The 144179-nt window shown below is 38.8% G+C and overlaps 1 protein-coding gene and 1 long non-coding RNA gene across 9 annotated transcripts; one reads left to right on the top strand and one right to left on the bottom strand.

Moving 5' to 3' along the window:
• Positions 1-48687: 48687 nt before the first annotated feature.
• Positions 48688-62731, bottom strand: LOC127483550 (uncharacterized). Its single transcript, XR_007909940.2, has 3 exons — positions 62641-62731; positions 51272-51339; positions 48688-49130 (listed from the first exon to the last, which is right to left on the bottom strand). It is a non-coding gene; the product is annotated as an uncharacterized lncRNA (long non-coding RNA).
• Positions 53144-142640, top strand: MINDY3 (MINDY lysine 48 deubiquitinase 3). 8 transcript variants are annotated; one of them, XM_051821431.2, is made up of 16 exons: positions 53144-53283; positions 53371-53583; positions 65962-66041; positions 72590-72650; positions 74843-75016; positions 78215-78266; positions 79163-79277; positions 82781-82854; positions 83674-83753; positions 95888-95958; positions 102399-102479; positions 120798-120870; positions 131671-131743; positions 134240-134327; positions 138218-138289; positions 141696-142640. In XM_051821431.2, exons 2-16 carry the CDS (start codon positions 53490-53492, stop codon positions 141843-141845), a joined length of 1338 nt encoding a protein of 445 aa, XP_051677391.1. In that variant the 5' UTR covers positions 53144-53283; positions 53371-53489; the 3' UTR covers positions 141846-142640. The 8 variants fall into 8 exon arrangements, with proteins under 8 accessions (XP_051677391.1, XP_002717472.1, XP_069911549.1 ...); XM_002717426.5 differs by having other exon boundaries at positions 53242-53583; XM_070055450.1 differs by lacking the exon at positions 65962-66041 and having other exon boundaries at positions 53256-53283.
• The last annotated feature ends 1539 nt before the right edge of the window (positions 142641-144179 follow it).

The following is a 144179-nucleotide window of genomic DNA, read 5'->3' as shown; positions in this document are numbered from 1 at the left end:
TATGTAACTGTTATACTATGTTGTTTAGTATATAATGACAAGGAAAAAAGTCTATACATTCAATAGAGATGGAAATTTTATTTTCCAAATACTTTAAATCTCCAGTTGTTTGAGTCAACAAATGTGAAACATGCAGATAACACAGTGATAACAGTACACCACACACACACACACACACACACAGACACAGTATATCACTAAACTATAATTTTATAAAATATCAATATGTATTAAACATATTAGAAAGTCTACAAAAGTCTCAAACATAGAAAAGCTAAATGATGTAAAATTCTAACAGGGAAAACAGATGGAGCTACTTAGTATTTCTCCTATTTTGTTTTGTTGATGGGCTATCTTCCAAATATCCACACATTGCATCTATATGATACTGCAGTCAATTTTTAAATAATTTAGTTATAGTAAGTCCTGCTAGCTGAATAAACTTGGGCAAATGGTGCATAATTTTAATAAGTCTTTATTTCTTTAATCATTTTACATTGTTCCATTATTCATGAACAATAAGCAAAAAATAATTTGCCTGTTGCAAAAAGAAATTATACTTATTAAATAGGTTTTAGTTCCATTGAGATTTCACTATTTCAAAACCAGAAACTAAAGTACGAATTTTTTGTTTTTAAAGATTTTATTTATTTATTTGAGAGACAGAGACAGAGACAGAGACAGAGAGGGAGAGACAGAGAGAAAGGTCTTCCTTCTGCTGGTTTACTACACACATGGCAGCAATGGCCAGAGCTTTGCCAACCAGAAGTCAGGAGCCAGGAGCTTCTTCCAGGTCTCTGACGTGGGTACAAGGGCCCAGACACTTGGGCCGTCTTCTAATGCTTTCCCAGGCCATAGCAGAAAGCAGGCTTGGAAGACAGCAGCCGGAACTAAAGCCAGCGCCTATATGGGATGCCAGTGCCACAGGCAGAGGAATAACCTACTGTACCATAGGGCCAGCCCCTAAAGTACGATTTGTATGAAGCCAAACATTAATTGTGATACAGGTCCCAAATAAGTAATATACACAGTGATAGACACCCACCTTTCACTGTCACTTTTCTTTTTTAATTTTACATTTTGTGGTAAGAAGCTTAGAATGAGATAAGTCCTTTCAATAATTTTTTGTGTACCATACAGTATTATCAAAACAAATAAAATGATAATAAATATTAGCAAGGAAATAGAGAACTCCTGTACGCTGGTAGTGGGGATACAAAATGTGAACACAGTATGGAGGTCCCTGAATAAATTAAAAATAGAACTACCATATAATCCATTAACTTAGCTTCTGAATATTTATCCAAAATGATTGAAATCAGGATCTTTAAAGATATTTGCACTGATATGTCCATTAGAACACTGTTCTCAATAGCCAAGTTGTTAAGCTGGTGCTGTGGCTTAGCAGGTAAAGCCACCTCCTGCAGTGCTGGCATCCCATATGGGAGTCAGTTCAAGTCCTGGCTGTTCCAATTCCAATCCAGCTCTCTGCTGTGGCCTGAGAAAGCAGTAGAAGATAGACCAAGTCCTTGGGCTGCTGCAGCTGCATGGGAGACCTAGAGGAAGTTCCTGGCTCCTGGCTTCATATCGGCACAACTCCAGGCATTGCGGCCAATTGCAGAGTGAACCAGCAGATGGAAAACCTCTCTCTCTCCCTCTCTCTCTCTCTCTCTCTCTGCCTCTCCTCTCTGTAACGCTTTCAAATAAATAAATCTTTTAAAAAAATAGTCAAGATGTGAAAATAACCTAAATTTTCTATGCTGGATGACTGGCCACCGCTTTTGCCAAACAAGCTAACAAGAACCACAAGCCCCTAAACACAGAAGGATCACTGGAGAAAAAGCCAAGTTCTCCCATCCAGCCCTTTTTAAAAAGGCACAGCTCCTCCTTATACTGAATTCTAGTGAAATTGGTAATTTCAGTGGATACACTACACACAGAAAAAGTAAAATGGGTTGGTTAAAGACTCATCTGGAAGTATCTTCTCTGACCAAAATTGTGAGCATTTGAGTATTGTAAAGAATAAAATAATAATTTGATTACTGAGTGTTCAATTAACATTAAATCAATAAAAATTGAGGAATGCATAATGACACTCAAAAAAGAAAAACTGGGAAAAGCTCATTGTTGCCTTTTAAATTGGCTATTAAATTCATTTTTCTTTGAGAATTTAAAATTGAAATAAAAAATAAAACATATGTATCCATCTTTTTTAAAAGTTTTAATTTATTTATTTGAAAGACAGAGTTACAGAGAGAGGTAGAGACAAGACAGAGAGAGAGAGGTCTTCCATCCGCTGGTTCACTCCTCAAATGACCAAAATGACCAGAGCTGTGCTGATCTGAAGCCAGGAGCCAGGGGCTTCTTCCGGGTCTCCCACACTGGTGCAGGGGCCCAAGGACTTGGGCCATCTTCTACTGCTTTCCCAGGCCACAGCAGAGAGCTGGATCAGAAGCAGAGCAACTGGGACTCAAATCCGTGCCCATATGGAATACCAGTGCTGAAGACTGGGCTCTACCCTGCTGCACTACATCGCCAGCCCCTCTATCTTTTTTTTTTTTGACAGGCAGAGTAGACAGTGAGAGAGAGAGACAGAGAGAAAGGTCTTCCTTTGCCGTTGGTTCATCCTCCAATGGCCGCCGTGGCCGGCGCGCTGCGGCCGGCGCACCGCGCTGATCCGATGGCAGGAGCCAGGAGCCAGGTGCTTTTCCTGGTCTCCCATGGGGTGCAGGGCCCAAGCACCTGGGCCATCCTCCACTGCACTCCCTGGCCACAGCAGAGAGCTGGCCTGGAAGAGGGGCAACTGGGACAGAATCTGGCGCCCCAACCAGGACTAGAACCCGGTGTGCCGGCGCCGCTAGGCGGAGGATTAGCCTAGTGAGCCACGGCGCCGGCCCCCTCTATCTTTTTAACAGAAGCTATACTTCAGAAAAGCAGTGATGCTGGTTCATGAGGGAAAACTCTAACTAGAAGAAAAAAAATCTTCAGCTGATTATCACAGAAGAAAGAATAAATTAGAAAAAAAATCACCATTTTGTGACATCTAAGGAAAATATGCATTCAGAAAAGGATTGCACATTGACTTTGAAACCATTACTGAATGGTTGGTTGGGAATTCCATGCGACAGTGATATCAAAGTGAACTCATAGATTTTCTTCCAGTTGTAAAGGGAAATTTTAATGTGCAAAAGATAACAAGACTCATTTGTGGAATGAACCAGCAGATGTACAATTGACCTCTCTCTCTCGCTCTCACTCTTGCTCTCTGTCAAGTTATCTCCTAGCCCTGTCTGACTCTCTACTACCCATTATACTGTTTTCTCCATGATAGTTACAATTAACTGGAAAGACTTGGCTGTTTGATTGAGTGGTTTCTTGGTGACCTTAGCCATCTTCCAGAATGTAATCACTTTAAGAAGTTACATGTTGGGGCCTGTGCTGCTGGCAGTGCTGGTATTCCATATGGGTACCGGTTTGAGCTCCGGCTGCTCCACTTCTTATCCAGCTCTCTGCTATGGCCTGGGAAAGCAGTAGAGGATGGCCCAAGTCCTTGGGCCCCTGCACCCATGTAGGAGATTCAGAAGAAGCTCCTGGCTCCTGGCTTTGGATCGGTGCAGCTCCAGCCATTGTGGCCAACTGGGGAGTGAACCAGCAGATGGAAGACCTCTCCCCTCTCTCTGGCTCTCCTTCTCTCTCTGTGTAACTCTAACTTATAATAAATAAATCTTTAAAAAAAGTTAGATATTACCTGTCATATTCACAACTATATGACCAATTTTCAGTTTCATTATGGTAGGATAACTAATATCATATCTTTCCAGATATAATGTAGCATCAACTATACACCACTTTTAATGCATTCTGCCTAAAAATGTTTAACTAGAATCTAATAAAGGAACTGGAACTAAATGCCAGGTTACAGAAAATGCAAGAATGACACCATGAAGGGGAAAAGGCCAGATCCAAAAGGTAGAATACTCAGTAAGACAATTCGGTTGTCCCTTTGTCATAAAAAAGTGCTTGATCAAAATAGAGACCTAAGGGACATAACAATCAGGACCCTCAATAATGTTTGTGGGTCTGGTGCCGTGGCTCACTTGGTTAATCCTCCGCCTGCAGCGCCAGCATCCGATATGGGTGCCAGGTTCTAGTCCCAGCTGCTCCTCTTCCAATCCAGCTCTCTGCTATGGCCTAGGACAGCAGTGGCGTACGGCCCAGGTGCTTGGGCCCCTGTACCCACATGGAAGACCAGGGGGAAGCACCTGGCTCCTGGCTTCAGATCAGCACAGCGCCAGCCATAGCAGCCATTTGGGGAGTGAACCAACAGAAGGAAGACCTTTCTCTCTGTCTCTCTCTCTCTGTGTCTATAACTCTACCTGTCAAATAAAAAAATAATGTTTGTAATTTAAGCCATCTGCAAAGGACTTTTGATGAGCAATTGGAGAAAATTTAAATTTGAATCAGCTATTGGATGGCAGTAAGAAATTATTAAATTTTATTAACATTATATGATAATGGTATTTTGTCTAAGCAGTAAAATGATCTTTTTAGGAATGTTTATTGACTTTTTGTTGGTGGTATGTTGTCACATAAGTAATTTCTTTAAAATGCTTTGAAATAATAAGTGTAGGTGCCAGCTTTGTGGCACAGGGGACTAAGCTGTCACCTGCTAGGCTGGCCTCCCATATGAGCACTGTTTCAAGTCCGAGCTGCTCCACTTACAATTGAACTCCCTGCTAATGCACCTGAGAAAGCAGCTCAACATGGCCAAGTGCTTAGGGCCATGCCACCCACTTGGGAGACCCAGATGGAGTTCCAGTCTCCCAGCTTCAGGCTGGTCATTTGGGCAGCAAACCAGCAGATGGAAGACTCTCTCTCTCTCTCTCTCTCTCTCTCTTTCTCCTCTCTTTAAACCTGCCGTTCAAACAAGTAATCAAATCTTTTTTAAAAAACAGGACTCATTATGGCACAGCAGGCAAAGCTGTTGCTTATGATGCTGGCATTCCATTCCAAAGTGCTTATACAAGTCTCCAGCTGCTGTGCTTCCAATCCAGCTTCCTGCTAATTAGGCTGGAAGGCAACAGAAGATGATCCAAGAGTTTGTACCTCTGACACCCATGTGAAAGACCAGGATGGAGTTTCTGGCTCCTGGCTTTAGCCTGACACAGACCTGGCTCTTGTGGCCGTTTGGAGAAGGAATCAGCAGTTGGAAGGTTGATCCCTCTCTCCCCTCTTCCGCTTTCTCTCTCTCTTTCTTATTTTATTACTTTCTTTCTCTTTAAAATAAATCCTCACTCCAAATACCCTATACTTCCTGCTGTGTCCAACCCTCTAGTAACCACTGTACTGTGTTCTCCATGATAGTTACAATTAACTGGTTGGTTGGTTGGTTGGCCATAGTCATCTTCCAGAATGTAATCTCTATAAGAAGTTCCATCTTGCTATCTTGCCTGTCATATTCACAATTATATTCATTGACCTTGAAGAAATGCATGGCACAGGGCTGGCGCAGTGGCTCACTAGGCTAATCCTCCGCCTTGCGGCGCCAGCACACCGGGTTCTAGTCCCGGTCGGGGCGCTGGATTCTGTCCCGGTTACCCCTCTTCCAGGCCAGCTCTGTGCTGTGGCCAGGGAGTGCAGTGGAAGATGGCCCAGGTACTTGGGCCCTGCACCCCATGGGAGACCAGGATAAGTACCTGGCTCCTGCCTTCGGATCAGCATGGTGCGCCGGCCACAGCGTGCTGGCCGCGGCAGCCATTGGAGGGTGAACCAACGGCAAAAAGGAAGATCTGTCTCTCTCTCTCTCACTGTCCACTCTGCCTGTCAAAAAGAAAAAAAAAGTGAAGAAGAAGAAGAAAAGAAATGCATGGCACAAAGCATATGCTCAGTAAACACCATTTTTAAAGTACAATTGTGCTCAAACATTGCACTGATGAAAAAAAATTTTGAAGACTTCCTTGGATTTTACATGCAGTTTCCTGTAAAAATGTGTTAAAAAAATTGGTAAGGAGATGTTTTTTATTTTACATGTGAATGGCGCTTATGCTGTGACTGCCAATTAACAGAAGAGAACAAAGATGTAAAGATATGGGATTATAACTCAGAGCTATTTGAAACCACACATGAACAGTTGCCAGTGCACAGCTGGAAGACATCAATATGAAGTTCAAAGAGCTGAGTCTTCCAGCACCTGTTTCTGAGCTATAACTTGTTTATATTTTTCATAATAAGATGAAATGCAATGTTTTTGGAAAGCCAGTACATGAGACTTCTAAACATATCCTATAGGAATGAATTCTTTAGACCTAAAAATAAAGCTTGCAATGCTCAGATGAAAGAAAATTAAAACATTTTATTTTTAAAAATGTAACAGTGAAAATCATAATCCAAAGTAACTGTATCAGTGTGAATTGGAACATCTTTGCTATCTACAGGAGGCATATAAAGTATTAAGATGAGATTTAAAATTAAAAACAACAGAAACTCTTTGGATCAAAAAAATACTAGTAACAGATTTTTGTCATATGCAGAGAGTGGATTCCATAGAAAATTTTTTTAAACATTTATTTGTTTGAAAGTCAGAGTTACACAGAGAGAGAAAGAGAGACAGAGAGAGAGAGAGGTCTTCCATTCAGTGGTTCAGTCCCCAACTGGCTGCAACAGCTGGAGCTGAGCTGATCCAAAGCCAGGAGCCAGGAGCTTCTTCTGGGTCTCCCACATGGGTGCAGGGGCCCAAGGACTTTGGCCATCTTCTGCTGCTTTCCCAGGCCATAGCAGAGAGCTGGATTGAAAGCAGAGCAGCTGGGACTCATAGCAGCCCCCATATGGGATGCTGGCACTGCAGGCGGTAACTTCACCCAGTGTCAGCCCCTAGAATAATAATAAGATAATGCTTATAATTTTATGACTTGACATTGAAAAATATACTTACATAATAAAAGCCACTCATAGAAGCCCACTAGGTGAGGTAGCTGATGGCAGCATGTTTAATGGGATTATTCTGTGCTCTTTATTCTAATTTGTACACAGAGAACAGAGAACTAAGAATAAAATCATGTAAAATCATGAATTGACATTTCAACAGGAAAGCAGTGGCTCCATAGCCATGTTTTCATCAGGCTACAGGGTTTTTTTTTTAAGACTGGAATCCTTGGGTCCAGTGCTGTGGCATTGTAAGCTAAGCCTCCACCTGTGGCAGCCATACCCATATGGGCACCAGTTATAGTCCCAGCAGCTCCTCTTCCTATCCAGCACTCTGCTTATGGCCTGGTGCCAGGGTCCAGCTCCAGGAAGTCCAGTGGTTCCCAAAGGTGTGAGAGGTGTCAGCGCAGGAAGAAATGAGAGACACACTCACAGCAAGGCTGAGGCATGGCTCTAGCTCTTGAGTACCAGACTTTATTTTTATATCATAAGCCACATTATGATTCTTTCTTACAATAACAAGTCTGTTATCCATTTTCTTAGAACCATTGATCTTGTATTTCATGTTGCCTCTAGATTCTATGTCAGAATCTAGTTACAATTTCTTTGATTTTCAAGTGACTATTCAGAGCATGGGTTACAATCACAGACAGGTGCGAGACAATGGGCTTCCCACACAAGCCAAGGCCTTGGCTTCTGCCGAGCTCTTCAGAAATTGGTTATGCGAGCTAGAATATTACCTTCCTAATCTAATCTTTACTAGACGCCTCAATGTTCAAAGTAGGCCCTTTTTTAAATGTATCACCTCTTTTGCAGTTCTTTCTGTAACTCTTTAATTTCTTTAGGTTCACTTAGATCTATTCCACAGTTTTGACATCCTAACCATTGTTGCATTTGTTGCATATATTGAATTAAACTTTAATAATACTTATCTTTGTTTTAGTGGGAAGTATACACCAGGGAGCCTGTTGCCTTTTAATTCTTTCCCATAAACAGCTCAACCTTGGGTAAAGCGTCAATCCCTTCTTCTACACTAACATTCGGCTTGATTAAAATTCTACAAAGCAATGGGCATTTGGGGGATTTTAAAACTAAGTGCTCTTCCCTAAAATTAGTAATACAGCAGTCATTAGCGGGACCACCAGGAAATTCCAGCTTTCTTATGCAGAGTGTAGTTCCCAACCTAAAACCACCAAGAGGACCGCAGCTGAGACAGACCTTCTGCTGTGACCTTGTCAGCTAGCTGAAGTTGCCTTGGCCTCACCAGCCTGGGAAAGCACCTGGGCCTCTGCACCCATGTGGGAGAAGTGGAAGAAGCTCCTGGCTCCTGGCTTCGGATTGGCCCATCTCCAGCCACTGCAACCATCTGGGGAGTGAACCAGCAGATGGAATATCTTTCTCTCTGTCTTTCCTTCTGTCTGTAATTCTACATCTCAAATAAGTAAATGAAATCTTTAAATTAAAAAAAAATCAGAATTTTTTCTCCATTCTAGTTGTCATTAAAAAAAGATATGAAAATATTCTTAAGGTGGAGCCAACATTGAGGCACAGAGGTTAAGCAGCTGCTTACACTGGCAACTTCCCATATCACAGTGCCAGTTTGAGTCCTGGCTTCTCCTATTCCAATCCACCTCCCTGCTAGTACATCCAGGAAGTAGCAGATGACAGTCCAAGTACTTGAGTTCCTGCCACCATATGGAAGATGCAGATGGAATTCTTGGCACAAGGCTTCAGGCTGGCCCCATCTCAACTATTGCAGCCATTTGAACTAGTGAAGATTAAATAAGTTAATACATGTAAGGCACTTTCAATAACACTTGATACATGACAAGTCATCTTTTTCAGCCTTTACATTTAAAAGCCTGTAACTCATTCTTAGTTCGTAGGTCAGACCAGAACAGGTCATTGATCAGATTTAGCCCATGGGCTACAATTTTCCAGCTTCAAATCTAGAACTTTACAAGCAGCCAGAAAGGTCCATCAAAGTTAGGTAGAGTATTCTAGGAAGATGGGAGTGGAGGAAGCGCCAGAAGTTTGTCTCCTCACCTGTTCGATAATTGCATGGGCAGAATCTGTTTGATGAAACAACTTTGGAACTCTGGAGTCTACTGAAGGCTTGAAACTTCCAGAGGAAGCTTGCACAGTACATTACAGTTCACTTTTATCAGTTTCAGCTCTTAACTGGCAACAACCAACCATCCTCCACTTCCACCTCTAAAATCTCAAAGCCAAAGAGAGAATCCCAAAACTGGCAACAAGAATCAACTTGTCACAACAGATCCTCAATAAGATTATCTTCAAATTTCTCATCGGAAACCACAGACACCAGAAAGCAATGAGACCAATATATTCAGAGCACTAAAAGAAAAAAAAAAAAAACTATCAAGAATCCTATACCTAGCAAGACTGTCCTTCTAAAGTGAGGAATAAATCAAGACATTTTCAGATGAGGAAGATGTGAGAGAACATGTTACCATTAGACCTATTCTGCAAAAAAGAAAAAAAAATAGAGAAATCTCAATTTACTAAATCAGGGACAAAAGGGGACATTACAACCTATTTTAAGACATCAAACATGCTATAAGAGAGTACTCTGAACAAATAAATACAAAGAAATTGGAAAACCTAGCTGAAATGGGAAAATTCAAGACACAAAACCTGCCACACATACATCAGGAAGAAACAGAAAATTTGACTATACCTATAACTACTAAGATTGATTTTTGTAGTCAAAAAATCTCCTGGCAAAGATAGGCACTGTACCTAATAGCTTTAATGATGAATTTCTCCAAACAGTTAAAGAACTAACACCAATCCTTCTGAAAGTTTTTTAAAAAATTGTAGAGTACAGAACACTTTTTAACTCATTCTGCAAGTCAGAATTACCCTAATATCAAATTCAAACAAAAACACTAAAGTAAAACTATAGGCCAATATCTTTTGTAACCACTGATGCAAAAATCCTCAACAAGATACTACCAAGCTGAATTGTGTATACTATGATGAAGTTGGATTTATTACTAGAATACAAGGGTCAGACAACATAAGAAAACCAGTCCATGTAATGCACTACACTAATAGAAACAAGGGGAAAAATACAATGTGATCATGTCAATTGATGCAAAAAAAAAAAAAAAAAACTTATGCTATATTTAACATCCCTCTTGATAAAAACAACCAATATACTAGGAAGAGAAGGAAACTGTCTCAACATGACAAAAGCTATAGATGAAAAACCCATAGCCAACATCATACTTAGTGCTGAAACTACTGAAATCTTTTCCTCTGAGATCTGGATCAAAGTAAGATGACCACTGTTCCACTTCTATTCAGCTTAGTACTAGAAGTTCAGCCAGAGCAACTAAACAAGAAAAAGAAATTTTAAAAATCCAAATTGGAAAGGAATATGTAAAATTATCTCTGTTTGCAAGTGCTAGGGCTTTTATATATAAAACCAGAAAGTTAAAGATTAGCATGATTTAAAAGTTAAAAAAATTAAAAACTGTCAATTAAAAATAGTCATCAAATAAAACAGACATCAGTAAATATTTTAGGCTGTGTAGGCCCCAAGTCAAAATCAAGCAAAGATTCTCACTAAAGGCTAAGATAAAAGAAGAGCAAAGTAAGCCAAGAAAGAAAGCATAAATGTAATAATCATAATTAATAAAACAAGAAATGGGCTAATAATAAAGAATATCAGCCAAGGGAAAAGAAAGCACGAAATTATCAACATCAGGGACAGAAATTTTGCCACAGGCTATATAAAAATTTTAAGTAATTTACACATAAGGGAATAATGGAACATAACAAGTCATGTTTTGTCAATAACCTGAAAAGAGATATGAAATCAAAATATTTCTTCTAAAATACAATTTATTAAAAGTGACACACAGCCAACCGATCTTTGACAAAGTATTAGCACATGTTTATGGAGAATACTATGGAAATTCCTCAAAAAATAAGGGGGCTGTGTTCTGGTACAATGGCTTAAGCTGCCACTGGCCACACCAGCATCCCATATCAGAGTGCCAGTTTGAGTCTTGGCTGCTCCACTTCTAATCCAACTCTCTGCTAATGCACCTGGGAAAGCAGCAGAAGAGGGTCCATGTACTTAAGCCCCTGACACCTGGGTGGGAGATCCAGGCGGAGTTCTGGGATCTTGGCTTTTACTTAGCCCAGCCCTGGCTATTAAGGACATTTGGGGAGTGAACCATTGGATAGAAGATAATTTTCTCTCTTTGTCTCTCTGTTGCTCTCTGTCACTCTGTGTTTCAAATAAATAGGTAAGTCTTTAAAAACAAAAGAAAGACAAAACTAAAAATAGATCTACCATTTGAAGCATTATCCCATTTCTGAGTGTATATGCAAAGGAATTGAAACAGCATAAGAAAAAGATACCTGGACTCCCATGTTCATTGCAGCACTATTCACAATAGATTAAATAGAGAACCAACCTGATTCTGAATGTGTAAAGAAAATGTGTATGTATACACAACAGAATATTATTAAAACATAAAAAAATGAGATTCTGCCTGTTAAGCTAAATGGATGGACCTGGGAATCATTATGTTAAACAAAACAAAACAACCCAACACAGAAAGACAAAGACTATAGTTCCCCGTCCATTTGTGAAGTTAAAATAAAGTTGACCCGAACTTAGAATAGTAATTACTAACTAAATTACTAAGTACTAGCTAATAGTAATTATCAATTTAGAATAGTAATTGCTAACTAAATTACTAAGTGCTAGCTAATAGTGATTATTAATTTATAATAATAATTACTAATAATTACTAACTAATGGTGGAGAGCTTGGATAATATGTACTAAACCAAAGTAAGATAAACATAAGTTCTGCTCCTTTATAGCCCACTGGGGTGACTATAGCTCACAATAATATATTATTTTGTATGACTTCTTTTGTATAAAAACTGGGAAGGGAAGCTGGTTTGATCTGAGCACAAGTTAAAGAAAAGGAGATAGAAAGTCCAGTTGTCTGGCTTCATTGGTTTATGCTGTGCACATGTGTAGAAGTATTGCACAAGCATGTATAAGTATTACATGTTAATAAAAATAAAATTAGAAATTGATGCAAGAAGAGTTATAAAAGTTAAATAGCATATGTCTATGAAAGAATGGTTATGTCATCATTAACTTTGCCATATACAAAAAGAAATGTGGAATTCATCCTTGCGGCGCCGGCACCCCAGGTTCTAGTCTCTGTCAGGGTGCTGGATTCTATCCCGGTTGCCCCTCTTCCAGGCCAGCTCTCTGCTGTGGCCTGGGAGTGCAGTGAAGGATGGCCCAAGTCCTTGGGCCCTGCACCCTCATGGGAGACCAGGAGAAGCACCTGGCTCCTGGCTTCAGATCAGCGCAGTGCGTCAGCTACAGTGCACCAGCCGTAGCAGCCATTGGAGAGTGAACCAACGGCAAAAGGAAGACCTTTCTCTCTCTCTCTCTCTCTCTCTCTCTCTTACTGTCCACTCTGCCTGTCAAAAAAAAAAAAAAAAAAAGAAATGTGGAATTCAGAAATCATTCATGTGTTCAAGGGAAAAATAATAAATATCATACAAAAATTCTTTTAAGTTATAGAAAAGGTAAAATCTTTCTAATTCATTTCACAAAGCCAGCATAATCATAAATATACACCTAATTATATGTTCCAAAAAATGTAATTACAGAAAAAAATTCCACATGATTATGGATACAAATAAAAAAAAGCTATTCGAGAATCAAAGCCAGCAATATATGAAAAGAATAATACAAAATCACTAAGTGGAGTTTTCGTCACCTGCCCCACCCACAACCTGGGTGAAAACTTAATATCACCTTGAAAATGAATGTAATTAAACACATTAATAAAATGAATGAGAACAATCATGTGATTGCATCAACAGATGTTGTAAAGTATTTGAGCAAAGTAAACTGCCCTTGTTAATTTGTTAAAAATAAATCGCTATACTCATACTAGTATTGAAATATTAAACCTTTTACTTTATGATCAGAAAAAGAAATAGTGAGAATATCTACTTCTATCACTTTACACTACAATGTAGTAAAATTTCTAGCCAGAACAATGAGGAAAGAAATTAGCTTTAAAATTCATAATTATTACAAAATAAGAACTAACTGAAACTGTTAACATTAGCAAACAACATGATTATGTACATCAGAGACATTAGCAAGTTTTCAGGATGAAAGATCAAAAATGAAATCAATTATAATTATATCTATATAAGAGCAACAAACTATAGGAAAATGAAATTAGAATACCACTTATAATAGCATTTTTTAAAAATCGAATACCTAGGAATTAATCTAACAAGATATCCCGAATCACCAAATTGAAAAATAAAGGCATTGTTGATAGAAATGAAGAGCCAAGTAACAGAAACAGAGAGAGTTTATCATATTTATGTGTTGCTATCCATTTATTCTCTGTAAGGTGATTTTTAGATTCAACACAATTCTAATTGGGAGTTCAGCAGGATTTACTGAAGAAATTAACAAGCTGATTCTACTCTTTATTTTGAAATGCAAATCCTCCTCCTCCTCCCCCCTCCCCCTCCTCCCCCTTCTCTCCTCCTCCTCCTCCTCCCCCTTCCCTCCTCCCCCCCCATTAAAAAAAATGAATAGGATAATTGTAACTCTATATACAAAAGTTGGTTTGAGTGGAATCATAGGCATAAAACCTAAAAATATAAGCTTCTACTAGAAAAAAACATAAGAGAATATCTTCAAAATCTTGAACAGGCAGACTTTTAAAAAAATGAAGATTATTAACCTTAAAAATGTACACTTCATTAAACCAAAAATTCTTATTCATCAAAGACACCATTAAGAAATAGTATAGGGATGTCTTTGAAGAACATATTCTCAGTCCATATGTACACAGAAAGGAATACATAACTAGAATATCTAAATAACAATAAAAATGTGAGCAACCTAAATTTTTACAGGGATGAAAGATTTTTTGAAAAAGATTTATTTATTTATTTGAAAAGCAGAGTTACAGACAGAGAGAGACAGAGAGAGAATCTTCCTTCTGCTGGTTCACTCCCCAAATGGCCACAATGGCCAGAATTGGGCTGATCCAAAGCCAGGATCCAGGAGCTTCTTCTGGGTCTCCCACAAAGTTGCAGGGGCCAAAGTACTTGGGCCATCTTCCACTGCCTTCCCAGGCCATAAGCAGAGAGCTGGATCAGAAGAGGGGCAGCTGGGACACGAACTGGTGCCCATATGGGATGCTGGCTCTGCAGGCAGAGGCTTAACCTACTATACCACAGCACCAGCCCAGGATGAAAGATTTGAACAAGCACTCCATCCAAAATAATAATAACAACAACAATAATAACAATACACCAATAGCCAATAAAGAAATGTCAAGTTTTCAAAATCATGAGTAGTCAGGAAAATGTAAATTAAAAGGGAAATTTAAAAAGGAAACTAAAAGGTACAACTACAAACTCAGTAAAAATGGCTACTATTTAAAATATTGGCAATATCTTATGTTTCTGAGGGACAATTCAAATGTCCTTGCAGTGGCTGGTGCTGTGGCATAGTGGGTTAAGCCCCTGCCTGTGGCACCAGCATCCCATGAATGCTGGTTCTAGTCCCAGCTGCTTCTCTTCTGATCCAACATCCCTACTGATTGCCTGGGAAAGCTGTAGAAGATGGCCCAAGTCCTTGGACCCCTGCACCCGCATGGGAGACCCGGAAGAAGCTCCTGGCTCCTGGCTTCGGATCGGCTCAGCTCAGGCCATTGCAGGCATTTGGAGAGTGAATCAATGGATGGAATACCTTTCTGTCTCTTCCTCTCTCTGTCTGTAACTCTGCCTCTCAAATACATAAAATGAAATAAAAAAGTCCTTACAGGGCTAGCATTGTGGCACAGAGAGTTAAGCTGCTACTTGTAAACCTGTCATCCCATATGAGCACTGGTTTGTGTCTCAGCTGCTCCACTGCCTATATAAGCAACAGAAGATGGCCCAGGTGCTTGGGCCCCTGCACCCTTGTGAGAGACCTTGAAGGAATTTCCTGGCTCCTGGCTTTGGCTTGGCCAAGCCTAGACTGTTGAGGCCATTTGGGGAGTGAAGTAGTAGATAAAAGGTATCTCTCTCCTTCTCTTTCTCTTTCTGTGCCTTTCAGGTAAATAAATAAGTATAGTCAATCAATAAAATGTCCTTGCATTGTTACTGGGAGGATAAAATAAAATAATGACTGATAATTTTATTAAATTATTTAGCTACCCTAATATTTTATCTTAGTCCTAGATATTTACCTGCAAAAATAATAAAAATCAGAGACTTACTCTAAGAGCTCAAATCCAGAAGCAACCTGTGAAGGGAGAATGAGGAAACATTGTGGTATAGTAGCAACATGGAATACTAAGAAATGAACAACTGAAATATGCAATAACATGGACGAGTCTCAAAAACTTTTAGACAAAAATTCAGACACAGAAGAACAGTCCTGTTCAATCCATTATAGTTTATAACATAAATGAGTAAGCAAATCCTAACTAAAATGACTAAAGAACTTTCTGATTCCTGTCTCTGCCCTTTACGTGGGCAGTGTTACTGAGTATAAACCTCTCCTTCATTAAACAACTCTCTTTCATTCTTTGATGAGCATCTGTGACTACCAGGCATTCTGCTAATCACTGGAAATGGAATGATTGATGAGAAATAGTCCCTGCCTCCAAGGATGGATAAGTCAATAATGATAATGCCACATGACAAGTCTGATGATGAATCCCAAAACGGACATTATATAGCTCAGCTTCAGACACACAGGAAAGTTTCTTGCAGGAAGAGGGATTTTTTTTTTGTAATATGAAAGAAACTGAGCTTTTATGGTTTGGAGGAAAGGACCAAATTTCTGGAAAAAATACCAGAGTATAAAGAGTAAAAACCAAACCAGGAAGATATAACCCAATTATATGTTTTCCTGAAAGTGAAAAACTTTTTACCTTTTGTTTACTTGGATGATGCAAAGTATTTAAAATTATTAAAATCACTTCAGGTGCTGCAATCCAAAAGTACTCTCTCAGTCTAGGGAGTTATTATCACTCAGCCATCTGTGACCAATGATCCCTACAGAATTGTTCCAAATTTATTCTCCAGAGTTAGATCTATGGCAGGAAGAAAACCTGGCACCCTTTCAGTCGGTGAACATCTGGATTCGTTCTGAACAGGTAAGAAGAGATACCCGATATTTTAAATTTTTAATGACTATCAGGAATAATGTGGAAATATATTATTCTATTTTAATAAAGTAAAAAGAATTAAATTGGAATATTGCAGAAAATGGTCAAAATAGCAAAAGGTCTACAAAGTTGCAGCAGTTTTAAAGATTTAGTTTCTTCAAGCAGTACACCATGAAGGAAAAAATATTTTATTTAGAATCTACAGTCCCAAAATTTGATTATATTGAAAAATTAGTCACTTTATAAAAATGATTTACTTATTTGAAAGGCAGTTACATAAAGAGAGAGGGAGAGACAGAGAGAGAGAGATGTTCCACCTGCTGGTTCACTCCCCAAATGGCTGCTACAGCCAGGGCTGAGCCAGGCTGAAGCCAGGAGCCAGGAGCTTCATCCTCATCTCCCATGTGGGTGCAGGGGCCCAAGAATTTGGACCATTCTCACTGATTTCCCAGGTGCATTAGCAGGAAGCTGCATCAGAAGTAAAGCAGCCAAATTCCAGCTGGCACCAATATGGGTTGCTGGCATTGCAGGCAGCAGCTTTACCTGCTACACAACAATACTGTCCCCAATTAGTCATTTGCAAAATGTTTCTATTGCAAATACTTTGGAATGTGTCCAAGTCACATGTGATATCTTTGGTGAAAAGGGTGGAGTAGAAACCTCATTCTCAGCACAATATAATTACAGAAAAATCTTCATTTATGGCTTCTCTCAGACCAAAGAACAAGGAGAGGAAGAATAATCAGAAACACAGAAAAACAGTTGAATGTATTGTTAGCAGCACTGACTGCTGGGGAAAATCTACTCAAATGTCCAGATTTTGTACAGATTTTACTTCCTTTGGAGCCACTGCAGGGATCAGGGTAGATGGACATGAAGTTCCTAATCTTGAAACCTCCGGTCTGTCTCAATGACTACTTGGGAAAGGGGTGGAGGAAAGAAGTCTGTCTTCCCAGGCCACAAGGACAGAAACAGATCAGCCCTCGGATGCTCCTCCCCCACAATGGGGCCCCATGAAAGCATCTGCACAAGAAGGCTGGGGATAAAGACAAAAAGAGGGAGACCACAAGGAGATGCAGTAGCAGGGGCCAGAGAGAAATGGTCCGTGTGAAAAAGCAAACCTTTAGTGCCTGACTGATCAGAAGCAAACCAGCAAGGGAAGCTCAGAGAGTCAATTCTCTTGGCCTTGCCTCCAAGAATTATGAACTTACCTTCTGTCTTCAAAATGTAGTGGGATTGACTGAACCTGTGCTTTTGTAGGAGATTCTGTACACATTTGTGGGAATTTATAAAAGGGCTCTTACTAACACCATGAACTTTTAAAATTAGGTCTGTAATGCATTAGATTATACACACAGCCATGGACTATACACATGTATGCATATACATAACCATGACCAAGATACTTTCTGGAAAAATTACCAGTGTTAACCTACCAATAGTCTAGGCAGTGCTGCCAATATTGAGTAGTATCACTTTTTAAAATTTTAGCTAATAGGTAAAGTATTGTGTTGTACTCTTACAATAACTTGTATTTCTTTGTTCCTGATGAGGTTCAAATTGTTTTAAGTTTTCAGTCATTTGTGATTTTTAGAGTGTGTGTGTATGTGCTCCTGCTTCAGACTGCTAATATGCTACCTTGGCTGTATCAGTATAATTTCATCTCTACATACTAATGTAACGTCTTGCTGTGTATTATGGAACTTGATCATAAGACTGTCCAATATATGACTTCCAACTGTCAGATTTTAGAGACTTTAGAATATTTACATGTTGATAGGTTATAAACCTGCTCAATTTTTTTCTTCATCAGTATATCAAAAGCCTAAGAAATTTGTAGAGAAATATCCTTAGATTGGGTTAAGGTAACCAGACTTTTTAGATTCTGTATACAAAATATATTTATTCAAACATAGTAATATCTGCATAACACTTTTTCCTCCCTCTAGAAACCAAGGAATGAGAATAAACTCATTACTGGTAAACAATGCACAGTACTGGAACTGTATTTTTATAACTTACATCTGGATACAACACATATGCATTTTTTAAAATTACACTTTCCTTTTCATTTAAGAGATCCATAATCACTTTGCAAAAAAATTTTCTTAACTGCATAATTTTGTTAACAACTCAAAGAGATATTTTAAGGCTCTTAAATATCTTCCATTGTTCCCGCCAATTTTTATTTTTAAGTCTTTAAATTTCTACTTAGCACAAAATTCTTTCTTATAACTATGTTCTTTTTTAGAAAGAATAAGAATTTACTGTCAACACAGTAATGCAAAACCAATTCAGATAATTTAAAAGCAGTTATTGGGGGCCAGTGTTGTGGCATAGTGGTAAAGCCACTGCTTGCAACAATGGCATCATATATGGACACCTGTTCCTATTCTGGCTGCTCCACTTTGGATCCAGCTCCCTGTTAATGGCCTGGGAAAAGCAGCGGAAGATGATCCAAGTCTTTGGTCCCCTGCCACCCATCTGGACACCCAGATGAAGCTCCAAGCTCCTAACTTCAGCCTGGCCTAGGGCTGGCCTTTGTGGCCATCTGGGGAGTGAACCAGCAGATGGAAGATCTCTCTCTGTCTCTCCCTCTCTCTGTAACTCCTTCAAAATAAGTAAAATAAATCTTTAAAAATAAAAGCAGGTATTGCCTTCAAAAGTACTAATCTTTCATCCTATAATCACCAAGTCACAAGGTCGCTTTTTACTCATTCATTTATTGAGCATTCACAACAAGTTGATACCTTGCTCTGCAGTTATTGCCAGATACAGTAAATAAAAATAAAACATATCCAGTTAACTATGAATTTCAAATAAACAATAATATCATTCTACTAAAAAGCATTCACTTGAAATTCTAATTTAGTGGAACATCCTGTATTGCATTGGACAAGTTATGATAATCTAACAGTAAATAATAAGAGCCATTATTTTTTCCAATAAGTATAAAATAAACATTTTCTTAAGTACCAGGCAACAGGACCTTCACTATGCTATACAAACTGAGAGGAGGGGGAACAAGGGATTCATTTGAGTTGCTTCTGAACTGGGTTGAGTATTGAGCAAACAAGTCATATACAGACAAATGACAACCACAGGTGCTCCAGGAAACAGGGTCACATGAGTAAAGGAGGAGACAAGAAAAAAGCCACACATGTCTTGGATCATGGAACTTTTGGCTGGCAAAGATGTTCCTATTGGGAGATAAGAAAAAGATATACTCCTGCTATCACAAGGCATATCCTAAACATTGTACTGGGGAATCTTAACAAGTTCATGGAAAATAGAATTAAAGGTTTTGTGGGCAAAAGATATTTGGAATCCTAGAACAGAGAGGTATTCGAAAACCAGCTGTCTGGCAGGTGCCGCGGCTCACTAGGCTAATCCTCTGCCCGCGGCGCTGGCACATCGGGTTCTAGTCCCGGTCAGGGCGCCAGATTCTGTCCCTGTTGCCCCTCTTCCAGGCCAGCTCTCTGCTGTGGCCCGGGAGTACAGTGGAGGATGGCCCAAGTGCTTGGGCCCTTCACCCCCGTGGGAGACCAGGAGAAGCACCTGGCTCCTGGTTTCGGTTCAGCGCGATGCACCAGCCACAGTCAGCCGCAGCCGCGGCGGCCATTGAAAGGTGAACCAATGGCAAAAAAGGAAGACCTTTCTCTCTGTCTCTCTCTCTCACTATCCACTCTGCCTGTCAAAAAAAAAAAAAGAAAAGAAAAGAAAAAAAGAAAACCAGCTGTCTAACAAAAGCAGCTAGCTCCCTATTGCCTATTAGAAAGTTCATTGAGACACAAAGAATGGAAAACTGCATGGATTTCAAAAATTTTTCTATCAAAATATAAATTTGCTTTTTGATTTTCTGTAAAATTTTTTAAGTTCCCTCATATTTGACCACCAAGTTACAAATTATGAAACCGATGGACACCATGTTACATTTCCAAGATGTTCATTGTAAACTCAAAGGTGCAGTAGTTCAACAAGAAAAAGTTAAGTTGGCAGTGTTAATTCTGCCTGGAGAAAATACTTTATATCACAAGAGTTGTACCTCCCTCTACTGGTTGGAAGAGGAAAATTCCTCCCTGGATATCAGCTAAATGCAATGATTAGACCAAAAATGCACATTTCAATATAAACCATTTGGTAATATTAGCTGTTTCCTGAAACACCTTATATTAGCTGCGCAAATGTCTTCTTTTCTATAGATGCCATGATAATGAAACTAATTAGTGATATAAAAGGCTCAAAATATTAGGGGATTTATTTAAAGCCATTAAATGGAAAACAGCCTGCTGCCTAAATGAAGCTTACCAAAATTGTTGCATTTCTCACCAGAATTGTGGTGCTTTTTTTCCTGCATCATCTAACTGAAGTTCTCTGTAGGACAAACACTAACTCTGTTATTAAACATGAGGGGACTTCAAAGTTCATGGGAAAAGAAATTAAAAGTTTTGGGGGGAACGGGCATTGTGGCACAGCCAGTTAAGCTGCCACCGGTGACTCTTGCATCCAATATGGGTGCTGGCTCAAGTCCCGGTTGCTGTGCTTTCAATCCAGCTCCCTGCTAATGTACCTGAGAAGGCAACCAAGAATGGCCCAAGTGCTTGGTCCTCAACTAACTACGTGGAAGACCAGGATGGAGTTCCTAGCTCCTGGTATAGGCCTAGCCCAGCCTCAGCCATTGCAGCCACTTGGCAAATGAGTCTGCAACTCTGCCTTTCAAATAAATAAATAAATAGTTTTTTTAAAGTTTATTTTGGTAAATAAAACTAATTTGAAAGCCATGCTTTTTTAAAATATGCATTTTGCATGAGCTTTTTGAAGACCGCTAGTATTCATAGATTTTAAAAATTTTTATACCAAAATTCATTTTTTCATTTTCTTTTCCACCAACTTTTAAAATACTCTCATACATTTTCTAATTACCTTACAAGAGAGCTATGCATGAACAGTATTCATTCTGGGAGCTTGTAAAAATACTGTTTCTATCCCATAGTCACTGAAACTAAGGTGCCGCGAGAGAGGCTCTGTGATTTATACTTTTAACAATTGCTCCCATGTGATTCCTATCGGACCAGTTTGGGAAGCATTTTGCTGATACAAACATTTCTTAATAAACTAAAATGCTTCTGCCACTAACTTGCTGCACAACTGACTGACTCTGGAGTATCCTCAATTAATTAGCACCAGCTGTTTAACAAAAGCAGCCAGCTCCCTATTGCCTATTAGATCAACTCAAAATCTCTCATACTCTGCCAGGAATTCTGTTTCTCCGACAGCTGGCCTTGTGGCACCTGTTCACAACCCTACCCAAAGCCCAATTCCTTCTAGGCTTCTCTCTCATTGGCCCCCACTCTACCATGTACCTCGTGTCTGCAGTAAAACAACTTCACCACTTCCGAGGCCCATCTCAGGTCTTCATATCCACTGTGCTGATTGCTACAGCCAACAATAGTCCTAATTCCAAATCCTACATGATCTTCACCTTTTAGACTTCTCTGTGCTGTGTACTATATACAGGTTTCTTGTCAATTTATGGCCAATACAGGTGTGGGCATCCTAGCAGGCTAGTAATTTGACACACTCTAATTCGTACTTGATAAATATTACTTGAAACAAGTAAAGGAGAAGTCCATGTGGTGTGGGTAAGAGCACAGAAAGAGGGCCATGAAGCCCAGTCCCTGTCCCACTACTCCCAATACTTTCTTATCCCTCTCCTGAAAATGCAAGCCCACATTAAGGTGATCCTCTCAAGACCTTACCATCCTCTTCCTCATCTTCAAGAAGCTACTGAAAAATAGTCATTCTTTGTTGCTGGTATTTGACCTAGCAGTTAAAGTATCTGTTTCCCATACTGGAGTGCCTGGGTTAGAGTCCCAGCTCTTGAATCCAGCCTCCTGCTCATGCAGACCTGGAGAGGCAGCAGTGATTGCTCAGTTAGCTGGGTTCCTGTCATCCACGTGGGAGATGTGAATGGACTTGCTGGTTCCCAGCTTCATTCCCAACCCAGCCCCAGTCATTCCAGGAATTTGGAAAGTAAACCAGCAGAGAAGAGTTTATTTTCTCTATTTATCTCCACTCCCCCCTTATCCATTTTTCTTTTCTGACTCTCAAATAAATAAGTTAAAAAAAATTCATCCTAACTACATACAGTACAAGAAGAAAAGTTTGGTAATCTGGTCTTCTGTACTCATAATACAGTTGCCGTGGTTAGTTTTATACACATACACACACACAAACACACACATACACACAAACACACATATTAGAAATGGGTCTTGGTTCCTCAGTTAAAATGTCTAAATGTTTTATTTTAACTTTCTGCATGTATCATGAGATTTACTATGATTTAGTGTACACTAATGCTCTTAATAAATACTTGATGAATTTACTATAATCACAGTCATCATGATCCTGCAGCCTAATATATCTAGTTCAAAGGTATTAAAGAGATTATATATTCAGTATTTTGACAATATGTTTATGTTTTCAGATTGTCAGAGTACAGTTCTTGAAAAAAATTGCTTCAATTTAAAAGCATGTCTTTTTTAAAATATATTTCTTTCTTTATTTGAAAGAGTTACAGAGGAGAGGCAGAGGCAGAGATAGAGATCTGCCATCCACTGGTTCATTCTCCAAAGGGCTGCAAAGGCCAGGGCTTATTTTGATGCAAAATATTTTTATATCTCTCTATGTTATGAAGGGTCTTAAAGAAATTCATGAAAAATGTTCACCAAGAAAAAACAATGTTTGGAGGCTGGCACTGTGGCATAGCAGGTAAAGCCACCACCTGCAGTGGCAGCATCCCATATGGATGCTAGTTCTAGTCCCAGCTGCTACACTTCCAACCCAGCTCTCTGCTACTGGCAGAGCAGTAGAAGATGACCCAAGTCCTTGGGCCTTTGCACCTTTGTGGGGGACCTGGAAGAAGCTCCTGGCTCCTGGCTTCAGATCAGCCCACCTTTGGATTGACTCTGCCTTTCAAATAAATAAATAAACCTTTTTAAAAAAAATGCAGAGTTACAGAGAGGCAAAGAGAGAGATCCTCCATCCACTGGTTCACTCCCCACATGGCTGCAACAGCCAGAGTTGGGCTGCTCCAAAGCCAGGGGCCAGAAGCTTCGGGGTTTGCCATGCGGGTGCAAAGGCCCAAGAACTTGGGCCATTTTTCACTGCTTTCCCAGGCCATAGCAGAGAGCTGGATTGGAAGAGGGGCACCTGGGACTCCAACTGGCACCCATATGGGATGCTGGAGCAGAAGGCACAGCTTTACCCGCTATGCCACAGCACCGCCCCTTCAAAAAATTTTCGCACCAAAATCTTTTAATTCAGTTTTTCCACAAACATTTTTGAGAATGCTCCTAATCATGCGAGTGACATTTCATCCTGGGCAGAGGTCCACCACCCTCAAGGGAATGGGATTACACTTTGAGGTCTTGCATAGAATTCAACTTGCAGTAATGCTTTATAAAAATTGACTATATATCTATTAAACTAACAAACATTTATGACATCCCAACCATGCACCAGGAGCTTCTCATACACAGATTAATAAACCATGGTTTATGCCCATGAAAAGATTTATGAATCAATCTTACTGTGATAAATCCAACAATAGAGGCCTCTAAAAGGTACAGTGGTGGCATAAAAGTGGGAGAGATGTGTCTGAATCTTAGTTTAGAATCTAGGTGTGGGGGATGGTGCTGTGGCTCAATGGGTTAAAGCCCTGGCCTGAGGCACTGGCATCCAGTATGGGCGGCAGTTCTAGTCCCAGCTGCTCCTCTTCCGATCCAGCTCTCTGCTATGGCCTGGGATAGCAGTGGAGGATGACCCAAGTCATTGGGCCCCTGCACCCATGTGGGAGACGCAGAAGAAGCTCCTGGATCCTGGCTTCGGATCGGCATGGCTCCAGCCATTGCAGCCATCTGGGGAGTGAACCAGCAGATGGAAGACCTCTCTGTCTCTACCTCTTTCTGTAACTCTGTCTTTCAAATAAATAAAAAGTAAATCTTTAAAAAAAAAAAAAAAGAATCTAGGTGTGTTAGTAGCATGAGAGGATGAGCTCTAAGCAGCACATCAGAGGACAGAGGGCCTTGCACATCCCATGGTAAGGAGTTTTGACTTCATTCTGTAGTTGATAAGAGATTACTACCGATATCAATCACCCAGACTTTGAAATGGTCACTAGCAATATATAGCATAATATCAGTTACAAAATATGCAGACTTACTTACTATTATCATTATTACTGCATTTGGGAGAAGCGAATTCTATCGACCTAGTAGCCAAAAATGTTGATTCAATCTCCAAGGGAGTCTGATTTATAACTAGACCGTTGCCTAGGCACTGGGGAAATCTGACTCAGCCTGGCATCTCCTCCATCAATATTCTGGGACAAATTTCTAGTTTACCATAATCTACTATGTCACACTTCCAAACTCCCATCACTTTCTCACCCACCCCTACCAGGCTTTTCAACTACCCACAAAAAAAGAGATTTCTTTTATAGACTAGAATTACAGCTTTGCACACATCACGAAAAACTTCACATTTCATACCTGCTGCTGTTTCCTTAGAAAAGGTTACAGGAACTGCAAATAAATTTTAATGAGTTTGCTTCTTAGGTCTCAGAACAGATTTATGTGGGTAAGCATTTAAGATTTTCTCCTAAGTGCATAGCTGACATTAGTTATCAAATAAGTGTATTCTATTTCACATATGTAGCCCTCTTGGTTTAAAAAGTAGCCAAGTCACAGAAACAGAGAAATTGTTAAATGTCACTGCTGGGTTTTTGCTGAAGACTAAAGAGCCAAGTATTTAGAAAATTAAACCCATATTTCCTATAAAATGACTCATCAAGTTAGTCTTGCTGGGGAATATATTGTTTAAAACAAATAAATTCAGGTGATGAAGGACTATTTCCTAGCTGAGATAAAAAAAAAAATAGAGGAACTCTTTTCCCATTGCTTTCCTTACTGATCATCCGTTCTGTTCTTCCTCCTGTTCCCAGACACACATGTGACTCATGAGATTCTATTTGAAGTTTCAACCCAACGAATCTCCTCCCAGAATGGAGTATTCCATAAGAATCCACAAAGTAGAGAAACAGAGGAGCCTAACTTTTCAAGGTTCCAAACCGCCAAGAAGACAGGTCAGCCTTTTTAAATAGGCAAGATCAAAAATCAAAATACTAACAATAATTTAGAGGAGTATAAATGTCAGCTTCTCTGTAGATATTATTTTAAGAAATCCATATTACTATAAGGTAATGGAAAGTTTTGGAGCTTTTATAATTTAACTCTTGAAATACATAAATTTCTCAAAAAAGGATTCTGCTTTATTCAACCAGCAAAAATATTTCTGAGCAAGTATGTGCAGGCAGTGTAAAGGGGCGCTTTAAAAAGTTTGTGTAAAGTGCATATTATGAAAAACTATGCATGAATTTCAAAAAAACTTTGCACCTGAATAAACTTATCATTTAATTCCAATTTTTCCATGAAGGGTCTGAAATACCCTCATACTCTTGTGGGAAATACAATGGTGAACAAGGCACCTCACCAGACGCTATCTGAACCTTAGGAGAAGTCCATATCCAGTTTAAAATTCAAATAACACTCCCAGTGGGAAACTTGAGCAATTTTTCTAATCAAATGTTATTACTTCCTCCCATAAGGAATCAATTTTATATTTGCTTAGAGCCTTTAGCCCATTATTACCCATATTCAAACTACGAAATCATCCCTTTAATCAGCATTATCATTTCAATACAATTTTTGATATCCTAATCCACCCCAACAACACACCCTTCATAAACTGCAAATTCCTGAAGACAGAGACTGTTTTTGCTTCTTCTGCAGCCCTTGGCACACAAATGTTAAGAAAGTACTTCCTGGGGGCCGGTGCTGTAACAGCAGGTTAAACCACCGCCTGCAGTGCCGGCATCCCATGTAGGCCCTGGTTCTAGTCCTGACTCAGCTTCTGATCCAGCTCCCTGCTAACAGCCTGGGAAAAGCAGCGGACAATGGCCCTGTATCCATGTGAGTGACCCAGATGAAGCTCCTGGCTCCTGGCCTCAGCCTGGCCCAGCACCAGCCATTGTAATCATTTGGGGAGTGAACCAGTGGATGGAATATTTCTCTCTCTCTCTCTCTCTCTCTCTGTTTCTCCTGTGTAACTCTGCCTTTGAAATAAATAAATATATTTTTTAAAAAAAACTTCCCAAAGAAACGTATCAGTTAATTTTGATTAATTGTCGATAAGCCCTATGACTCAATGCAGCCTCCAGATGCATAATGTGGGAAAACAGCAGGGCTGCTAGAGGCTCAGAGCACCTATTCCTGTAGGCCTGTAGAGATACAGAGCCATCTATTATTTTACCTTTCCTAGGGCTAGCAAAATTGGCTAAAAACTCAAAGCCTATGGTATAGTACTAAAGAGTGATACATTGTTTTTTGAGACTGTATTTAAAAGTTGACAATTTCCCATAATTTCTTTATCCAGTCTACTGTTGATGGGCATTTGGGTTGATTCCAGGTCTTAGCTATTGTGAATTGAGCCGCAATAAACATTAAGGTGCAGACAGCTTTTGTGTTTGCCAATTTAATTTCCTTTGGGTAAATTCCTAGGAGTGGGATGGCTGGGTTGAATGGTAGGGTTATATTCAGATTTCTGAGGAATCTCCAGACTGACTTCCATAGTGGCTTGACCAGTTTGCATTCACACCAACAGTGGGTTAGTCTCCCTTTTTCCCCACATCCTCACCAGCATCTATTGTTGGTAGATTTCTGCATGTGAGCCATTCTCACCAGGATGAGGTGAAACCTCATTGTGGTTTTGATTTGCATTTCCCTGATTGCTAGTGATCCTGAAAATTTTTCCATGTGTCTGTTGGCCATTTGGATTTCCTCTTTTGAATAATGTCTATTGAGGTCCTTGGCCCAACTCTTAAGTGGGTTATTTGTTTTGATGTTGTGGAGTTTCTTGATCTCTTTGTAGATTCTGGTTATTAACCCTTTATCTGTTGCATAGTTTGCAAATATTTTTTCCCATTCTGTCGGTTGTCTCTTCACTTTCCTGATTGTATCTTTTGCAGTACAGAAACTTCTCAATTTGATGCAATCCCAAATGTTAATTTTGGCTCTGACTGCCTGTGCTTCCAGGGTCTTTTCAAAGAAGTCTTTGCTTGTGCCTATATCTTGCAGGGTTTCTCTAATAATTTGATACTGTCAGGTCATAGATTTAGGTCTTTAATCTATGTTGAGTGGATTTTTGTGTAAGGTGAAAGGTAGGAGTCTTGCTTCATGCTTCTGCACGTGGAAATCAAATTATACTATACAGCAGTAAAAAACAATGAAATCCAGTCATTTGCAAAAAAATGGAGGAACCTGGAAAACATCATGCTAAGTGAAATAAGCCAGTCCCAGAGGGACAAATATCATATGTTCTCCCTGATTGGTGACAACTAACCAAGCATCAAAAAGGAAACCTGGTGAAGTGAAATGGACACTATGAGAAACAATGACTTGATCAGCCCTTATCATCACTGTTGATGTACAATTTAATACTATATCCCTTTTAGTATTTTTGTTTGTTCTACTTGATACCATTGGTTGAGCTATGTAAGTAACACAAAATTATTCTTAGGTGTTTAAAGTTAACGGAAAAGTGATCTCTGTTAAATATAAGAGTGGGAATAAGAGAAGGAGGAGATGTACAATTTGGGACATGCTCAAGCTGACTTTCCCCAAGTGGTGGAGTTAGAAATGTGCCAGGGGATTCCAATACAATCCCATTAAGGTTGCATGTACCAATGCCAAGTCACTAGTCAAAGTGATCAATTTCAGGTCACAATAGACCATAATGATAGGTCTAAGAGTCAAAGGGATCACATAAACAAGACTAGTGTCTGCTAATACTAATTGATAGAATAAAAAACGGAGAGAATGATCCAACATGGGAAGCGGGATACACAGCAGACTCATAGAATGGCAGATGTCCTAAACAGCACTCTGGCCTCAGAATCAGCCCTTAAGGCATTCAGATCTGGCTGAAGAGCCCATGAGAGTATTTTAGGCATGGAAAGCCAAGACACTCTGGTGTGGTGGAATGAGAAGGCCATGCCAAGGTGGCCACTGACAAGCGAGCGTCAGTTACTCAGGAATGGCTTTGAAACCCACCTGGCAACAGAGCCTGCCTGGTAACAGGCTGTGATTAAATGGATTTGAAACTGCCTGGCAACATGCTGTGATTGGATGGCTTTGGAAACTGCCTGGCAACAGGCTGTGATTGGTTGGGGCATAGACCGCCCCTTGAGCAGATTGGCTAGTCTTGGCTATATAAGATGTTGTACCAACTGAAATAAACGAGTCTGCGGGCTGCTCGCCTCAGGCCTGCTTTCACCCAACTCCCGGAGTCTGTGTGGTGACTCTGCGCCTCTTGCCCCCACCACACGCCTCCTCTCAGAAATGAATCCACTGCAACATTGTTGAGAAATCAACTGCAACACTCTGGCAAAAAAAAAAAAAAAAAAAAAAAAAAACCTACATGAAAGTTCTCCGCAAGTGAGATCCCAATGTCCCAATGAAAAGAACAGGTCATCAAAGAAGGAGGTACCTTTCTCTGAAGGGAGGAGAGAACTTCCACTTTGACTATGACCTTGTCTAAATATGATCAGAGTCGGTGAACTCAAAAGGCTTCCATAGCCTTGGCGACTCATGACAAGAGCCTAGGGTGATTACTGATGCCATAAACAAGAGTGTCAATTTGTTAAGTCAACAACAGGAGTCACTGTGCACTTACTCCTCATGAAGAATCTCTGTCCTTAATGTGCTGTACATTGTGATTTAATGCTATAACTAGTACTCAAACAGTATTTTTCACTTTGTGTTTCTATGTGGGTGCAAACTGTTGAAATCTTTACTTAATATATGCTAAACTGGCCAGCGCCGTGGCTCACTAGGCTAATCCTCCACCTTGCAGCGCCGGCACACCGGGTTCTAGTCCCAGTCGGGGTGCCGGATTCTGTCCCGGTTGCCCCTCTTCCAGGCCAGCTCTCTGCTGTGGCCAGGGAGTACAGTGGAGGATGGCCCAATCCTTGGGCCCTGCACCCCATGGGAGACCAGGATAAGTACCTGGCTCCTGCCATTGGATCAGCGCGGTGCGCCAGCCATAGCCTGCCGGCCGCGGCAGCCATTGGAGGGTGAACCAATGGCAAAAGGAAGACCTTTCTCTCTGTCTCTCTCTCTCTCACTGTCCACTCTGCCTGTCAAAATATATATATATATATATATATGCTAAATTGATCTTCTGTATATAAAGAGAAATGAAAATGAATCTTGATGTGAATGGAAGGGGGGAGGGAGAGGGAAAGGGGAGGGTTGCAGGTGGGAGGGAAGTTACGGAGGGGGGAAGCCATTGTAATCCATAAGCTGTACTTTGTAAATTTATATTCATTAAATAAAAGTTAAAGGCCGGCGCCGCGGCTCACTAGGCTAATCCTCCGCCTAGCGGCGCCAGCACACCGGGTTCTAGTCCCGGTCGGGGCGCCGGATTCTGTCCTGGTTGCCCCTCTTCCAGGCCAGCTCTCTGCTGTGGCCAGGGAGTGCAGTGGAGGATGGCCCAGGTGCTTGGGCCCTGCACCCCATGGGAGACCAGGAAAAGCACCTGGCTCCTGGCTCCTGCCATCGGATCAGCGTGGTGTGCCGCCGCAGCACGCCGGCTGCGGCGGCCATTAGAGGGTGAACCAACGGCAAAGGAAGACCTTTCTCTCTGTGTCTCTCTCTCACTGTCCACTCTGCCTGTCAAAAAAAAAAAAAAAGTTAAAAAAAAGGAATGGGCCATCAAAGAAGGAGGTGCCTTTCTCTGAAGGGAAGAGAGAACTTCCGCTTTGACTATGGCCTTCCTTGTCAAAATAAGATCAAAGTCGGCGAGCTCAGGGGGCTTCCATGGCCTTTGCAACTCATGACTAGAGCCTGGGGAGATTACTGACGCCTTAAACAAGAGTGTCAATTTGTTAAGTCAACAACAGGAGTCACTGTGCACTTACTCCCCATGTAGGATCTCTGTCCTTAATGTATAGTTCAATGTGAATTAATGATATGCCTAGTACTCAAACAGTATTTGGCACTTTGTGTTCTGTGTGGGGGCAAACTGATGAAATCTTAACTTAATATATGCTAAATTGATCTTCTGTATATAAAGATAATCGAAAATGAATCTTAATGTGTATGGAATGGGAGAGGGAGCGGGAGAGGGAGGGTTGCAGGTGGGAGGGAAGTTATGGGGGGGGAAGCCATTGTAATCCATAAGCTGTACTTTGGAAATTTATATCTACTAAATAAAAGTTTAAAAAAAAGTTAACAATTTAAGGGATGCTCTGTCCCATTTCAAGAGTAAGTGCCAGCCAGTTGGAACCCACAAAGCAAGTTAGGAAACTTTCTTTCTTTTTTTTTTTTTTTTTTTTTTTGGTTAAGATTTATTTATTTATTTATTTGAAAGGCAGAGTTGTAGAGAGGCAGAGACAGAAAGGTCTTTGATCCAGTTGTTCATTCCCCAGATGGCCACAACTGCTGGATCTGGGTTGATCTGAAGCCAGGAGCTTCTTTTAGGTCTCCCGCATGTGTGCAGGGGCCCAAGGATTTGGGCCATCCTTTGCTGCCCTCCCAGGCACATTAGCAGGGAGCTGGGTGGGAAGTGGAGCAGCCAGAACTCAAACCAGCACCCACATGGGATGCCAGCACTGCAGGCAGCGGCCTCACCTGCTACTCCACAATGCTGGCCCCAGGCAAATTCCTATGAGCTTGGACCACTGTGCAATTCCCCAAAAATCTGACTTCTCCTTGCATTATATAACAAAGTTGTAAGATAACTTTCCACAAAAATATAATACTTAAATCTTCATTTCATCACATTGGATATTTTAGAGAATTAATAAATACATGTTGCTAGAATTTGGGGAATGAAATAATGTTCAAGGATAATATTCATTTAGGCCGGCGCCGTGGCTCAATAGGCTAATCCTCCACCTGCGGCGCCAGCACCCCAGGTTCTAGTCCCGGTCAGGGTGCCAGATTCTGTCCCAGTTGCCCCTCTTCCAGGCCAGCTCTCTGCTGTGGCCAGGGAGTGCAGTGGAGGATGGCCCAAGTCCTTGGGCCCTGCACCTGCATGGGAGACCAGGAGAACCACCTGGCTCCGGGCTTCAGTCAGCGCGGTGCACCGGCCGCAGCGCGCCAGCTGCAGCGGCCATTGAGGGGTAAACAACGGAAAAAGGAAGACCTTTCTTTTTGTCTCTCTCTCTCTCTCACTGTCCACTCTGCCTGTCAAAAAAATAAATAAATAAAATAAATAAATAAATAAATAAAGGAAAATATTCATTTAGTATATCAACTAATGAATCCGAACTCACAAACATTCATACAAGCTAGAACATCTGAAGTTCTGCCGCCTGTCACGTGGCTTCTACTCTTGCTACCCAGAGCTTCGAGAGCAGGTTTGTGAATTATTTCCTTGATACTGAGTACCTAATCTTACATTTTGTGTAGGGTATAAACATACTGCAAAAAACAAAATAACTCCTACCATGAACCACAGTCTACTCTTATAACACCCAGCCCTTGAAATCAGAATTTTATCATTGAAATTTTTGATCGTGTCCTATTTAACTTTATTCCCTTAATAGTTATTATTATTCATATTTTGGGCAAAAATCTACCAGAGCTCTGGCAGCCCAATCCTTTACTCAGCAGTACCTGGCAGGAGAAGATTTTCCTGGGATGACCATGCTGGGAAAGGAGGGTGAGGTTTCTTCTGAGGTTGGAGCAGAAGGGCATCACTGAAATCAATCAGTGTCAGGAGCCAACAAATTATTCTTGCATTTTAGCAGCCATTGTTTGGGCAAGTTGGTTTTACCAAGGAGAGTAGAAAGGAATACTTACTGGATAAAGTCAAGCGTAATCAGCGGCAGGGAGCAGCTGCCAGGAACGAAGATATGCAAGGCTCAAGTCCTTCAGAGTCCCTCAAAGCCTAAAACAATGTAAGAGGCCCGGTGCTGTGGTGCAGTGGGTTAATCCTCTGCCTACAGTGCCAACACCCATATGGGCGCCGGTTCTAGTCCTGCTCCTCTTCCCATCCGGCTCTCTGCTGTGGCCTGGGAAAGCAGTAGAAGATGGCCCCACACACCTGCATGGGAGACCAGGAGGAGGCACCTGGCTCCTGGCTTTGGGCTGTTGCGGCCATTTGGGTAGTGAACCAACGGAAGGAAGACCTTTCTCTCTGTCTCTCCCTCTCACTGTCTGTGGCTCTACCTCTCAAATAAATAGAAAAAAAATATCTTAAAAAAAAATAAGAAAATTGGTTTTGAACAAGCAACAATAAAATTCCTCAGTAAACATATAGCTTCTAATCCAGTACATTATAATCATTATATGTGTGTGTGTGTGTATATACCATATACTACAGTATATATAGTACTTGTATGGTATTTATATATGTATATATAGTACCATGTACAGAATAGCACATTATATAACAAAACATTTATATAATTTTATTAAGCTCTTGTCCATCTCCTGCAGAGTAAAGGATTTTTTTTTGTGTGATTTGAAAAAAATTAGCATTGGTTACATCATTATATAGATTTTTCTGTTTTGGTTTCCATGTATACTATGGAATTAACTTTTATGTCTTTTTGTATTTGCTTGTTCATTTTTAAAATAAATATTTATTAAACCACTACATATGTATACATACTACATATGTATATAAAGTGGAGGCTTTGATCTGCTCGGTATAAAATGTCAATTAAATATAAATATGTTGTGAACAATAATGAGAATCATTGGAGCAAGATCTGTTTGTTTTATGTATCATATGTCTATTTCATAACTAATGCATCTTTATCATTTAAACAACTAAAGAAATAAGAAAAATAAAATACATTTGAAAAGCACACATAATCTCACTTTCTGGTGATAAACAGTATTAGTATTTCATGTTAGATCTTTTAACCATTCTCCCATACATGTGGCAGGGGAGAAAACATAACATCCTTAAGCCTGTGCTGCCACAGAAGGACATTATATCTGTTTGTAGAGTCCCCTGGGTGTTTTCTATGCAGAATGAGGTTGTAGGTGATGAGAGATACAAGAGAGCAAACATGGCTTGAATGACATGCACAGGGAAAGAGCATTGAAAGACAAGAAAATACTATGTAAAATGAAAAAAAAAGAGAAAAGATCAGTCTTGTGAATATTAGAGAGAATTTAGGTAATCTGGAGGGAGGACTAAGGTTTAAGGATTAAGCTTTAAGTAGAATGTGTGTGTGTTGTGTGTGTGTGCATCTGTTGAGAAACAGAAAGGGAGAGAGAAGGGAGAGAGAGAGATTGATTCAAAGATTGAGAAAAAGAAGAAAGTTTAAGAAATGTATACTGAATATGCCACAATAAAGATTTAAGTTGCTTTTCTTTTTTAATTACTATAAAGAGAACAGATTTTGTGCCTTCCATAGGTACAGTTCCAAGAAGACAGCAACACTTCCCTCACTCCCCTGCTCCCTCCAGATCCTCCTCTCTCCTTCCCTTCTCTTCATCAGTGTTTTGCAAAGCCATAATATTAATCCACTCTATATTCACAGGCTTAATTTGCCACTAATCATAATATTCAAAAAGTAAAAAGTAGGGAGACTGTGGGGAGCAAACCGGACTAGACTGAGTTACTGGAATTAAGACTTATTCTATGCATCTGCTCTCCCACAATATGGCGATGGGAGAGAAGTAAACAGCTTCCGCACAGCTGCCTCCAGTTCAACCAATAAACTGTAGGACTTGCTCCTGATTGGAGAGCAGCGTACTCGGCGTGTGGGCAGCCGAGTTGGGATTGGCGGAGGAGGACTATAAAGGAGGAGAGAGACGGCATGTACCGGGAACATCTAAGGGGAACATCTAAGGGGAACACCTGTGCAGCCCCCGAGAAGAGCCGGCCGGCGGTGTGCCGCTCCCCTGCGGAAGTGGGGAATGTGGCCAGGGGGAACTGCCCTTCCACGGAGGTGGAAGGGATAGTAGCCAACCCGGGAAGAACCAGCAGCAAACCCGGGGAGGGCCGAGCAGACGAAAGAACAGCGCAGGGTCCTGTGTCGTTCCTCCACGAAGAGGGGGAGCGACATAATGGTGCCGTGACTCGGATATGAAGCCTAGGCAGGGCTTAGTGTCGTTCCTCCACGAAGAGGGGGAGCGACAGGAGACCACAGTTCCACAGGAGTATGAACAAAGGCTAACAGCAATCATACCCCAAAATGATTGTTTCATTCCCATTTGGAGGATATCACACTTCTAATTGTTTTAATGAAGACAAACAGGTGATTCAGCTTTATATCTAAATATGTTCATTTATTTTTATAAACCTATGGGATTTCTGCTCAACCTTAGTCATTCTCCTTCTCCTAGTAGCAGCATCAAACTCCCCAACCCAGTGGATACCTGACAGCCACATGCATAATGGCACAATTCTATTCCTCTGATCATACATCACAAACAGCATTCATATATTCTCATCTCAAATCTCTAGGAATTTAAAGTGTAATTTACAGAATGCCAAGCAGTTTCTAGATATAGATGAGCTGTAAATCACAAAGCTAGGAGTTCTAGCTTAGAAATAATCTACCACATGTATCATGGAATTAAACAGTCAGGTAGACAGAGGTGAAAAATGAAGAATGCTGGCAACTTTTCATTGAATGGCTTAGCCTTCCCTTGAGATGCTTCTCCCAAGGAGTAGCCTTGGGATCCTTAAGTGATCTCGTCAATTTTATAATAATTCCATTTAAAAAAAATTGGCTAGTCAAGTTGGCTTCCTTCATTTGCAGGTAACCTGACTTTTCCTCCTTTGGAATATTTTATGTTAATTAATATAGCTTTACTTCTACAGTATTTCCATTATGAATGTCTCATTATTTATTTAACAAATTCCTATTTTTGTACACTTTTTAACTCTCATAAATGGTCTTGGCACATATATCTGCACTTATTTGATCATTTCCTTAGAATAAATTTATAGAGGCACATGAATCTAGATCAAAAAATAGGTACTTCTTTTAAAACTTGTAAGACATGTAGACAAATTTTCCAGAAAATATGTAACAATTCCTCAAAAATAGCTATAAATATTTAAAAATTCATTCGAGGGAAGAGAAGTATACTGTTTTCAGGTGCAGCCCTTTGATTACTAGCACAGTACCCATGTGGGTCATTTGATTTATTTGTTAGTTAATTACTCATTTATATTCTTTTTTTAAATATTGTTTTATTTTTATTTATTTATTTATTTGAAAGGCAGAGTTACAGGCAGGCAGAGAGAGACAGAGAGAGGTCTTCCATTTGCTGGTTCACTCCCCACATAGCTGCAACAGCCAGAGCTGGTTGGATCCGAAGCCAGGAGCCTATAACTTTCATGAGGTCTCTCATGTGGGTGCAGGGTCCCAAGGACTTGGGCCATCTTCCATTGCTTTCCCAGGCTGTAGCAGAGAGCTGAATTGGAAGTGGAGTAGCTGGGACTTGAACCGGCAACCATATGGGCTGCCAGCACCGCAGACAGTGGCTTAACCTGCTATGCCACAGTGCCAGCCCCCTCATTTACATTCTTAATTCATTTTTATAAGGGTATGTAGTTAAAGATAGGATTAAGTGGCAAAGGGATCACATAAATAAGACCAGTGTCTGCTAATAATAATTGATAGAATTAAAAAGGAGAGAATGACCCAACATGGGAAGCAGGATACACAGCAGACTCACAGAATGGCAGATGCCCTAAACAGCACTCTGGCCTCAGAATCAGCCCTTAAGGCATTTGGATCTGGCTAAAAAGCCCATGAGAGTCTCTCAGGCTTGGAAAGCCAAGACACTGTGGCAAAGAATGACCCAAATGAAAGATCTCTGTGAGTGATATCCCAGTGGAAAGAACGGGCCATCAAAGGAGGAGGTACCTTTCTCTGAAGGGAGGAGAGAACTTCCACTTTGATTATGGCCTTCTCTAAATAAGGTCAGAGTTTATGAACTCAAGAGGCTTCATAGCCTTGGCAACTCATGACAAGAACCTCGCGTGATTACTGACATCATAAATAAGAGTGTCAGTTGTTAAATCAACAACAGGAGTCACTGTGCACTTACTCCCCATGTAGGATCTCTGTCCTTAATGTGTTATACTATGCAAATTAATGGTAAAACTAGTATTCAAACAGTACTTTATACTTTGTGCGTCTGTGTGGTGCAATCTGTTGAAATCTTTACTTAGTATATACTAAGTTGATCTTCTGTATATAAAGATAATTAAAAATGAATCTTAGTGAAGAATGGGTTGGGAGAGGGAATGGGAGATGGGATGGTTTGCGGGTAGGAGGGTGGTTATGGGGGGGGGGGGGAACCACTGTAATCCAAAAGTGGTACTTTCAAAATTCATATTTATTAAATAAAAGGTTTCTAAAAAAACCACAAATGTAGAACTAAGACCAAAAAAAGGGTGGGTGTATATGTAGTTTTTCCTCTTTGAGTCATAAAATACCTTATAAATATTAAAACTTAGTCCAGGGGCACCGGATTCTGTCCCGGTTGCCCCTCTTCCAGGCCAGCCCTCTGCTGTGGCCAGGGAGTGTAGTGGAGGATGGCCCAGGTGCTTGGGCCCTGCACCCCATGGGAGACCAGGAAAAGCACCTGGCTCCTGGCTCCTGCCATCGGATCAGCGCGGTGCGCCGGCCGCAGCGCGCCGGCCGCGGCGGCCATTGGAGGGTGAACCAACGGCAAAAGGAAGACCTTTCTCTCTGTCTCTCTCTCTCACTGTCCACTCTGCCTGTCAAAAAAAAAAAAAAAAAAAAAAAAAAAAAAAAAAAAACTTAGTCCAAAAAAAAAAAAAACCTTAATCCTTTATTTCTCCCTGTTTTTTTATGTTTTATTTCCTGTATGGTGGTTTTATGAATGTTTTAACTTTTTTCTGAATTTGTCATTTAGCAATCTTGATTTCCTACATTTCTGCCTTGAAGTTATATTTAGGAATTCCTCATGGGGGCAGGTGTTTGGAATAGCAGTTAAGATGGCCTTGAAATGCCTGTATCCCACCCTGGAGTGCCTGGGTTCAGATCCCAACTATGTTCCTGAGTCTACCTTCCTGCTAATGCACACTGTAGGAGGCAACAGGTGATGGCTCAAGTAGTTGGGTCCCTGTCACCTACATGGGAGACCTTGATTGATTCCCCAGACCCTGGCTTTGGCCTGGCCCTATTCCAGCTGTTGGTGGGTATTTGGGGAGTGAACCAGCTAAATCAATGTACAGGAGCTCTCTGTCTCCCTTGCTGTCTCTCTGCCTCTCAAATAAATAAGTAAACATTTTTCAAATAACTTTTCTATTTATTGCTTTTAATTCATTGTTTTCTGATTTTCCCAAACATTTCAGTATTTCTTTTATTAAATCTTTTTGAATGGTAAATTTAGTTCATTTATGTTTATGACTTATGTTTAGCAATAGACACCAAGACCAAAACTCTAATATTTCATAAAGTTTGAATTTTTACTTTGGCCAGAAATTATAAAAATGTCATTTTGTATATTTTGTGATTCAAGAATGTGTCCTTTACAATTTACATTTACTGAGAAATCCAATCATAGCCTAATGTTCCATGTATTATTACAAATGTCCTAAGGCACTGTACAAGAGAATATATACTGTTATTTTAAAAAGCAGAGTTTATTGGGGCCCATGTTGTGGCAGAGTGGGTTAATCTGCCACTTGAGACACAGCATCCCATATCAGAATTCCGGTTAAAAACCCAGTTGTTCCTCTTCCCATACAGCTTCCTGCTAATGCACTTGAGAAGGTATGATGGCCCAAGTGCTTGGGACCCTGGCATCCATGTAGGAGACCCAGATCCTGACTGAGTTCCTAGCTCCTGGCTTCAGACTGGCCAAGCCCTGATTGTCACAATCATTTGGGGAATGAACAAGAAGCAGATGAAAGATTTCCACCCTCTCCCCCATCCCTTTCAAATTAAATAAATGAATAAATACAAATTTTGGAAACATAAACTAAATTGTCCAAATTAAGAGGGAGAATATTTGTTTAAAGGTTAAGGGGAGATGTTCTTTTTATTGCACTGGGTTTGAGCGTGGAAGCAGCAATGCTCCTAAAACTATGGTAAGAACAACCTGAGGCATGTGCTATGTGCACATACATAAGAGCAGAGGGATAGTTAGAATACATGTCAGCCATCTGGGTAGTGATCCAGCAGATGGAAGATCCATCTGTCTCTGCCCCTTTCTCTGAAACTCTGACTTTAAAATAAATAAATCTCAAAAAAACTGTCCTTGTTGACATTGTTGAGCCACCAAATCAGCCAATCCTGATCTTCACCCTACTCCTGGACTTCAAGTTACGTGACCATTTTCATTAATGGCCTAAATCATTTCAAGCTAACTTTTTTGTGAATCAGAGATGAAAGTGTCCTTATTGATGCAATCACCAATTATTCAATGGCTTTCAAAATTCAAGTAAGTTTTCAATAAGTATGAGTCCTACTATTACCCACATACTATCTTATATGCAGTGAGCCAATAAAAAATAATTTCCTGCCATATGTAGAGCTTATTCTCGCCCATTATCTTTATTTTGATTCTCCATTTTCTGTTTACCTTCCCTGCCACCATTTTGTGCACTGGTTGAATTTATATTCTGAAAGAATTATTCAAGTGGATACACTCCAGCACTGAAATGATATAATTTTCCTTTAATAAATGGCATTTATTGGTGCTGTGGCATAGTGGGTGAAGCCACTGCCTGCAGTGCCAGTATTCTGTATGGGCACCGGTTCAAGTTCCAGCTACTCCACTTCTGATGGAGCTCTCTGCTATGGCCTGGGAAAGCAGTAGAAGATGGCCCAAGTCCTTGGGCCCCTGCAGCTATGTGGGAAACCTGGAAAAAGCTCCTGGCTCCTGGCTTCGGATCAGCATAGCTCCAGCCATTGTGGCCAATTGGGGAGTGAACCAGTGGATGGAAAACCTCTCTCTCTCTCTCTCTCTCTCTCTCTCTCTCTCTCTCTCTCTGCCTCTCTGTAACTCTACCTTTCAAATAAATAAATAAATCTTTTAAAAAAATAAATGGCATTTATTCTTGCATTGTACTATGGAAATGGATGATGTCCTCAGATTTACTATTTCTTATTTTCCATTGGAAGTAAATTGTCATCCCTGCAACTCAGTTTTCTTCAACAACAACAACAAAAACTCTATGAGTTGCTAAATTACATACATTCCAATTAGTATATGTAATATATAACACACATAAGCACTTTGCATATTTTTGTGAAAAAATTAGCCACTTTTTACTCATTGGATAAATAAATATGCTTTTTTTTTTTTTTTTGATAGGCAGAGTTAGTGAGAGAGAGACAGAGAGAGAAGAGAGAAAAAGGCCTTCCTTTAGCCAGCACGCTGTGCCAATCCAAAGACAGGAGCCAGGTGCTTCCTTCTGGTCTCCCATGCGGGTGCAGGGCCCAAGCACTTTGGCCATCCTCCACTGCCTTCCTGGGCCACAGCAGAGAGCTGGCCTGGAAGAGGGGCAACCGGGACAGAATCCGGTGCCCCAACCGGGACTAGAACCCCGGGGTGCTGGCGCCGCAGGCGGAGGATTAGCCAAGTGAGCCACGGCACCGACCAACAAATATGCTTTCTATTATCAAGAAATATAAAGTGTTAAAGAACAAAAATTTTTTTAATTGGGACCCTGCCACCCAGGTTGTGGTGCAGCAGGTTAAGCCACTGCCTGTGATTCCAGCATCCTAAACGGACACCGGTTTAATCCTGACAGTTCTACTTCCAATCCAGCTCCCTGCTAATGTACCTGGGAAAACAGCAGAAGATGGACCAAGTACTTGAGCCCCTGTTATCCATATGGGAGACATGGATGAAATTCCAGGTTCCTGGTTTTATGGTTATTTAGGGAGTGAACCATTAAATGGAAGGTCTTTGTTTCTCCTCCTCTCTATAATTCTGCCCTGCAAATAAAATAAATAAATATTTTTAAAAAGAAAATAAAAATTCATCCTCATTAAGAAAATCACTTTCCTGAAATAAAGGCTAAAGGGTAGATGTATACAGTTTCTCACAGAATGGCTGAGGAATTGGAAACAAAGTTTCAAAGGGTATAAGGCAGATGGGAATTGAATATTAACAAAATAAGTTTTGGATTTTCCCTCATTCTTTTTTATGTCAGACAAAAGTATATTTCCCTCTCCTTACTTATCAATCTAATTAAGGGAAAATGCCAGATATGAAAGTTAAAGAGATTCTGTCTGCCCAATATTAACCCCAACAAAAATGGAAGGACATTCTTGCAAAGGCTAGTGTACATAAATCTAGTACCACAATTTAGTAAAAATAACACTGGTACTATTCTATATACCACCTTTGTCCTCTAAACTTATTTACTTGCTCTCCTACAGAGAAATATAATAGTATTAGTTAAAATTCAATCTGTTCAGTCCCCATTGGTGTAAAATAAAAAAAAAAAAAAAGAACACTTAAAGAGGTCTGGCTTGTAGTCTAAGCTCCCATTTTTAATTGCAGTGTAATTATTGAAATTTTATATTAACTGTGAAATGAGAATTGTTATAGAATTATATAGAAATAATGAATGAGAATAAAGCTGAGGAGAGATTTTTCAAAGTATCTGTGAACCATAGAAATATGCTATTAAATGAGAGCTACATATTCAGACTTACACTAAAAAGACTTTAACAATATCTCCATTTATTAGAAAATAGAATGTTTATTGTATTGACAATTGCATTGTTTAACATTAACTAACTTGGATTTCTGCTCCCAAACACATTATACTTTTCTTTGTCTACTTTGAAATTGAATTTTCCATCTGCTGACCTATTCATCTAGTTGATCCAAATGTTTCTAAATGTGTTTGCTTCATTTCTTGATTTTTCTATTATTTACACTTTTGTATTGCTAAATAACTGTATCATTTTCAATTGCCTTTTTTTTTTCCAGATCATCCATCTCAACCACGCAGGACTAATTAGCTTGAAGAGTTAGCTATTCCTGAAATCCCTGAGGAGAATCACAACAAGCTTCCAGCTAATCTGTCAGTGACTTGTGCCAACGTCTTATGAACACCTCCTGTGATCGTGCTGTGACTTTGACAACCACCCTGAGGAAGCAGCACTGTCAGTTTACACAGTGAATCACAGGCAGAATTAGGAATGCGATAAAGCCTGGTGTCGTTCTCTCTTGGTCCTGTTCAGAGCAGGGCATATAGTTACCCACTCCAAGCTGTCTCTGCATGACTGTTGTAACATCAAAGTGATCTCTCTTAGCACAACTGTGACCAACATTACATTTAATAGCATCTGTAAAGGAACAATCATGAACAGGCATTGGGTAGTGCCATGCTTTTGTTAGGATAAAATGCATGCTGAGGGGTGGGCATTGTGGCACAGCAGGTTAAGCTGCTACCTGGGATGCCCACATCCCTCCCTAGAGTGCCAACTGGGGTCCCAGCTACTCAGCTTCCATCCCAATACCCATTTATGCAACTAGGAAGCAGTGGATGATGGCTTGAGTACTTGAGTTCTTGTTATCCAGGTGGGAGACCCAGTTGAAATTCCTGGCTCCTGGCTTCAGCCTTGCCCATCCTTTGCTGTTCTGGCCATTTGTTCTGTCTCTCCTACCTGTTAAATAAATAAATCTTAAAAAAAAAAAATTAACTGTAAGTTTAATGGAGAAAAACAAAGCAGCTTTTTTTAAAAAGCAGAGATTTTTATTAACACATAGTATTTTAAATTTTCTAACATAAAAACAAAATGAGAATTGTCATGATCAAAAAGTTTAGCACACCTATCCTCTGGATATATGAATATACTCATAAAGCCACATATTATAAAATTTATCTTTGGTTAATTTCTTTGTAGACAAAATAGCACACTTATGCCCTGCAATTTCTAAAATTATATGTGAGAAGAATCCAACCCACTTTGTATTGTAACATAATCTTAACCATATCAATTTGTAATATTTATTTATTTATTTGACAGGCAGGATGTTAGACAGAGAGAGGTTGCTTATTGGCTGGTTCACTCCTGAAATGGCCATAACAGTCAGGAGTGGGCCAGGCTGAAGCCAGGAGCTGGAAACTCCATCTGGGTCTCCCACATGAGTGGAAGGGGCCTGTAACACAAGCAGCAACTTAATCTGCTGTACCATAATGCCAGACCCTCATATCAATTTTTTAATGCATCAAAACCAAATTTTCTCAGGGTACAAAAGTGGTGACAGAAGCCTATTTAAAAAATGATGTATATGTAGGTACAACTACAACAAAATATTTTGTTGTCTTTCACAAATTCAAACTATAATACAATGGCACCACCTGTTGATTGAGTGGCAGAACTGAAATCCTAAAATGATATTACAATATCAAATATTGTTTGGAATTATAAATCGAGGAATAGAACATGTCATTGACAATTGATGACAAATCAGTGAGAAGCCTCTATGATATTAGATTTGATCACATCAATTCCTTCCTTCATTCTGGCATTCTGTACAATGACTCAGCTTTTCTCTAAAACCTAATCATTGCATGAACCTAGAAAAATATGTAATTAAGATTAGTTTCTTAAATATAATTAAGTGTATATTTTAGAAGAAAATATTGTTAACATAGACTTTTTCATACAATATGCAGTCACATTGGACTGAACATTAGTGTTCTGTAGAATATATTTTGGGAGACTTAAGCTTTATTTTTTGGAAAAATACCAGACTGGATAAATAACAGTAGACACATTTAAAAACAACTTTTATAACATGGCAGATATACCCTCAAATGAATACTTCTACTTGTGAGGAAGCAAGGAACATTCCTCCAGGTAAAACCTTCAAAAGAAAAATTAATAATAATAACCCAATGAACTGGATATTCTTCAGCTGTCTGAAAAAAGTATATATGTGTTAGTAGTTCCCAAGTTCTCTGGTTTTTAAAGGCTCAAATCAAAAAAATAGTAACTTGAGGTCACTAATTGAAACTGAGCTATTTAAATGACTAGACCCTCAGTGAAAGTGTGGGATAGAAAAAATATGTGCGCATCAATTTAGGCAAATAACAAGGAAGCTCATCTGTCTTGATCTGGAATCTAGATGGATAAATGATGTCAGGCTAATGAATGTGTGATGATGAATTCTTTCTTACACAGGTTGAAGTTCTTCATTTCACTATCTCTGTGGTCCAGGAATGTTTCAGCTGAGAATCCAACACAAATTGGTCTATGGCAGCTTCACTGCATAACTCCATGAGAAATTCAAAACCTCTTTGAGGAGCTGATATTCATTTTATTTTATTTATTTTTTTTATTTTTTGACAGGCAGAATGGACAGTGAGAGAGAGAGACAGAGAGAAAGGTCTTCCTTTGCCGTTGGTTCATCCTCCAATGGCCGCTGTGCCCAGCGCGCTGCAGCCAGCGCACCGCGCTGATCCGATGGCAGGAGCCAGGTGCTTCTCCTGGTCTCCCATGGGGTGCAGGGCCCAAGCACTTGGGCCATCCTCCACTGCACTCCCTGGCCACAGCAGAGAGCTGGCCTGGAAGAGGGGCAACCAGGACAGAATCCGGTTCCCCCACTGGGACTAGAACCCGGTGTGCCGGGGCCGCAGGCAGAGGATTAGCCTAGTGAGCCATGGTGCTGGCCAATATTCATTTTAGACCATATAGTCATACTGGATTCTCACTAAAAAGCTCCACAAATATGAGTGCAGAGCTCAAAAATCATGAAACTAACAGTTTCAAAACACTATCACAGGGGCCGGCACTGTGGCGCAGTGGGTTAAAACCCTGGCCTGAAGCTCTGGCATCCCATGAGCGCCAGTTCTAGTCGCGGCTGCTCCTCTTCCCATGCAGCTCTCTGCTGTGGCCTGAGGAAGCAGTGGAAGATAGCCAAGTCCTTGGGCCCCTACACCCACATGGGAGACCCGGAAGAAGCTCCTGGCTCCTAGCTCCGGATAGGTGCAGCTCCGGCCGTTGTAGCCAATTGGGGTGTGAACCAGCGGATGGAAGACCTCTCTCTCTGTCTCCAACTCTCTCTGTAACTCTGTCCTTCAAATAAATAAAATAATTCTTAAAAAAAAAAAACTATCATAAATGAACTGGTAGTTTGGAAACAATTAAATGGAACTTGCATGAATACAAATACAATCTTTGAAATTTAGAAAAATATTGCCGGTGCCGCGGCTCAATAGGCTAATCCTCTGCCTTGCGGCTCCGGCACACCGGGTTCTAGTCCCAGTCGGGGCGCTGGATTCTGTCCGAGTTATCCCCCTTCCAGGCCAGCTCTCTGCTGTGGCCTGGGAGTGCAGTGGAGGATAGCCCAAGTCCTTGGGCCCTGCACCCCATGGGAGACCAGGAGAAGCACCTGGCTCCTGCCTTCGGATCAGCGTGGTGCACGCCGGCCGTGGCGGCCATTGGAGGGTGAACCAACGGCAAAGGAAGACCTTTCTCTCTGTCTCTCTCTCTCTCTCACTGTACACTCTGCCTGTCCAAAAAAAAAAGAAAAGAAATTTAGAAAAATAGGTTGGCTAAAAACAAATATGTTAGACCTACAGAGAACTGACTTTGTCTCTGACATGGTTTTGCAGATAGAGAGGGAAAAAAGGAAAATATAAAAGAGAAGTTGAGACATTCAAGACAAAATTGTCTAAGCCCAACATATGTCTATTTAGGTTTCCAAAAATGAACAAGTAGAATGCTTGATAGAAAATATTATAATTGAAATGGATGAAATTTTCCCAAATTAATGAAAGAGGAATAGTGAGGTAAAGTAGCAAGCTTAAAGTTACACAGCTAGTAAGAACTTAGTGTTTGGAATTTATCCCAGATATACTGTCAATTATGAATAATGACAAAATAAGTACATGTAAATTTATTTATTTTCATTTTGTTTGAAAGGCAGGGAGAGAGAGGGAGGGATTGATTTTCCATTTACTGGTTCACTCTCCAAATGCCCACAATAGCTGGGGTTGGGCCAGGCAGAAGCCAAGAGGCAAGAACTCTGGCTGGGTCTGCCACAAGGTGGAAAGGACCCAAGTACTCAAGCCTTCTCCTGTTGCTTCCCAGGGTTCAAATTAACAGGAAACTAGAATTGAGAACAGAGCAAGAATTCAAACCCAGGCACTCTGATATGGGAGGCAGGCATCCCAAGCAGTATCTTAACCCTGCACTGAATGCCTACCCACATTTTGAACAAATATCTAGTGGCCCTAAAAGAGTGCTTCATTAAGAGAATTAAAAAGTTATGCTTTAGGAAGTAGGAAATTACATCCAAAAAAGAGATAAACAAGGAAAGTGGTAACTATGAGTAAGTGTAAAACCCTTAACTTCAAAAACACAATAACCAAAATATAATAAATATGAAGATTAATTTAGGGATGGCACAAGAATACTATCACCATTTATTCTCATATTACCTTCCTAATAAAAAGAATAATTTGTCAGACAGATATAACAATTTTCAATACAGAAATACCTAATACATATCATAGCAACATTTAAAGCAATGCTTGACACAAGAGAAAATACTGAGAAACCTACCTTAACAGTGGGAGATTTAACATTCCCCTCTCTAAATTATTTAACTTTTGGCTTTTAAAGATGTTTCAGGCTGTGAGTGGATAAAACAATGAATTTACATATTAATTTGTTAATAATACACAGAGACTATACCAAGTTAATCAGAGAGCAGATATTTTCAATCATGTATCAAATTTACAAAATTTGGCCATGAACTAAGTCCAAAATCAAGTGTCATCAAGTATCAAAGAACCAGGATCATAAAACCTGTGTCTTGTAAATAATAATTAAAATAGAAATTAAAAATAGAGAAATCTAAGGCTATATGAAGAATTAAAACACTATTTGTAAATAATGCTTAAAGTTAAAGAAGAAAAGTATGAGAATATTTCGGTTTAATGATAATTGTCAAAAATTATATAACAAAATGTTTTTAATTTTGGATTGTAATTTTATAGCATTAAATTCTATATTAGAAAGCAGTGACAGTGTGAAGAATAATGAACTCACTATGCAATTGAAGATATTAGGAAAAACAACACCCATGGGGCCAGCACCGTGGCATAGCAGATAAAGCTGCCACCTGTAGTGCCGGCATCCCATATAGGCATTGGTTCAAGTCCAAGCTGCTCCACTTCCAATCCAGCTCTCTGCTATGGCTTGGGAAAGCAGTGGAAGATGGCCCAAGACCTTGGGCCCCTGCACCCACATGGGAGACCCAGAAAAAGTTCCTGGCTACTGGCTTCGGATTGGCTCAGCTCCGGCTGTTGTGGCCATTTAGAGAGTGAATGAGCAGATGGAAGACCTCTCTCTCTCTCTGCCTGTGCCTCTCTGTAACTCTTTCAAGTAAATAAAATCTTAAAAAAGATTTTAAAAAAGAATGAAAAACAACATGCAATAAATGAAATGTGATTACTTTGAAACTCTCAATAAAGTGACAACTCAGGCAAGATTTTCAATCAGTGCTAAACTGTGAGATAAAATTCTGATCAAGCTTCCTGTTAATATGCCTGGGAAAGCAGCGGAGGATGGCTCAACTCCTTGGGTCCTTGCACCCACATGGGAGACCCAGAGGAAGCTCCAGGGCCCACCTCTAGCCATTTCAGTCATTTGGGGAGTAAACTGGCAGATGAAAAACTTCTCTCTCTCCTCTCTCTCCCTTTGCTTCAAATAAATGAAAAAAAAAATTTAAATGTTGATAGAGAACTGAATTGACACTATGTTAAGGTGGAGCCTGCAGATTACTTGTTGGTGACACTTTACACCAGTGACCAATGCTGGCAACTCATAATTAGATGCCCAGATTATGAGTGATACAATAAGAAACACAGCATAGCTTTATTGCTAAGTGTTTAAGACTGAATAGAAATCGGCTCCCCAAAATTCATGCATGTAATTAAACTCTGAAGTCTTAATATGAAGAGTTGGTGAATTAAGGGTGGAGATTTGATCTAACTATGGTGTCTGAGAGGAGGGTCTAGTGGTAGGTCTTTGGGTCTTTTTGGGGGAGGGGTTTGCTTTCAGCAGGTGGTCCTTATGAGAGGGTTGATTCTTTGAGCTGAGTTCTGCTTGGCTTCTCTCTCTGCTTCCTGGTTCATCATTGATGGTCCTATATAACTTCTCTGCCACAGATCAGCCTCAGGGCCACTAGATCCTGAACTGTGAATCTCCAAATGTTAAGACAAAACAAACCTTTTCCTTCCCAAAAATGTCTTCTTGAATAGTTTCATTAAGGGAATGAGAATCTGACTAGTATATGAAGGTTTCTTGCAATGAAGTGCTTTGGCATCAAATCAATTTATTCAAAGTAAATCTAATCAAATCTTAACACCTAAACTTTCAATTCATAAGAAATACCAAGACCTACAGTAAGGAGCAAATCAAAGAATACCACAGAAAACAATCACCACACATTCAAAAAAATCAAATGTTCTAAAGTAAAATTGGTCCTGACTCTTACAAATTAATATTATTAAAAAGAGGGGAGAATCATCTACATATATATATATAATAAACAGCCTTGTGAGACCTAATTAAGACATGGATAATGATTGACATTAAACTATCTTAGGTGCTGTTTTGTTGATGATGTGGTTATATAGCAGAGTGTCTCACTTTTTGCAGATGTATGATATCTGCAATTTAAATTTTTAAACTTACCAAAAATAGATTAAGCAAAGGGTATAACTAATAAATCGAGGTGACAGGTGTTTTATCATTCTCTTCATTTCCTTATGTTTGAAATTTCTTATAACAAGTTTAAAAAATCAAATAAAAATAAATCCATAAGAGCAACTTTGGGGTCTCTACTTTCATTTGCTTTTACAAATGTGAGCCAGATTTTGACTTGTCTATGCTCCAGTCTCACCCAGGACTGACTGGTCAAAGCTGCTGAATGTATGACACAAAATAGGTCCAGAGGAATTGCAGCACCTACTTCACAGGGTTGTGGGAATTATGTATGGTAATACATGTAAAAAGCTTAATAGGTCCACTGGCACAAAAAGTGATCATAAAAGTGAAAAGGATCTGGAATGAACAAGATTTTAAGATTATTCAAATTTAGTCCTTTTTAGAGATGAAGAAAGCAAGGTGTAGCCAGTTAAGACTTACCCAGGTCACCGTGTCCAAACTGAGACTAACATTCAGATTTTCTAGTTCCATTATACCAGTAATTTCCTAACAGTATCCCACAGAACACAACCATGAAAGAAGCATAGTGAACAAAATGATTCAAATATGTCTTTTCACACTAAGTACAATCCTCCCTCTTGGAGAGCTACAGGAATAATACATTTAAATTTACTTAACCCAGCCCTGAATAACAGAACTCCTTTTCCACTATATGTTGTTAGTAAGAAATGCACTGGGAAATGATTCATTACGCCCTACTTGGCATGATCATCGTGGACTTGAAAGAAACTTGGTATGCTTACTCAGAAAATTATCCTGCCAAGACAAGGTTAGGAGGATGCAAAAGAAAGTGAGTTTATTTGTTTTGATACATTAATGTTGCTATTTGAAGACAGAGGGCATCCATATAAATGAAAAATTTTTACTAATAAATGAGTACAGGATTCTTTCAATGACCTGCCTAGAACTAAATAATTTTAATGCAGGGTGGGTTTTTTAAAGATCTGACTTCTTTTATATAGTGATAGAGTAAATATACCAGATTAGGAGTTGAGAGCTTCAAAATGGAGAATTGTTCTTTGCATGGGATTTGTTATAAATTGGGTGATGATGGTTGTCCCTTTATTTGGCAGGAAAATTTGGGGGGGAAAGGAAAATAAATACAATTAAGGTTTGATAATAAGTCATTAATTTTGTTGCTGCCAAGTTGGTTTCAGGAAATTCACATGGTAGAGATCTCAGTCCAGCTTTATGGAAGTGCTCTGACTTGAGCTGCAAATAAAAAGAAGTATTACTAAAAAAGCTGAAATACAGGTAAGATGCAGGCTATTCATGAAACCTAGGCACACCTTAATGATACAAAACAGAGTTTAATTAAGACTACAGAGAGTCCTAAGAGAAAAATAATATTCTAAAATATGAAGTAATAGAAGTACTCCAGAGAGCACTTTCATAATTTTCAAGTCATTAAAACAAAAGCATTGTCATCCAGTATCAGATGTAACAAGCTTGACTACTTTTTTTTTTTGACAGGCAGAGTTAGTGTGAGAGAGAGACAGAGAGAAAGGTCTTCCTTTTCCATTGGTTCACACCCCAAATGGCCACTACAGCCGGTGCGCTGAGCTGATCCAAAGCCAAGAGCCAGGTGCTTCCTCCTGGTCTCCCATGTGAGTGCAGGGCCCAAGCATAAATAAAATTTTATCTTCTACTGCTTTGCTAGGCTATCAGCAGGGAGCTGGATCAGAAGTGGAGCAGCCAACACTCAAACGGGCACCCATATGGGATGCCAGCACCACAGGCAAAGGTTTAACCTACTATACCACAGTGCTGGCCCCTGCAAGTTCACAATTTAAGTTCACATTATAAATAATAAATACTTCTTAAGCAAGTTAAATCAACATTAATCAAATATTGTTAAAAACTATGTCCTACTAGTTAAAAAATTTAAAACATTACAAATAAGGAATATAACTTTTTTTTTTTTTTTTTTTTTTTTTTTTGACAGGCAGAGTGGACAGTGAGAGAGAGAGACAGAGAGAAAGGTCTTCCTTTGCCGTTGGTTCACCCTCCAATGGCCGCCGCGGCCGGCGCGCTGCGGCCGGCGCACCGCGCTGATCCGATGGCAGGAGCCAGGAGCCAGGTGCTTTTCCTGGTCTCCCATGGGGTGCAGGGCCCAAGCACCTGGGCCATCCTCCACTGCACTCCCTGGCCACAGCAGAGAGCTGGCCTGGAAGAGGGGCAACCAGGACAGAATCTGGCGCCCTGACCAGGACTAGAACCCGGTGTGCCGGCGCCGCTAGGCGGAGGATTAGCCTAGTGAGCCGCGGCGCCGGCTCAGGAATATAACTTAAAGGAAAGGACATCCATATCAATGTCCACTCAAGATTTTGCCAGCTTCATTGCAGCTAGAAACTACAGGTAAAATAATAAATCAAGGCATTTTCCAAATTTAAAAGTAATTTTGAGGGGCCAGCGCTGTGGCATAGCAGGTAAAGCTACCACCTACAGTGCCAGCATCCCATATGGGTGCTGGTTCGAGTTCTGGCTGCTCCACTTCAGATCCAGTTTTCTGCTATGCCATGGGAAAGCAGTAGAAGATGGCCCAAGTCCTTGGGCCCCTGTACCTGCTTGGGAGACCCAGAAGAAACTCCTGGCTCCTGGCTTCAGATCAGCAAAGCTCTGGACATTGTGGCCATCTAGGGAATGAACCAGCATATGGAAGACCTCTCTCTCTCTCTCTCTCTCTCTCTCTCTCTCTTTCTCTCTCTCTCTCTGCCTCTGCCTCTCTGAAACTCTGCCTTTCGAATACATAAATAAATCTTTAAAAAAATTTGACAAAACTTAAAAAAAATTTTAAAACCAGTTTTTTCTTTGTATTTATACATAATAATCAAACCTGTAACTATACTAACAAAACAAATGTGACAGAATAATATATACTCTGTACCTTAATATTTGCATGCATTAATAGAAATAAAATGTGGCAAAGACATCTGAACTTAGAGATCTACTACTAATGGACTCTATGTACATAGACTTCTCTATGACTTTAATGAAATGAAAGAATTTTGTGATTTGTAATCATGCAAATATTAGCTATTTAACGGGACCAGTCGGTGCTATTTCCCCTGAGATCTCACTTGTGAAAGATAGGAATTCTTAAGTTCCAGTGAAGGTAGGTATCCATTCCTTCCAATAATACTTAATGAGGTACAGTAATGATCAAGGCTGTATGCTAGAAGTATAAAAAGACGCATCCTTGGCTTCCACAAATTTATATCCAAGAAGAGTAAATAATTCTTTGCAAATGCAAGGATGACAGTAATTATCAAAAGCAAGTTACAGATAAGTATCATGAAAATTCAGAAATTATAATTATTATTGTAGATGGTAATGATCAGAGAAAGTTTTACCATTAAGTAGTGTGCATATTCTTGAGGGGTAGGTAAAATTAAATTTGCAAAAATGGGATGAAGAAAATCTAAAGGGAAAAAAAAAAAACCCATGAGTATATTCCAAGCACTTTGAGTAATTCTCACAAATTAAGGAAAAAGATGCTTAAGTTGGAAATAAAGTATAAATTAGGAAAACCTTCTTATTTGCAACCTGGTAGGTTTTAAATTAGGGATTAATTTAGTTAGGCAATGTAAGGGCATCCTACTAGATTAAACTGCATGTTTTGACATTAGGGAACATAAAATGCTATATTAAAGCCGGCGCCGCGGCTCAATAGGCTAATCCTCCGCCTTGCAGCGCCGGCACAGCGGGTTCTAGTCCCGGTTGGGACACCGGATTCTGTCCCGGTCGCTCCTCTTCCAGTCTAGCTCTCTGCTGTGGCCTGGGAGTGCAGTGGAGGATGGCCCAAGTGCTTGGGCCCTGCACCCGCATGGGAGACCAGGAGAAGCGCCTGGCTACTGGCTTCGGATCAGTACAGTGCACTGGCCGCAGTGGCCATTGAGGGAGGGTGAACCAACAGAAAAGGAAGACCTTTTTCTCTGTCTCTCTCTCTCTCTCTGTCCACTCTGCCTGAAAAAAAAAAAAAAAAACTATATTAAAACACATGGCCAGCACCATGGCTCACTTGGCTAAATCCTCTGCCTGTGGCACTGGCACCCCAGGTTCTAGTCCCGGTTGGGGCACCAGTTCTGTCCCAGTTGCTCTTCTTCCAGTCCAGCTCTCTGCTATGGCCCAGGAAGGTAGTAGAGGATGGCCCAAGTGCTTGGGCCCTGCACCCGCATGGGAGACCAGACGGAAACACCTGTCTCCTGGCTTCGGATCGACACAGCGCACTGGCCGTGGCGGCCATTTGGGGAGTGAACCAACAGATGGAAGACCTTTCTCTCTGTCTCTCTCTCTAACTCTGCCTGTGGGGAAAACACACACACACACACACACACACACACACAATTAGCTAGATTTTGAGTAAAAAAGTCAGAAAATGTCATCGTTGTATTAGGCTCCCACATGATACTTCTTTAGGCAGAAACACCTCTTATTTTTAAATGCCTTCTATGTGCCAGAAAGTAGACTTAATACTTTGCATGCATTCACATTTATGGTAACTCCTTATAATAGATGAAATGTTATGACCATTTTAGAATGGAAAAAAATATAATGAAGGATTGCTATCTTCCAGGTAAATGAAAAAGCACTGCACCCAAAGGTAAAATGGTTTCCAAGGGACACAAATCTTTGAGAAATGAAGACAAATTTTAAAATATCAGATTCTCCTGTTTCAAATTCAAAAGGACAATTTATCTCCTTTTTAAGCAGCACAAATGTTTTCACACAAACTAAATTTAACTGAGCACTATTCAATGAATAAGACCTGACTTTAACTCCAGGTGCTGTCCACACACCCTACATTTCCCCAAATTGGAGCTAAAATGCTGTTTTCCCTACAAATAGATTTTAATTTTATCTTACACCTGTTACAGTCTTAGGATGTTTCTAAGTACCAGCCATTTCAAATTTACACGTTTTATCAAGGCACAGAGGCAGTCAGCCTCCAATATATCCTACACAGGCGAGGTTATTGCCTCACTCACTATGACTCAACCAATGTCTTAGAATTCTGTGCATAATTACTATCAGGAATTTTAAGGCAGGTGGCATAGGTTCTAGGCCCAAGGGCTTGGAACTGAGAACTTCCAGCAGCTGCGACCACAGAGTCCCTGGGGCGGGGATGGAAGGGGCGTGTTCCAAGAGCGAGAAAACCATGCTGACGCCCACGGGTGTGCTTTCGTCGGTGTGCAGAACCCACCAGCCCACCTAAAGGCCCCAAATGCCTCACAAGGGTTAAAGGCCGCCTCCACGGCCTTCCGCGGCTCTTCCCGCCCCCACTTCCGCTTCCGGGGAGGCCACTACCGGGCACCTCCCCTGCGTCGGGGTGAAAGAGGATCCGGAAGTGGCACGGGCACTTCCGGTAGGGAAACTCCTTGCCGCTGCTTCGTACCCAGCTTGACAGGCGCGGTCCCTGCCAGTAGTTCTCTCTCCTTTCGCTTTCTTCCAGCCTAGTCTTCGAATTCGTTTGCTGCACCGGTCCTGCCCCTTCTGTCTCCGAAGTCGCCCCATGCCCATGTTCCGGGGCAGGAGTCCTGAAAGCGAAGACCCGCCTGCCTGTACTCTGTCATGTCCGAACTGACCAAAGAGCTGATGGAGCTGGTGTGGGGCACCAAGAGCAGCCCCGGCCTCTCCGACACTATCTTCTGCCGCTGGACGCAAGGTACCTTGGCGGGACTGGCGCTTGCAGCCGCCGCTTCCTCAGCCGGCGAGCTTCTGGCTGTGACGCCTCTCGCTCGAGCCCCTCACGTGCCCCGCGCTCTGTCCCGGTTCCCGTGCTCAGCGCTGAATCTGGGTTTTCCAGAAACGTTCTGTCCGCTTCGGGGGAAGAGGGTCGCTGATTGCAGCCGTCTGTTAACTACCCGGAGCTTTTCTGCCGGCCTGCGGGAGGCGACCCTGGGTGGGGGTGGCCCCGCTGTGCGCCGCGGAGCGCGCCTCGCCTGGGCTCTGTCAGTTTCTGCTGGCGAGCTGCGGCGGCCTGGGGCTTGACACCCCCCACCCCCCAGCAGAGCTTTGTGTTCTTGGTGTCCGTCCTGTTTTTTGGAGAGCGTAGCGTCTGCCAGAAAGGCCAGGTGGAGAATTCAAGAAAGCAGTTTTGCAGGTTTGAGCGCAGCGTTGGCTTGTTAACGAAGTGTTCTCTTGGCCCAAAGCATCCCTGGTTTTGAGAGACCTTAGTGTCTGTTACTATGAATCGCATCACTTCCTGTGCAGGCCTGAGGTTACCCAGACCGTATTTCTACTTATATAAGAAGTCGTATTAATAATACAGGCATTAGCGAAACAGAATAGCTATTTATCGAATCCTTGCGCGGCTCTGGGCGCGTTAGCCCTGATTCTTGAATTCTGCTTGTATAACGTAACTGACCCATAGCTTCAGGGGACCAACGATTGTGGTTAAGAGCAAAGCCTTTGGAATAGAAAGGATCAGTAATGCGTGCTGGCGAAGCACTGTTATTAAAATATTTATTCAGAAAAGACCTATTCCCAAAGGATTATGGGGAGAATGGGGGCATAGTGAATATAAATCCCTACTTCAAAATGTGTTTTAGAAGGAAAATTCAGTACTTAAAACAGTGCCCTCGTCCCTCCCAGATACGGCTGTCTGAAGAGCTGATGAAACATCTTGGGTTGTTTAGCCCATCGCTTTTGCTTCACAGGTGAGGGAAATGCATCGTGATGGCGAACTGACTGGGCCAGAGTTGCAGGACTGATAGAACTGGGAATGAATTCCAAGTCCTCCAACTCCTAAAACACTGGTTTTCAGTATTTTGGTTTGCATTTCTAAACACTGCGTATAATTAGTTTGGCTCTTTTCACACATTAAGTCACTAAATTTTTTTTTTGAAACTTTGGAAACCTGCATTTGCAGATTTTAATATCCTCTTTGATTTACTTATGCTAATAGTGAACAGCTATAAAAGACACAAAACTGGAACATTTCACTTGTTTGGTAGTCAGTCAGTATTAAGCATTTTACAGTGTAGACCTCAGTGATAGCCAGTCTTGTTTATGTTTCTATTGGGGGCAAATCCAAGGAGAATTCAGGGAGACAGTTCTGGTAATGGTTATGAGCACAATCTTTGGAATGTGTTTTTGGGGTCCTAGGCTCATGGTATTTAACTTATTTGAGCTCAGTTTCCTTCTCTGTAACATGCAGATAATAGTAGCAGTCTAGGGTTTTTGTGAGGATTAAAGAACCCATTAAATACACGGAGGCGCTTAGCACAGTGTCTGGCATACAGTAAACACTCTGTAAATGGTGGCTATTATATTAATTTTTAAAGCCTTTAATTGTGAACTATGTCAAAGATTACTCTGTGGCTTTGCCCTGACAATTACAAGAAATTGTTTGTTTGGTGATAACATTCTAAAAAGAACTTTATGATGCATTAGAATGCTTTACTACATTTTTAGTCTTGCAGAAGTTCCCTAAAAAAATTTAGCTTAATCACTACCATTTCAAAATAAGGGATTTTTTGTTTTGTTTTGTCAAAGAATAGTTACATCGTGATATGTAATTCTACAAAGTCTTACATTTTAAAAAATTTTAAGGTAACCGGGGAGTTTTTAAGTTATCACCTCTGAATCAAGGTGGGGGTAGTTAATGATTTTGATATGTTAACTGATACTTGCATTCAGTCGTTCTCTGGGAACCTTGCTAAATACCACTGTGGCAGTCCTTTGGGTTGTGGGAATAGGTGCAAGAGACTGCTTTGCTTCATTATTAATGTAACATCAACTCTGGCTCTATTAAATACTCTGTAACTACCTTGAATTGAAAATTGTGATCTCATTAATCTTTTGGAAGCAAGATACAGGTGTAAGATGTTTGGAATAAATGCTTATAAAATTATAGGTAGATTTATGAAATCATACTGATTAGTCAATCTGAATTATTTTAATATGGTTAGTAAAACAGACTGGCACCTAGTTTTTGATTTGGCATTCTTAGATAATCCTTTTCTGCACATCCCTTTTCATTAAAATATGAGTGAGTTTTTGTTTTCTGGTGTGTGTATGTGTGTGTGTTTTGCTTAGTTTTTATTTTAAAGACAATAAACTAGGTGATTTAATGTCTTGAGTTTGGGTGTTTTTTTTAACTCAAAATTTAATCATTATAGCTTTTTTCTACACTTTTGCTCAATTACCTATAGTCCTATTTTATGAACATATTTTTCATTCCTGCAGTTCATTAGTACCACTTACTCTCCTGTGTGTCTTCCTAGCAACTACAAGTGTTCCAGGTTCTTGCAGTTGAGACTAGGCAGGATAGGAAAGAGGGGACAAACAATAAACATAACATAGCATAAATCGTCTACAGTAGTTGAAGGTGAGGGATTAGGGAGTTCTGGGTGGGATACTCTGAGTAGGCCTCATTTCCAGACCAAATTTAAAAAACACTTGGGAGTCACTGAGCTGGCCATGCAGATGTCTGAAGAATGTTCTAGACAGAATAGCCATTATAAACGACTTAACAGAAAATATGCCAGGCCAGTTCAAGAAAAAGGGGGTTAGTATGGTTGGAGGGGAATGAAGGAAGGGAAGAGTAATAAAAAATTCTATGAGAAATAAGACTTTCTGAAGGTCATTGTAAAGACTTTGGGTGTTAACTCTTATTGGAAGGAAAAGAGAGGATCTGACAGTTCTTAAAGGATTGATTTGGCTGCTGTGTTTGCAGATACACTGTATTGGACTAAGTAGATGGACAAGATCAAACCAGAGAGAGTTGCAGTAATCCAGGGACAAGATGGTGGCTTGGACCAGGCAAGTAGTAGTGGAGATAGTAGAAAGCAGTCAGATAGATTGACCATGCAGATTAATTTTTAAATGAAAACATTTGACATTTGAGAATTTGTTCTCTATTGATTAGCTCAGTATTTGGCTAACTCTGGAAACCGTCCAGTGGCCTCTGTCTCAGTAATAATTATGCTGTTGCAGCAAAAGTGTGGGTATGGCTGTATCTCAAAATTTGTCTAAAAGTAGATGAGGGCTGTAGTTTGCCAACCTCTGACAGAGATTATAAACTCTTAGAAACCATTTCTCTTCCTCCAAGTTATAAGTTACTTTATTGTTTTACCTAAAATTTAAACAGAGAGAAACCTAATTTTGCTGCTTGTGGCATTTCAGTGTTTTGGGGGAGTGGGACTATAATTTATTGAAATAGTTTTGATGTTTTCAATGTTGCACAATTTTTGTTACATAATATGAAAACAAAGATTGAACAAATAAGTTAGGAAAAGTGAAAGTGCAGTTAAAATATAGTACAGTGTGTATTAGGAGTTCATACATTTGGGTTTAAAATTTGAATGTATGAGCATTTACTGTAAGATGATTTAACATTATACAAAAGTAATAAAATTCCATGCCAATATTAATTATTTTCCCAAAGAGAGGATAATATTGTAGATCCTATCATTTTAGAGGTGTCATTGTACTTGGAAGCTTTAATTTTAATCTCTAACATATCTAAAAACATAATTGATCTAAGTTATAGCTTTTTAAAATTTATGATTTATAAGCATATTTGACAAATAATTCCTTAGTATTTTGAAAACCTAGCTTTTTTTATTCAGACTTCAAAATATGTCATATCTTATTTTTGTTTTACTTTAGTTTTTGAAAATCTTATTTAATCCTTAACCATGAAAGATAACAAAAGACAAGTGTAGTCATCCTCATTTTTATAGATGAGGAAGTAAGTCCCAGTTCAGATATTTGTCTCAACTGAGATCATGTAACTTGTAATAGTCAAATCAAGTCTTTCTATGGACTTTTGTATATATGGTTGGCCAGAATTATGTAAGCTGTACTTGTCAGACTGGTTTGAATAATGTATATATGTAAGGTAAGTCATATGCAAATAAAACTGGTTTGAATAATGTGTGTGTATATATAGTAAGTCATGTGGAAAATTGCAAAGAAATTCATGGCTTAAGTTTATTGAGTTTTAAAATGTGAAATTGAGAAAGACTTCTCTATTCTGTAATACTATGGAATGTGATACAGAATGGTTTATTTAGGATCAGATGCTAGATGGGTAATTTCTGATCAAACAGAAGAAGCCCAGCCATTTTGTAATAATTCCTTTCAAATGGAGAAAATGATCTGAATATGAGACACCTGACAAGATAAAATGACTCTTTGTCCTAAGAAATTTAAATTAAAATAAACCTTGTAATAAAGGGGAAGGCTAATGAGCATAGTCTTATTTTTGGTTAGAACACTTAATTTCTATTTCACTGACTTTTATTTCATTTTAGGCTCATAGCCTTTATCCATTATTAGTTATACGCAAACATGTATACTGGAATTAAACGAAATGTGGCAGAAAGCATATTTGGCAGAATTGTCTTAACGGGTTGTTTTTTCTTTTATTTCAAAGGCAGAGTTATAGACAGGCAGGGTCGGGGGGAGGATCTGCCATCTGCTGGTTCACTCCCCAAATGGCCACAACAGCCAGAGTTGGGCCAATCCGAAGCCAGGAGCTTCTTCCAGGTCTCCCACGCAGTGTAGGGGCCCAAGGACTTGGGCCATCTTCAACTGTTTCTCAGGTCTTAGCAGAGAGCTGGTGTGGAAGTAGAGCAGCTGGGATTTGAACCAGTGCCCATATGGGATGCTAGCATGGCAGGTGGTGGCTTTACCCACTACACCACAGCAATGGCGCCTCCATGGGGTATTAATATTCAAAGTACAAAAACAGCTCACTATTACACTATTATGTAATTCTAACTAAAGGCCCTAGCCATAGATCTTGAAAATTACATTATTAGAGTTTTTAAGGTACACGAGAATTCATTATTCATTCACGTTTATTATATAACACCGAAAGCTTGACAGAGCCTAATTTCTCTTCTGTACTTGGATACATCCAGGGGGCCTTTCCTACTACCATTGGGCAAATAGGCTTTATCTCTTGTTCCTAGGTTGGACCTTAAATTGATTTTCTTTCTTTTTTTTTTTTTTTTTTGACAGAGTTAGACAGAGAGAAAGGTCTTCCTTCTGTTGATTCACCCCCTAAATGGCCACTATGGCCGGCGCGCTGTGCTGATCCGAAGCCAGGAACCAGGTGTTTCCTCCTGGTCTCCCATGTGGGTGCAGGGCCCAAGCACTTGGGCCATCCCACTGCCCTCCCGGGCCACAGCAGAGAGCTGGACTGGAAGAGGAGCAACCGGGACAGAACCGGCGCCCCAACCGGGGCTAGAACCCACGGTGCCGGTGCTACAGGTGGAGGATTAGCCAAGTGAGCCACGGAGCTGGCCTTAAATTGATTGTTTTAAAGTGATAATCAGTACCCTTAGTTGTCATGTGTCCTTAAAAACTTTACCCCATACATTTACCTCAATTATTTTTAGTTTTCTGTTTATCCTGCCATCTAATTCGAAAGATTCTGTGTATTGCTGGAGAAAATTGAGGGCAACCTCAATATAAATGTTGTAATTAAACCTTAGCTGAGCTCTCAATGCTTTTCTTACTTCTTCATCCTTTCCGGCTTTTCATGGGTTTTTTAGAATTAACATTTTCTGCAATTCTCTACCCTTCTTATTCCCCTCACTTTGATTCTCTTCCTTTCTGTATGTTTAACTTAGAAGCCTTCTAAGATTTTCTCCTCCAAGGCCAATGGCTTTCAAGTCCCCCCATCCGCCCCAGGTCCCTTAACACTCTCATAAATTACTTATTACTTTTTTTTAAAATATTTATTTATTTATTTGAAAGTCAGTGTTACACAGAGAGAAGGAAAGACAGAGAGCAAGCGTGAGCAAGGTCGGTCTTCCATCGTCTGGTTCACTCTCCAATTGGCTGCAATGGCCAGAGCTGTGCCAATCTGAAGCCAGGAGCTTCTTCAGGGTTTCCCATGTGGGTATGTGGGTGCAGGAGCCCAAGGACTTGGGCCATCTTCTACTGCTTCCCCAGGCTACAGCAGAGAGCTGGATTGGAAGTAGAGCAGCCAAGACTCAAATCGGCACCCATTTGGGATGCCGGCACTGCAGGTGGCAGCTTTACCCACTATGCCACAGTGCTGGCCCCTACTTATGACTTTAATGTGAAAAATTAAAGATGAATGAGACCCATGGCATTGTTGTCTTCTTTTTCTTTTGCAAATCTCTTTAATTTCTAGCTCATTAGATGTTGTAATATATTGTTTTGGCTGAAATGTATGCAGAAAATCTAGTCTTGAACAGCTATGTAATTGGAAAAGGTGGGAGTATTTTAATAGCCTTTTGAGATACTTGTGGATATTCTTTTTTGAGATCATTCCTAAACTCAAGTGGTTGTGTCTTGGAGGTTAGTTGTAATATGTAATCTGGGGCTGTTTCAGTGAGCTTTTCAACTTTGTTAAACTGAAATCTGTTGGTTTGTCTTATACTTTTTTTTTAAGACTATTTATTTGAAAGTCAGAGTTACATACATAGAGAAGGAGAGGCAGAGAGAGAAAGAGGGAGAGAGGAAGGGAGGAAGGGAGTCTTCAATCCGCTGGTTCACTCCCCAATTGGCCGCAACTGCTGGAGCTGTGCTAGTCAGGAGCCAGGAGCTTCTTCCACGTCTCCCACATGGGTGCAGGGGCCCAAGGATTTAGGCCATCTTTTATTGCTTTCCCAGGCCACAGCAGAGCTGGATTGGAAATGGAGCAATGGGGGATTTGGACCAGCACCGATATGGGATGCTGGCACTGCAGGTGGCGGCTTTACCTGCTATGCCACAGTACAGGCCCCATTGTCTTATACTGTTGAATGGCTCTCTTACCTACACATTGATTTGTAACAGCATGCATTGGTCATTTGGAAATTATTGATGCACTAGCTTATGATGACCTTCCAAATGTTAATATATTTCATTTTATAGTTATCAAAAGTCACATTTTGTTACTGTTACTACTGTTCTCATTGGAAAAAAAAAATTTTTTTTTTTTTGACAGGCAGAGTGGACAGTGAGAGAGACAGAGAGAAAGGTCTTCCTTTTGCCGTTGGTTCACCCTCCAATGGCCGCCGCGCTGATCTGATGGCAGGAGCCAGGTACTTCTCCTGGTCTCCCATGGGGTACAGGGCCCAAGCACTTGGGCCATCCTCCACTGCACTCCCTGGCCACAGCAGAGAGCTGGCCTGGAAGAGGGGCAACCGGGACAGAATCCGGTGCCTGGACAGGGACTAGAACCCGGTGTGCTGGCACCGCAAGGCGGAGGATTAGCCTAGTGAGCCACGGCGCAGGCAGGAAAAATATTTAATCATTGAGAATCTCAAACTCACAGTAGTGGATGCAAGTTTGCCCAGTTATTGTTTGAGAGATTGAAATTTTATCATTGACAAAAATGCTGTCAGTTGTTTTCCTTAAAGTGTTGAACTCAAGTTAATTGATGTCTGAGAAAATGTCTTTCACATACCCAAGTCTGAATAATTGTGGTTTGTTAGGATGCTCCACTTTAAAAAAGCAGCTAGTTCAACTTGTAGTTCCAAAAATTATACTTGAAGGGGGTGAGCATTTGACCTACCAGTTATGACACCTGTGTCCCATATCCGAGTACCTGTGTTTAATACTTGGTTTACTCCTCATTGTAGTTTCCTGCTAATGTCAACCCTGGGAGGCAGCAGTGATGACTCAAGTGACTGGGTTCCTGTCATCCACATGAGGGATCCGGATGGAGATCCCAGCTTCCTAGCTTTTGCAGGCATTTGGGAAGTGAATTAGCAGATGGGAGTACTTGCTCGCTCGCTCTCTGCCTCTCAAATAAGTAAATACAATTTTTAACTGTGGTTTTTCCTTGAAATAGCTCTCAACCATCATACCTTAGAATGTAGCAGAAGTGTTTTATGGGTAATTTATTTTGTTACACAGAATATTTTTTATTTTTTTAACTTTTATTTAGTAGATATAAATTTCCAAAGTACAGTTTATGGATTACAATGGATTCCCCCCCACCTGCACCCCTCCCATCTCCCTCTCCCTCTCCCATTCCATTCCATTCACATCAAGATTCATTTTACACGGAATATTTTTAAAAAGATATTGTTTTCAAGGTCAAGATTTAAAAAGAGCCATTTTCACTACGTCAGAAAGGGTGTTCATAAGTAAAATGGGCTCTGTGTGTGTGTGTGTGTGACAGAGATGGGTGGTGGTTGTTAGTGTAATGACTCTTACTTTGGCGTCATACCACTGGCATTTGACTATCACTGTGACTGTGCACAAAGTACAAAGGGTAAATAATGCCTTAGTATTATTGTGGAAATCATTTTAACCACTAATGGTCTCCCCAAAAGGATCTCTAACTTCCAAGGGAGGGGGTCTGTGCACCGCAATTGAGAACCTCTGTTTTTAGCCAATCCTACTAATAGAACATCACACTTTCTCACCTCTCTTTTAGGATGAGTTGGGGCCTTTACATTTCCTCTTTCCCATATAGACATTCTTACCATACCATCTTGTTTTAAATTCACACCCTTCAGTATACATAAGTAATAATTCTTAACTACCTTTCAAGCCATCATTCTATTTCTGTCTACCAAACTTTATAACAAATAGTTCATTTTGACTCTATCCTATTTTGAATAACTTTTTTTCCTTTAAATTTTGACTATTAACACTCCAAATTTATTTTTTGTAGTATTCCCAATGAAGTGCTTAATCCAATGTTTTCATCTATGTCTTTTTCTTAGCATCCAAACAGTTGTGTACTATTTGCTTCTGATTTTGACTTTCTAGGACTTCAGGGAATGTGTGTTTCTCTTACCTTTCTAATCTCTGAGTCCCTTTTGCTGATTCAGCCTCTGCTTACTTTTTGATGTTCTCAACTTCATTATCTTTGTTCTGCATGTTCTCGTTCAGTTTAACTGGCATGTTTAGAATGTACAGATTACTATCTCCCATCCCAGTTACTTCCCTGAGCTCCAGTCCCATATTCTTTACTTCTGAAGGTTGCTAAATAGTTTCACACATTTTTGAGATTGAACTTGCCATTCCTAGAAACACTCACTCACTAACTTCTCCCCCAAAACTTCAACAAGCACTAAAACAGTGGTCAGTAAAATGGGCATGATACTTGTGAGGCAAGGCAGACCATAAACACGTAAAATATAATTACAGATTACAATAAATACAGGTTTCTTGGAGAATGATAGTAGAGACTGCTTAGGTTAATCAGGAAATAGCTGTCTAGGCCCCAGGAAAAGAGCTTGGGGTGTTCTAAGGACCTAAAGTCACTATAAATAATGCAGGTAGAGGGAACTCAAGAGTCACTGGATTATTCCTATAGTGTCTCTTTTAGGCCATGAAAAGGAGTTTGGATTTTGTTCTAATTGCAGTGAGAAGCCACTGAAATGCTTTAAGCACCATGTGACAAAATCTGATTCTATTTCTAAAATATTTTTCTGGCAATTCTATGGTAAATAGATGGAAATTGGGAAGGAAATAGGGTGGAATGGGAAGAACTGGTTGAAAACAGTATTGTAGGTGAGAGATGATGGTAGTTTGAATTACTGTGTGGACTAGAGAGATGGGATAGAAATGGATATGTTCAAGATATGTTTGGGAGCCTTTGGACGAAGAAGACATTATCTTAGGGAGAAGCCTAGAATGTAGTCAGAGTTTTTGAGGGAAAGGATTAGCAGGTGTTTCAAACAGAAGGAACGTCACATGTAAAGGATGAGAAACCAGAAAGAAATAGAATATTTGAGACTATGAGAGCAACTCAGTCTCCTTGGAATGTAATGAACGAGAATGGCAAAGGATGATGAAATAGGAGAAAAAGGCAGAAGCCAGGTCATACAGGCCCATGTTAAGAAATGTGGACTCTTAGAGTGTCTGGAATTCTGCTGTAGGCTATATTAGGGAATTTCCTGGTTTTATACCCAGTAATGGAAATTCAGGGAATACATGAAGTTACCTATGGAAAATGCATGGAATAAAAAGAGCATAGATCCTAAAACAAGACTTGAGGAAAAGTCACATTTAAAAGGAGTTGATCAGAGACTGAGAAGAAATAGGAAGGAAAAACTTGAAATGAGTGAGACCAAAATCCAAGGGACAAAGATTTTCCAGAAATTGAAGTCAGCATTTCAGAGGATTCTCTAGGTGATTAAATAAGGGAAGACTTGAGGAATAGCCTGCACTGGTCATTGGTGAACTTGAGTGAAAAGAGTGGTAGAGTCACAGGCTGAAAACTAGATTATTGCGGGTTGAGTAAATTCTGAGTTAAGAAAATGGAGACAGTGCATAGAGATGACTAGGTGAGCTTTGAGAGGAAAAGGATGGCATGTGATTGGAGTTTTTGTTGGAGTTTTAAAAAAATTTTTTTGGTCGGTGCCGTGGCTCAGTAGTCTAATCCTTCACCTGCAGTGCCGGCACACCAGGTTCTAGTCCCAGTCGGGGTGCCGGATTCTGTCCTGGTTGCTCCTCTTCCAGTCCAGCTCTCTGCTGTGGCCCGGGAGTGCAGTGGAGGATGGCCCAAGTGCTTGGGCCCTGCACCCGCATGGGGGACCAGAAGAAGCACCTGGCTTCTGGCTTTGGATCAGTGCTGTGCACCGGCCGCAGCGGTCATTGTGGGGGTGAACCAACAGAAGAGGAAGACCTTTCTCTCTGTCTCTCTCTCTCTCTCACTGTCCACTCTGCCTGTCCAAAAAAAATTTTTTTTTCTCTAGATATGTTAGATACATGTTTAAAATGCTGTTTGAAAGAGAGAGATGGAAGGAAAAGAAAGAGGATGGTATGGAATGAAATCCTTTCCAGTATTTCTTATCTCAGTTACTATCACCTAGTGTTTCAATCTAGATATTTCAGAGGCAGCTCTAATTCCTTGTATGGAGACTTTGCCCTACTTACATATACTTATCAAGTCTTAGATTTACCACAGAAATATTTTAATCCAGTTTCTCTATATACTAATGTTGCTTTTATTAGGGCTATTGAACCAGCTTTTCACCCATTTTTGTCCTTTAGAAAAGGAAAACAAAAACCAGTATGATCTTAGGATACTTGACTAAAAGACCTTTCCTAGTTGGTTCATGGTTTGCTCCTCTGCAGTATTAACCTGTTGTTGCCTTCCACTCCTCTCTTTACCTCCTTCTCCATCCTACCTACATACTACCTGTATTTATGTTAAATTTCCTTCTAATTCACAAACTTTCCCTGCTGTTAGGAAATCTTTAATGAAAAGATATTTTCTTTCCCTGAATTTCATTTGCCCACACGTACCTCTGGTCAGCCTTGAAGTCATGTGTTACAACTTGACTCAGGCAGAGCAAGTCATTCCTTTCTGTATCCATAGCACTCTCTTCATTCTTCTAATAGGACAGAAATTTATTGGTTTATTTTGGTAATTATGGTTCACTCCACCAGACCAGAATTGTCACTTTCATGTATATATCCTAGATGATTATTATCATATTGATGTTCATTAAATAGTTGGTAGCTGATTACTGAATTGTAACTACTAATAAATGGATTCTTAGCTTGGTGGAATTGGAAGTGATTATTTTCAGGATAAGAACAGTGAGGCCTAGGGAAAATGATTTTTCGTAAGTCATTCAGATAGTGACAGGATTCTCTTGATTTCTGGCTGAGGTCCTCTGAAGAGCTTTTACTAGCTGTTCAGTCAGTGATGGTTGGATAATATTTAAAATAAGACAGAGCCAGTATGAGCACATTGACTATCTAGGGTGCATTTACACTTTGTAGAATGTGACTGAAACACTGAAATGATCAGAAGATACTGTATGGAAAGAATAGTGAAAATTTTGTTTGAATTCAGTAGATAAGTTTTCCTGAGAACAAGTAAAATTATTGAGTGTTCTTTTACTCAGGTCTACACTTTGTCTCCCTAGAGGGGATGCTGGGTATAAAATTTTACGTGTGTGTGCACATGCAGTTACGTCCATGTGGGAGTGGGAGCATAGGTTCCTTGGCTGTTCTCAAAAGATTCCTTCCTCACCTCCAAATGTTAACCACTGTTTCTGATGACTTGCAGATAAGTTATTATAAGTGATCTTTCTCAAAGTACATGAAAACTATTTTAGCTGCTACTTGAATTTTTAATCTTTGATACTTTCATTTTTAGGATTTGTGTTTAGTGAATCAGAGGGATCTGCATTAGAACAGTTTGAAGGTGGCCCCTGTGCTGTTATTGCACCTGTTCAGGTAAAAAAAAACACTACTTTACCAACTTCTTAGAAGGACATATTCAAGTATTTCATACTTTAGCTTTTTGTTTTCTATTATCTGTGCTCTATATAATCATAAGCCATGACCAGATAACTCTAACTTTTGCTCATGTAAGTTTCTATAAATATGCATAACAAAAATGAAAATGGATGTACTACACGTTAATAGCCTGTTGAGTGTCATCATTTTTAAGAAAAATATGGCTTTTTCCTCACTTTCTAAAAATTAGAAAGTACTGATCTAATCTACAGTGAAGATCTTGTTGAGTAATAATTTATATTCTAAGTATAATTATAGTGGTTATAGTATTTTCATTTGTTCTATCAAAGTGATTTTTCTAAAAACTTGAAGATGAGAATATTTTCATGGCTTGTAACTTTAAATTTTTAAAGTAAGTTGGCAGTATATGCAATTTAGGGTATAATGTTAACCTTTCAAACTAAAATTAGCAACTGATTTCAAACAGAAATTCAAAAATAAAAAAGTACTTCTCTTGGTGCAAACTATAGGTTTTATCTAAATGTCTTTGATTTTGACTCTTGATGTTTTACATTTTTTGAACTTGAAAGGCTGATTTGCTATAAACTGCTATATATCTTTTTCCCAAGAAACCTTTTATTTAATGAGTACAAATTTATAAGTACAATTTGTATTTAGGGATACAGAGATTCCTCCCACCATACCCACCTTTCCCCCACCCATCCTACCCCACCACCTCCTCCCTCTCCCATTCCTGGCCCCATTTTCCATTAAGATTCATTTTCAATTAACTTTATACACGGAAGACCAACTCTATACTAAGTAAAGAGTTTGCGCGTGCACACACACACACAATATAAAAAACCGAGAACAAGTTTTACAGTTAATTCTCATAGTACAACTCAATGAGGACAGACATCCTGGATGGAGAGTAAGTGTACAGTGACTCCTATTGTTAATTTAACAGTTAACATTCTTATGTATATGTCATTGATCACCTGAGGCTCTTGACATGAACTGCCAAGGCTATGGAAGCCTTTTGAATCCACAGTCTGTCAGTATTTAGAGGAGGCCATAAGCAAAGTCGAAGTTCTTTTCTCCCTTCAGAGAAAAGTACATCCCTTCTTTGATGGCCCCTTCTTTCAGGCTGTTCTTTTTATTTTGACTGGGAAACTCTCACTGCCTGAATCCTCCAGATAAATCACAAGTGAGGTAACAAATGGATGGGGAAGGGGACGGCACAGGTCCCATCTGAATCACATTCTCTACCTTCTCACATTGCAACCCCCAATCACTGTAAATTCCTATCTAGAACATTTTTCTAATACATTAGCTACATAAATCACTTGGCATTACACACCGTAGTTAGTTGTTCTTCACACATGAATATGGCACTACTCTTCCTAGAATGAGGATACCTCATGCTGAATCACCAGTCTCCCACTGACACATTCATATCCTTTCTCTTGGTTTATGCTTTGACAGGCATTATAGAAATAGTGTAGCTATTATTTGTGTTTTGTTTAATTTAATAAATGTGAATTTACAAAGTACAACTTTTGCATTGTTGTGCCTTCCCCCGCCCCGCAGTCCTCCCATCTCCCACTCCCTCTCCCATCCCACTCTTCATCAGGTTTCATTTTCAATTATCTCTATATACAGAAGATCAACTTAGTATATACTAAGCAAAGATTTTAACAGATTGCACCTGCACAAGATATAGAGTACTGTTCGACTAGTAGTGTTATCATAAACTCTCATGGTAAAACACATTAAGGACAGAGATCCTACGTGGGGAGCATGTGCACAGTGACTCCCATTGTTGATTTAACAATTGACACTTATTTATGACGTCAGTATGATCCATTTAACACATAAACCTGTCTATATGATCCGATCAATTTAACACTTAATATGATCACCTTAACACTTAAGATGGCATTATTACCATCCAACTTAATGGGATTTGGAGTCCCATGGTAATAAACTGCTATGTCATTAGTCAAGGATTTTCAGCTTATTGTGTTATTTATAATGTCTCTGAATAGCAATGTAACTTCAGATCTGTTATAAAGGAAACTGAAATTTATTAAGTTTTAAACATTATGTGATATTTATTATTCATTAGGCATAAAGAATGCATTCCTGATCCGTCACAGTAAATTTGTCTCTAGAACTTAATACTTCATGGACTTACATTATTAAATTAAGAATGTATTTGTCTGGCCGGCGCCACGGCTCACTAGGCTAATCCTCCGCCTTGCGGTGCCAGCACACCGGATTCTAGTCCCGGTCAGGGCGCCGGATTCTGTCCCGGTTACCCCTCTTCCAGGCCAGCTCTCTGCTGTGGCCCGGGAGTGCAGTGGAGGATGGCCCAAGTGCTTGGGCCCTGTACCCCATGGGAGACCAGGAGAAGCACCTGGCTCCTGCCATCGGATCAGCGCGGTGCGCCAGCCACAGCGCACCGGCCGCAGCGGCCATTGGAGGGTGAACCAACGGCAAAGAAGACCTTTCTCTCTGTCTCTCTCTCTCACTGTCCACTCTGCCTGTAAAAAAAAAAAATGTATTTGTCTAAAGAAAAAAAAATTTTTGTTTAATTCCAGTAATCTTTATAGATTATAATCTTCTTAGTATTTTGCATTTTTTATTATATTGTTTTTACTATTTTATTTCTTCAACTAGTAAACCTGACCTTTTTATTAATAAAATTATTTTTAAAGTGAAGAAGAATTCATATGTCCCAGATAGGGAATACAGAGAATGGAATTTAACTATAAATGACTAATTATATCTGTCATAATAAGTAATTGAGGCAAATTTTGGTTTCCAGTAGGAATCTTATCTGAATTTGAAGATTATTTGTCCTGTGCACATATAAATTAGATTATATAAATATAGTACCTGGTTAGTAGTAGTACCTTATTGTTATTCAAAGTCTGTGAATGTAGTTAAATGCCTAGTATACCATATGACCTTAAAGTTCAGTGTATTTCAAAATTGTTAGTTATGTTTTCAAGTGATGTACAATGTAACAAGGGCTAATTATAATGTTCAAAATCCTGAACCTGAAATTTTGTAACTTTGATGTAGTAATTTGGTTTAAGGGGCATAGAAATCTTCTCAATGAAAGAATTTTGTTTATAAAGTCAAACTTAAATCATTGAGAGAAATGAACTAATCTGGATATTAATTCATTAAATGATAAAATTATAACACGATACCATTGCTAGAAGGATGCTAAACAACTGAATAGATAATACAGTTATAGACCTTATTAGCTATAACAATGTACCCAGAATTTATCACATACCGTGATAAAGCAGGAACTAAGATCAGTGATGAAATAAAATGTTTCCTAAATGCAACCAATATGACTGATTAGCAGTTTGATGGGAAAAACTGAGTTAGATCATCTTATATCATGGATCAAATATATTCTTGGGATAGTATTTAACCATAGAAAAATTGAATATGGATGGTTCCAGGCTCAAAAAAATACTTGCTGTGGATATTAGCAATAAAGGAATATATCTGTCTTACACAAAGAACATGTACAAAATGTACTAAGACCTCAGTGGTGAAATGAACATAAATATGCATTGTAACAGGTAGGATGCTGAACAAGAAAAGAATCAAGGTGTTCAATCTCACTAGCAATATTAGAAAGTGAAAATAAAACCATAACTAGGTGCTATTTCTTTTTTTAATCTTTAAAATTATTGTTAGTGCATTTAAGAATGAAGTGATGCTGACAGACTCAAATATTACTGTGTGGTACACATTTGTGTTTTGATTTATGTAAGTAATTTTATAATTAGAACCATAATAATGAGGATTCTTTAATATTTCTGTGAATGTTTTCTAGAATGTTTAAAATGGAAAAACTTGTATTCAAGAAGCTCATACATTTATAGTAGCAAAAAGAAATAATTCCAAATGATGTACAGTGATATAATTCAATATGAAATCAAAAAATTAATTTTGGTAAACAGCTTGATAGACAAGTTGTGATTAACCCTGATAGTTATGAATTTTGTCAAAAAATTGAAGACATTATATACCCATGTATATCTAATCTGTAATAAAATTAAAAACAAGTATATAAAAGTAAGTACTATATGAAAATGATTATGGTGATTGTATTATTGGTGAAATAATGAGTATCTTCTCCTCATTCCAAAATTTTGTAATGTCATTGTACTACTCCATCTAAGGGTGGTTGTTATTAGAAGGGAAAATCAGGGGGCCAGCACTGTGGCTCACTTGGTGAGCCTGCGGCACCAGCATCCCATATGGGCGCCAGGTTCTAGTCCCGGTTGCTCCTCTTCCAGTCCAGCTCTCTGCTGTGGCCCGGGAAGGCAGTAGAGGATGGGTCCCTGGGCCTCTGCACCTGCATGGGAGACCAGGAAGAAGCACTTGGCTCCTGGCTTTGGATCAGCGCAGCGCCGGCCGTGGCGGCCATTTGGGGGGTGAACCAATGGAAGGAAGACCTTTCTCTTTGTCTCTCTCTCTCATTGCCTAACTCTGTCAAATAAAATAAAAATTAAAAAAATAAAAAAGGGAAAATCAGGGGCTGGCACTGTGGCGCAGCAGGTTAATGCCCTGGCCTGAAGCGCCTGCATCCCATATGGATGCCAGTTAGAGACCCTGCTGCTCCACCTCTGATCCAGCTCTCTGCTATGGCCTGGGAAAGCGGTAGAAGATGGCCCAAGGTCCAAGTTCTTTTGCCCCTACACTCATGTGGGAGACCCGGAGGAAGCTCCTGGCTCCTGGCTTCGAATTGGGGCAGCTGTGGCCATTGTGGGCAGTTGGGGAGTGAACCAGCAGATGGAAGACTCTCTCTCTCTGCCTCTCCTCTCTCTGTGTAACTCTGACTTACAAATAAATAAATCTTTAAAAAAAAAAAAAAAAGGAAAATCAGAAGCACTTGATTATTTTTTGTAGCTTTTACTTCTATGAAAATAAATACTATAGAATATTAACTTTGCTAAAATACTTTGAATTGACTGCTTATTAGGTGTCAGGTACTGCACTGAGTGTATTAAATTTTTTTCATATAATCCTTACTACAACATTTTAAAGCTTGTATTATTTTTAGTTAGTAAAGCAGTGCAATGAGGATTCAAACCAAGATTTGACTAAAAGCAGTCCATTTAATTTGTATATTATGCTTTCAAACACATGTAAGAGTTAGCATAGAAACCTGCTTTTCTTGGATCTTTCCTTTAGAAGTTCAGGTTCTAAAAGTGGCACTTAAGAATCTGCATCTTAGGGCTGGCGCCACAGCTCACTAGGCTAATCCTCCGCCTTGCAGTGCCAGCACACCAGGTTCTAGTCCCGGTCGGGGTGTCAGATTCTGTCCCGGTTGCCCCTCTTCCAGGCCAGCTCTCTGCTGTGGCCAGGGAGTGCAGTGGAGGATGGCCCAAGTGCTTGGGCCCTGCACCCCATGGGAGACCAGGAAAAGCACCTGGCTCCTGCCTTCAGATCAGCGCAGTGCGCCGGCCAATGCACGCCAGCCGCGGCGGCCGTTGCAGGGTGAACCAACGGCAAAAGGAAGACCTTTCTCTCTGTCTCTCTCTCTCTCTCACTGTCCACTCTGCCTGTCAAAAAATAAAAAAATAAAATCTGCATTTTAAATCGGGAGTCTAAAATGCAAATTCCTTGCAATCACACTGAGAAGGAAACAGCTATACTACCCTGAACTGACACTGTCAAATAACCAACACAGAATAATTGACAGGCTTAAGGTAAAAATTACAAATCTGTTTGTACTTTGCTTTTGAATTTTTTTTTTTTTTTAATTTCAAAGGCAGAGGCAGAGAGAGAAAGTCTTTCATCCACTGGTTCACTCCCCAAATGGCTGCAAGGGCCGGAGCTGTGCCAATCTGAACCCAGGAGCTTCTTCCAGGTCTCCCACGCGGGTGCAGGGGCCCAAGGACTCAGACCATCTCTGCTTTCCCAGGCCACAGCAGAGAGCTGGATCAGAAGTGGAGCAGCCAGGACTGGTGCCCATATGGAATGCTGGCACTGGAGGCGTCAGCTTTACGTGCTATACCACAGTGTCGGCCCTTCTTTTGAAGTTTATATTTTTTAGTTAAATCAGGAAGTTAGGTACTCTACCAGTAGTATTCTTGTATCATAGACTAGAGCCGATGGAACAGAACCACTTTTGTGTCTAGATTTCTTGAACTGCAAGCAATCTCAGAGAAGTATAGACTTGTTCCTCTTTTATGTGGCCTTCACCTTGTGCATGGAGCAGTAAGCTTCTGTAATTTCTAGTTACGTATCTATTATTTGAGTCAGTTCTTGTCAGAAAATGTATGTTGTGGAAGAATTTTTTTATAGATCTAGAATCAAGTTTAATGTACTATATGCTGAGTAAAAACTATGCATAGTTACTATTGAATATGAAGGATAACCATTTGAAATTTTTATAGACTATTCGAAGGATAAGAAAGTATAAATTAATTTTCCCATTTTAAAATAAAAAATGATAAAATGTTTATAATGCATTCTACTAATATCATTGCTTTAATTCTATAAAGGCATTTCTCTTGAAGAAGCTCCTGTTTTCTTCTGAAAAGTCTTCTTGGAGGGATTGTCCAGGTATGATAGCCATCTTTTAAAACTTCTACTCCACCCTGCACCCTGTGGGGCAGGTATTTAGCATAGCAGCTAAGAAACCAATTTGGATGCCTATAACCCGTATTAGAGTCATAGCTCTGCCCCAGTTTCCAGCTTCCTAATGTGTACCCTGTAGCAGCAGGTGATGGCACAATTAGTTAGGTTTTTGTCATCTACACTGGAGATGTAGATTGAGTTCCCATCTCCTAGTTTTGACCTGGCCTAGTCCTGGCTGTTGCCAGCTGTTGCAGGCATTTGCAGAGCGAATCAGATGATGGGAGATCTCTCTGTGTATCTCTCTCTCTGCCTTTCAAATAAATAAATGTTTACTCATTTATTTATTTGCCTTTCAAATAAATAAATGAGTAAACATTTATTTATTTGAAAGGGGGAGACACAGAGAGCTCCTACTGCTAGAATGCCCACAATGGCCCTAATGAAGGGGACAAGGCAGGGAGTTCAGAACTCAATTCAGGTCTTCCACATGGGTGGCAGAAACTCAGTTCTTTGAGCCCTTACCATTGTCTCCCAGGGTTTGCATTAGTAGGTAGCTGGAGTCAGGGGCTGGTATCGAGCACTCTTATGTGTGACACAGGTGTCTTAACCATTAAGTGATCAATGCAGAATTTTTTTTTTCTGAGTTTTATTTTTAAAGTGTTTCAGGAAGTTTGATAAGCAATGACTCTAGATTTTAAACATTTCCTAGCTGAGAGATATAAGACAGGATAATATGTGTAAGTAAGGGAAAAGCCTTTGGCTTCTTGGGAAAACATGGTGTATTTCTCAAAACTTAAATGATAGCATACCATCAAGAATAGCAAATTTATGTTACTTTGTTATCTTATTTACTCCTAGCAAAAGCTCAGAATTCATTTTATTCCTGCCTCTTTTAGAATAATACTTTTCATAATGCAAATAATTCTAAGTTAAATGGGAAATGAAATTGTCATAGTGTCTGTAACATGACTAAGTCAGAAAGAGATATGGTACTACTTGATAAAACAAACATTTGCATTCCACTTGACAGTTTACAAAAGTCTTTACTCACTTACACGATTTCATATGAGCCTTTCAATAACTTCTGGAAGAATGTAGGATAGATTACAACCCCAGTTTTGTATATAAGGACATACATAATAGCTTCCATTCTAAGCCATGGTGATAGCATGTACTAATGGTTTTGAAATTAAGGTGTCACTTTTTTTTTTTTAGTAATTAGTAGTTGAAATGAAACTATTTAAGAGATACTATGATTGACATGAACTTTTTATCAACAAGCTTTATAATGTTTCTTATACAGAAATACATCAAATTTGATTTAAAATTGTAAGGCATTGTCATAAATGCTGTCAATTATTTGATTTAATTAATGATATAGTTCTTGCCTTCTTATCCGGCCCCCTTACCCCCCACCCCCCCGTACATGACTTTTATTATTTACATAAGTTCTTGCCTTTAAAGAACTTACATTCCATTAGGAATGAGAAAAACCTTGTATCATAAAATTTTATATAGAATATGTGCACATCTTAGCCCCTTTATGTGAAAGCTTCAGAAAGTGGTACTACAGTTTGAAGAGGAGAGAGTAGCTAAAATTCAGGGGGAAGAAAAAAATGAGCATTTGTGTTTTCTTTAAAATTTCTAATTGTTTATATATCCTCAAAACTGAAGAAGTAGCATAACCATTATTGCCCCTGCTGGTATAATAGATTGTGGTACTGTATGTGCTGATGATGTTTTCATTGTTCTTATCCCTGAGGAACAGGACAAAGGCTTTAGACTAATTCACAGTGGGGGAAAAAAGTAGAAGTCTCAGCAGGTCTTTACTTTGTGGTTGGTTCTGCTATAAAGGAAACCTCAGCTTACATGCTACATTTGCAGCTTACGAAAGGGAGGATCAATATCAATTATTTCTAGCAGAATATTCTTTTCATAATGTTTAATTGTGCCTTTTTCAAGATTTTTGTTTGTAACTGATGGCAGTATTTAAATAGAGATTTTAACCCTGCAGCCATTGTTTTTCTAAAATATAATTAAAATCTGTTTATGGATTTTTCCACATCTTAAAGTGCTTGATGTTCATAATTAAATTAATATATACTTAATATTGTTTTTAGGACAGGTTTTTGTTTTCCAGATAAAACCATTATAATTTATACTTTTGTTACTTTTAGAGGAAGAACGAAAGGAACTCCTTTGTCATACCTTATGTGACATTTTAGAAAGTGCTTGTTGTGACAACTCTGGATCATACTGCTTGGTTTCATGGTTAAGAGGAAAGACAACCGAAGAAACTGCTGGTATTTCTGGGAGTCTTGCAGAGTCTAGTTGCCAAGTGGAACATTCTTGTAAGATACATTTTGATTTCCTGAAATAATTTCTTCTACCTTTATTTTAATAAAACTGGAAAATTTTAAAGAAAATATTTTAAATTTTGCAAAATCATTTTTCTAGCTTAAACATAATTCATGAACTTTGATATTTTTTCGGTTATTTTATTTACTAGAAGATATAATTTTGTAAAAAAAAAATAAATAAACTTTTTTAAAAGTTACAGTGAACTTCTCCCTGCTAACAATTTCTTTTGAGCTTTAGAACTCTAATTTAGGAAGTTTACAGAATATACAAGTGGTCTTCAAAAAGTGCACGGAAAATGTGTACTTTGAAAAAGCCATGCATGAATTTTAAAAATTTTGTGCACCAAAATAAACTCTCTTCAATCTCTTTTTTCCATGAACTTCTTGAATTACCTTTGTATGTCTGTGAATCATAGTTTCAGATGCCTTGTTAGAAAGGTAGGGATTTTTTGGCTTCAGAAATTTTCTTAAATATCTGTAGTTGCTTCTTAGAGAAATGATGGATATCATTTTGTCTATTGCATGCAGTTTGTCTCCTTCTTGAATTTTTTTGGACATTGTTGTATGTATAGATTATTTTAAGAGAGTTTTAATTAGGCCTTAAGTTTTTCATATCGTTACTGAAGATTTTTCTCCTTAAATAACAGCTACTGTCATTACTCATAAAAATTATACCCATTTATTCTGTGGTCTTTAACTTTTGAAAGTCTGATGTAGTTGACCTAAAAATCTGATAGAGTGAACATTAAAATGGAGAATTCTGGTGGAACGAAAGCTAGAAAAAAGAACTGCTTTTTTGGGTTGCTTTTCAGGAATAATATTGCTAGTAGGTAATTTTTGATAATTGGTAGTCCCAAATACTTATATTAAATAAGTGAGTTTTTCTTTGTTTTCAAAGAGATTAGACACCTGATTTATAAAAGTGAATTTTCTATCACTGTAAGAAACACCTTGCTTTCCATATAAGATTATCTATAAAGCGCTTTTGCCTGCTTGGGCTGAAATGTCCCTGTGTTGTCAGTGTCTTCTCTTCTTTACCTTTGCAAATTAAAATGCCTGCAGTGTGGCGAATTCTAATAGTAGTACATTTGCAAGGAATAATTTTAAAAATTTAAATAATATGTTTCCGTTTCATGTCTTTCAAACATAGCCTTTTACAAAGAATATAACATTTTTCCAGAATGGATAATGACAAAGACAACAAATGGAAAATATTTACAAGGATGATAATCTAAAATATCATTTAAATTTGCTTTAAAAATACTTTCCAGGTTTTCCTGGTTACATGTAAACATGTTTAATAGTTCCATTTACAGTATTAAAATTTTGAGGTAATGGTTTGTTTAAAAGGTCTTTTCAAGAATATGTGCTTAAAGACAACCTATTTATTAGTATTTGGAAATCTAATGAGTTTTTTATATTTTATCATTAGTAACGTCATGGTAAATGGTGTCCTTACTATCAAATATGCTGGTGCATTTCTCTAGTGGTAGGTTAGATTGTCCTATGTTAAATAGTCTTTGAATGTGTTATGTTTTAACTTAAATAACTAATTCAGATGGGCATATTATCTTGAATTCCCCTCTAAAAATTATGGTTTAATAATTTTCCAGTTTACTTTGTGCCTCATTTTAAAAATTGATATGAAATAAAACCATATTAAGTCTGTTTTAAATATACATTTGAAGAATTTTTATTACTGAAAAATTTGAGAATTTACCTTAGATATTGACAAACTGAACTTAAGTTAAAATTCTTATTCCATGTAACAATCTGTTCTTACTTCCTCTTTCTTTTATTCCCAGCTGTGTTCTATTTCTTGTGTTTTATTTTCCACCATTCCTGCCTGCTAAGCTTTTTATTTTGCTTGCCTCTCTTCTCTAAATTAATACCTTTATGTCTACTTTTGTAGTATACTTAGTGTAAAATTATTGGAATAATCAAGCACTGCAGAACAGTTAGCACAGTTGGTTTTTATTTTATCCTGAAATTTATGTGTGAAGTGTTTTCCCCTCTCATTACATTATGTTCTGTTAAAACATTAATTTCATTGGCTTGTGTGGTGTGTATAGTTTTGGCTTGTTGGTAATGCACAGTTGTTCGCAGTAGTGAGTACTCAGGTTCAATTTCAGTTTGTTTCCCACATAAACCAAAAAATTTTTGAAAGATTTTTAGAAGTGGTTTGAAAATTAAAACTAGGCTTTGAAAACCTAATATTATGTAACATTTTTAATTGTAAATACAACTTTGAAACTTTGAATTCATAATCAGCTTTCTTAACTCACTGGTGATAATTTATATTTGGAAGTACTAAGTATAAAATATATGTGAAATTGTTCATGGTGTTAAGTTAAAGTATTTTGAGGTTATCTTTAAGACTTTATCTTCCTGGAGCCAAGAATACCTGGGTTCAAATCTCAGGTCTTTGTTTCTTGCTGTGTGCCCTTGAGAGGATTCTTCTCTGTGCCTCAAGTTCTTCTGTAAAATGGAGATAAAAAGGTTTAATGAGGATTAAAAGGAGTCAGACCTGTAAAACAGAAAAAAGGCCTGGCCCAATAAAGGTACCAGTAAACATTGCCTTTGATTAAAATGCTTCCTTTGATTTTTGTGAATTTATGTTTGTACTGTATTAGTAAACCATCAAGTTACTGAAAACTTCTCAACAGTTAAAAGAATAAATGAGGAAACAAACTTAAAGCTATTGTTGAACCTGTGTAGTTTCAAAGTGCTATGCCTTTTTATATACATTTTTTAAAATAATGAAGCATTACTTCTAAAGATTTTATATTATAAAGGAGGAAGAATAAGCTATCATGAATTCATTTTAAAGCTATACATTTAAAGATTATTTAATAAAAGTGCGAGACACATTGATATGTGAAGCACTGATTGTCAGTAATTTCACCTGTTTTATAAATCGTCCTAGGATAACTGAATTGAAAAGAAATGTTTGATATTTAATCATCCCTCTACATTCTCAGTATTATATCTGTTTTTTAGTTATAATTGTGGTAACTACGGTGTTGACGTATAAGTTTGTGTTATACTAAAGTTGAAAATAAACATGATTTTAAGGGAGTAAGGAAATAGGGACAGTTTTGATTGCTTGAAAGTATTTACAGCCTGCTGTGTGTATCTTGTGTCATTTATTTGCCATGTGTAGTGCTGAAAAGTGTCTTTTATGTATAGCTGCCTTGGCTGTCGAAGAGCTTGGCTTTGAGCGATTTCATGCATTAATTCAGTAAGTAACATTGGAACATTTAAAATACTTACCTTGTGCACACATTGCCATTTTAAGTCTCTTCATACTGTGGAAAGGTTCTTAGATTTATATAGTACTGCACTACTTAAACATGGATTGTAAACCCATTGCTTGAGGATTAATTTGCTTTTAAGTTAAAAAGAGTAACTTGTAAGTGTACATTTAAATTGTTTTGAATCCTAAATTAACTATCCAGATATGCTTTTTTAAAAACATTAAAAGTGTGTTCATTAATACAATGAAAAATCACTTTAACATATGTTTCTATGTTCTGAATGAATTTCTAGTGGAATAAATCAGTATTATTTCTTATTTGCCAAAATATGCTTTCCATAATTTTCTTTAAAAGTGCCCATATTTTCATTAGAACATTTAAACTTTATTACAAAATAAAAGGTAAGAATGATTGTGTTGATAAAAAATTATAGATGGTGTTTGGTTTATTGCAATTAACTTCTTTTACAGTCTGCAAATATATGCCTTCTCTTTAGCATTTAGATATGTTAATAATTTCCAGATTAAAAAACTAAAATTTTTTTGCTCTTAAAAACTTCTTAGAAGAGGGCTACTCTATTCTCTAAATAACGAAATAACTATATTATTGAAGAAGCTTTTGATGCTAGACAGTTCACAAAAGGGATGAAAGCAGTCCCTGTCAAGTAGGTGTTCTGTTTTAATGGTATAAAATGTATGTAGTGGTAGTGGTCAACAGTAGTTTTTGCCCTCAATAGCTAAATTTGTATTTGAAAATTTGAGACACTTAAAAAAATCTGTTCTGTGTAGGTTTTAATGTCTAAGACAATTAAATTTTTTCCCATTTTTGAATGTACTCAATTTCATGATGATACTAATACATAATTATTTTTTCCCCTCAGAAAAAGATCATTCAGGAGTTTATCAGAATTAAAAGATGCTGTCTTGGACCAATATTCAATGTGGGGAAACAAATTTGGAGTATTGCTTTTTCTGTATTCTGTGTTACTGACAAAGGTTTGTTTAAGAAGATATTTCTTCTGCCTCTAAGTTCAGTTTAGTACTTGTTTTTCCTGATATGATGAATAAGTTTATACTTGATGCTGTTTCTAAGTCTCATAATAAAAATTCTTGTGTTGGGGTAGGCATTTTGCCTAGTGGTTAAGACACCATTTGGGATACCTGCATCCCATCTCTAAGTACCTGGATTCAAGTCTTGCCTCTACTTTTTGTTCCAGTTTCTTGCTAATACACACCCTGGGAAGCAATAGGAGGTGGCTCAAGTAGTTACATTTCTGCCACCCACGTGGGAGACCTAGATTGATGGTCCAGTTTCTGGCCCAGCCCAGCCCTGACTGTTGTGGGCATTTGGGGAGGGAACCACTGACTGGAATATCTCTCTCTGTCTGTATGTGTCTGCCTTTCAAATAATTAAATAAATATTTTTAAGAGCCATGCTGTTAATAAGGAAATAGCTTCCTTTATCCTCTCATCCTCTCTATACACTTGTTATGTAACTTCCCCTCTCCCTTCCATCCTTCCTTCCTTTTTCCTTTCTCTCTCTCTCTTTCTCTTTCTTCTTGTGACTTCCTTTTTTCTCCCAGTTTCTTTCCTTAACTGTAAACTAAGCTATTCCTGTAAGACAAAGAGCAGAGTCTTGCCAGGTGCCTTTTCTATTTTTTTTAAAGATATATTTATTTCAAAGTAAGAATTACAGAGAGAGACAGATCTTCCATCCAGTGGTTCACTCACCAGATGGCTGCAGTGACCAAGGCTGAGCCAAGCCAAAGCCAGGGGCCAGGAGCTTCTTCCAGATCTCCCACGTGGGTGGCAGGGGCCCAAACATCTGAGCCATCTTCTTTTCTCAGGCCAGTAGTAGGGAGCTAAACTGGAAATGGAGCAACTACTCCACAATGCCAGCCCCTGCCTAACCATTTTCAAATTTCCACTTCTGTCTGTCTGGACTACAGTGGTCATCAGTAATATACTGATTATAAAATACTGTTCTAGAAAAAAATCTTATCTTCGCAGTGTCTAAAATTTGACCCCATAATGCTTGATCACCATTCTGTTTCCTGGATTATCTGATAAACCACTATGCTAGTTTTCTTTCTGTAATGTCTCAAGTTCCTTTTTCTTTTGCTTGGTTTTTTTTTTTTTTTTTTTTTTTTTTTTTTTGTAGTTTTTTTTTTTTAGTTTTTTTTTGTTTTAGATTTATTTGAAAATCAAGAGTTATACAGGGGTGGGGGGAGGGAGAGAGGGAGGTCTTCCATCTGCTGGCTCCCTTCCCATTTGGCCGCTTCCTCCAGGCCTCCCACATGGCTGCAGGGGCCCAAGGAATTGGGTCATCTTCCACTGCTTTCCCAGGCCATAGCAGAGAGCCGAATCAGAAGTGGAGCAGCCAGGACTTGAACCAGTGCCCATATGGGATGCTGGCACTGCGGGCAGTAGCTTCATCCATCACGCCACAGCGCCAGTCCCTCTTTTGCTTATTTTCTTTGATAGATTCACTTTGTTTTCTTTACCTGTTATCTCATAGTGTTTTGTCTCTCACTCCAAGTCTTTATATTCTAGAAATTTCATTCTGTCTTTACATGTTTTTTGTTCATTGATATTTCATTCTCTCAGCTTTTATATGTCTAATACTAATATATATTAATATGTCCTACACTTTTTCCCCAAATGCCAGTGTTATATGTTTAGCAGCCCTATTAGTTGAATATTCTACTCTGCTTACCACATCTAAATCAAACGTTTTTCATTTGATAAAGGCTTGCCTTTATATATATAGATATGATATAGAGCATTGCCTCTATATCAGAGATGTGCTTACAATACAAGATGGGTTTTAAAAATAATTTTATTCAATATTATTTTTAAAAAGATACTTACAAATAATTTTCCATTATGGCAGTGTTTTTGTCGTGTTTATTTTTTTTAGGTTCAGAGCATGGTGGGCAAATAGGGGGTGTGTGTAATTTTATTGATTGAAATCAAGGGGGCCGGCGCCACGGCTCACTAGGCTAATCCTCTGCCTTGCGGCGCTGGCACACCGGGTTCTAGTCCCAGTCCGGGCGCTGGATTCTGTCCCGGCTGCCCCTCTTCCAGTCCAGCTCTCTGCTGTGGCCAGGGAGTGCAGTGGAGGATGGCCCAAGTGCTTGCGCCCTGCACCCCATGGGAGACCAGGAGAAGCACCTGGCTCCTGCCATCAGATCTGCGCGGTGCACCGGCCACAGCGCGCCAGCCACGGCGGCCATTGGAGGGTGAACCAACGGCAAAGGAAGACCTTTCTCTCTGTCTCTCTCTCTCACTGTCCACTCTGCCTGTCAAAAAAAAAAAAAAAAAAAAGAAATCAAGGGACCATTTGATGTATATAGGGACTTGATGGATGTGCTAAAGTTTTCTTATATGAAAAAGAACCAGTGGTTGAGGTTAGGTAAATACAACAATAAATGACAGTTTTTCTTTGTCATTTTTCAGCACCTATGAGGTTAAAATAAATATCTAGATCTTAGGCATGTTCAGCGTTTATAGAGTTTTTTGGATTTGAATTCCTTTTGGAGAATAAAGAGGTATCAGGAAACTGGTTTAAAAAAATATGAAGCTTTCTGCTTTCCTAATTACGTTTTATTTTGTTAGTACATATTGAGTTACCAATTTTTTTTTCCCAAAGATTGATTGATTTATTTGAAAGGGAGAGTTGGAATAACTGACAGAAAACTAGAGATCAGTCTTCCAGTTGCTGATTCAATCCACAATGGCCAAATAGCCCATGCTGTTCCAGGCTGAAGCCAGGAGCCCAAATTTCCATCCATGTCTCCTATGTGAGTGGCAGGGCCCAAGCACCTGGGCCATCTGCTACTGCTTTTCCAGGTGCATTAACAGAGAGCTGGACTGGAAGTGGAACAGATAGGACTCATTTGGGATGCCAGCATAGCATGTGACGGCTTAACTTGCTGTGCCACAGTAGTGGTCTCCATGATACCAATAATTATAAGAAGCACAATCAGAACCAGACCTTCTATTTTCTTATATACCAGCTATAGCTTTTGTGTATGAATGTATTTTACAAGGCTCATTTAAAAATGAAATTAAAAGGTAGGTTTATTTTGGTACGCAAAAACTTTTGAAATAATGCAGTTTTTTCATAGTATGCATTTTCCAAGAAATTGTTGGAGGCCCCCTATATGAATAGATTTCAAAATTTTTTGCATCAAAATAAACTTACTTTAATTTCATTTTCCACAAGCTTCTTAAATTACTATCATATGTCTAATTGAATCTAAAGATAACTGAATATTAACTGCTCTATTAAGCTCTTTTCTCCTGTTGTTGTACCCAAGTAATTACCATTAGATCTATTACTAAGCAGTCCATTTGTGTTCTTTATATAGATCTCATGAGAGAAAAACTAAAAACATATTTTTGGGGGAATTAATTTATATATGAACTGGTCAGTTTTTAAAAGCTACCATAATTTTTATTCCTAAAATAAGCTAATGAATTCTTGGTTTCTTTAGGGTATTGAAAACATAAAAAATGAAATTGAAGATGCAAGTGAACCTTTAATAGATCCTGTATATGGACATGGCAGGTAATTAACTGAAGTCTGTTACTTCTTATGTGGGCTTTAGTTTTTAGGAACTTAAGATAAAATGTGACTGAATCAGATAATTTTGCTTGTCAGTGCTGTTGCACTCTTAGCTTTATGTATGAAATGCTAACTTCTAAATTTAGATTTTTGAGTATATTGCATTTGTTGGCAAATATTTTAAGATAACAGTGGTAAGGTATTTTAGCATCTGCCTTAGTATTCTGCTTAAAAAGTTTTTTGAAAGATGAAATTAACTCATTTTGAATTATAAATAAGTATATCTTTATCTATTTGTAAAGACTGTACTGCTTACGAGAAAATAAATTCCCCCTTTCCTCTGGATCTGCCCTTCTGAAGCTTTTTATAGCTATGTTTTACTAAAAATCAAAGAAAGAGTGATAATTAATGCTCTGTATTATATGGATCTTCTTTTTAGACCTTTCTGCTTGAAAGATTAAAACTCCTATATGTTACATCAAAGACAAAACATTATTAATAATTATGTATACATTTTAAAGACGCTTTATAAATGTTAAAGTATTCTATGTAATGTTTCTTAATCTATTTAAATACAGTATCTTGAGTACACTTGTTAAATTTATACAAATACATGGAGCAATAGATATCATTCTGATGATACATTTGGTGATACATTTAGCAAAGACTTATACATACACTGGAAGATGTCAGATTTTCCCTTTGTTTTCTAAAAAACATAATTTAATGTAAAAAAAATCATTACTTTATCCTTATAACAATTAGTTGATCTGAAAGCTACTTTTATTCATATTTTAAGTGGTTTTTAATTTTTATTGATAGTCAAAGTTTGATTAACCTCCTACTGACGGGACATGCTGTTTCTAATGTATGGGATGGTGATAGAGAATGCTCAGGAATGAGTAAGTATATTCTTTATCTCTTTTATGATTAATGTTTCAGTAGAATATAGTTGATTGTTAGTCATCTAGTAAATGGTTGTATATTTCTTGGATATTGAAATAAGCACTTTAAAATAGAAGAATTCTGTACAGTTTCCAAAATACCATAACACTAAGATGTAGTTTGTGGAGCCAGACAGTCTTGGATTCAAATCCCAAGTGTATGACTTCAGTCAAGTTACTTAATTTCTCAAGCCTGTCATTTTCTCTAGGATAAAATGGAGATTGTAGGTCTGTCTTCTTTAGAAAAAGTAATAAATTGGCGTCTTACTATATATAAACATAGTATATATTAATCCAGGGATTGTATTGCATTCTTTGCTTAAAATTGAGAATTATTAGGGTATTGTTTATTTGAAATCATTGCTTTGAGAGTTTAGTGGCTTTTACTTCTGTTACATTTTTTTTATTCAGGCAGAGTGGACAGTGAGAGAGAGAGACAGAGAGAAAGGTCTTCCTTTGCCGTTGGTTCACCCTCCAATGGCCACTGCGGCCGGCGCGTTGCGGCCGCCATACTGATCCGATGGCAGGAGCCAGGTGCTTCTCCTGGTCTCCCATGGGGTGCAGGGCCCAAGCACTTGGGCCATCCTCCACTGCACTCCCTGGCCACAGCAGAGAGCTGGCCTGGAAGAGGGGCAACCAGGACAGAATCCGGCGCCCGGACCGGGACTAGAACCCGGTGTGCCAGCGCCGCAAGGCGGAGGATTAGCCTAGTGAGCCACAGCGCTGGCCTACTTCTGTTACTTTTAAAAGTGCGTAATTTCCTTAAAAATTCTGAGAAATTTAATATTGTCTGGGACTTTTTAACTATCAACCCTTCCACCACAACTTCCCCTTCTGGTCTCAGTTATTTCCTTTTTCTAGCCAGGGACATTGATGTGAAACACATTTTGGCCAATCCATTCAGTTAACTGAAGCTGGCACGTGTTAACTCTAAATAAAATTCCCTTCAGTTTATATGTCAGTCTAAAGTCATTCATTTAATATTCATTGAACTTCTATTGGATGTGTGATATAGGACATAGCTCACAGGCAAATTTATTCTTTGTTTTTTTTTCCAAATGATAATTAGATAAAACTGTAAATAAATGATAGATCAAATAAGCTTAAGTAATTCTTGATGGTAAATTTTAATTTTTCTCAAATTCAAGCTATGTAATAGAAACATGAAAAGCTATAAAATTAAGGGAAAAATTTAGTAACTTAATGGAAATCAAAAAGGATCATAGCTCAGTTCAAATCTGCATTTTGTTTAATAAGAAATTCAAGAACTGACTTTATTCCTTGTGTTAGGTAACATATGCAATATTATTCACTTACTGGTATGGTTAGAGTGAGAACCTAGTTTCTGGTAAATGGCAAAACCTAGTGACATTTATGGACTAAAAACTATGCACATTTTCTTGCTCTGTTTTGTTGCTGAGCTCATCCTTTTCTTGAACCCTCAATCTGATTGATAACAGAAAGCATTTAATCCTGCCAGTTAGTGGTATCGTAGTTGCTTCTGAGTAATAGGCAGGATTTTTGGTCTCCCCTTTTCACTGCTCCCCCTTTCTCTCTCCTGGTGGTTTCTGGAGCCTGAGGTATCTTTATCATCTCAGATGGTTAGAAAGGAATATCTCGCTGAACTTTGGTTGAAATGTCTAATCCCTTGCTCATTCTCGTGTGCTAAGGTATAACATTTTCTACCTGGTCTTTTGTGTATTACTGTGGCATTTGCTGCTACTGTCATGGTCCATCTTTCTACATATTCTCTAGGTTCTCTCAAACACTACTTACTGTCAAACCAGAATACTCCTCTTCCTAGGCTTTTCCTCACCCAGCTTCCCATAGGCTTTTAGGCCCTTCTTGAATATTGCCCTTACAGGCTATCATCTGCTGTGGATATATTTCTTAAAGATACTTTAAAAATCACAACTAAGCAATGACTTTGGGCTAATACCTTGGAAAATAAAAAGAAATAGGGTATATTTCTTGTATTTTTCCCTTCAATCATTAGGGATGTTGACTTGAAGTTCAGTCTTTTTTCAATCACCAGTCTTAAAAATCTTTACACTCATCCACCATTTATTAGACTTATTTCCTGTTGTATAACAGAAGTATATAGTATGGAAAGGAAAGTTATAATTAAAGATTTACTAGTTTGGGCCTGGCAAAGTGGCCCAGCAAGTTAAACTGCTTGCTTTGACTGAGGTCCTTTTCACTATTAATTTTCTTTCTTTTGATTCCCAAGGAATCATCCCAGCTTATAAACACTGGGGATCCTTTCCATCGCAGACCCCAGCCCCTGTGATTAGGTGGAAAGACCCCCTGACAGGAGAATGGAAGGGGCCACACCTTCTGCTAACCAAGGGCCGAGGATAGTCTTGTGTCTTTCCAGAGAATGTGGAACAGCCCATTTGGGTACCAGCCAGAAACATCAAGCCTGCAACTGACAGCCAACCAGAACCAGCTGAACAAGACTGAGAGTCTGCCTTGTTAGCAGACGCACCTGCCCTATCATCCTACCCTGAGAAACTGCCCATAGCCACATCCGTTACTGTTTTATACCCCACTATCTCTGGTCAGCCACTCAAATGGCCCACAGCCTGTGTGCAGTCATGCCATTCCTGATTACCATTGTTCCTCATTCCTACCCCTATCTGAGCAAGCACTCCTGTGGTCTCCCATTTTGAGGGCTGGTTAGTCAACGACGGGTAAGATCCCCTGGGGACAACCTAAGACAGGCACAGCTGCACATGGAGACCACATGGAAACGGGGTCAACAATGGTATGGCCAAGGATCATGCCTCCCGTTGCTCAAATAGAAATGAAAAGGGGGAAGTATGGTGGAATGAAAAGGCCATGCCAAGATGGCCACTGGCAAGCTAGCATCAGTTTCTCGGGAATGGGTTCGGAAACCCCCTGGGAAACCACCTGGCAACAGAGCCTGCCTGGCAACAGGCTGTGATTGGATGGCTTTGGAAACTGCCTGGCAATAGGCTGTAATTGGTTAGGGCTAAGACCACCTCTTGACCAGATTGGCTGCCTTGGCTATTTAAGCTGCTGTACCAACTGAAATAAACAAGTCTGCGGGCTGCTCACCTCTGGCCCGCTTTCACCTAACTCCTGGGATCTGTGTGCTGACTCCGTGCCTCTTGTCCCCACCACGCTCCTGCTCTCAGAACAAATCCACAGCAACATAGGCCCACTTTTCACGGAAAAGTGTAACACTCCTAGTTTAGGGAAACATGAACATGTACAGAAATAACTATGATGCGAGGTATAATGGAGAATTTGAAATAAAATATCATTCATCCAGAAGAAGGTGAAAACTTTTCTTTTCATATTTCTGTTGGAGTTATCAGACAAGTAGAAGTTAACATTTTAATAGAACTAAATGGGATAAGGACGAGAACTTTTTGAGGAAAGTACGGGTTGTATTTGAAACAGGGAGGTAGGGCATTTTTTTAAAAAATATTTATTTCTTTGAAAGGCAGAGTTGCCCACAGACAGAGATAGAGAAAAGTCTTCCATCCACTGGTTCACTCCTCAACTGGCCACAATGCTGGAGCTGCGTCAATCCGAAGCCAGGAGCTTATTCCCGGTCTCTCACACGGGTGCAGGGGCCCAAGGACTTGGGCCATCTTCTACTGCTTTCCCATTTCACAGCAGAAAGCTGGATCACAAGTGGAGTAGCTGGGACTTGAACCAGTGCCCATATGGGATACCAATATTGCAGGTGGCGGCTTTACCCACTATGCTACAGCGCTGGCCCTGTAAATGAACATTTGTTCATTGGTATACATAGATTTTTTGTCTTAAGAGTTGGCAGTCACCTAAATAGTAGACCAGGGAAAAGCTGCCATTAATAGAGGAGACACTAAGTGGAATCCAGGGTACAGTGAACTTGGGAAGATGCATAATCCTAAAACAGAAAAGAATAATGTGCTGAGGAAGGAGCAAGGCATTTTGAAGTATAAGATTTAAATTGAGAAAACTCTCAAGATTTTTTCCTTTTAAAGATTTATTTATTTGAAAGGAAGAGTTACAGAGAGAGGGAGAGACACAGAAGTCTTTGATCTGCTGGTTCATTCCCCAAATGGCTGCAACAGCTGGAGCTGGGCTGATCGAAAGCCAGAAACCAGAACCTTCTTAAGGGTCTCCCACATGGGTGCAGGGGCCCAAGCAGTTGCACCGTCTTCCACTGCTTTTCCAGGCTATCAACAGAGAGCTGGATTGGAAGAGGAGCAGCTGGGATGCAAACTGGTGCCCATATGGATGCCAGCGCTGCAGAAGCCTACTATGCCACAGTGCTGGCCCTCGAGATTTTTGAAGTCTGTTGTGATTAAGTAGACAGAGGTTAGAGAAAGGATTTGAATCAACTAATTTAAGAAAGAAGAAAGGGATTATGAAAAAAAGTACTGTGTGCAATTGTCAGAATTTAGATGAGGTCAAGTACGATTAATGTAGAATGAATCCAACCAAAAAAGCTTATAGATTTTTTTTTAAATCTGTTCATTTACTTATTTATTTGAAAAGCAGAGTGACAGAAAAAGAGGGAGAGACAGAAAGAATCTTGCCTCTGCTGGCTCACTCCACAAATGGCTGCAACTGGTGGGGTTGGGATTGGCCAAAACCACGAGCCAGGAATTACATTCAGATCTCCCACATGGGTGGCAGTGTCCTAGTAACTGGACTGTTACTTCCTGCCTCCCAGGCGCATTAACAGGTAGCTGAATTGGAAGCAGAGTAGCCGGGACTCAAACCAGTCCTCCGTTATGGGATCCTGGTGTGTCAGGAGGCAGCTTAACTTGCTGTACCACCATGCTGGCTCTTAGTGTTTCCTTGTAATTTTTTTGTGAGTTTTTTGGTTTGGCTCTTTAATCTTTTGAATTATTTATTTATGGATTGTATGAGGTAAAGATCTACCTTTCTACTGTGTTTCGAAGAATTTTCCTTATGTCCTAATACTAGTCACTTCTCCACAGATATGAAATACCTCATTTATCAAAAAACATTTTCCCATAATTACGAGTCATTTTTCCAGCTCTTTATTCCATTGATTTTTGAGTTGTTATGCCAAAACTACATTTTGATTTTATTGTCATATATTTCTTGATACTGTATTTTTTTTCAAATTTTTATAGTCCTTTCTATATTATCTTTCAATTGAACTTTTTTCATGGCTTTATAAGTTCCAGTGTTCAGAAATATGTGAGGATTTGGATTCAGGTTAAATTTGTAGATTATTTTGAAGAAATTATCTTTACAACATTCTTTCTATATATTGTTTTGAATGTGCTTTAGTAAAAATTAGTGTTTATCATGTATATCATATAAATTCTGGATCTATTTACTTTATTCTGCTGTAGCTAATAAAACTAACTCTCCCTTCTGCAGGAGACTAGAAATAAACTTAAAAAGAACTAATTGCCCTAAGTATATTCTTGCTCACTCTCTATCTTTCCCAGGGGCTAGTGTGGTAATTTTAAACTAAGTCAGGTGATGTTTCTTTCTTGCTTAAAATCATTTGTTGGTTGGATTCCCCATGTACTTAAAATAAAATTTAAACTCCTTATCTAGGCTCTCAAATTCTTTTGTGGTCTATCCCCTGTCAACCTGCCATCTGTCTTCATTTTATACCTCTACAAGTATTCTGAATTGAAGTTTTCTTTGATTTTGTTTTTCTGTGGATCAACTTTTCTATGGTCATTTTTCTATCTTAAAGGAATTTCTCAGGATTTTTATATTCATTATTTTTGTATGTAAAGTATATTTATTATTTTGTATATTTGATATTTAATATTTTCTTCATTTCTTGGGATTAGAATAGAGATGTCAACTCTTATGATTCAGAAACAGAGATTATTTTTTTTTAAAAATTGAAATCAATATTGCAGACCATCAGTTGTAATTAATTCATAGTTGATGAACTCATGATACACAGGGAAAAAGAAGAATCTGATGAAGCAGAAGAGAAAGCATCTATGTCTGATTAATATCACTTTGTAAGTCATGTCAGTTGCCTCTGTCTCCTTTGGTGTACATTCCAGAGGAATCAGCTATTTCCTAAATGCAAGTTTTTTAGTAGCTGTAGAAATTATTTAAGAAAGTAATCCCATGTCTTCCCACGTTTCAAGTGTAAATGAGTTTTGTTAAGAGGTGAAATCATTTGCTGGTTGCTTATTTTTTGGATGCAGCCAGAAAATAGTGGGATATTAATTATGGGAGGCTTTGTCAGCTTAGCATTCCATAGCTGGGGGAAGGGGCAGTTGTTATAACCTGTGATGCAAAGCATACTAAAAGGCAGTTTGGAGTCAGTTGTGCAATTGATCTGTCTTGAACATTTTCAGTTACTTCTGTGTTGTTGTTTAGTAGAATTGTTTCCTAAAGAAAGTTACTCTTTGATTGTTGCCCTGTCAGAATTGTGTGCACTCTGTGACATCTTTGGTTGTGGTACTTGAGCTTTCCTAACAATTTTGCTAATGTGATATGAAAGACTGAAAATTTGTGTAGGTAGTGTACCTGATATTAAATCGTGGGTTAGTGGGACTTATGTTGCATTTTATCAACATTTAAAGATATCAGTACTTTATACTCTCAAGGAATTCTTTCCTCCAAATTTGAAGCTGGAAAGTAACTGGAATAAGTTGAAAAAAATCACAATATATGGCTTTTTAGATTTTCAATACAGAAGAATTATATACAAATTGAAATGTCTTTGTAGGGATTCTTAGTCCCAATAAAAGCTCAATTATGAGAGAAGAAAGAAAATCTAAACTTTTTTTTAAGGTTAATATTTTTTTGAAACCTTAATGTTAAATAATTAAAATGTTGTAATTAATTGGCTGTTATGCGTATTTGAAAAATACAGTATTTAATCAAAGTCAATATGAGAAAGTATTAAATGCTATTTTTCCAGAACGTTATTACTTAAAAAGATACATTCAATTAGCTGTTACCAGATTGCCTGATAAAATACAGGTGTACCTGTTAAATTTGAATTTCAGATAAAACAATCATTTTTTAGTATAAGTATATCCTGTATTAAATTTGGAATATATGATAACTTATACTGGAGAAAAAAAGTTTTTCTGAAACTTAAATTTAACTGAGCACCCTGTTTGTTTTTTAGTTTGTTAAATGTGACAACCCTAGCTGGATGCCACTCTAGCAAGTTGACTTCTTAGGAATAAAAGAGACAACCAGTAAGTAGGCTTACAAAGCTCCTCACTATCAAAAGTAGATTTGATGGCTCGAATTGTAGGTTCCTTTATCTATAAGAGAGATACCCAAGCTTATCTCAGTATTTTATGGCTTTTAATCTATTCTAACATTCTTGTAAAAAAAAAAAACTTTCATTTTTAACTACAGATTTTTTTACTTTATTTACTCAGATCCTATATACTGTCAACCTAGTTTCCTTTTTCAACCATAATGAATTCATTTTGCTTGAACAAAATTAAGCTACTTTTTTTTTCATGTTTGTGCTAGTTCTATGCCTGAAGACCCATATTGTATCTCTTCTATTATGTCTTCCCAGTCCTTCAGTACCCACTTCAGATGCTGTGTCTTCCAAGAGAACTTGTGATTCTCACAGTTACAGTGATCTATCCTACCTCTGAGCAGTTGACTTTCATGATACGTCCTACCTTGTCCTCTTACAGTTCACTGTTAATCTACCTTTGAGAGGATCTGGTCATCTGTGTTTTTATCTTGGTCTTTTCTGTGGTAGCTTTATTTTCCTGCATTATGCTTAATATTGTTCTTTTTTAATACTTGGCACTCAGGATGCATTTGTTAAATAACTGTAGTACAGTTACTTTGTTTCCATGTCAACATCAAATTTGAAAGGTCAGGAGAAACTTCTGTAGTCAATGGCGAGAGGAGGAAACTATAAAACAGCCATATATATATATACACACACATATATATATATAAATATACACACACATACACATTATATATATTATATATGTACACAATTGATATCATTGAATTAAGCAAGATGCTGGTGGATGGGGACTAATGAATGATCTTAAATGAAAGGTCAAGAAAACAAAGTAAATTATAAAATATAATAAGATAATCTAAAAACGGCAAATTCATAGAAGCAGAGAGTAGAGTGGTGGTTATGGGAGGCAGGGAAGGGGAGAATTGAGATGTTGGTCAAAAGGTACAAAATTTCTGTTAGAAGGAATAAATTCAACATCTATTGTAAATATGGTAAATATACTTAAAGACAAAGTACTGTATACTTGAAAATCACTTAGAAAGTAGATTTTGTGGGGCCGGTGCTGTGGCACAGTGGGTTAAAGCCCTGGCCTGAAGTGCCGGCATCCCATATGGGGGCCGGTTCTAGTCCCCACTGCTCCTCTTCCAACCTAGCTCTCTGCTATGGCCTGGGAAAGCAGTGGAAGATGCACCCACGTGGGAGACCCAGAAGAAGCTCCTGGCTTCGGATTGGCGCAGCTCTGGCTGTTGCGGCCATCTGGGAAGTGAGCCAGTGGATGGAAGACCTCTCTCTCTGTCTCTACCTCTTTCTGTAACTCTTGTCTTTCAAATAAATTAAAAAGAAAAATAGATTTTGTGTACCCACCACAAGCAATAAGTGTGTGAAGTAACACACGTTAATTAGCATATAGTTAGCCATTCTACAAAGTATGTAGATTTCAAATATCATGTTCTGCACTATAAAAATGTATAGCTTTCATTTGTGGATTAGAAAGATAAAAACAGGTATTATATTTAGGCCAAGGAATATAATCCTGTTTCTTTGGTGCTATCTAGTTATACATTAGTGTGGCATATTTGGAAACTTAGTCAAGAATTGGATGAGTCTTCATGGTTTGTTTCACTCTTCTGTAAGTTAAAAAGCAAATATTGAGAAATTAAATTTTTAAGATGATCATAAAATGATCATTATTTCCTGAAAATGTAAATAGACCTTGACACTTACTGAAAAAGGCTCATACAAATTCTGTAAATTATAATGTGAGACTATTGTATCCTCAGTGCATTATAACTCGCTATAAAAATATTCTTGATGCCATTTACCTTTCAAAGGAGAATAAAATGTTAAGTATATATTCTGTTTCTGGAAATGGATATAATACATTCTTAAAATGTTACTGTCCAAACTAGATGCCTAAGCATATAATTACTGTCCTATGTTTAGTTAAATGAGATAAATAGTCTGTTCTAGGCATTTGTTTAAAATGCCAAGGTAATAGATAATGTAGTATTTAATTGTAACACTAGGTGGTGGTAATTCATTTTAGAAATTAAATTGTGAAAATATTTCCCAACATTGTATTCTTAGAACATAAAAATGTTTAGTGCTTCTTACATTTCAGAAAGGAAGAAAAAGGCTTACAGAACTAACCCATTTCTATTTTATTTCCTTTGAATGCTCTTACCCAAAGTTCTCATTTTTTGGTGTCTTGCCCTAATTTATACTCTGAAAAATTACTGAGGTTCCCAAAGAGATTTACCTACATGCACTATAAGCAAACCATGACTAATAAGTTTCATGTTATAAATTCAGACTGAGAAATTTTTAAAATATGTAGTTTTTTAAAGATATGCAGTAATTTTTAATGTGACAATAATATGTCTGTTAGTTGTAAATATGCAAATACTTTAAAAAGTTAATGGAAAATGGAATTAGAGAAGTTTATTTTGGTGCTGAACAGTTTTGAAATCCATACATACAAGTAGTCTTCAAACAGCTCATGAAAAAAATGCATGTTCTAAAAAATTATGCAGGGATTTCAACATTTTTTGTACCAGAATTTAACTTTTAATTCCATTTTGCCATGAACCTTTTGAAGTACCCTTGCATTAACAATGTTGAATTTAAATAAAACTATTTTCCAAAACAAAAAATAGTAGAATGGCATTATAAAAGATTTGTGCAAATCTCCTTAATGTCTGGCTTACCAGTAGTACAAGTGTACAACTGAGTCTTCATATCTGCTTATGAATTCAATCTGTTGCTCTGTAACACATGTAACCTCTGTAAAACTCCACTGTATACTAGTGAGAATTAAGGCTAAACCCGACAATTATGAGTGATTAGAAAAATCATTTTGATCTCATGTATTCTGAAAGAGGGTCTTGTAAACCCAAGAGTGTTAAACCACAACCCTTTTGTGTCTGTAAGAAGCTGGCGATAAAATACAAATTGTGATTTGAATACCTTTTATTAATTTTGAACTTAAAAACCCAAAAAGATTAATCTAGATGTTGTTATAGTAAAATATTTACAACAAAGTAGGGGTTAATATCCCTACTATCTTATTTGATAAGAAAACATAATATCCGCATAGTAGAAACATGACTAGATTGTAAAAAGGAAGCAAAACTATATATACATTATGTTCACAGTGGAGATAATTTTTAACCAGAAAAAAATGTTTTTTAGAGATATGCATGGACCCAAATATATTGTTATAGTTCTACTCATCATAAGTTAGCTGAAAGCTGTAGTCCATAAAAGACATCATTATCATAGTTCTCTCTCTGTTATACAGTAATCTTTAAATCCTTTTATTCCGTATTCTTAGTTCTTTCTTATCCACATACATGATTTTGCTATGCTGATGATTCCCAGATCTCCATATCTAGTCCTGACTTTGCTGTCCTGTGTTCCTGAGCCTTACTTCCAGTTTATCCCCTTCTAGATAGAAGTACTAAAGGTGCCTCCAGCCCAGCTTGTCTAACTAAAACCAAACTCATGTTCTCTCTTCACTTGACTCCAGAACCTACTTCTTCCAGATTCTTTCTTTTACTTAATCAAAAAATATTTATCCGGTTTCCCAGGCCAGAAATGTTTAAAGAAGCCTTGACAAATCTTCATTCCTTCAATATGTGACTTTTCTCATTCTTTGCTATTTCCTCTGTTTTAATTCTGATCTCATCCTCTTTTTGGCCTGGAAAATTCATACATGTGCTTCAGGATTCAACTCAAATATTTCCACTTCTGTAGACCTTCCCTAACACTGTAAGCAGGTGCTCTTATACCACTGTGTGTGTGTGTGTGTGTGTGTTTATTTGGAAGAGTACATGTTTTTTCCATGTTTCCCTTTGAGACTTTATAAGACAGAGACCATTTTCTTTCCATCTTTGTTTCCCTAATATTCATTTCCCTGTATTCATTTACAGCGAAGAAGGATAGCATCAAATTTTCATGTTTTAAGTATTGTATTTGTTCCCAGTGACAAATTTTTCTACTTATTAGCATGTTCATTATGATTTTCAAAATCATAGTTAGTTCAAATTAACCATTTTGCAAGGATATTGAATATCATTTTCTTTATTTTGTTGCCAGTTATCTAGATTTCAGGGATGGTATTGTTCTATTTTAAAAGTAATCTTGAATATTAATTTTTCTAAATTTAATATACATCTGAAGTATCAGATTTATCCACCTTATCTAAAAGCATTTTAGAATAAGTAGTACTACATGAAGAATTGATGCGGCTTCTTAATGAATGTGTGGGAAATTTCAAAGTATAGTTTTGAGTTAAAGTTGTGGTATAGTAAGGGTCAAGCATTTGGTCTAGCAGTTGAGGTGCTACATCCCATGTAAGTGCCTAGGTTTTTTGCCCATCTCCAGCTCCTAATTGTGGCTTCCTGCTAATGCAGATCCTGGAGGCAACAGGGATGGCTCAAATGGTTGAGTCCTGCCACCTACAGGGGAAATCTGGATTGAGTTAACAGCTCTGGCTCCAGCTCACTGGCCATAGTGGGCATTCAGAGAGTGAACTGGCTGATGGGAACACATTCTAGTACTCTTTCTCTGAACCTGTCAAATAAATAAATAAATTTTTGAAGGGTCATGGAAAATGGAACTCAACGATGAGTATATTTTGATGCAAAAAATCTGGAATCTGTGCTTATGAGGGGTGTTCAAAAAGCTGGTGGAAAGCACATATTATGAGTAAACAATGTATATAGTTGAACATTTTTTTTTGCACCAAAGTAAGCTTATATTTTAATCTGATCCTTTTTCACAAGCTTTTGAAGTAACCTCATGAATATGCATGAAAGTACTTTTCATATTTATATATATATATACTAATACAATGCTATATTTTAATTTTTTACAGAACTTCTTGGTATACATGAACAAGCAGCTGTGGGATTCTTAACATTAATGGAAGCTTTAAGATACTGTAAGGTAAAAGTAATTTTTTTAAAAGATTTATTTATTTGAAAGGCAGAGAGAGGGAGAGGTCTTCCATCCGCTGGTCCCATCCCCAAATGGCTGCAACGGCCAGAGCTGAGCCAATGCAAAGCCAAGAGCCTGGAGCTTCTTCCTGGTCTCCCGCATAGGTGCAGGGGCCTAAGCATTTGGGCCATCTTCTACTGCTTTCCCAGGCCATAGCAGAGAGTTGGATCAGAAGTGGAGCAGCTGGGACTTGAACTGGTGTCCATATGGGATGCCAACACTATAGACCGGGGCTTTAACCCATTGAACCACAGCCCTCACCCCAAGGTAAAATGATTTTTAAGGTACTTTGGATATTTTTTATTTAACATGTCCACTGTTCTGGATTTTTTTTTGCTCCTTTTTTAGCTTACCACCATTACTACATAACCACTCTATTCACTTCCTTCCAGATTACTACCCTAAACAAATTTCTTAAGGATACCTGGTTCGTTGTACTGTTGCCTATGCCAAGTGTGTTGCTTTTTTGGGGGGTGGTGTTGGTTGGGTGAACCCAGTACAACACATAGAGACCTTGATTACTGAATATAAATATTATACTAAGGAAAAAGAAAGTAGTGTTTTTTTATGAATAAAGTATGCTTTACAAAAACAACTGGTAATATTTTATTAAGGCAACAAAAGAGAATTGACTAAAATACCTGAAATTTTATCTTTTAACTCTTCCATCTGAAAAATGATTTCACACTAAAACATTCCAAACATTTCACAACATCAACTTCTTTAGCACATGTGCTAGGGTTTGGAACTGCAATAAAACTCTTTTATTACCTCCCTGTACAATCTGAAATGACTACTGGGTAATACTAAAATATTAATGATTTGTACTTAACAAGATCTCATAATTTTGAATAAAGAAAGAAATTAGTCTAATTTTATTTTTCAGTTACAACAACACTCCTATGGCAGTGGTTCTGGTGGTGGTGATTGTTTTTAGCAATAATAACAATTTTTCTTTCTTATTTTTAGTCACAATAATAATGTCCTGTTCTTTCCTCCCCTCTACCTTGCTTTCTGCCTGCCTTCCTTTCCTTTCTCTTTTTCTTTTTATTCTTTTCCTTCCTTTGTTTCCTTTTTTTTTCTGATATCATTTCTCTTTCACAGCAACACTTGGACAAGAATGATATGAGTATGATAAACAAATAGGATTCATCCTGATCTTACTTATTAATAGTGATGATATTGTTAAACTCTAGCAGCCCTTTTGTTTTCATTGACTTTAATAATACAAGCTAAAGCTGTCTGAGAGCCTGGCAACCAGAGCATCAAACTGTGTTCCTTAACCTCAACACACACACACACACACACACAGTCCTAAAAGTAAATGTATATGTATGTATGTGTACCTGAACCTGGGTCAAGTGTTTCGAAGAAGGGTATGGTGTGCAGATTTTATGATTCAAAACATTGGCCACGTCACTAGTAAGAACCTAATGAACTGGATCCTTTCAGTTTCATTACTCCATGCTGTGTCCCAGCCTTGCTGGTGTTCTTTCATTTTACCAAACATGCCCAGCACCTTCCTGCCCAGTAGGCTTTCAGTTTGCTGTACCCCTACTTTTTGCATAGATACCTTTCTCTTCCCTTCACGTCGTACTTCAGATTGTGCCTCAAAGAGTCTTCCTTGACCATACCCTCAGTTACCCATTTTTATAGTATTTCATATGAATAGTTATTCTGTAATAATCCTTTTTGTTTACTTTTTTTATTTTTAGTCTTTCAAATTTGTTTTTCTTTTGTCTTCCCTAATGGAAAATAGAATCTTGGAAGACAGGAATGTTGTCTTGCTGGGTACATATTAAGTACACAGTAAATAGTTGTTAAATGAATGAACAGATAATTGTACCACAACTATAATAAAGTTCTCCAAATATGTGCATTTTTAGAACAGGAAAATGTTTTTTCCCTCAAGATCATGGTGGGAAATCAATAGCTGTTGTACATTATTCTCTTTATCTATTGAATGTTCTAGCATTTTACTGTAAGATTTAAAGATTCTTTTAATGATGCAATTCAATACCCTGATACTGGGATAAATGAAAGACAGAATTCATTCCTTACAGCTTCAAATGAGAGGGGGCTGCCAGGTAGGGCCACACAGTTGACTAACAACAAGCTATAGGGTTAACTAGTTTTCCTGGGTTCCCTATGGATTGGCTAATTTGAATAATTTTCATGGGCTTTGGCCATAGGGGCTGTCTAGACTATAGAGTGATTAGGATGATAGTCTGTGAAAAACCTATCAGGAAAGTGGATGGGGCATGAACTTATTTAATCAGCTATTTTTTTTAAAGATTTATTTATTTATTTGAAAGGCAGAGTTAGAGAGGGTGAGACAGAGAAAGGTCTTCCATCCACTTGTTCATTCCCAAATAGGCTGAAATGGCCCCGGCTAGGCCAGCCCAAAGCCAGGAGCCAGAAGCTTCTTCTGTGTCTCCCATGTTGGGTTCAGGGCCCAAAGACTTTGGCCATCTTCCCCTGCTTTCCCAGATGCTTTAACAGGGAGCTGGATTAGAAGTGGAGCAGCCATGACATGAACTGGTGCTCATTAAGGGATGCTGGCATCTCAGGCAGTGACTTAACCTGCTATGCCACAATGCCGGCCCCTCAGCTATCTTTTTTTAAGGAGATTGGACTCTAGCCAAGGCCTCCAAAATGAGTTAAGATGGCATTTTTAAAAAGAAATATTACTCTCTGGGTTTTATCTATACATAATTTTTTTTAAATCTGGATAATTCCTTTTTTACTGTATTCTAAAGAGAAATAGCATTAAGGAAATAATTGTGGTTGTGTGAATTGTATAAATCTGAATATATCCCCACTCTTTAATAGTGTAGCAAATTTCTTTGAGATGGGTGGTTGGATTAGCAGTTAAGACACTCATGTGTCATATCTACCTGCAATACCTGGCTCACACTATTGACTTTAGCTTTCTGGTAATGTGGATCCTGGGAGGAAGTGATGGCTCAATTAATTAGGTTCCTGCCCACATAGGAGACCTTCATTGCATTCCTGGCTTTGGCCCAGCCCAGCCTCAGCTGTTATGGGCATTGAGGGAAAAAAACAGAAGATTGGAGTTTACTCTTTTTCTGTCTCTGTCTCTGTGCCTTTCAAATAAAAATAAATATTTAAAAATTTTTACTGACTTAAAATTTTAGATAAAATTTTGACCATATGTTTATTAATACAAATGAAGGGCTGGCGCCGTGGCTCACTAGGCTGATCCTCCGCTTTGCGGCGCCGGCACACCGGGTTCTAGTCCCGGTCGGGGCACCAGATTCTGTCCCGGTTGCCCCTCTTTCAGGCCAGCTCTCTGCTGTGGCCCGGGAGTGCAGTGGAGGATGGCCCAAGTGCTTGGGCCCTGCACCCCATGGGAGACCAGGATAAGTACCTGGCTCCTGCTATCAGATCAGCGCAGTGCGCCGGCCGCAGCGCACCGGCCGCAGCGCACCGGCCGCAGCGCACCAGCCGCGGCGGCCATTGGGAGGTGAACCAACGGCAAAAGGAAGACCTTTCGCTCTGTCTCTCTCTCGCTCTGTCTCTCTCTCTCACTGTCCATTCTGCCTGTCAAAAAAAAAAAAAAAAAAAAAAAGAAGTGATCTCTACACACACACACACAAACACAATGTGTATGCCCACCCAGAGAAAAAAGAACATGGCCTTGAGTCACATTCTCTAAAATCCACCATTTTAAAATATACTCAGTGAATTTTAGTATATTCACAAGGCTGTGCAGTCATATCCAGTATCTAATTCCACAGTGTTTTCCCCGTCCTTAAATTCTAGGGCCGGCACCACAGCTCACTTGGTTAATCCTCCACCTGTGGCGCCGGCACCCTGGGTTCTAGTCCCGGTTGGGGCACCAGATTCTGTCCCGGTTGTTCCTCTTCCAGTCCAGCTCTCTGCTGTGGCCCAGGAAGGCAGTGGAGGATGGCCCGAGTGCTTGGGCCCTGCACCCACATGGGAGACCAGGAAAAAGCACCTGGCTCCTGGCTTCGGATTGACGCAGCGCGCTGGCTGTAGCGGCCATTTGGAGGGGTGAACCAACGGAAAAGGAAGACCTTTCTGTCTCTCTCTCTCACCGTCTAACTCTGCCTGTCAAAAACAAAAACAAACAAACAAAAAAAACCCAAAAAACCTCTAAAGCCATTAGCAATCTCTTCCCCTCATCCCCAGCTCTTGACTACCATGGTTCTACTTTCTGTCCCTATGGTTTTGCCTCTTCTGGACATTTCATGTAAATGAATCATATTATTTGTACCCTTTTGTGTCTGGCTTCTTGTTATGTGGTATGTTTTCAGTGTTCACCTATGTTTAAACATGTGTTAGTACTTCATTCCTTTTTATGACCAAATTATATTCTGCTATATCATATACCAATTTTGTCTATCCATTCATCAGGTGATCAGTGTTTAGGTTATTTCTACTTTTATCTATTAAAAATAATGCTGCTATAAATATGTACATGTTTTTTTTGTGAACATATATTTTCGTTATCTGTTATATAGATAGGAGTAAAATTGTTTCATGTTGTAATTCTATGTTTTACTGTTGAGGGACTGTCAAACTTTTCCAACGGAATTGTACTAGATGTTCATTCACTTATTGTTAATAAAACACTTTATGAGTTCAGCATTTGATCCTGTATCTTCTAACTATCCTTTTTTTTTTTTTTAAAGATTTTATTTATTTGAGAGGTGGAGTTACAGACAGTGAGAGGGAGAGACAGAGAGAGAGAGGTCTTCCATCTGTTGGTTCACTCCCCAAATGGCTGCAATGGCCAGAGTTGGCCAGTCCGAAGCCAGGAACCAGGTGCTTCTTCGCAGTCCCTCACGTGGGTGCAGGGGTCCAAGCACTTGGGCCATCTTCCACTGCTCTCCCAGGCCACAGCAGAGAGCTGGACTGGAAGAGGAGCAGCGGAACTAGAACCGGTGCCCTTGTGGGATGCTGGCACTGCAGGCGGAGGATTAACCCACTGCGCCATGGAGCCAACCCCCTAACTATCCCTTAAACTTCACTAGTTCAGCATTTCTGTATTAGCACATTCTATCATAGGACGAAGATACTGATTTTTCACTCATGAATGAAAAAGAGCACTATTTTCCACTTCCCTTCTAGTGATGAGGATAAATTCCAGAGGGCCATTGTGGTGGTTGAAGTAGGGGTTGTTGACTAATTAGAAAATAATTATTGACCCTGATTTATAGTTATAAGTAACTACTGGGAATTTCCCAAGTATAGGCAAACTGAGTGAGAAGAGAAAATTCAGCAATTTGATTGGTGAGATTAGTTGTAAGTTAGGGTTTCTGTTCTTCTAAGAGTATATCAGGGGTGTAGCAGTTAAGAGGTGCTGCTTGGCACACCCACATCCCATATCAGAGGACCTAGATTCAAGCCCCAATTTTGTTCCTTATTCCAGCTTCCTGCTAATGCACACTCTGGTAGGTAGCAGGTTATGGCTTAGGTCCCTGTCAAACACTTAGGGACTTGGATTGAGTTCCCTGCTCTTGGCTTCTGCCTGGCTCATACCCAACCATTGTGGGCATTTGGGGAGTAAACCAGTAGATGGGCAATTTGTCTCTCTGCTTTCAAATTAATAAAATAAATGAATGAATGGAAGTTCTTTTAAGAAAAGAATATGGAATTGACTATTGTGAACATACAGGTTTCATAAATCCATTTTATTTGAGTATTAAGCTTTTATTTTCTCAAACACAGAAAAACATGTTCTCAAATTTTTGGTAGTATAGTGTTTTGTGTATTAAATATATAATCTTGAACACAGGGAATAAATATGGCTTTTTATACATTTTTAAAGATATTACATATTATAAAACTTTGAACTTATTTTATCATTAAGAGTCAAATGACCAGAATTCTTTTATGTTTCTAAATGTTGTGTATTGTGTTTTTCTTAAAACAGATTATTGTATTTCCCTAGATTTTTTGAGAATAGGGGTGTTAGTATGGATTTTGCCTTTGTTTATTCAAAAAATCTAATTTGTTAATTTATAGTTATTTTCCTTATAAAGGAATTATCAAGTTTAGAGTTTGAGATGTCAAGCTAACATTCTAGAAGTGGTCATTCTATCTAGGAACTTTAACAAAACCTGAGAATAATTTTCAGGGCTAAGTTGGTTATTTCTGGCCATGTTAAAATCTATACTATTGTTCTAATGTAAAGGTGCAATATAAGCTCAGTGCTTACAATCTATATAACACTTATCTTTATGTTCAGCATTTGATCTCTATGGATAAGGCTGTGGCACAATACATTATTCTGTTTAAATATGAGTTGGATATCTTAGCTATGTTTCAAATATTAGTTGATGGATATTTAATAATCAGTTTCAATTGCTCATTTGTTTATTTTGCTACATTTATTCTAGGTTGGTTCTTACTTGAAATCGCCAAAATTCCCTATTTGGATTGTTGGCAGTGAAACTCACCTCACCGTATTTTTTGCCAAGGTATGCTTATAGCAGGATTTTTTAAAGTATGAAGTCAGACAAAATAAGTAATATAAGTCCATATTTAGTTTGGATCGTTGTGTAAACTTCAGTCAAATCCTGCTAATATGCATTGTTCCAAATTCTAAAAGAATAATAATTCTAGAGAATAAATCATTCTTCAGCTTCGGAATCATTTCAATAAAACGTTCTGACTTTAGAGCTTTGACTTTTGTTTTTCAGAAATTTCTTGTACTATGGAGAAAATAATTGAATTTAAAGTGTTAGATTGCTTTGTTACAGACTAAAAATCGAACATGATATAAAATATATTGTAAGCTGCCATTTATCTATTAATTCCGTGATATTAAAATAGAATATTTCTCACAGTTTTAACATATACATGATTACAGTATTGAAATAGATGTGTTTGGATATGTTTATTTCAAAATTGGTGCAACAAAGCTATCTCAGCCTTTAGCTATGAGTAGTGTTTTTGCAAATGAGTGCTAAAGAGCTTTGTTGTCAGTCTTCATTTGAATTCCATCATTGCCACTTCCTAACATCTCTTAGCCTCTTTTCCCATGCCTTTAGAATATAGACTAATTATGATACATAGGTTTTACAATTGTGGTAAAGTTTAAATGTAAAATGTTTAGCAGTATCTAGGACAAGTTAAATACACATATCTTAGCCATTGTTATTACCGTTTTCAATGTAGATTTATTAAACATCTATGGTATCATGTATAGATTTGCTAGATGGTTACATTTGCTTGTTTAGATGTGTTTCATGCACTGAATTATTTGTACTGGATAGAGCAAAGTAAAAAAACATTTTAAGTTGATAATTGTCAAGGCAACCTGTATTGTGGCACTGCAAAATACCTGTGAGAGTAGTGAAATTCTTGATGTGATGTATGTACTGAAGGTGATAACAGTTGTAGCTGTCTTCATGCATATACTCATTTATCAGATATTTACTGGGTGTACAGTATGTTTATGTCATTATGCCAGGTGGTGTGAATACAGTGAACAAAAAATGGTGAAGGCTTCTGTTTTTGTGGAGGTATATACATTCTAAGGATGGAAGGCTTCACTCACATAATCACATTTTTAAAATCACAAGTGTAATGAGTGCACTGGTATATAATGCTGTAAGATTTTTCCTGTTGGAAGATGATGATGTTTCTTTGAAGAATTTTGATGTATAAAATGAACACTAAGTCATTAGTAAGATTAAACTATGGGAAAAAGAACACTCCTTACATAGGTAATAGATGGAACAAACAAACTTCGTGGAAAGGAGGAGTGTGGTGAGAACAAACTGCAAGAATAGATGGGTCACTGAGAATTTGGGGGAGAAAGTATAAGATGAGGTTGGGAAAGTACAGAGGCCAGGTTACTACTGTTAATCCTAGGAGTAGTGGCAACCACTGGGCTTGTTAAAAATTGGTGGTTACAGTAGATAGTTAGGAAGGAATGGAACAAAATGAAATCACATCTTAAAAAGATGAATCTGACTAATTGGAGAAAAGCATATAAGGATATTTAAAAGTTCATGGAAAATGAAGTTAAACTTTGGTGAAATTTTTTTGAAAGAAAGCCATGCATCATTTTTTAATAATATGCAATTTCAATGGATTTCTTAAAGACCCCTTCTATTGAAAAATAACTTAGGTCATGAGTACTTTTGTTGTATTGCAGGCAAGCAAAGAATAGAGTGGTCTGATTTGATGTGCTTGAACTTGACAGATTTACTCCTGAGATAAAATCGCAGCATTTCATGATTGGTTGGATTTTGTGGATGAATGGCAGAGATGTCTAATGAGATGTTTCTAGTGATTAAATCTAAGAGCCTCAGACACTCAAAGATATGCCTTAACAGCTTTCCTGTTATTAAGTGTACTGATGCATGATTAAGGCAACTTAACCATTATATGCACTCTGAAACAGCAGGATTGGGAAGATGTGAGGTGCCTTTCTAAGGCATGTATTTGTGCTATAGCTGCTCTGACATTGCTTCTTGAATTCGTCTCCAAAAGACAGTAATGAGAGAGGATTTGTCATTGTAGACTGATGCTTGACACACCGTGTAAAAGCTGTTTTTTTAAGTTAAAATTTAGTAATGGCAAGAGCTATTGAAATCATTGGACCTAGACTTCCATTTTTCATGCTAAAAGAAACCAGTATATATAGAAGGCTAAAAACTTTTCTAACATTGCACAGAGAATATCAAAAGCTGTTATATGGGAAAAGGACTATGTGTTAGCAAATTAATAGTGTAAAAGGCATTACCAGTAGTAGATAATACACAAATAATTATGAATAATTATACTGCTTCTGTAAAGTATGGAACATTGAAATTTATAGAACTGTTTTGCTTTATGAAAAAATAATTAAGCATCATTGAAGATGTACATGGAAAACCAAATTAAGCATCTAGTTAGATTTATTTTAACATTTAGGTTACAGCCGGCACAGCAGCTCAATAGGCTAATCCTCCGCCTTGCGGCACCGGCACACCGGGTTCTAGTCCCAGTCGGGGCACCGGATTCTGTCCCAGTTGCCCCTTTTCCAGGCCAGCTCTCTGCTGTGGCCCGGGAGTGCAGTGGAGGATGGCCCGAGTGCTTGGGCCCTGTACCCCATGGGAGACCAGGAGAAGCACCTGGCTCCTGCCTTCGGATCAGCGCGGTGCGCCGGCCGTGGCGGCTATTGGAGGGTGAACCAACGGCAAAAGGAAGACCTTTCTCTCTGTCTCTCTCTCACTGTCCACTCTGCCTGTTAAAAAAAAAAAAAAAAAGATTTAGGTTATAGGCTGGCCGGCGCCGCAGCTCAATAGGCTAATCCTCCACCTACGGTGCCGGTACACTGGGTTCTAGTCCCGGTTGGGGCGCCGGATTCTGTCCCGGTTGCCCCTCTTCCAGGCCAGCTCTCTGCTGCGGCCAGGGAGTGCAGTGGAGATGGCCCAAGTCCTTGGGCCCTGCACCCCATGGGAGACCAGGAGAAGCACCTGGCTCCTGCCTTCGGATCAGTGTGGTGCGCTGGCCGCATCGGCCATCGGGGGCGGGGTGAACCAACGGAAAAGAAGACCCTTCTCTCTCTCTCACTGTCCATTCTGCCTGTCAAAAAAAAAAAAGATTTAGGTTATAGGCTGGCCGACGCTGGCGTGTAAGTCGAGCGGCCGCTGCGGAGCGCAGCCAGCCAGAGGCCTCCTGCCCGGAACATGCGGAGGCCGCCCCAGCGGCTGGAGCCGAGCCAGGGCCGAGGGGTGGGGCGCGGAGGGTTGTGCGGTGCTGCTGAAGCCGGCCGCCGCCCTCGGCGCAGCACAGCTGGGGGCCATGAGATTTGAGGTGCCAGCAGCATGTCTCCTGTGCCCGAAAGCCACCATGAGGCCACCGAGATGCGCACCACGGCCAGGCCCGCGAGGGTGCCCATGCCAGCTGGTGCGGGGCTGTGGTAGCTGCCGCGAGCCCATGCCTCAGCGGTCCACAGCCTCGGTGTTTGTGTGGCATAGTCACCATGGAGAGGCCAGGATACCGCAGACTTACGGATTTTCACAAGAAAGGAGGGAGAGGGGAGTTGGAAGAGGCCAGGAGAATGTCCAGGAGTGGCGGGAGCCAGAGCAACCACGGCGTGCGCACCTCGGGGGCCAGCTCGGGGGTCCTGATGGTGGGTCCCAACTTCCGAGTCGATAGGCTGTGTCAACTTCGGGGAGCTTCGCCTAGGTGAGATCCCCGCACAATGGCCAGCAGGTGGAGGGGCATCAGGGGCCAAGACACAGGTGGGGCTTTGAGCCCTCAGGGTGGTCTGGGGGTGGGTGGGCACACAGGCACAGCCCCTGGTGTGGAGAAGGAGGGGGCAGTGAGGGCGCAGATGGACAGATGCCTGCCCTGGATTAGCTCATGGGACCCTGGCCAGCCTCAGCGGTGTCTCTGCTGTGAGTGGTGACTGGCGCTCCCAGGCCTCCCTCCCACCTGCCACAGCGGCCCCACCTAAACAGGGCATATGGTTGAAGCCTGGTGGACTGCCTGGGGCAGGTGTGGGTGAGCGGGGCAGACTTGCGACACCGTCTGGGCCTGGGGGAGCTCCCCGAAGTGCCCCCGAAGTGCTGGGCGCAGGTCAACCCAGCGCCACCGGCTGCACTGCAGACTCAGGGGCATGGGCCGGCCGGCTGTCAGCAACAGTGCTCAGGGACCCCCAGGCCAGCAGCCCTGCACGGCAGGTGTCCCCATGGGTGCGCAACGCTACCCCCATGGGCTCTGTCCCGAGCCGTGCTCCGAGCTTCCTCCTGGTACATAATCTCCCATTTATTTTCTGTCCTTCAAATTGTACCTTTGGTTTCAAAATTTGTCTGTGTTTAGGCATGATTTATTTTTAATTAAAAATTTTAAATGTTAAAAAAAGATTTAGGTTATAATAACCAGTTTTACATAAATTTATATAGAAATAAAAACTTTACATATTGGATTCTCAATTTATGAAAACTGAGACCAGAAACTGGAGGAGTTTTCTTTTGACAAATTAACCAAGAGAAAAACTTGAGCTGCTGCAGTCAGCCCACACAGATGATGCATTTCTTAAGTATTTAAAATTTCACAATTTTCCACGTTGTATAAATATCATTTTCTACCTGATAAAGACAAAGTGATTTTTTTTTTTAGTAAAACATCTGGCTCCATAAAACAAAACGGGTATTATATTCCTTGACATAGTATCTTAGGGAGTCTGACGTTGAGAAATACATGTAAGCTGCCTATGTAAATGGGAGTTTTTATCATTACTATTGTGGAGGGATATCACAGATCTTAGTGCAGAAACCTTGCAGAAACTGCTAGGTTCCCAAGCAGGAGAGTTCCCACCTTCTCATGACTGAATGTGGACAAGGTGAAATGCAGTACGTGAATGGACTTCTTCAGAGACAGAAACTTAATTCCTGTTAAGGAGCATGGAAAACTTTCCAAGTGTGTCATCTGAACTCTAGGGGAACAAAACCTTTAGATATGTACATTGAGATGAAAAGTACCTATTTGGGCATGATTCTTCAGAAATCATGTACTTTTGATAAGGTTGAAAAGTTGGAAACCTACTGCACAGGCATTCTGAAAAGTACATACATAGTGAATTTCGAAGCTACTCATACTTAAATTCATCTTTCATGTTTTCCTTTAATTTTAAGAGAAAAAATTTAACTCTTAATTAAAACATGGATGTGTAATGTGTTTTTTAATATGTTAAATATTTGTTTTAGGTGTCAGTCTTTCATAATGAAGCATGTTCATATATTTAAATGCCTAAATATTCCTCTTTCCTCTAACCATTTTAATTCCATTTGATTCTTTGTCCTTTTTATATTTAGATTTTAAGAATAAATTATTTAGGTCATTTTCTTGCTTCTCCCTTGCATTGGAACCAATTATGAAATTAATTTTTAACACAAAATCAAGATGAGGGCTTTAAATTTTTCTTATATAAGTATGAAATGGTACACAAAATATGGTTGTCTTCTTTGTGTTCTCATTGTGCATTTGAATCTCAATATGGATGACAACTGTTGATACAATAGAAAAACAAGTGGAACCTATAGCATCTAGTTTCTTCTTCAGAAGATCAGTGACTGATTTTCTGGGTAATCCATTTCAGACTTCCTTTTGAAGTTGAGGAGATGAGTTTTACATACTTTTTTTTTGTTCTTTTATGGTTGTAAAAAGACTCTTTGTATAGAACATCACCTTTGACCTTTTCTATGATAAAGCAATTTTGCTTTCAGATAAGAACTCATGAAAAACATTACCATTTAAATAGAAACTAAATATAAAGAAGCTAAATTTTATGCAGGAGAGAAACAAAATATTTAACTGATCCTGTGTAAGCTGGCCGTGTTCTTAATAGTGGTATCTGTTACCAGGAGTCTGAGTAGAATTATTTCCACATACCAGGCTGTTTTTCTGTGTTGCTCTTTGTTATAAGGTTAGAAAAACCACTGCAATTAAGGGTTAGAGCCTGTTTTTGTTAGGTGTTTAAAAACTGAACAAACTTTAACTTTGATACATGTATCTCATGTAATGAAGACAATTGTAAGGAAAAGAAATGTCTTATACACTTTACTGTTATAAGAAAATTTACTTTTAGGTAGGTTTAATTACTGGGTACAATTCATAGGACATGAGATATGATTAAATTCACAGGTTAGCATTTTATGACAAATTTTCCAATACTTTGATACAGTTTAGTCATCCCATGCATTTATCTTAAGTGTGTGTATGTGTGTATCTGTCTATCTGTCTATATATTTATATTTCATGTCTTTTCTGGATTTAAGGAAGTGGATTTAAGAGGTCGAAGTATTTTTTTATATTTTAACTCATATGACTTAACACCTATATTATAAAATAAGAATAGTAACAATAATAGTTAATATTCTCTTAGGTGAACTTTTTGAAAAGTTTAGATAGAAGTCTACATATACTAACCATTTTGTTATTTGAATTATTAAAATATGGGAAATTTCTTTTAATATTTATTTATTTATTTGAGAGGCAGATTTAGAGACAGAGAGGTCTTCCATCTGCTGGTTCACTCACCAAATGGCCGGAGCGGTGCTGATCCAAAGCCAGAAGCCAAGAACAACTTCTGGGTTTCCCACATGAGTGCAGGGGCACAAGCACTTGGGCCATCCTCCACTGCTTTCCCAGACCATTAGCTGAGAGCTGGGTCAGAAGAAGAGCAGCTGGGACATGAACTGGCACCCATATGGGCGGCTGGCGCCGCATGTGGACTGTTAACCTACTACACCATGGCATCAGCTACTAAAATATGTGAAGTTTTAATCACAAACTCTATCTGTTTAATGCAGTTTGAGGCTAATTGTTTTCAGTGATCTAGAGCTATGGCAGCAATTTGTACCATATTAATATTAAAACTTGTTATTTTGGCTAGAAAGCTTTTAAAATGTATTCTAAATGTTCTTCCTTAAACAAAATGAACATTACATATCTGTGTCTTTTTTACTATAATTCAAACTGCCCTCATGAAACAATGTTTGTCTCATTTTTATAATTTTTCTGAATTTCCTTTGTTATTACTTCGTAATCTTAGCTACCGTGTCAACCTGCTTGCTGAAATAGTCCCTTTCCCCTTTTGAACATGTTTTATTTTTTGTTAAAATAAACTCCAAATAACTGTCTAAAGATGATAAAATATTGATGATCAAAGGGCCTAAGGTGTTCATTAGTAAAGCCTATGAGTTTTCATTAGAGTGAGCATTGAGCAGTCCATAACTCCAGCTGTCTATAATTGATTTTAAAAAATGTGGCTAATAGTGTTGATAGCAAATTAGAGAAGATTTTTTGTAATTAAAGCTGTCATTGAGTAAGCTTGATTTGGAGAGGTATTGTGGTGGTTTCAAAGCCATTCCTGATAAAGACTGATAACGGGCCAGCATATACATCACAGAAATTTAATTCTTTTCTGAGGTCCTGGAACATACAGTCTGCCACAGGTATCCCATACAACCCACAGGGACAGGCAGTCATTGAAAGAACTCATGGAGCCGGCACCGCGGCTCAATAGGCTAATCCTCCACCTGCGACGCCAGCACACCAGGTTCTAGTCCCGGTCGGGGCACCAGATCCTGTCCTGGCTGCCCCTCTTCCAGTCTAGCTCTCTGCTGTGGCCCGGGAGTGCAGTGGAGGACGGCCCAAGTGCTTGGGCCCTGCACCCGCATGGGAGACCAGGAGAAGCACCTGGCTCCTGGCTTCGGATTGGCGCCAGCCGCAGCGGCCATTGGAGGGTGAACCCCAATGGTATAAGAAGACCTTTCTTTCTATGATGTGACAGTGCTCTCTGTCCACTCTGCCTGTCAAAAAAAAAAAAAAAAAAAAAAAAAAAAACTTCATAGGACAAAAGACAGAAAAACAATAATCATATGCCCCTAGACCCACAGCTTGCTTTGACTGAGGTCCTTTTCACAATCAATTTTCTTTCTTTTGATTCCCAAGGAATCAGCCCAGCTTATAAACACTGGGGATCCTTTCCATCCCAGACCCAAGCCCCTATGGTTAGGTGGAAAGACCCCCTGACAGGAGAATGGAAGGGACCACACCTTCTGCTAACCAAGGGCCGGGGATAGTCTTGTGTCTTTCCAGAGAATGTGGGACAGCCCATTTGGGTACCAGCCAGAAACATCAAGCCTGCAACTGACAGCCAACCAGAACCAGCTGAACAAGACTGAGTGTCTGCCTTGTTAGCAGATGCACCTGCCCTATCATCCTACCTGAGAAACTACCCATCTGTTACTGTTTTATACCCCCACTATCTCTGGTCAGCCACTCAGATGGCCCACAGCCTGTGTGCGGTGTACTACTCCATTTGATAAAAGGGACTGAAGCATCCACAGATTTTGTTATCCCTGAAGTCCTGGAATCAGTCCCTCATGAATGTCAGTGGATGACTATACTAGTGAGTAATAAAGCCAGAATTCAGATTCACATCTTCTGACTCCTGAACTGTGCTTTTAACTATTCTCCTTCCTTTGGACAAAATAAGTCACTGTGCTATGATAGAGCAGAGGCAGGAAGAGGGGTCAGGTGGGTGCTGAAGGGACAACACTAGAATGAAACTACATAAAGCCAATTATGATAGTAATGTGGCCTTAAAAAACAGTAAAGCCTTCTCTTTAAATGTCTGACAGAATGTTTAAACATGATTACTATATTTTTTTGACAGGCACAGTTAGGAGAAAGGTCTTCCTCCCGTTGGTTCACCCCCAAATGGCCACTATGGCCGGCACGCTGCGCCAATCTGAAGCCAAGAGCCAGGTGCTTCCTCCTGGTCTCCCACACAGGTGCAGGGCCCAAGCAGTTGGGCCATCCTCCACTGCACTCCCGGGCCACAGCAGAGAGCTGGACTGGAAGAGGAGCAACTGGGACTGGAACCCTGGGTGCTGGTGCCGCAGGCGGAGGATTAGCTAAATCAGCCCCGGCGCCAGCCTGTAATTGTTTTTTAATCATTCAAACTTTGTAGTTGAAAAGGGTAGGGGCCAGAGGTATCCCTTATCTTCCATTATTAATAATCCAAGCCTACCTACCAGAGTTAAATTATTGGTATTCAACAATAATCTCAGGCACTTTCAGTTCTTTGTAAAACATAGGAAGCCTGTATATGTGGAGAAACCTCCATATACAGTTTATGTTCTCAAAATCAGTGTTGCTGGGTAATATGAGGAAAGAGGAGATCAGGTATGAATAGGAAAAGCAAATGTTTTGCATGTGGCACAAGCAAAACAGTTCCAGTTAGCATAGTATGTTTGATTCCTTTTGCCAGCTTGTTGCAGTAATTACCACCCTCAAAATGTCTGTGGCTTACACGGTTTTATTCAAGAAGAGGACAATGAGAATAATCCACCTGCCATGTAGGAGCAATGTTTGACCCTGACGTTTGGAATTTCCTGCATGTGATGAAGATTTAAGGGAATTTAACAGTTTTATTTAAATTCTCTACCCTCTCTGCCTGTACTGGAGAATACCACTATTACCACACTCCTCCCCCTGTGCAAATGAACACACACCCTCCAGAACTTATTTCTCTCTTTATTTACATGTTGGCTCCAAGTGTGCTCTGTGTTTCTGCTTCATTCTAAGATCTGAGCTGAAGGAATGCTCTTTTGCTGGAATGTGCAGTTCTTATGACTGAGGGAACAGAGCAAAACTTCTGATAAAACCAGACAGTGGCACTTACCAGATTCTACAGGAACTCCACTCTATTTCTCTGCCCAAAAGAAGACGTCTAGCCAAACCTGATGTTGGGGTCGGGGTCAGGGTCGAAGTAGATCCTTCCACAGAAAGGTACTTCAAGTCCCTTCACAACCACAGGCAATGATAAACAGCCTCTTGAAAGGAAAGAGCCACCAGTCTTCCCTCAATATCTACCTAGAATGTTATGGTTTCCTTGTGTCCCCCAAGAGTCCATGTGTTGGAAACTTATCCCCAAGTCCCTATGTTAATGAAATTTGGAGATAGGTTCTCTGAGAGGTAATTAGGGTTAGATGAGGTCATGATGGGGCCTCTGGGGTGGCATAAGTGGATTTGTAAGAATAGGAAGAGAGACCTGAACGAGCATACTTACACTGTCTCACCATGGGATGCCCTTCACCATGTTCCAGGGCAGCAAGAGTGCCCTCATCTTGAGTCCTCAAGAGGCTAGTACCTTTGTTATTGAACATCCCAGCCTCCACAACCATGAGCTAAATAAACCTCTATTCCCTGTAAAGTACCCAGTCTCTTGTATCAGGTATAGCCACAGAAAATCGTTGTTTGGAGATGTCTAAATCATTCACACATTATCTGGAAAATAATGGAAAAGTAAAATAGATCACCTTCTTACCTGTTTCCAAATGATGAGGTTAACTAAACATTGGCCCTAAAGAGCTTTGTGTTTTGAGAGCATTTTATAATTAAAACCTGTTCCTTAAAACTTCTCAAATTTTCCTTAGTAAGCAAACAATCAGTACAAAACAAATGATAGTATTTTACAGTGAAGTATTATTATAATTTAAGGGTAAATTACATACTATTTCTTAGTTTTATAGCACTATAAAATGTTGTCTGCAAGCTAAAATGTCATATGTATGTGATCAGTCCTGAAATTAGCTAAGGCTCTCAAAGCTTCTTTGAATACTCGTGAAAGCAGATTGTTCTTGATAATGATGAAAGGTACAATGAATAAACTTTAAAGGCCTTTTCAGTAATGAACTACTTAATTCTAGCCAACCCCCTGGACACAGGCCTTATATTTCAGTAGGTGTTTCGAAGGATAGCTAATGTTACAACAGTTAAAAAGCTTCTTGTAAACAGTGAATTATTATACTGATAGTGCAGACAGAGCTACATGAAAAAGAGATGTTTACTTCATGACTGGTAGGATACTAGATAGTCCCACTGCAGCTTGTCCTCCTGCCCTTCATTCAGTTGTACTTTCCAGTTCAGTAGAATTGGGTCAGGCTTTTAAAGCTGTATTGCTTAATAATCCCTGTAGACCACTAAACTGGCTAAATACTAATTGTTTACTTTTTTAAAAAAATTATTTATTTGAAAAGCAGATTTTACAGAGAAGGAGGGACAGAGAGAACTCCCATCTGTTGGTTCACACCCCAAATGGCTGCAACAGGTATGGTTTGGCCAAACCAAAAGCTAGGAGCCTGGAACTCCATCTGGGTCTTCCCCATGGGTGGCAGGGACCCAGCTCTCTGTGCTGCTTTTCACTGCTTTCCCAGGCACATCAGCAGGAAGTTGAATCCAAAGTGGAGCAGTGAAGACTTGAACCAGTGTCCATTTGCAATTGAAGGCAGTGGCTTAACCTGCTGTGCTACAGCGCCATCCCTGGGAATTATTTAATGTTTCTCTGATCAAAGCATGTCATCATATCAGACTAATATAGATGAGTGCTTTCAGAATAAAAAGAATATTGATGGTAAAGCAGAGCCTAAATAGCTATTTGACTCTAGTTTAGGACATTTGCCTACTGTAGGTACCTAAAGAGTTTCAGATGCAGTACACATTGAAATATTCTCTTAAGTACACAGCTAGGATGAAAAAAAAAAATACTTGCAAGTTTCCCTGTTAGCTTGAATAACTTTTCTTAATTTACAAAATTCAGTGGTTTGGGGATGGAGGATTAGTATATCTTTATATGAACTTCATTTTCAATGTTGGTTTTCTCAATATACAAATAATAATACACTAACAACTGTTTATCTTCTGTTAGCCTGTAACCTGAAGCACAAAGAGTAGGTCTTTCTCTGTCTTCTGATATGCTTGACAGTCTTTAAAAAAATAATTACGGATGTGTCAATAATTAGACTGGAAAATATACTAAATATATAATCTAAAAACTATTGTTGAATAAAGTCTTTGAAATGGGAAATCTGAGGGGTAGAAATTTTCATATTCTTCACATGTGGTTATTAAAATTTATTTTACTTCATACTTTAAATCATTTCTTTTAGGTACAAGAAAAATATGGCAGTTATAAAATCTTAGAGAAACAGTTTGTCTTATACACTTGAATTGAATGTAATTCTGTGATTGATTTTTGCATAGTAAGTTTGAACAGCAATCAGACACATTTTATATTAGTAGATTACCAGATTTGCCACATGAATTGTCCCTCAGATTTTTATACAAGGAACTTTATTCAGAAACATTTAAATTAAATGTACTGGAATTTGATTTTAAATTAAATCAGAAAGTTAAAACAACCTCAACATAAAACACTTAGCTGGGAATGGAGTTTTGAAACTTTATTTCACCTATGGGCACAATTTTATATTAATTTAAACAAGCTTTAAGAGATCATTTTATGGAGCTGGTGCTGTGGTGTAGCAGGTTAAGCTGCCACCTGCTTTGCTAGCACCCCATATGGGTGCTGGTTTGAGTCCCAGCTGCTCTGCTTCCAGTCCAGCTCCCTGCTAATGTGCCTGGGAAAGCAGCTGAGGATGGCCCAAGTGCTTGGGCCCCTGTACCCACATGGGAGACACTAAGCTCCTGGCTTCAGCCTGGCCCAACCCTGGCCGTTGGATCCATTTGGGGAGTGAACCAGCAGATGGAAGACCTCCACACTCCCCACCTCTGCCTTTCACATAAATAAAAAAAATCTTAAAAAAAAAATTTAATGGGCAAGAGTTGTGGCACAAGTTAAGCCACCGCTTGTGGTTCCTACAAGCCACACTGGAGTCGGGGCTTCTATGCTTCTGAAGTTCTTGGGTTCTTGCCACTCACATGGGAGACTTGGGTGGAATTCCTGGTTCCTGGCTTTATCCTGTCCCAGCCGTGGTTGTTGCATGCATTTGGGGGGTGAACCAGCTGATGGGAGATCGATTGATCTCTCCTACCTGTATATAAACATTTTTTAAAAAGATCATTTTCTACAGTCATGCAAAAAACATTGTAAACACTCAAGCCAGTATCACTTTAGACAACATAATAGTTTTGATCTGTGCATGAAAATGTTTAGAATGTTTCAGTTAGAACTTGTGAACTTGCTGTAATCTTTTTTCCTTTACTTTTTTTTTTTTTTTTTTTTTTTTTTTTAAGATTTATTGGGGCCTGTGATGTGGTGTAGCAGGTAAAGCTACCACCTGCAGTGCCGGCATCCCAGATGGACACCAGTTCAAGTCCCGGCTGCTCCACTTTCTATCCAGCTCTCTGCTATGGCCTGGGAAAGCAGAAGAAGATGGCCCAAGTCCGTGGGCCCCTGCACCCACATGGGAGACCTGGAGGAAGCCCCTGGCTTCAGATCGGCACAGTTCCAGCTGTTGCAGCCAATTGGGGAGTGAACCAACGGATGGAAGAACTCTCTGTTGCTCTCGCTCTCTGCCTCCTTCTCTCTCTGTGTAACTCTGACTTTCAAATAAATAAATCTTTAAAAAAAAAAAGATTTATTTGACTCAGTTACAGAAAGAGGTAGAGACAGATAGATCTTCCATCCACTGATTTAGTCCCCAAATGGCTGCAACAGCCAGGGCTGGGCCAATCCAAAGCCAGGGGCTTCTTTCAGGTCTCTCACATAGGTGCAAGGAGTCCAAGGACTTGGGCCATCCTCCACTACTTTCCCAGGCACATTAGCACTTCTGAATCAGAAGTGGAGCAGCCAGGACTCTAACCAGAGCTCATATGGGATGCTGGTGCTGCAGGCTGGGGCTCCACAGCGCCGACCCCTTCTTTACTTCCTTTTCCTCCCCTCATTACCCACCATGTAAAAACATCTTAAGTGGTATGATTAAGAAGAACTAATTCCTAAGGAGTTTAGCAAATTACCTATTAGTATTTCATTGAGACCAAAAGCACAATTTGCTTTATAATAATGACACATTCGTGGTTGTATTATATCAAACCTGACCAGTACTGCTGGGTTGTATGTTAAGAGGGAAAACAGAGGGGCTGGCGTTGTGACATAAATGGTTAAGCCAATGCCTGGATGCTAGCATCCCTTAGGGCACTAGTTCATGTCCTAGCTGCTCTACTTCCCGTTCAGCTCCCTCCAATAATGTGCCTAGAAAAGCAGCAGAAGATGGACCAAGTGCTTGGGCCCTGCTTCCACATGGGGGCCACAGAAGTTCCTTGCTTCAGCCTGGCCAGCCCTGGCTGTTGTGTCCATTTAGGGAGTGAACCATCAGATGGAAGATCTCTCCCTCCCTGTCTCTCTAACTCTACCTTTCAAATAAACAAGGAAAAACAGGTAGTGTTTTTAGATAGTTAACATATGGGGTGGTAGTGCTAACTGTTAGGTCCTCACATTGAAGATTTTGAGATACTTATTTCACATTTCTTAACTTGAATAAAATGCCTAAATTCCTTTTTGAAGATATTCCATTCTTATTTGAACTCTTACTTGAATTCTGCTTTCATCTTTCTCAGTATCTTACCTGCTAGGTTTTACAGCCCTCTTTGGTGCGTTTATTCTATGTCTAATGGCCTATAAGCTTATAATTGCAAATGGTGACTTTTCATAGTGTCCCGGGGATTAAGATATTTCCATGAGTTCTATGTAGATGTTTGACCATTACCTGAAAATTTTAAAAGTTCAAAATTAAATTTATGAAAGCTGATTTCCCTTTTGAACTACTCCTTTTCTCTCAGTTCTTCCCAGTGATAGTTAACAACTTAGTTTTCCCTCTAATTCACTTGCCTTTCCTGATTTTTGTTCCTTCCAGCTAGAATTTCCTACCTTTTTTGGGGGGTAGCCAGAATATCTTTTATGTTTTACTTACCTTCTTAGCTTTTATACATCTTTGTACCACCAGATACATATCAAAAAAGAAGCCGTGTTTCAATAAATGTTAGAGCAGATGGAGAAAAATGTGTAATATCATCCCTAAATCATGAGTCAGCAAACCATGACCTTCAGGCCAAATAGGGCCATCACTTGTTTTATGAATGACATTTCATTGTAACATAGCCATGGTCATCTGTTTTGTTGCTGAGACTAAATGGCCTGCAAAACCTGAAAGTATTTACATTACAGAAAAAGTTTACCAACCCTGGCAATAAATGAGCATTTTTTTAAAAAGATTTATTCATTTATTAAACACAGAAGGAGAGGCAGAGGGAGAGAGGTCTTCCATCCACTGGTTTACTCCCTAATTGGCCGCAACGGCCAGAGCTGCACCAGTCCGAAGCCAGGAGCTTCTTTCGGGTCTTCTCACACAGGTCCAGTAGCCCAAGGACTTGGGCCATCTACTGCTTTCCCAGGCCACAGCAGAAAGCTAGATCACAAGTGGAGCAGCCGAGACTCGAACTGGCGCCCGTATGGGATGCCGGAACTTCAGGCAGCGGCTTTACCCGCTACACCACTGCGTCAGCCCTGTAAATGAACATTTGTTAAACAAGATTATCCCAGGACTTTTGCCCGAGCTTCAGATTGTCTCTGTAGCAAGCTAGTACAAATAATGGGTTTAAACAAAATAACTCGTTTTCCAAAACCTGACCTTTTTACATATTCATAACTAGAGGCAAGACATACAATTCTTTTATTAAGATTTATCTTGGTTCCTTTGTAAATGTGCAACTTAGAGGCAAACTTAGAGGCAAACCATCAGGTAGTTATTTTAAACTCTTTTATGATCCTGCATTTTTTGATGCCTTTTATGCCAGAGGATTTGATGTGAAAACTTCGGTGGCTGAAAACTCTGGAATCTTCCTTGCTTCTCTCAACCTGATAAACAGTAGTAATTTCCCAAAACGTCACTGTGTAGCAGTATTACAGTAATGCTTCCTTGTATTCTCCATCACCCTTTTCCCCCCAATACATTGTTTTGGTTTTTAAGCAAAACTTGATATTCCCTTTCCCTTTCTTTAAATAGAAGTTTTAAGTAATATTTAGAAATTCTAGGTAATGGTTTACAGCTCCTTTTCCACTTGTCATCTGCATTTATTGGTGAAAATAAAAGTTTGAATGGAACAGATGGTGAACTGAAAAAATGACTATCCTCCTCTTCGGCCTATATAAGTTCCCCTTTACATAAGATTTGATCTATAGCTCTGTACCTTCTCCTCAGTCAGAATTTGTGTTCATTCACAAATTCCAGCCACCATTCCTAAAGGATAGAATTGAAAAAGAAATAAGTGGAGTTGAAAATAGATGAGGGAGCTAAAATATATGCTATAACAAGGCAAAAAATTAAGATTTATTTACTTAAAAGGCAGTGATCGCAACAGTCAGTTCTGGGTCAGGAGACAGAATTCTTCCCTGCTCTCCCACGAAGGATGGCAGGGGTCCAAGTACTAGGGCCATTCTCTACTGCCTTGCCAGGCAAGATTGGAAACACATCTGGGACTTGGTACTAGCACTCTGTTATGGGTGCCAATATGGCATCTTAACCCACTGTTCCACAACACTAGCCTTCCAGAGTAAAAGCTTTTGCAACTAAAACAGCTAAGGAATAACCCTAGTGTTAGTTGCTCCCTAAATCTGAGAGCCAAGTTGACAATCCTAGCTTTGGCACAAGGTTAATTATGGAGCAAAGGCTGTGTTGGTAACATTAGAAAACAGGGTGTTTTGGGATATATTGTTCGAAATAGGTAAATAGCCTCACATAACCCAAGAATCTAACAGTATCCATCAAAATTACAATCGCATTTGTCCTTTGACCCAGCAATCCCTCTCAGATGACCTGACCTACAAAATGCACGTTCAGGTTTATTTGGTTTAACACTGTTCACATGAAGGGGCTTCAAGTAGTTGTAGGATAATGGAGCTAAAAAATAATGGGAGTTTTCCATGAATTGTTGAATCCCCCCCTGGCAAGACTAGACACAATCCAGTTATCCAGTAACCAAGGACTGGATCTTAAAATCAGAAAAACATTAAAGTTAGGCCAGAGGAATACGGTTCACTTGACATGTATATTAGCAGCAAAATTACATTGAAAGGGACATCATTCCAAGGGATAGTTAAATGGGAAATAATTATACAATACTGAAATTACTAATGATGGTCTTTTATTTTACATTTTAACAAAAATTAAGTAGTGTGTTCCTTCATCTGTGAAGGATGATTAGGTAAGTCTAAAGTTAGAAAGTAATTTCTTACAAAACCTTTACCCGTAGGCTAACAGCATTTTAAATTTTATTTAAATGTATACTTCCACAGCTTCTTAAGAATGATTCGAGGGCCGGTGCCGTGGCTCAATAGGCTAATCCTCCACCTGCAGTGCCAGCACCCCAGGTTCTAGTCCCAGTTGCTCTTCTTCCAATCCAGCTCTCTGCTGTGGCCCAGGAGTGCAGTGGAGGATGGCCCAAGTGCTTGGGCCCTGCATCCACATGGGAGACCAGGAGAAGCACCTGGCTCCTGGCTTCAGATCAGCGCAGTGCGCCAGCCACAGCGTGCTGGCCGCAGCGGCCATTGGCGGGGGTGGGGGGAGGTGAACCAACGGAAAAGGAAGACCTTTCTCTCTGTCTCTCTCTCTCATTGTCCACTCTGCCTGTCAAAAAAAAAAAAAATGATTTAAGATGCTAGGTAGAAAGAAATAATTGGAAGCTTGCTCTCTGATGAGTTTTGTTGGAGTGAACATAATTAAAGAGAATGGCCTACTCTAGACCAGAGCTGTGACCACAAGTAAATAACAGAAGCCTAACTCCTGAATTCATGTTGGTTAGATAGCATTCCATAGTGGATTAAATATGTGGAGTAAAGCTTTGTGAAGAATCAAAATAACAAAATTTTTGTGCTTAACATTTTATAAATAGTAATACTTACTATAGAAAATTTGTTTTTGGGGGACAAAGAAGTAATTCTTCCACAAGGTATTTATTTAAGGAAAATATTCAAAAATGATTGATCATTGAATATTCCCATGAAATGCTATAAAATGCCTACCAAAGTAATATTTTTCAAATGCATTGTTATGTAATTCTGTTATTCTTTGTTATAATAATTATCTGGATTTTTATTTCTAAATATTTGAAAACTAGAGCATATTTTAAGCTACATTTTTTCTTAATTAGATGGTAACATGAAACATATACATAGAGCTTGTTACAAATTGCATTTTCATAATAATTGCTTGTATGAAATTAGACTTTAAATTGTTTATATAAAGCTTCACGTGTAATTTTTACAATACTTTTCTATGGTTGAAGCATTATTGCCATTTTTCAAATTCAGTATTAAGGCCCAGAAAGTTTGTGACTTTCCTCGTCGTACACCTGTGATATAAATGTGCCTCCAAGTCTTCTGACTCCAAAATGTCATCATATCTGCACCTCACACTAGTGTTTGTTTTGCTTATTTTTAATGTTGTCATTTTGTACCTGGTTGACAGTATGCTCTTTATTTTTTTCAGGATATGGCTTTAGTTGCCCCTGAGGCTCCTTCAGAACAAGCTAGGAGAGTATTTCAAACCTATGATCCAGAAGGTAAAAAGATTTCATAAACATTGACTCTGGTTCATCCATTTGTATATTTGAAATATAATAATAACCACCTGAGGTTTTTTTTTTTTCCAAATGATTTGAGTTATTGAATGAACTGTAGGTTGTCTTACTTGAAAATTATAAAAGGAAAATGTTGAAAGTAGGGCACTTAGGTGCTCATCAAGTTCTGCCATGGTGTAAGGTTTTTATGTTTCTTGGAGTACTGTAGTTTCAGTTCCCTGAATCTTGACCTCTGATATTCAGTGTCAGGGGACAATAGTACCTTCTAAATAAACTCTTAATTAGAAAGGTAAGTCATTTTCTTCTTTATCCAAATGAATATTAAATGAACAGATATTGTGGGGTGTTCTGTATAATTGATTATACTAGGATAAAGAGGAAGAAGGACCAGTGCTGTGGCACAGTGGGTTAAGTCACTGCTTGTGGTGCTGGCATCCTATACCAGAGTGCTGTTTCAAGTCCTTGCTGCTTCACTGCTGATCCAGCTTTCTGTTAATGAGCCTGGGAAAGCAGTGAATGATGCCCATGTACTGGTGCCCCTGGCACCCATGTGGGAGACCCAAATGGAATTCCTGGCTCCTGACTTTGGCCTAACCCAGCCCTGGCTGTTGGGGGCTTTGAGGAATGAACCAGTGGATAGAAAATCTCTGTCACTCTGCCTTTTGAATAAATATTTTAAAAAAAGATGCAAAAGAATATTACTGTTACCTGGGCTGTCTTAATGATCATTGTGATTATATACTGAAGTACAAGTTATGACTTAACTATTATACCTAAATCACTGACTTTTCAAGTGTAACTTCAAAACGAGTAATGTCTTAAATTCTATCATAAATTACAATGTGCAAACTGAACTTGGTGGATCACTGCGATCCTTGTGAACTGCTTCATTATCTTTAAAAATACATTTTCTTTTATCTTGAAACTTAACTGTTAGGTATCTGTTCTTTGTCTTGAAAATTTGATTCATGGAAATTCTAGTAATATATCATTCTTACAACAGTTACTAACTTTTTAATGTATTTTGAGTAAAGGATTAAACTTAACAAAAATGGGTTTTAGAAACTGTAACAATATGAAAATAAAATTGATGTATCAAGTATAATGCAAGATTTAAAAAGTGGTATGGCTAAAGTGTTCCTAAATGAGCTATTATGAAGAAGAGGGAAAGATCACATAGGTAAATGGAAGTCAAAAGAGAAAATTGATAAATCTATAACACAGGCAGGTAAGAGACAGCAATTTTTTTTTTTTTTTGCAAAGAAACCATTTATTTAATGACATAAGTACAACTTTAGGAATATAGTGATTCTTCCCATCATACCTGCCCTCCTCCTCCCACTGCCACTCCTCCTCCCTCTCCCATTCCTAGTCTCATTCTCCATTAAGGGGAAAAAAAAATTAAACAGTCAAGTTGAAGTCAAGTGCTGTTCAAGTCATTGCTTCTCAAAGTGTCAATTTCACTGCAACAGATTTTGTTTAAGGTGCTCTATTATCACAGATCAGAGAGAGCATATGCTGTTTGTCCCTTTGGGACTGGCTTATTTCACTCAGTATAATGTTTTCCAGGTTCATTCATTTTGTTGCAAATGACTGTTCATAACTTGCACTTTTTTAAACGCTGTGTAGTATTCCATAGAGTACATATCTCATAATTTCTTTATCCAGTCTTAGGTTGGCAAGCGTTTAGGTTGATTCCATGTCTTAGCTATTATGAATTGAGCTGCAATAAACATGGAGGTGCAGATAACTCTTTTATTTGCTGATTTCATTTCCCTTCAGTAAATTCCCAGGAGTGGGATAGCTGGGTCACATGGTAGGCCTATATTCAGATTTCTGAGGTATCTCCAGACTGATTCCCTTAGTGGTTTTACCAGTTTACATTCCCACCAACAGTGGGTTAGGGTATATTTTTCCCCACATCCTCACCAGCATTTTTTGATTTCTGTATGAAAGCCATTCTAGTTGGGGTGAGGTGAGACATCATTGTTTTGATTTGCATTTCCCTGATGGCTAGTGATCTTAAGCATTTTTTCATGAGTCTATTCGCCATTTGGATTTCCTCTTGAAAAACATCTGTTTAAGTCCTTGGCCCATTTTTTAATGGGTTCTTTGTTTTGTTGTTGTGGAGTTTCTTGATCTCTTTATAGATTCTGGTTATTAATCCTTTATCAGTTGCATTATTTGCAAATAATTTCTCCCATTCTGTCGGTTTTCTCTTTCCTGAGTGTTTCTTTTGCAGTACAGAAGCTTCTCGATTTGATGTAATCCCATCTATTGATTTTGACTTTTACTGCCTGTGCCTCTGGGGTCTTTTCCAAGAACTTTTTGCCTGTGCCAATGTCTTGCAGGGTTTCCCCAATGTTCTCTAATCATTTTATGGTATCAGGTCATAGATTTAGGTCTAGTCTTGGGTTTAGTTTGCTGCTGTTCTTCTAGATCTTGAGGTGCATGGTTAGTTCATTTATTTGGTGCCTTTCCAATTTCTTGATGTAGGCACCGATTGCCATAAACTTTCCTGTAATACTGCTTTTACTGTATTCCATAAATTTTTATATGCTGTATTGTCATCTTCATTTGTTTCCAGAAATTTTTTTATATCTTTTTTTCATTTCTTCTATAACCCACTGTTCATTCAGGAGTATAGTGTTCAGTCTCCATGTTTTGCATATGTTCTAGAGATTCCTGAGTTGCTGATTTCCAGCTTCACTCCATTGTGGTCTCAGAAGATGCGTGGTATGATATAAATTTTTTTGAATTTGCTGAGACTTACCTAGCAGGTGATCAATCCTAGAGAAGGTTCCATGCATAGGTGGAAAGAATGTGTATTCTGCAACTGTAGGAGGAAACAAATCTGTAGATAACTGTTAGGTCCCAATGGTCAATAATGTCAATTTACTCTGTCTCCTTGCTGATTTTCTGTCTGGTTGATCTGTCCATTGCTGAAAAGTAGGGTAGTGAAGTTCCTCAATACTATTGTATTTGAGCCTGTGTCTCCTTTTAGATCCCTTAACATTTCTTTTAAATAGCCATGTGCCCCATAATTAGGTGCATAAATTTATAATAGTTGCATCTTCCTGTTGAATTGATACCTTAATCATTACATAGTGTCCTTCTTTGTATCTTTTAACAGTTTTTGTATTAAAGTCTATTTTGTCTGATATTAGGATGGCTACACCAGCTCCTTTTTGGTTTCTGTTAGCATGGAATATCCTATTCCATCCTTTCACTTTCAGTCTACATGCATCTTTGTTGGTAAGATGTGTTTCTTGTAGGCAGCAAATAGATAGGTTTTATTTAATCCATTCAGCCAGTCTGTGTCTTTTAATTGGAGAGTTGAGGCCATTTATATTCAAGGTGACTATTGATAAGTAATGATTTTGCCCTGCCATTTTCCCTAAAAATTCCTATTTTTTTACTTTGGATTTCCTTTGTATTTATCCTGAGAGTTTTCCTTCCTTTACCTTCTTCTGTATTGATTAGCATGTTTTGTGTTTCTGTGTGCAGCACATCCATATGCATCTTCTGCAGGGCTAGATGGGTAGTGACAAATTATTTTAGTTTCTGTTTGTCATGGAAGGTCTTTATTTCACCTTCATTCATAAATGAGATCTTTGCAGGGTATAGTATTCTGGGTTGACAGTTCTTTTCTTCTTAAGTCTTGGACAAAATGTCGCCATTCTCTCCTAGCCTGTAGGGTTTCTGATGAGATGTCTGCTATAAGTCTAATTGGAGATCCTCTGAAAGTAATCTGGCATTTCTCTCATGCACATTTTCGAATCTTTTCTTTGTTTTACTGCGGAGAATCTGATTACAATGTGTTGTGATAAGGATCTTTTCTGGTCATGTGTATTAGGAATTCTGTGTACTTCCTGTACTTGGATTCACCTTTCTTTCTCCAAATTGGGAAAATTTTGTTATTTCACTGAAAAGACCTTCTAATCCTTTGTCTTTCCATGCCTTCAGGAACTCCTAGAACCTGTATGTTGAGTCATTTAATAGTATCCCATAGATTCCCAACAGTGTTTTTTAGTTTTCTAATTTCTTCTTCTTGTGTTAGGTCTGCATAATTTCCTGTGGTTTGTCTTCTAAGTCAGATATTCTTTCTTCTGCTTCAATTCTGTTGTTAAAGCTCTCCACTATATTTTTGTTTGTTCTATTGAATTCCTCATTTCCAAAATTTCATTTTGATTTCTCTTTAGGATCTCAATTTCATGGGAAAAGTTTTCTTTCATGTCATGTATGGATTTCATTAGTTCATACATTTGCTTCTGATTACTTCTAAGTAATTCTATGATCAATATTTTGAATTCCATTTCTTGCATTTCTTCCTTCACATCATCTTCACAATCTAGAGATGTTTTGTTCTTTTGGGGGTGTCATGTTGTCTTCCTTATTCTTGTTTCTTGGATTGGTGTATTTATTATTCAGCATTTTTGGGGATACTCATTGGTTTGATTTTTGTGCTATGGTGGCTTTTATCTTTTGACTATGTCTGATTGGATTAGTGGAGTGTCTACTTTCAGGGAATATATAGAGGTGTCTGGTGGAAGTGGCCAGAGAGCTCTATTTAATGCTGCAGAGTGTTTGGCATTTAAATCTTTTTTTTAATCAGAAAGGAGATTTCTTCTTGTTTGTTGGTGTAGACTCACCTGAGCTCCTTTCCTCAAAGGAGACCAGTGCCTAAGCACCTGGCCCAGTGAGTATATTATTCGTCCTGCCACAAGGACCACACAAAGGATCTGTGCAGTCCTCAGTATAAGCTCATATTCCCCAGCACAGGGAGCCCTGATGGTGTGGAGCTTCCCACAGTAACTGCCCAATATCCCAGCCACGCCGAGTCCTCCCCATGCAGCCTCAGTGTTTTCACAGTCATGGGCACCCAGCCCCTGTCTATTCTCCCCACCAGACTCAGGAGTCTCTGCTTGGCTGGTTTCTAGGCACGGACACAAGCTCGCACAGCTGTTATATATGTCCAAATTGGTGCTTTCTCTCTGTTAGCGTGTTACAGGACACCTTTGCAGGATGACTGGGGAAAGAGAAAACATGCCTTGCCCCCCCCCCTTTGTTTTTTTCTCCTCTAGTTTGGCAGGTACACTATCCCCCCAGGGGGCTTCAAGCTGGATTCCCTCTTGGTTCTTCCTGCAGCTTTTTCACCAGTAGCTTGGGCTGCTGCAGTCTGATTTCACCATGCTCTCCAAAGCTCCAAAGTGGGGTCCTAAGTTGTCAAGACAGCAATTTATGTACAAGGCAAAGCCAGCAAGGTATTTGACTTGGATAGAAAAATATGATGCAAGAAAAAGTTAGGGAGAATTTACCAGGGAGAGGTGCTGCTAGAGGCAAGAATTTACTGGAATGACAATGGAAATTAATGATATTATGAGTCGAATGAATTAACCACAGCATATCCTCTTTTTTTTTTATTATTATTATTATTATTTTTTTTTGACAGGCAGAGTGGACAGTGAGAGAGAGAGTCAGAGAGAAAGGTCTTCCTTTGCCGTTGGTTCACCCTCCAATGGCCGCCGCGGCCGGCGCGCTGCGACCGGCACACCGCGCTGATCCGATGGCAGGAACCAGGTACTTCTCCTGGTCTCCCATGGGGTGCAGGGCCCAAGCACTTGGGCCATCCTCCACTGCACTCCCTGGCCACAGCAGAGGGCTGGCCTGGAAGAGGGGCAACCGGGACAGAATCCGGCGCCCCGACCGGGACTAGAACCTGGTGTGCCGGCGCCGCTAGGCGGAGGATTAGCCTAGTGAGCCGCGGCGCCGGCCAGCATATCCTCTTAAAGGATTTATTGAAAGCATATGTTTTATTTTCTGCCATCTCAGGTATCTTTAAGTTTTCCTATCTTTTAGCTCACCTTCCAGTCAGAGTACCACTTTACAGGCATGCACTTACACACAAAAATGTGTGCTCTGTTTCAGCACTTACTTAGGGAGATGTTTCTACCCATCCTGATACTAATTACAGTGTGAGCTATGAGGAAGAAATCCCTTGTATAGTGGACACATTGTGTCTTGAAATGTGTAAGATGGCATGATGAATAAACTGAGCATCTTCTCAGAGTTTTTAGTAAAGTCTTTGTTGTGCTAGTTTATTTTTGGTTTGAAGTGATTTTCAAGGTATCAATCCATACTCTCACCCAAGTGTAACTACCACAGAACATTTCTAAACCAAACATACGGTTTTTGTGTACTTGTTTTTGGTTAATTCAACTTATCTTTGTTTTGTTGGTAAAAATTTTAGAGCCAAAGTTGAAAATGTGAGTGAATGTGGATCTTCAGATGGGTAGCATACAAGGAGTCAGAAGATCTTAGGATATAACTATTAACGAATAAAGGCATAAAGAAGTGCCTGCAGAGCAAGAAGTGTCCAGACATAGGAAACCTGATCTTTAAAAAGTTAATGTTATCAACTGGCAAAAAGAAATGGCATCAGGAGTTGATGCTATGGCATAGTGCCTGCAATACCACATCCCATATGGGCCTTCAATAGAAGCGGAAGAAGAATCAAGTTCTGTTATCCAGTGTCGCTCCCCCTCTTCGTGGAGGAACGACATTAAACCCTGCCTAGGCTTCCTATCCGAGTCACGGCACCATTATGTCGCTCCCCCTCTTCGCGGAGGAACGACACAGGACCCTGCGCTGTTCTTTTGTCTGCTTGGCCCTTCCCGGGTTTGCTGCTGGTCCTTCCCGGGTTGGCTACCTCCGTGGAAGGGCGGTAGCCAACCGGGAAGGACCAGCAGCAAACCCGGGAAGGGCCGAGCAAACAAGAACAGCGCAGGGTCCTGTGTCGTTCCTCCGCGAAGACGGGGAGCGACAATCCAGGAGTATTTTTGTCTCTTTATCTCACTCCTGATACCACCTTCCCTCCCACATTTGGTGGTTATTCATGTAAGTGACTGCTTGGTAGACCTGCAATGCAACTACTTAGACATATTATGAATTAAGTGAATTTGTTGAGGCTAATCACAATTTATTGATCTTTTGGAACATAAACCTGGTTTGTAAATGGAGATCTATCCAAAGTGAGTTATTTGCATGAAAGATTACAATTTGTAAAGCACATTACCTCTGTGGCCTGATTAACTATTTGCCATATTCCCAGGAGATAGGCAGAAGCGATCATCAACATTTTGTTCTTAAGAAAACCAACCTTCGTTTGAGTCATTTCTCTAAAGTCAACATAGCTAGTTGTGAGAAGCAAGACTAGATGTGGGGTGTTCTACCAGAAAGCCAATTCAACATTCCCCCCACACCATCCCTTCCCCACCCCACTATCTTGTTGTTAAGGCATAAATCATAAAGAGATACATTTCACCCTTTATAAATTTTACTTTGAACTATTGTTTTTAATTTAGTGGAATAAGAATTTAGTAATTGACTCATTCTAGTTGTTCATTGAAATGCTCTCCATTTTGAATTCTTTAAGGATATATTATTACCTTACTACTTAATTTGATGTCATGTGGACTTAGAAAATAAGGCCAACATATATTTTGTTAACTGTTAAATACTACCAAATTTTTAATTTCAGCAGGACTTTGGTATATTTTCTCTAATTACTTGGCTCAACTTAGTAATCCCAAATTCAGAAGCCAAAATAAACACAAGTGCTCAGCGCCTAAAGAGAATCTTAATATTAGGACTATGCAAAGCATTATGTAAGGACTTTGAAGAACATCTATGGGGTTTTTTTTGTTCCTTTTGTATCTTTTTGGCAGGGGGATGTATTTGGATATGTGCTTTGTATTCAAGTTCCTTTTTTATTGCAATTTTTGTAAAATAGAAATGATAGGGATGGAAGTAAATTGATCAGTATGATCAATTTGACTAAGACAAATGGTGTTAAAACCTAGTTAATTGTCAACTTTCTCTCATGTACAGGATTGGAAGATATTACAATCCCAAGTGCTCAGCCTCTCCACAGTCTCCTTGGAAGCTGTTGTTAGCTCAAATGACAGAAACCTTTTTCCTTTACTTCCTGCTTTTCTGCATTTCTGATATTCGCTTTCTTCCTGCAGTGCTCATTTCAGCTAGTGCATCTGTTAAGAGACCTGCGAGTTCTCCCTTTCATTTTTTAATCTTTCAAAACAGAAGTCAAAATTGGTATATTTTTCCCTTAAAATCCAGCTCTGAATTTTTCACAGTTATGAAATTGTGATGTTATCATTTTATCCATGAAATTCCTATCTGAATAACTTCCTCTCCATCAGCATTCTGTTGCATTAAGTTATTCCTCTCCTCAAACTCTAGGTACTTGACACTTTGAACAATCTGCATTTTTTCTAAGTTAAAAAAACTTATTTTTAAGCAACTTTCTCCCTCAAGTGTTTTAAAAATACAATCTGTGTTGGAATTGGAATATGCTTACTATCATATAACATTCATATTACATATCATAGCTGTTGTGTCTTCTGTTGCTTTCCCCATCTCATATCTCCCATTTTTCTGAGTTTTAAATCTTGTGAAAGTCTGGTTTGTATCATGTGGTTAATATACACAAATGCCTTCAAGTTTTACCTTTTCCTTGAATTTTTTTTAGATTTGAATAATCAACAGTTGTGCTCACACATTTCCTTTGCTGTTGGTATTGAGGTTTTCTATCATTGCGTTTCTATTTCCATAGTCTCTAGAAATTCAGTTGACTAAATGCTAAATGGCCTAGGTTTTATGCAAGTATAGTCTAAATGATCTTTTTCTGTAGAAGTTATCTTTGCAGAATACATGTCCTAAAAAGATATGTATTTTTGAAATCTTCTTATCTTGAGCCTATATTGTCTTTTTGAAGTGTTGAGGAAATTATTTTACACTTTTAATTTTAAAATACTACACTAGTCTGTATAAAAGGTTGTCACTGACTTGATGGTTATGTTATATTTCACAGTGTTTGTGTGTTGGAGATTGGAGATGATATAGGCACCTTAAAATATTTTTATGGAATATTTTTAGTTTCAGATTAATCACATATATGGTGTTACAAAGATGATATTTTTTTGATGTCGCTGTATTTGTCTGTATACAGCCTATTAACTGTTTCTGGGGGTGGCAGCTGGGTTGCAAGATGTGGTTTCTAAGGTAAGGCTGCCAGCCATCAAAACACATGCCATGCTGTGCCTAAAGAACATTACAATATCAGTGGATGTATATGATAGTCCATTAAATGCAGAAACTTATCTAGATAATTGTTCCTGTCTGCTGGTAGCCAAATAAAGCCTGTTTTACATTTGGGCAGTCTGTGACTAAGTAATTTTTCTCTGCATACTCATCCAAGCTGAGCTCCCAAAGCAATAAAAGCTCGAATATTTTCACAGATGCCTTCAAACAATATCTTCATACCTTGAATTTGGATAACAGATTGAAGGATAAGAGTAAATGCATTTTTTAGAATGTACATTTTTAACTATTCCAAATTACTTCAGCCTTTTAGCCAGACCATTCTGTCTTCAAATGGGTAAACTGCTTATGAGATTTAAGAATAGAAGAGACCTTCTTGCAAAGCTAACACCTTCCTTTCTGATAGAGACAGTGTACAGCTGCACATCGTGAAAGGGCGACTGCATACTTTATTCTGCAGTTTCATTATTGGATCAGGACTTTTGGACGTCTTGTTCTCCAAGGCAAGATTGTTTTTCTTAATCATCTAATCCCTGTAAAAGAGATTGTGTTGGAAGCCGATTTCAAGTTGAGACAGTCTTCAGGAATGAGTAAATGGATAGGGGAGTTCAAGCACTGTACATTTAAGGGAATAAATAACTTGCTTGTTTACAACTACTACCATTCCATACTCCCCTGTAAGGTTTGTGTGTGTATGTGTGTGTGACATTCTATTGCATCATCAGAATTTTTGCAATTTACCAGTGTTATTTATTTCCTCATCAAGCTGTTCCCTCACCAGAAAAAAAAGGAATATTTTCCATGTAATAGTCATCAACAGTTGATTCTACTTTGCATTTGCATTTCAACTTTTAATTTATTTTTCTTTAAAGCTGTGGCTTTTATTTAAATCGACAAATATTGGATTTGTTTTCTTATTCTTATTGTCACTTAGCTAAATAAGAGTGGATCACTAACACTGTTTCAAGAAGCCAAATAACATTGTGAGAAAACATATTTAAGATTAAAAATAATGTTTTAAAATTTTTATTTGAAAAGTACAGAGATCTCCCATGTGCAGTTTTCCTCTCTAAATGCCAGCAGCAGCCAGGACTGGGCCAGGCTGAAGCTAGAGTCCAGAACTCCATCTGAATCTCCCACGTGGGGTTCAGAGACCCAAGTACGTGAGCCATACCTGCTGCCTCCCAGGGTGTGCATTAGCGGGAAGCTGGATTGAAGTAGCTGGTACTTGAACCAAGCACTCTAATATGGAATGTGAATGTCGTAAGCCGCTATGCCAAACACCCACTCCAAGAATTATTTTAATTGGGTTCCTACTGGGAATTAAAAGGTTCACCTTGTTTGAAAGATACAGCTAATTACTAAGTTGTTTTTTTCTAATCTTAAGTAGAAATTTGTAAGACTGTTTAAAAAAGAATTTGATTTTAAAGTTTCATTGGAGTCCTTTTATGGTTAATTTTTATTTAAAACTAAACTTGAAAATAAATCTTTGTATGCCAAGGAACCTAATATAAGGAAATGTCTAATAATAGTCTTCAGTGCTAAAATAAACATTATGCTGTTTCTTAACTCTTTCCATCTCTATTATTTTTCCCTGGAATCTGACAGCAAAAACAGCACTTCTTGAACTAAATTCTTATTTCAGATTCTTTTTTTCCCTAGATAATGGATTCATACCTGATTCACTTCTAGAAGACGTTATGAAAGCATTGGATCTTGTTTCAGATCCTGAATAGTAAGCTAAATAAGAATTATTATTAAGCCAACTCAAAAAAGATTCCATTAAGTTTAAAACGTACATTTTAGCCTTTTAAAAAATTCTAAATTTGAACATACAAATCATAGCAATGTATATAAAGCAAAGGTTTATGAAAAAGACAAATTCTGTATTATAGCTGAGACTTAGCATATTCCAAGTGAGCTTCCTCTCCAACCCTGTACTTACTGTCCTGCTTTCTTATAAAAGTGCTAAAAACATAAATGTCCTTTTCTTTAAGTATATCTTTTCCCTATATAGAGAGAAGTGTTATATACTATATATATCTTTAATGACTTCAATGAAAATAATGGTAGTTCTATTTAATGTAGATATTGCTAAATTGCTGTGCTTAAATAAATGACCACCTCGCCAGTGTTAAGTGATTGAATTAGTTGCTGTGAAAGCTTTGTGGCTGCAACACAATACTGAACATAAATGTTTCAGTATTTCCTTAATATCCTTTCATTGTCTTCATTCTCACTGTTGAGTTTCATACATTGTTACACCTATAGCTTCCTCCATAGGTGTAGGATATTTATTATCCCTGAGAAAATGACTCTCAAGTTAGAAGTATTGATCAAATGAGAAATAAAGGTCACCTAGGATCTTTTTGTTTCTGTACAATCTATTTTTCCCTTTAAGTTTTTTCTGACAGTGAGCAGACAAGTTTGCTGACAATATAAAATGTAGAAAAAAGCAATATGAAACATTGGTATACACGGTGTGTAGAATTTGGTACCATTCTGACTTAATGAGTTCAGCTGTACTTTTCTTAAAAGTAGGAAACATTAATAAACTAGTTATATTTGGAATGATATCTTGCTATCTGGAGACATGATTTTATTTGTTGTTTAGTCATAATTAAAGAAGAAAAGTTAAGAGAAGGTTGAACTAGTCCATTAAATGTTTTAACACCACTTAGGTTTCTTTTCAACCAATTTCCAGGTACAAACCATTTTGTTTATACTCCTCTAATTTGCAAAAAAATTGAACTCAGGTAATTTTGGTTACTAGTGATTCTTAAAATGGGTAAGTAGAAGAAGGAAGGGTTAATTTGTTTTCAAAATTTCATACATGTAACTATATATCATCTACTTAATTTCCCTTGAAAGTTAGTACAGATAATACTTCTTGTGTTACAAAATTAGTATAATTGATTCAGTCTAATTTTCTAGAAGGAGTTGGAAGATTAGACTGTTATTCCCTCTATTTCAGATTAGTCATATTTTTAATTTGTGATGGCTCATCAACTCAGTCCTACTAAGGATTAATTTATTAAAATATATATTAAGTGTATTATGACCTTGTCTTTGTTTCATATCATAACCTCCTGGCCTTACTCAGAGCCATTAAAGTGTCATATCATTTGTGTTGTAAAATATAAGACATCTAGGGTTAATAATAGTAACAGGCCCACTCCAGCATCTCACAGGGCCAGTACTGCCTGCAACAGGGTGAGGCACCCAACCCTGAAGTTTGCTCAGCCGGGACGCAACTTTCACGAACCTTAAATCGAAGCTTGTGCTTAGAAGAAAACAGCTAAACTCCCTGTATGGAAGAGCTACCTGGTAACTGACCCATGCTGTATCTGGCCTGTGCCACTGGCTTATTCCTAACTCTGTCACAGCACTGCCAGAATAAACTGAGCAACAGACGGTGATGCAAATTCAACCAAAGGGGAGAAGTTGTTTAACCAGGACAACCTGAAACCCCTGAACATGACACTTTGTGTGTTGTAATAATAAACTGTAAATGCCATGTTAAATATGGCTTGAGAGAACATGGAAAATAAACCTTTCTGAAGACACTTTTTCATTTTCAAAACCCTTCAAACTGCAGTGCATTTTCTCTGCCACCTTTCTAGTTATACATGACAGCACTTTCACCAGCCTTGGCTACACGTAAATGGTAAAAGCTATGCAAAGCAGCCCTGCTAATGTTAGGCTGCTACCAGACCATACAGTACCTGCCACCTACTGTAATCCACTGCACTGTAACTCTTGGAGAATCTTGCCTCTTTAACCCTCAAGTTACATTGTCTAAGGATTTTAAAACTATCTCATTTAATTCTTTAACATTTTTCTGCTTGAGATTAAAACAAACTTTTAAATTCAGTGCTTCTTTAATTGTTAAATTCAGGCATACCTATGAAGCAAAGAGAATTTGCCTTTGGGAGGTTACAAGCCTGAGGGTTTAGTTTTTAAATTACTTTACCTAATAAGGAACAATATTCCAAAGTCATAGTCATGATTTAAATTTTAAATAGTAACAGATTACTCTGGTTTAAAAATAACCAAGTTTTGGCAAATTAGATGTCATTCCTTTGTATTTGTCATTAAGGTTCTAAAAAGAACGATCCTTAGGATTTTTGGCAGGCAGATGTGTTACAATACCAGTAGTTTTAATCATGAAAGAAGAAAAGTAAGCCTTTTTTCCTTTTTATCCACTTTTTTTCCTTTTTTCTTCCAATAGCATAAATCTCATGAAGAATAAATTAGATCCAGAAGGATTAGGAATCATATTGTTGGGTCCATTTCTTCAAGAATTTTTTCCTGATCAGGTAATATAGTCAACGTCTATTGTTTTGTTCTGTTGGTATGATTATTTGATTGCTTTGGCATTTTTTCTACTCCTTTAAAAATGTTCTTACATGCAGATATGAGACTTTACTATTATGTAGACAGCTTCCCATACAGCAAGGACAGAAGGCTATGTATGTCCCAGTATATTAATGGCAGAATCTTGACAGGGGTGAGGAGTGGCAGAAGATACTGCATACAGTAATATATACATAAAATGAGGTTTTTTTTAAAAGAAGGATAAAGTTTAGAAGCACAAAGGTACTTTACAAATTTTGTGAAAAAATAGAATTACAGTATCAATTTATTTTGGCACACAAAAGATGAAATCCATGAATAGTTTACAATATGCATTTTCTATGAACTTTCTACAGAACTCTCATGCATTGATTTTAAAATTTTTACACTAAAATAAACTTAGGCCTGCGCCGCGGCTCAGTAAGCTAATCCTCCGCCTGCGGCGCTGGCAACCCGGGTTCTAGTCCCGGTTGCCCCTCTTCCAGGCCAGATCTCTGCTGTGGCCTGGGAAGGCAGTAGAGGATGGCCCAAGTGCTTGGGCCCTGCACCCCATGGGAGACCAGGAGAAGCACCTGGCTCTTGCCTTTGGATCAGCACGGTGTGCCGGCCGCAGCACGGCGGCCATTGGAGGGTGAACCAATGGCAAAGGAAGACCTTTCTCTCTGTCTCACTGTCCACTCTGCCTGTCAAAAAATAAATAAACATCTTTTAATTACATTTTCCATGGGCTGTTTGATGTATGCTTGTATGGGAATAAAAGGAAATATTCACTTTGACTACTCTAACCCCCACTTGCCTTCTCTTGTTAAAGAGGTTAGCGTGTAGCTTCATAGAACTTTTTTAGATACTTGGAGAAAATATAATGAACCTGAATTTCAGGTGAGTTGCAGTTGAATGGAAGAAAAATCTTTGGAGCTGTGTTGTTCATATTTGTGACCTGCCCTCCATTGGATTTAGTTAATAGGAATTGATCTAAGTCTTGGTTCTGTCTGCATCATCATTAAGCCAATCCTCTATTCTCTAGCTGTCTTATCTTGGTTCCATATTTAAGTGAAGAATTTTACTACTAAACCCAAATGTTCAGTTAGCTATAGAGCTATAGATTATGGTCATTTCATCAGATACTAGCCTAGTTTAAGTTGAAGTTAACTGTTTTAAGAGAAATTCTTGCCAGTTTCTATTCTATCTTTTTTTGTAGAACAGATATATTAACAAGAAGAAAAATGATATAATTGTCAATTTGGTATCTCAGACTTAAATTGTCTTCCGAGTATTAAGTATTACTGGCATTCAGTCTTGTTCTTTTTTTTAAAAGTTGGGGGTGGGGGACTTCTGTCTCAAATCTGTTATCTTTTGTGGATATTGTGAGTAGAGAAAATGAGTGAAGTAAAATTCAAAAAGTAAAAGACTGTCACAGTCTAGGCTTGGAGCTTTTTAACCTTTGAAAAATAACATTTTCTGATATTAGAAAAACTATTGGATTATGATATCTTATTCACATTCCAACTACTAGGGTTATTTTTGAAAGTTTTTTTAATCCAATATTATGTTTTGATATATTGGTAAGTGCTTAATAAACAGCTTTTTTGTTTAAAGATTTATTTATTTGAGAGGTAGAGTTACAGACAGTGAGGGGGAGAGACAGAAAGGTCTTCCATCTGCTGGTTCACTCCCCAAATGGCCACAATGGCCGGAGCTGCGCCAATCTGAAGCCAGGAGCCAGGACCTTCTTCCCAGTCTCCCGCGCAGGTGCAGGGGCCCAAGCACTTGGGCCATCCTCCACTGCCTTCCCAGGCCACAGCAGAGAGCTGGACTAGAAGAGGAGCAACCAGGACAGAATCCGGCACCCCAACCAGGACTAGAACCCGGGGTGCCGGCGCCACAGGTGGAGGATTAGGCAAGTGAGCTGCAGCGCTGTCCAAACTTTTGTTTATAATATCAGAAGTTTCTGCCATTTATTAAACTCATGCTATACACCAGACCCTATGTATCTCAGAAATTATTTTCTCCCTTTTAGCCTGTGGAAACTGAGGGTGAGAGAATGTAAAATTGCTTAAGATCATACAACTAATAATGGCTGATTCAAGAGTCCAATGTAGCTCTAATGCCAGAGTCTAAACACTTTTCACTCTGTGTTGCATTACTTTTTTTGGTGTTCTATGCCAATTGTTTATTAATAAAAAGAATAAATTGTTCTCCATTTATAGTAAAATGTTTTTTAAATTAAAATATATTAACTCTGGAATTCAAGAACTTTATTTAAAATTCATCAGTCATATATATAATTAAGAAAATGATCAGTTACTGATTTTTTCCAGTTTGTGTCAAGCATTTAGAGTAGAATACAGAAAGTTATAAAAGAGCTTTGGTTTTAGTTGGGAATATAAGACATGAAAAGTTAAAAATCAGTTAAAATTCTGAAGGTGTCTTTCAAAACAACAATAAAAGATGCAAGATATGAATCCTTTTCAGTCATACAGCTGAATTATAAAGGTTCGAAGGTAATAAAGAACCCACCCAGTATGTTCAGGAAAGACGGTACAGAAAAGGTCCATTTCAACCAGGCCTTGGAAAAGCAGACACAAGGAAGAACAGAGTATTAGAGAGAGGAGTTCAAAAAAAAATTGTGAATGTGAGAAAGGCCCACAAAAGGTCTTTTCCTGGGAAAACGAGTCATATGCTTGTCTACAACAATTAGGAAAGAGAAATAGTTGGAGTGATAGGACTAAACAGTAGATTGAGTCCTGTGTTATTTTTAGGATTCTTGGTTGCAAACCACAGAAGCGCAGTCTGAGTAGGCTGAGTGGACAGGAAGTGTCCAGATGGGAGTGGGTAGCGCAGAGGAAATGAAGCAGCACCTGGAAGCTGGCGCTCAGGCTTCCCTCTCGAGCATAGGCCCTCTCTCTCCATTCCTTTCTCACTGTAAAGTGACCGTCATTCTCTTAGCCCATCTTTCTCTAAGAACTGAAACCAGAGGGGCCAGTACCTCTCTTCCTTTAGTTCCAACTTTAAGAATTCTTCAAGGGGGTCTCTGGCCTGCTTGCATGATGTGCAATGGCCAGGGAGAGCAGGAGGTGGTACAGACAGGCAGGCTCTATCAGAGGCCCTGCAGGAAATCTGCTTCAGTGAGGTTAGACCAGCAATGGCCTTGATGAATACTAGGTTGAGAGTTGAACTTAACTCTAGCTAATTCAAAACCATGGTAAGCACAGTGGGAATAACATCAGTTTTTCTGAAAGTTTGTGAAAAAAAAGGTGCATGGAAAATGTAATTTTGTTTTCATTGCAAAAAATTTGTGAAATCCATGCATAAAAGTTCATGGAAATGAGTATTATGGAAAACCCATGCATAGATTTCAAAATTTATTTTGCACCAAAAAACTTTAATTTCATTTTTCCACTTTTTGAAGTACCCACATATTAAAGTCAGTTTAGCCACTGTGTATTCTCATTTCCCACAATACTGTTTTTACTAGTTAAAAGTTTTAATATTCAGTGATTCAATATTCAATATTTCAATGATTGTTTGAAACAAAGGCTCCTTATTCAATGTTGTTGACAAAACTGGAAACTTGGTGCATGCATATTTGTGATTTGAGTAAAAGTGATTCCCTGCTCTTCTGTATTAAGAATAATTTATAAAAAGGAGATACGGTTTAAAATTTTATCCTTTTAAAATATATAGTAATATATGCACTTAATTAAAAATTTGAACTGCAGAAAAGCTTGTAGTGGAAACCAACACTTTCCTACTTCCCAGTATCTTCTGTGTTTAAGTTTTCTGCTTACCAAGCTATTGTTTCCCCTATCAAAAGGTGAAGATTTTAGTTTTAATATTTCTTTATTTTGTATAGGGCTCAAGTGGTCCAGAATCTTTCACTGTCTACCACTACAATGGATTGAAGCAATCAAATTATAATGAAAAGGTATGATAATTCACATGTAATTTGTGTTTAACTGGATTGATGAAAGAAACATAATGGTATATAACAGTGTTTCATCCCATACACTTGTTATCTAAAAAGATTTTTCCAGAAGTCTCTATACTATCACAGTATAATTTAGAGCTAGTCATATTTTGATTTGACTAGTACAGTAAGAAGGTATTTCAAAAAAGTTTATATTGGTGCAAAGAAACTTGAAGTTCATGCCGTTTTTTCATGATACACATTTTCCATAGCCTTCTTGACAACCTCTTGTACATGATACTCTACATTGGTGTTTGGACCAAGAGTTTCAGTACAATAAAATTACTTTGTCTATATGCATATCGTTACCCTTGCCTTTGCACATTTTTCTGAATCTACATTTGTGGTTAGTCCATTGAAAGTTGTTACTGACTCCTTTAAATGGAGAAAGGGGTAATGGTGAGATTTCTACTGAGAAAAGTGTTTTAAAGGATTAAAATAAATAACCATAATGGTTAGCATTTATGGAGCATTTACCTGGAATTGTATTGCATACTCTGTTTATCTTAGATTCCTATTACTTTATGAAGTAGTATTGTCTGTACATTCTCATTTAACAGAGGGGGAAAACCAAAGCACAGAGAGTTAAGCAACTCAATCCCAGCTCTGCCATGTCCTAACTGCTGGACTTGGGGTGAGTCTGGTTGTCAGTCTCGGAGCCTGTACTCTTACCCATTATGCTTTACTGCTTTCCTTTGTAAATCATTGACGAAGGCACTTAGTGATTCCTTTCCAGATGTATTCAACTGACTTAAAGCAAAAGTTTGATCTCACCAATTCACCCTTTATTAAATATTAGCTTTGTGTATACATGTGATATGTCTGTTATATTTCATCTATTTAAGTAACAGTAGATGTAGCTGATAGTTGAAAAAACAGTGCCTAACTTTCCCTTTTAATTTGATCAATCCATGCTGGTTTCACAAGTTTTCATAAGTGAGAAAGGCTGCAGACAATAGATCATAATGTTAATTAAATACATGATTTTAGTTAGGCCAAATCTAAAAGGTATTTACTCTTATTTTCATAATAAAATGTAAATTCAAGGTTTTTTAAGTACAGAGATCTTTTTGCAAGAACAGATTTTATTGATATACATAGTGAAGAATATAAATTGTTAAGAAAATTTGGATTTCCTAGGTGCTTCATCTAGAATTTAAAGTTTTGCATAGCTTTGTGATATGAGTTACTTAATAGTCACTAATTATTCACTGACATCATTCCTGCAAGGTAGGTCAAATATAACCCATATTTTACAGATGTGGCATCTGAGACAGGGAGATTAAAGTGACTCACCTAAGGTCACGTAGCAAGTCATTGGCAGAGCAGGGGTGGAACTGAGTTCCTGATTCCCAAACTGTGGGGAGCAACTCGAACTAGACTGTTACTGGAATTAAGACTTATTCTATGCATCTGCTCTCCTACAATATGGCGCTGAGAAGGGAGAAGCAGCTTCTACACAGCTGCCTCCAGTTCAACCAATAAACAGCAGGACCTGCTCCTGATTGGAGGAGAGCAGCGTACTCGGCGTGTGGGTAGCAGAGTTGGGATTGGCGGAAGAGGACTATAAAGGAGGAGAGAGACAACATGCACGGGGAACATCTAAGGGGAACATCTGAGGGAACACCTGAGCAGCCCCCGAGAGAGCCGGCCGGCGGTGTGCCGCTCCCCCGCGGAAGTGGGGAAAGTGGCGGGGGGAACCGCCCTTCCACGGAGGTGGAAGGGACGGTAGCCAACCCGGGAAGGACCAGCAGCCAACCCGGGAAGAACCAGCAGCAAACCCGGGAAGGGCCGAGCAGACGAAAGAACAGCGCAGGGTCCTGTGTCGTTCCTCCACGAAGACGGGGAGCGACACCAAACCTGTCCTCGGTCTGTTGGTGACACTACCTGTATATAGTACGTTTCAAATCATGCTTTGAACAAGCATCTCACATACTAACCAAAAGATCAAAAATCAAAGAACATGGAATATTATAGAAATAGTCTGTCACTGTAAGTTATAAAGCTAGGCATACATGTCCAAAGCCTAAGAGTCAGAAATACGGTAGACCCCATAGTAAGGCAGTATTTAAAATATTTTAGGGAACAAAAGGAGAATGCTGGCAAAGCAGATGAGAGCTTGAGCCTCAAGGCACCCAAGGCTAGGTGAGGCCACTCAAGGAAGGTCCTAGTACTCTGCCCAAATAATTCTGCTCTGATGCTATGAATAAATTAAGTTCTTTGTGAAAAACAAGCCACATCTTATTTGTTAAGTAAGTTCTATGCTTTATGGACAACTTTTCAAAAAGGTCGTTCTGCTTTTGGGAAAGGGAAAAGCAGGAGCTGAGCTTGTCATAGTAAATTTACTTCATCAGCTCTAGAAAGAAACTAATACATTAGCCCACATAGATCCAAAATAGGTCTTTAGAGCTTCCTAAAAAATGAAACTTATGAAACCAAGTTGTCTAGCTTAGTAATATATTCTATTTCTGTTTAATGTGTTTGTAAGAGAGCTCCCATTTGAGCTAATAAAGTTGTTGCTTTATACATGCTTTGGAAGAAGGCAGTCTGTCCAAGTTATACAGAGTTAGAATTCTCTTGGTGCAAGAGGAAATATATGGCTGAGTGCTCTACTATACACAGTGGGCCCTTGCTGGAATGAGCTAAGATTTTTGTTGGTGTATTATGTCATAGAAACTTTTTTTCCTGATTTTATATTTTATGTGATCATTACCACTACCTGAAAAGTCTCTGATTTGTTTGGTTTGTTAGCCTGTTTTTCTGACCTGAAATCTTTTTCTCCATCACTTTTCATGCATTACAAAATATACTCATGAGCTGCATTTCAAAGAAAATCTAATACAATAGCAAATTTCATTGACAAACACACAAATTGTTTTCAGCTCTAAGAAGACAATACTTTATTTTCTCCTTTCAATTTAAGTCCTCCTCAGAATAGAAAGCTATAATTCTATTATAGCTTTCCATCTCATGAGGCAGCATAAGCACTCCAGCGCTTCAATATAAAAACAGTAGTAACTATGTTCATACAAGAAAATGTCCTTCAAATGGTATATATCATTTGAAGAATGATTTTTCTTTTATTGGAAACGATCTGTATTATGTTTTGTGATTCTCATATTTTTCTCTAGAGCATGAATCACCTTGTCACCTTGGAATTAAAATTTGTATCACTATCTAATTTACAAATTTATTTCCATATTAATCAGTAAGCAAATACTCCCGCTCATAATTTATCAAACTAAAAGTTCCACATGAAACAGTAAGTAATACTTTATTTGCCAGTCTGTCAAAACTGTTTTATCCCACCTCAGAATTTGCTAAGGATATCAGTTGACTTTTGTGGCTTTATTTTGTTCAACAGGTAATGTACGTAGAAGGAACTGCAGTCGTTATGGGTTTTGAAGATCCCATGCTACAGACGGATGACACTCCTATTAAACGCTGTCTCCAGACCAAATGGCCATACATCGAACTGCTCTGGACCACAGATCGCTCTCCTTCACTAAACTGATTTGTCTAAGTATTTATAAGGAAAATCTTAGTAACAGATGTGGAAAGATTCAAGACTGGCAATTGGCTAAATTAAGCTAAACACTGGTATCATTGATTAACTGTAAATAACAAAAACACATATTCAGTGTTTAAGATATGTTTAAATTATTTGTTTTAAAGCTTTATTTTAAAGATTATCCTATTTTAGCCCTTTGTGTGAAATTTACTAACAAAATTAAGCATTAATCAAAGTATCACTTTTGCAGTCAGATAATTGGTCATTTACTTATAAATTATATAATTCTATGGAATTTGTATATTACAAACAATAGTTGCTATTTATAAACTTTGGGTTTAATTCATTCAGGCATATTTTATTGTTTGAATGATCTGGCTTGTAATATATCAGTCTTCACATTGAAATGCAGAAGAGTTAATTCTTTTCTAAACTGTTTTCATTAGAAATATTGATAAATTATTAGCCCAGATCCTTTGACAATTGGGATAAGTATGGCATGTTTACGAAGCATAAGAACTATAAAGAACCATTACTATTTACTCACAAATGTATACAGGATGTATTTTTAAGAATGATAGACAAGAGAATCTGTTTAATAGTCTTAACACTGTTAATTTTCACTGTAGTGCCCAGTATACTTTTCCAAATTTGTCCAAACAGCCCTGTAAGCCAGCTTTCTTGTATATTTATAAATGTGATAAATGCATGAGAACATCTGTTATTACATTAGTATATTGCATTATTTATTATGATCCTAGTTGATGGCCTAAATAAACACTTTTTTCTTTAACTTTACTCTTGTGTTTTTTATACTAATGGCTTAAAATATTATTAAACATTTCTGTCTACCAACTCTGAGAACACAGAATACAACAAATGCTTAATGGCCTCGGGCCCTTGAGAGAGATACCCAAGAGCTCTGCTAACTCACACAGCCAGAAGCATGAGAACCTGGGTGGCCGCTGTCAGGATTAGTGAACAAAGATACAGAAGCTTCATCCTGTTTAACCTGTTTGTTCAAAACTGAACTTTACCTTCAATTGTATACTTCTGTGTTGTGTGACTCACTGTTCAGGGTTTTGTTTTATACACATACACAATTACAATATGAAATTTTAGCTTAGGAAAATGTAGCATCAGATTTATATGCACAAAGGTACTTCAAAAGTGCAGGGAAAATAGAATTAATTTTAGTTAAAAAAAAGTTGGAATCTATACATATATATGGAGGTCTTCAATAAGTTCATAGATAATGTTTTCTAGTATGCATTTCAAAAATTTTTGCACCAAAATAAACTTTTCCATTTTCCATGAACTTTTTGAAAATCCCTTATGAAACTTATGGTGACATTGTAACCCAGTGATACTAGAATTACATCTATACTCTGGCTAATACAGACCCGGGAGGAGGCAGTGGAGATGTGGCAACCTACCGAGGAAACCTGCATCGAGTTCCCAGAAAGCCCAGCCCAGAAAATTACGGCTATAAAATGTCAGTATTTCTGGTATTGTCTACTTCCATATGTAAAATACACTGATAGAATAATTCTGACTCCAGTCATAAATTCGGTAAAAATTATAAAACATTTTCTCAAACATAAAGCCTACAAAATAATACGGTCCTCTTATTGTTGCTGTCTAACAAACCATCCTAAAAATTCATGGCATAAAACCATCACGTTATTTGCACACATTCTGTCACTTGGCCATTCAAACAGCATATGGTAGGGGTGACTTGCCTGCTCCTCAGTCTGGAGGCTCGGGTGCCAGGGGCTGGAATCCTGTGAAGGTGTCTGTTCACAGGACGGTTGTGATGGGACCTTAATTTGGTCTCCCTGACAGATGTAGAACACTACACCAAAAAGCAGCAAGTGCATTTTCCTTTCACATGTGTGTGTAAAATTGGTAAAATATCATCAAGTAGATTATATGCTGGGCAACACGGAAGGTCTAGAAAACAGCAGAAGTTTGGAAATGAAGCAGCACACTTGTGAATACCCCAAGTGTTAAGAAATTGCAATAGGAATCAGAACACACTTTATACTGAACAATAATGAAAATATGACATAACAAAAGGTATAGAATGTAATCAATACATAGAAGGAAAGTTATAGGCCGGCGCTGCGGCTCCACCTGCGGCACCAGCACCCCGAGTTCTAGTCCCAGTTGCTCCTCTTCCAATCCAGCGCTCTGCTGTGGCCCGGGAGTGCAGTGGAGGATGGTCCAGGTCCTTGGGCCCTGCACCCGCATGGGAGACCAGGAGAAGCACCTGGCTCCTGGCTTTGGATCAACGCAGTGCAGCACACCGGGCGTAGCAGCCATTTGGGGGGTGAA

The sequence above is a fragment of the Oryctolagus cuniculus genome, chromosome 13, assembly GCF_964237555.1.
Source record: "Oryctolagus cuniculus chromosome 13, mOryCun1.1, whole genome shotgun sequence".
Lineage (NCBI taxonomy): Eukaryota > Metazoa > Chordata > Mammalia > Lagomorpha > Leporidae > Oryctolagus > Oryctolagus cuniculus.
Note: the sequence above shows the minus strand (reverse complement) of the source record. Positions and strands in the feature narration are given on the sequence as shown.

Excerpts from the sequence above, each read along its gene's own strand:
- MINDY3 (XM_051821431.2), top strand. The coding sequence starts at position 53,490 with ATGTCCGAACTGACCAAAGAGCTGATGGAGCTGGTGTGGGGCACCAAG. Across the intron at positions 75,017-78,214 it reads TTGCCAAGTGGAACATTCTT|CTGCCTTGGCTGTCGAAGAG; the intron begins GTAAGATACATT and ends TTTTATGTATAG. Across the intron at positions 78,267-79,162 it reads CGATTTCATGCATTAATTCA|AAAAAGATCATTCAGGAGTT; the intron begins GTAAGTAACATT and ends TTTTCCCCTCAG.